This window comes from Lissotriton vulgaris, chromosome 8 (assembly GCF_964263255.1).
Source record: "Lissotriton vulgaris chromosome 8, aLisVul1.2, whole genome shotgun sequence".
Lineage (NCBI taxonomy): Eukaryota > Metazoa > Chordata > Amphibia > Caudata > Salamandridae > Lissotriton > Lissotriton vulgaris.
Genome location: NC_141696.1, coordinates 1,558,483,158 through 1,558,612,544, shown reverse-complemented (window position 1 = coordinate 1,558,612,544; position 129,387 = coordinate 1,558,483,158). Strand labels below are relative to the sequence as shown.

The following is a 129,387-nucleotide window of genomic DNA, read 5'->3' as shown; positions in this document are numbered from 1 at the left end:
AGACAGGCAAAAGCAGTCTGTGCTTGCTCCCATACCCCCTGGCTGTGCTTGCTTCCCCGCCCCCTGGCTGTGCTTGCTTCCCCGCCCCCTGGCTGTGCTTGCTTCCCCGCCCCCTGGCTGTGCTTGCTTCCCCGCCCCCTGGCTTTGCTTGCTTCCCCGCCCCTGGCTGTGCTTGCTTCCCCGCCCCCTGGCTGTGCTTGCTTCCCCGCCCCCTGGCTGTGCTTGCTTTCCCGCCCCCTGGCTGTGCTTGCTTCCCCGCCCCCTGGCTGTGCTTGCTTCCCCGCCCCCTGGCTGTGCTTGCTGCTTTGCTTGCTTCCCCGCCCCTGGCTGTGCTTGCTTCCCCGCCCCCTGGCTGTGCTTGCTTCCCCGCCCCCTGGCTGTGCTTGCTTCCCCGCCCCCTGGCTGTGCTTGCTTCCCCGCCCCCTGGCTGTGCTTGCTTCCCCGCCCCCTGGCTTGCTTGCTTCCCCGCCCCCTGGCTGTGCTTGCTCCCCCGTGTGTGTGTGTGTATGTGGCTCTGGGTATGTGTTTGTGTGTGTGGCTCTGGGTATGTGTGTGTGTGTGTGGCTCTGGGTATGTGTGTGTGTGTGTGGCTCTGGGTATGTGTGTGTGTGTGTGTGGCTCTGGGTATGTGTGTGTGTGTGGCTCTAGGTGTGTGTGTGTGTGTGTGGCTCTAGGTGTGTGTGTGTGGCTCTGGGTGTGTGTGTGGCTCTGGGTGTGTGTGTGGCTCTGGGTGTGTGTGTGTAAATGCAATAGGTCATGCATTTGCGAGCGATTAACCTATTGGCATTGCAAATGACAATGCCATTTATTTAACGAGTAAGCTATTGGCGGTGTAAATGACAATGACGTTTATTGAAGATTAAAAAAATAAAAAAAATGTCATGAGCAATGCCAATAGCTCTACCTTTAATAATGCCGAGACCATTGCATTGTAAATGCTTGTTACTATTTGCTTGTAACAATGTTTTGGTATAATGCAAATGTTATCCTTTGTGTACTAAGTCTAAAGAACTACAACTACCACAATGCACTGCTTCGAGTTCATTAACATTACTAGGAGGAAGATTGTGACTCAGTCACATCATTTGTTATCCAAGTTACTTACAATGTTGAACACACATCAGCAATTTCAAATTAACTGCCTCCATTCACACTTTTTGAACCACATACAAATCACTTACCTTCAGTAGGAGTTGGAATCTCTGATGTGTCAATGTTTGTAACTCCAACTACAGCCTCCGTCAAAAGTGTGGCTTCCACCATTTCTTCCAGGGGAGTGTTTGGTGTATCCCTGGGTGTTCCGCCTCCAGTAAGCTTAGCAGATTTCATTCTCTTGGCAAGCTTCTCTTTTGCACGGCTGCGCAGGTCATACCACCTTTTTTGGAGATTATTAATATCACGATGTGCCACTCCGACTGCATTGACTTTGGATTGTATGGCAATCCATAGGTTCCTTTTCACAGCCTCAGGGACCTTAAGAGACAGCTTACCAAAAAGCTGCTCCTGTCTTGCAGTCACCTCCTCAATGAGTATTTCCAATTCTTGATCTGAAAACTTAATTTTTCTTTTTCGAGCTGGCCCCTCTTCAACGGGATTCTCATTTTCCATTTTCAAAGGCAGAAGAAAGGCACAGACTGCAACAGCAACCTCCAGGAAAAGCTCACACTGCAAACCGCCAGACCACACCTTCAAACTAGGGAGCAGCTGCGCCTGATTGCTGTACTGGCTTTTAGGCAGTTGAGTCAATGAGATGCATCATGTGTGTAAAATCGCATTTTGCGATATCGCAAAATGCGATTTCGCAATTAAGGAATCGCAAATTTAATGCGATTCTGTAAAAAATGCAAATTTTACCGAAGCGCAATAAATTTGCGAAAAAAATGATGCATAGGCATTTGCGATTCCTTATTTGCGATTCCTTATTTTTCGCAAATAAGGAATCGCAAATTAAAACGTTGATGCTCTACCCATTGGTGTCTCGCTACACGGCGTGTTATCGTGCCTTCCATGCCGTACAGTTACTGTTAGGACAGTTACTGCTGACTGTCCGGAGCCTTCAGATGTGTTGCTGGGAGTGCTTCTTTATCCTCAAATAAACTTACTTTATCCATCAACAATTTCTGTGATCATTGATTCTACAATTTGGCGACGAGGGACGGAGCATTTACGGACCATTTAGAAGCATTTCCTGGCTTAATTTATATTTAAAACTCATTTCCTATGAGCATCGAAAAACGTCTTTGAATACTGATGGAATTTCTGTAATCTACAAGTTGAACGGAGATCAACAAAGTGAGGTTTGGAACCCATTTACTCACCTTTTCTTCATACTTCGACACGTCTCTTCTTCAGCTCTCCGCTTTGCGCTGTGTGCGCGAATATCGTCTTCGTGATTTCAGTGCGGACGTGTGGATGATTTTGGGCGGAAGCGATTGGTTCATTTCTTTTGAGACGCTAGACTCCCGTTTTTAATGAAAAGAAAAGAGGTGACTTCATTTTCTCCGGTTTGTTAACTAACTAAGAGGTGAAAACGAAAAGTACAGTTTACTAACTGCGAGGTGGAAACGAAAAGAAGAGAGGTGACTTCATTTTTTTTTCCCGATTCCATTACAAAATACGAGGTGAAAAGGAAAAGTGATCTACTCCTTCAAGAGTCGTGTGACTGTTTATTCTTTTTCTACAGCCATTCGCTTGTGTTATTGTGTTCCTCACAAGTACTTTATTCCTTTCCTCACAAGTACTTTATTCCTTCATTGAAATTACTCATTAAGTGCTGATGAACATATTTGACGCATTTTTATTTATTTATTTATTTGAGTGCTTTATATACAGATCATTAATACTAAGTGTAATTTAACTTTCACATTTTCTTCATTATGTGTGCGCAAGGTTACACTCTTTCTCCACCACAAAGTTATTGGTCAGCAGGTAGTTCTCCTTGTATGCCTTGGATTGAATGGAAGGCTTATTTCTTAAACTATATTGAAACTTTAGATGCCAATGGGAAGATGAAAGCTCCAGAAAAGAAAGGTATTTCTTACATTGCTTGGGACCTGAAGGATTAAAAGCTTTTAATCAATTACCCGTATCACAAGCTAGTGGTGATATGAATGTTTTTGATAAGGCTGTATATGATTTTGACAAATATTGTTCCCCTAAGGTATGTATAGGAATCTCCAGATATAAATTTTTTCAGAGGAAACAGTAAAGTGAAGAATCTGTTGACAATTTTGTGTCTTCTCTAAAAACTTTAGCATTAGATTGTAAATTTGGAAATTTACAAGAAGATCTTATTAAAGATCAAGTTGTTATGCACTCGAATAATGAAACTATACAAGAAAGATTATGGATCAATGGTGATGAAAATCTAGATTTTGTTGTATCCATTGTAAGAAAAGCAGAACTTTCCTGTAGGAGTGCGCAACAGGCCAAAGGCAAAGAAGTTTCTGTTAGTAAGGATATTGTTTCAAAGATTAATCCTAAATATGATAATAAGAATAAGGATTTTTCAAAAAAGAAACAAACATTTCCCTCCAAAGGGAATTCTGAGGACTTCAAAGGTAACTTAAAGTGTTTCAGATGCAACAGCAAATCACATTTGGCAAATAACAAAATTTGTCCTGGTTTAAAACAGAAATGTTCAAATTGTGGTTTAATGGGACATAGGGGTAAAGTTAACCAAAAGGTGAAATGTATTGAGCAAAGTGACAATAGTGATGATGAAACTTTCGCAAATGACTCTAACAACTGTTCCTTTGGGTTAAATGTAAAAGAGTCTGTGATTTTGAATGTAAATGATACTGGGATTAAGAAAAAGCCATTATGTGATATGGTTATTGGAGGCGTAAAAATCAACATGTATGCTGATTCTGGATCACCTTATTCTATTGTGTGTGAATCTGTCTGGAAAAAACTATTTGTGCACAGATTAGGTAGCCACTTAGAGAAAAGTGATATCAATCCTGAAGGGTACTCTGGTGGAAGGACAGACATTTTAGGGTTCAGAACTTTAGTTTTCAGATTCAAAAACAGAAAGTGTATTGCAAAGTTGTATGTTTCAAAAAAAGGTCCTTCAGTGCTTAGCTGGTTTGACCAGGGCAAACTAGATATCATATTGAATCCTAATAGTCCCAATCCTGTAATGTTAGTTGATGAACAAAATGGAATTTCAACTCTGATGTTAAATAAGTTTCCTAATGTTTTTTCAAAAGGCATTGGGAGGTTAACCAATTTTAAACATGAAATTCGCTTAAAAGAAAATGCTTGTCCTAAAGTACACAAAGCTAGAAATATTCCTTTTGCTGTTAGAGAGAAAATAAAGAATGAATTGGATGCTTTAGTGGAAGGAGGCATAATAGAAAGAATTGAATCGTCTGAATGGGTTTCGCCCATAGTGGTTGCCAGACAAGCCAATGGCAAGGTCAGACTCTGTATTGACTTTCGCCATCTCAACAATAATATTGTTGTAGATCAATTTCCCCTTCCCCGCATTTCTGAAATGTTATCGGTTGTTGGTGGTTCAAAAATTTTTTCAACCATTGACTTATCTGCTGCTTACCACCAGATAGAGCTTAATGAGAAAAGTAAAGACCTAACTGCATTTATCACACCATTTGGGTGTTTCAGATTTAACAGGATGCCTTTTGGTTTGGCGTCTGCAGCAGCAATTTTTCAGAGGGTTATGCAGGACATTCTAAAGGATTGCAAAAATGCCATCTGTTTTCAAGATGACAATTTTGGTATTTAATGATGACAAGGATAAACACATTGCTGCTCTGGAAGAGGTGTTAGGTGCACTCAATGTACATGGCCTTACCATTAAGTATGAGAAATGTAAATGTGGTGTTCATTCTGTAAATTATTTAGGCCATGAACTTTGTGAAGAAGGTATCAAACCAAAATCTTCTCTTTTAGAAGCCATTGAGTCTGCGCCTCACCCTCAGTCTAAGGATGATGTAAGATCCTTTTTAGGACTAGTTGAGTTTTATGCCAGGTATGTACCTGATTTTTCATGTAGAACATTTAATATCAGACAGTTGATTAAGAATAGAGTTGCTTTTGAATGGACAGATGAATGTGAGAAGGAATTTTGTGATGTGAAGAGTGCTATCTGTTCTGCGAATGCACTTTCTTGTTTTGATCCTTCTTTACAAAATATTATTACCACTGATGCTAGCTCAAAGGGGCTGGGGGCTGTGTTTACTCAAAGAACTAAGGAAGGAAAGGAAGTCATTATTGCACATGCTTCCAGAGCTCTTACTCCCGCTGAGGAAAAGTATTCCACAATAGAAAGGGAGACTTTAGCGTGCATTTGGGCTTTGGAACACTTCAGAGTGTTTGTTTGGGGTAAGGAGTGTATACTGAGGAGTGATTATAAACCATTAGTACGTCTTCTCACTACTGAAGGGATGTTGAGAGCTTCAGCCCGCATTGCACGCATGTCCATGCGCTTACAGGACTTTATTTATGATATACAATACGTACCTGGTAGGGAAAATGTGTCTGCTGATTTTTTGTCAAGGATGCCTTTACCCATTGAAGAAGATTTGCACAATGAGTGGGATGATTTTCAGATTGCCATGATTCATGATGAGGGTCCCATTTCTATTGATCAGACTCTATGGAGGGAGAAATTTGAGGATGATGAGATTTTAAAGAATGTGGCAAGTTACATCACTGGTGTTTGGCCTGATAAGAAGTATCTTAGTTCAGAGTTGAAGAGTTTCTGGGAGGTGAGATCAGAACTTTCATATTGTGAAAATGTCATTAAAAGAGGTGAACGTATTGTTCCACCGGTGGGTGTGAGAAAGGTTATAGTTTTACAGGGTCATGAAGGTCATAGTGGCATGGTCAGAACTAAACAAGTTAAGCATTTATTTTGGTGGCCAGGCATGGATGTGTTTATTGAACGATTAGTTAGGAACTGTGTTGTTTGCGCGAATTCCGATAAGTCATTGGTTACTCTTAAACCCAATATGGGTGTGCATACTATTCCTGACAATCCATGGGAGACCATTGCTATGGACATTATGGGTCCCATTGGTTGTGATTCTAAGTACATCATTGCGGCTATTGACATTTTCTCTAAATGGCCCATTATCAAAATTGTTCATAAAATAGATACTGATTCCGTTTTGTGTTTTTTAGATAAGGTTTTCATTGAAGAAGGGCTACCAGTAAGGATCATAACTGATAATGGAGTCCAATTCAATTCAAAGAAAGCAAATGATTACTTTTCAAGGCTTGGCATAGCCCATTCCACTACTTCTCTATATAACCCAAGTGGGAATGGAGTGATAGAGAGGTTCAATAGAGTTCTGAAGGGTGCTATACAGTCTGTTGGTAGTGAAGACAAGAAATGGTAAGTTGAAATTTTTAAGAAAGTCTGGATGTACAGAACAACCATGAATTCCATGACTGGATATTCTCCTTTTGAAATCATGAGGGGAAGAATTCCCAGAACCAAGGTGAATCCGTCATGGTTAGTGAAGTCAACTTCTAATGTGGATTTGGGAAAGGTTAAAGAGAATCTTACTCGTACCCATTGTACCAATAAAAAGTACTTTGATGAGAAATTTGGCTCCAAAATGGATCCAAAAGTAGAAATTGGTATGATGGTTAAAGTCAAAAAACCTTGGAAGGTCAAGAAAGGTGAAAGTTCGTTCATGGGTCCTTTTGAAGTTATTGAGATCTTAAAAAACTCAGTGAGATTGTCAGACAATAAAGTTTGGAATCTCAGCAGGATTGCTATTCTCAAGGCTGATAAGGACTTTTACTGTAAGGAATCTACTTTGAAACATTCTGATTTTTCATATTTGGACGAGGATTTGAGTGGAAATGTAGTTTGTAGTGACATGGCTGCAACACCCTGTTGTTCCAGTGGTAGTAATATCAATCAGAATATGGGTGTCCAATCTCTTCCTCAATCTCAATCTATCCACAGCAATAATGTTTCTTTACAGAAAAGAACTACAAGAAAACCAAAATGGTTGTCAGATTTTGTTGCTTACATGATAGGAAAATTTTAAGTTTAGTTTGCTTTTGTTTTTTTTTCTTTCGTTTGTTTCATTTTATAAGGGAGGAAGGTGTGTTGTGTATGCATGCACGTGTTAATTCTCGCGTGTTAATTCTCGCGAATGTATTTCTCTTCAAGTGTATCTCGTGCATTTATTATTCTTTGAATGTATGTGTCTCGCTACACGGCACGGTGTGTTATCGTGCCGTTCCATGCCGTACAGTTACTGTTAGGACAGTTACTGCTGATTGTCCGGAGCCTTCAGATGTGTTGCTGAGAGTGCTTCTTTATCCTCAAATAAACTTACTTTATCCATCAACAATTTCTGTGATCATTGATTCTACAGTTAGTTTGAGCTTGTTGAGGTTTAATAAATATGTTTCTAACTAACAAAGCATTAACTGATAAATCATTTTGAACAAAATTAACAGGCACAGTTCAGTCACAATACATTTTGAAGAAACTATACTTCTTTCGATGCTTTTAGCCATATCTATCACTTCGGCCAGCGTGGGATCCCTGCAACTTAAAATCCTTTCTTGAATTTTTTTATGGCAACAACCATAAACAAATTGATCCCTGATGTAAATGTCTAAATCAGCTCCAAAGTTGAACTCAGTTGACATGCTCCTTAAAACCGAAATTAAGTCCTCTACACTTTCATCCATACTTTGTTTTCTCTTCCTAAAATTATAGCGCTCCAAGATAACATTTGGCTGTTTAGTCTATGAACTGCATCCCTGTAAACATTCCATCCATCCCCCCTTCCTGGAGGTGGAACAGCAGGAGGTAAGTTATCATAGATTTCTCTTCCAGCTCTCCCCAAATGGCTGTAAAGAATAGCTAATTTCCTTTTAGCCGTGTATTCTTCAGCATCAATTGCCACCAAATAGTTCTCGAAGCTTCTAAACCAAATTTTCCAGGGTTCAACTGGTTTTCCATTAACAGGTAGAAACTTGTTTAAAATAATCACTTGCTGATTACTTGCCATGTTAAATGACTTCTGTAAATTTAAATAATATCCTCAAGTTTCAAATAAACTACATAAAAATGTACTTGAAAGTATTTAGATTAGATTGAGGTTCTTTCTGTCTTTCAATACCTTTGTAAAAAGACAAATAAAACGTACATACCAATGTCAGGTTATTCAATTTTGTTCTATGAAGGCTTGCACAACGATTTCAAAGTGAGAAATGAAAATAAATCGTGCGCGTAGCGTTTTTCCTTCGAAAACGGCTTTAAAACGAAATACTTCCGTTTACCTCGTTGCGCGATGACGTCATCGCGGTCTGTTCTCGCGTGGATTAAGCTGAAAGAGCTTCGTCTAAAATTACGTATTTAATGAAAAATTCATAAAATTATGAAAATAGCACCTTAAAGATCCATTCCAAAAGGTGAGTAAAGACACGCGTTTCTTTTATAAAATGAGGACAGTGGAACAAGTATATTCTTGGAGATTAATGTTACCAAGGGGAGTAACATCCAAGAAATTAGTGAAAATGCTGAAAATCCTTGGATTCAGACAAATCCTGTCCCCAAATGTAAAGAAGGGGTTAGGCAATCTAGGAAAGACGATCCACAGGTACAGGTGAAATCCAATAAGGGTTTTATTCAAGTAAGTTACAGCATCTCACGGGAGCGCCACCGCTCTCAGGTAATCAGACAGATTAATGCATGTTACAATAACTGTAAATTAAAACTGAACTTAAACTGACAGAGCATCACAGAGAGATGCACCTTCAAACATAAACATGTTTGAAGGAACACTGTCTCTCGAGGATGCAGGGAATAGAACATGCGAGGCTAAGAACACAATACCTAATGAAACCATTATGTAATAATTGAAGTACAAGAAAGACAATTCCTTACATACCTCTACTTGTACTTTGTACGCTTTTGTAACCTGCACACATCACGTTTTCCTCCAGTATTGTACCTTTGCTACCTCATGTATTTTGTTTGCTCACAATTGTCACTTTTGCCTCATCTAACAACGTTTGCTTTTGTAATTTGTTTTCATGTAATTTTCTCCTCATGTATCTTTACTGTTCCAAGCGCTCTGACACCTTCGGGTAAAGTCCGCGCTATATAAAAACGCTTGAAATAAAATAAATCTCCCGGCTTCTCTATAACGGCCCTTAAAGTATTGGAAGGGGGGGGGGTATCCTAACCGAAAATACGTAATCGATCAGCGACCGGGACGCGCGCGAGCACGATATGTAGGAAGTGAAGGGACACGTCTGACTCAAAGAGTCACGTGACGAGAACACGCCGCTTTGACCTTTGGACGCTACTCGATGACGTCTGGCGTCGGGTCAGAGGGTCACGTCGTCCAACTGCTGGGCGCGGGAGAAAGGAGCTGTGCGAGGAGGAGAGCGTCTCCCGCCCAAAGCACAGCAAAGGACTGAGCAGCGCAGCACCGTTCTCAGCAGCACTGCTCGCAGCAAGGGGTACTGAGCAGCACCGCTCAGCAGCGCATCACCGCTTTCAGGAAGGAAGGTGGCGTCTGGGGCACAGTACACTCGCAGGCAACAAAGACAGCTGCACAGCGCAACAAACAAGAACGAGGGCTGAACTGCACAAAGCAACTCCCACCAAGAAAGAGGGTTCAGCTGCACGAGACAGCGTACAGCCGAGGAAGGAGGGCACCGCAGCTCACAGCACAACCGAGGAAGTAGGGCACCGCAGCTCCGCAGCTCACAGCACAACCGAGGAAGGAGGGCACCGCAGCTCACAGCACAACCGAGGAAGGAGGGCACCGCAGCTCACAGCACAACCGAGGAAGGAGGGCACCGCAGCTCCGCAGCTCACAGCACAACCGAGGAAGGAGGGCACCGCAGCTCACAGCACAACCGAGGAAGGAGGGCACCGCAGCTCACAGCACAACCGAGGAAGGAGGGCACCGCAGCTCACAGCACAACCGAGGAAGGAGGGCACCGCAGCTCACAGCACAACCGAGGAAGGAGGGCACCGCAGCTCCGCAGCTCACAGCACAACCGAGGAAGGAGGGCACCGCAGCTCACAGCACAACCGAGGAAGGAGGGCACCGCAGCTCACAGCACAACCGAGGAAGGAGGGCACCGCAGCTCACAGCACAACCGAGGAAGGAGGGCACCCCAGCTCACAGCACAACCGAGGAAGGAGGGCACCGCAGCTCACAGCAAAACCAGCATCAGCAGAGAACAGCACAGCGTACAAGAAGGAGGAAAGGGAACTGCATCTGCACCATATACTCACAAGAGAGAGGACTGCACAGCAGGGAACAAAGGACTGCAGCTGCACATGACGCCAAACTACCAGTACTAGAGGGCTGCACCTCACAGTACAACCAGCATCAACACAGCGTACAAGGAGGAGGAATGGCATCTGCATATTGCACCACATAACCACAACAGAGAGGATTGCACAGGAAGCAAGACAGAGGACTGACTGCAGCTGCACATGACGCCAAACTACCAGTACTAGAGGGCTGCACCTCACAGTACAACCAGCATCAGCACAGCGTGCAAGGAGGAATGGCATCTGCATATTGCATCACATAACCACAACCGAGAGGACTGCACAGCAAGCAAGACAGAGGGCTGACTGCAGCTGCACATGACGCCAAACTACCAGTACTAGAGGGCCGCACCTGCACTTCGCACAACAGCAAAAGAGATTCGTGCAAAAACACAGCTGCACTTCACGTTATACAGCATTAACCAGAGGACTGCAGCTGCATGGCACGACGAATGACCAGCAGAGCTCGGACTGCATCCTCACAATAAGCAGCACTGGTCACAACCGTGCAGAGACGGGCTACAAGAGCACGACACAAGCCAAAGAGGAGAGAACCGGGGATTCCCAACATGCAGCCAGGAAGACATGGAATGAAAGCTGCACAACACAACTTCTGACCAGGAAGAGAGTGGGCTGCAACTGGAGGACGCAACATACAATTGGAAGAGAAGGGACTGCAGCTGACTGGATGTGTGCGGACGTTGTATAGCGTGAAGCTAGCCAAAAATCAGCAGAGCGCCTTGCATAACGAGGAAGAGAGGACTGTGGTACAACACTCAAGACTGTGTGCAATCAGAGAGAGAGACAGGGGACTGCAGCTTCACAAGACAGCGTACAATGAGAGTGGACTACATCTGCAAAGCTTTACTCACAGCCAGGAAGGAGAGGACGTCAGCTGCACAACAGACAGCATAGTCTACACATGCGATGAGAGAGGCATGCAGAAGCTCAGCACAAGCTGACACCCGGAAGAGCAAGGACTGCAGCTGACGCGATCCAACACAACTGAAAACCAGGGATTGGCCTGTAGTGCTCAGCTTACTACCAGTGCGAGGGGACTGCAAAGCGGCAGAGTTGGCTCTGAGAAGCATCTGCCCCTCTGCATCCCAAGAAAAAGAGTCGGTGACTCCCCCTCGTACTCAACTATAATACGACACACACCTCTTCACCAAACGGTACATCCACTTGCCTTCCTTTCTGAAAGGAACAATTCCTGTATAAGTAAATACAAAAGAAAGAAGTAAGACCCCTGCTGTCTGCCAGACCTTCTGCTGAGGTATGTGCTTCTACGAATTCTGTATGTTTGTGCTTGCACGTCTTTTTTCGTATAGTTTGTGTTGTGATATTATCACTGCACGTGTGAACTGTTAGTATTGTCTGCATCCTGTTACGGTCTGTTTTTCTAGTATCATATTTTTCTATCTTATGGTATTAAACTTTCACGTGTGTACGTGCATGTATATAATACCGTATTAAATGCCAACCTTTAATCCTTATTGAAGGGCCCTGTGACTCCTCTATTTCCAACCCACCTTCAAGACTAATGGGTTTCTCATGCATTATGTCTTTTCTTCGCCGTCTTTTCTCTTTATTAATGCAAATACATCAATTAAGCACATTGTTAAATATAAAACCCTATGTTACCTTGAGGCAAGGTCTGCATTATGTAAATACGGAAGATAAATACACAGACCGAATGTAATCTTCTGTCTTTACTACTGTTGATTGTGGGATAAGAGCAGACACTCACTGGAGACGAAGCCTGCGTGTGTCACTATCTCTTTCCTTTCTCAGCATTAGCAATCGATAGCTTTTTTACACGCATCTGATATTTATATATGTCCTGTGCCAAATTTAGGTTGAGTGTTGGGTAGCTGTTAGCCTCTGCCTAAATCATCAGCTTTTTTGAGTGAGTCCCCCTCAGCGGTTGCTGTGTGGTGTCGCTTTCACATTTGCTTGCTGGGGTATTGTGCAGGTATTCATTTTGCAATTGTGATTTTGTTTTGGTTCTAAAAAAAATAGAATATCTTTGTGTCTCTCCCCGGTTATAGCGAGGGGCTGCCTGGGACCTTCCTTGTGAGGGCCGCCCTTTAGCATGTGCGAGCTGTGCCTATGCCCAGGGCGCAGACCTTTTCAGGTGCAAGAGCTGCCTGCTGTAGTCTCCGGACATGGCTAAAAAGAATGCCTTGAAACACTGTGGAGGCTGCTGATGCCCATGTCTGCATTTTGACTTCTTTTCTTCTCGTGGCTCTTTTCGCTTACCTTCCTCACCTTACCTCCACCCCCTATGTTTTTCTAAAGACCATTAAAGAGGATATATACGAGGGGTTGATTGATTTTAAGTTTATAAAGCGCAGCAGTTACCGACGGCGTCAAGGCGCTGTAGATCACCGTCCAATGACAGTCCACTAGTGTTCTAAAGTTGGACGCTGGCTACAAGCGGAATAGCCAGGTCATAAGGGCCTTCCTAAAGGGCAGGAGCTGAGATATGGCCTTTTTGTTTATTGGAAGAGTGTTCCAGAGTTTATCGGCAGCAGTGGAGATTACTCTGTCGCTCCGTCTTTCTTATGGTTTTTGGTACATTAAGCTTTAGTTTAGATGCTGAGCAGAGAGATATGTCAGGGGAATACCAGCCACACATGGTTTTTAGTCTTGAAGGACATCACAGGTGCCAAATTTGGTGTCTGTTGAGCGCTTTCCGTGCAAAGACCATCTCTGATCCTTGTGCACTGTTGCAAAGCAACCTGAGTAGCCTTTTTACGTGTACTCAATCTGTCACTGTAGTTTTCCTCCTCTACTACTCTGGAACACCGCCATACCTCTGCCCACTCAGACCAACTCCAGCTGCCCTCAGAGATCCAGTTTTTGTCCTCTTTGTGAGGAGCACAACAAGAGTAAAGGAAAGCAAATGTATGATGTGTATAGTTATTATTTTAACACGTCAACTTCCCTGCATACCAAGCTTCGCATAATATAATATTCGTAATGTCTTCCTAATATACACCCGGTTTCTTAGGGCAGCCAAAAGAACCAATCCAATCCAAAAATTCTTTATTTCGGCCATCCAAGACCATAAAAGATTCAATAAAAACATTAAAACATTTAAAAGACATCCACATACAATAAAAACATGCCAAGGTACCTTTCATAGGGGGTTCATTTCCTTGGAGAATCGGGCCATGAGTAGGAATTTACATTACAATTCATATCAGTATTCAGTCTTTTGCTATTTTTCCCCTTATCTGCCACATAGCCATTATAAACTTGGCAACTGCAAAGACTATGTGGGGCAGGGTGCTTGACTTCAGTATTCTGTGCAAATGTAAATAGTTCCTTATGCCCAAGTTCCTACACAATGGCGCTAGCCAGTATTTCTTTGGTCTATTATAGGCCGGGCAAAAAAACAGAACGTGAATTTCATCCTCATCATGGTTACTGCACCCTGGACAAATTTTATCATCCCTCATTGTCCATTTGCAGGTGAAGGTTTTGAGGGGCAGGGTGCCTAGCCTCCATTGAATAAACAATTTCCTTGCTAAAATAGGAAATGATGTCCATAAAACCTTCAAACTGATAGGACTTTTTGGAGTCCAGGAATTGTTCTGTGAGGGGGCCATTATTGGGTGCACTCACAAGAGAGACTAGACTTTTCTCCTTGAATATTTCAACCAGCCTTTTGCGAGGGACCCTTTGGCAACCTTTTTCAGGAAACTCCCATAGCTCGGGAAGTCCCAGACGGTACAGTTCTCTCTTGATAAAGGCCAACCACGGGATTCTGTCACGCTGGTTGAGATTCATTACATGCTTGAGGCCTTCCCTATAGTGTGCAAGTTCGCCAGTGGACCAGAGCCTGTGCCAGAACCTTAGCGGTTTTAGTTCCAAATCCTCGCCTATTGAGGGGAGACCCACATCTAGTCTTAAGGGTAGCAGGGGTGTGCCTCGGGGGAGAGCCAAGAGGCGTCTGAGGAAGTTGTTTTCTACTCTGACAAGTTCTGTTCCAGCTTTGTGCCCCCATAACTCGCTACCATAGGATGCGGCCGCTTTAGCTTGGGTTTTATACATCTCTACAGCCGGGCTGATAGGTTTAAAGGTAGATATGTTTGCGACCCTCAGAATTGCCCCCGACAATTGGGACAGCTTTAACCGGGATCTGGCTATCTGAGGGTCCCAAGATAGGTTCTCGTGTAGGGTTACCCCCAGATACTGGAATGTTTTTACCCTTTCCAGTCTTGCTGAACCCAGTGTTGGATTAGGCCTGGTTTTAGGGGAGGGGTTGAATATCATGAATTTGGTTTTCTCTGTATTGATCTCCAGACCGTGTTGCCTACAGAAAACACCAAACCCATCTAATATCCGTTGGATCCCCATCGGGGATTTGGAAAGCAGGAGGGTATCGTCGGCAAGCATGATAGCCGGTACCCTCCTGCCTGCCAACAGGGGGGCGTCATTGTCCCTGACATTGTCAAGATGGGATATGACACTGTTAACAAAGAGGCAAAACAGGGTCGGCGCAAGAACGCAACCCTGTCTTACCCCTCTGAGAACTGGGAACCTAGATGAGAGCGCTCCATCCCTCCCACACCTAACCTGAGCAAAGTTGCTTTCGTGGAGCCTAATTATGGCATGCAGTAGTTGAGTAGGAACACCCAGCTCCTTTAGGACCTCCCATAATTTCTTACGGGGAACCAGGTCAAAGGCGGACCTCAGATCCACGAACACCATGTACAGCCCCCCCCTCGATCCTCACAGTTTTCCAGTAGAGGAGAACGAGGCGGAAAATCTGATCCATGGTGGACGTGTTTTTCCTGAAGCCCGCCTGGAGGGGACTAAGGATGGTGTTTTCCTCCATCCAGTCTAGAAGGTGGTCCAGGAGAGTGGTCCAGGAGAAGGCGAGAAAATAATTTTTGGGGGACATCTATAAGGCTGATCGGCCTGTAGTTGGCTGGGAGCAGAGGAGAGCCCTTTTTAAAGATTGGCACTACCTCTGCCCCCAGCCGAGTACAGGGGATCTGCGATGGAATTAAAAAGGATTAGGAGGTACGGGCCCCAGATCTCTGGATGATGTCTAAAGAGGTCGCCAGGCAATCCGTCAAGTCCCGGGGCCTTCCCCCAACGCCAGTCTCCCTATGGCGCTAACTACCTCACCCAATGTAAATTCTAGTCCAACTACAGGGTCAGGTAAGGTGTCGGACCACATCGTTAGCAAATTCAGGGGTATCTTGGTACAGTTTGCTAAAGTGGGCTTCCCAGACAGAGGCTGCTATGTTTGGCTCCACTGCAGTTTTTGGTTCTCCTGAACCAGTGTTAACCAAAGACCAACATTTTCTAGAATCCTTCGCTTCTAGTGCTAGGGAGAGATCCTGCCACCTATTCCAGTCCCATTCAGACTTTGCTTGTGCCATGGCTTCCCTGTATTTCCGCCTAAGTTCAGCTAACTTGTCCTTATTAGTGCCTGATTTTATTGTGGCGATCAGCTCTGTCTTGATCTTTTTACAGGAGGAAGTATACCAAGCTGAGGTTCGAGTCTTTTTCTTCCTTGGCACCACCACCGGTTAGAAAACCTCTCCTAGAGTTCCCAGTAGATCTATATGGATTTGGGCTAATTTCTCAATAAAATCTGCGGCTCTAGGTTGGTTGATCAGTCTGTCCATTTCATCCAGCTTAGGGAGCGCTAGTTCATAGATTTTACTTATACTCTCTTTTGAGTTTACCAAATCCCCCCCATCTTACCCTACGTCTTACCCTACGTCTGTTGGAGCTAAGAACCAGATTCCCTGGATCTTCCCAACAGCAGGGACGGGGTGTACCATGTCTAAACAAAGGGCGTTGTGGTCACTGTCTGTTCTTTCAATGACCCTGAAATCCTGAACCTTGGACCACAGGCCTGTGTCTACAAAGATATACTCCAGGCGCGATTCGTGGTCCTTCCTATGAAAGGTGCACGATGAAGGGGTGTCAGATGGGGTGCGCCCGTTACAAGCCCTTAGCGCAAAGTTCAGGGTCAGAGACATAATTTGCACTGCAAGAGGGGACCATGATTTAGGATGAGGGTATTGACAAGCTCGTCCCTAGATGAAGGGAGAAGTGGCTTCTGGACAGCGCACCTCGGCGCAGGTGAGAGATGTCAGGACTTGTCAGGAGTGGGATCGTAAAGGAAACTGGTGAGGGTGACAGGCTTTCACCGTTCCTTCCCTACCCTCCCTGGGCTTCTCAGTGTCCGTGAACAGCTCTTCCTACCAAAGTACAAAGGAGGCAGTACCCTCGACTCAGCACAAATCCAAACAGTCACTTGATATAATCCAGTGAAAGCGTCAGTTCCCCTTATCTCTTACAGATACCAGGCAGGATTCATTAAGAGAATATTTATGCAAGGTCAGGTCTATGGCCGGGGGCGATGACAGCAGTAGGGACGCAACCCTTAAGTGGAGTCAACCCTCTGTGTCCTACTTCCCTGACGCCACAGCCTGCACTCCAGCTAGTCCTCTAATGCACAAAATGGCCGCCCAGGTTCTGACCTTATATACCCTCAGCCCAGGTCACTAGAATGGTCCGGAAGGTTCTAGATCCCTCCCTATTAACCTATGGGCCAAGCTCTGAGGTAAAACTTTTACAGTTGACAGCCACCATTTTGTGAGGGTACCTGCCTCCTCATTTTACTAGGCACCTGCGCTGCATTAATAAAAACAATTATGAGGCGCCCAGAGACCTAAGTTCAGCACCAGGGAAAGAAAAAAAAATGTAGTGGACACAAGGAAAATACAGAGGCCAAAAGGGGGATAAAAATAAATAATAATTAGGAGGGACCACCCAAAGGGCTGACAGGTCTAACACGCGTCCGCCCCAGCTGAAAGTGAGGAGAGCTACCCAACCCCTTGGGAGTTCTCATCACTAAGGCGGTAGTACCTCGAGAGAGAGTCTGCGTTGGCGTGGTCCACTCCAGGCGATGTTCCACCCGGAAGTCCATTTCCTGTAGGGAGATGGACAATCTCAACAGCTTTGGATTCTCGCCCTTCATTTGCATTAGCCAACGAAGGGGCCGGTGGTCAGTCTGTACAAGGAAGTGCGAGCCAAACGGGTATGGCCGCAGCTTCTTGAGAGCCCATACCACAGCAAAGGCTTCCCGCTCAATCTCACTCCACTTCTGTTCCCGGGGAAGCAGTCTCCTTGGTAAGAAGACAACAGGTTGATCCATGCCCTCTTCATTGAGTTGCGATAACACTGCCCCAATGCCATGCTCCGATGCATCCGTTGGAAAATAAACTCCTTGGAAAAATCAGTTGCCTTTAAAACAGGAGCTGCACACATTGCTTGTTTCAGGGTGTCAAAAGCTCGCTGACACTCCTCAGTCCAGACTACCAGTTGAGGTTATTTCTTGGATGTGAGCTCAGTTAGGGGTGCCACAATGGTGCCATACCATTTTACAAAGCGACAGTAGTATCCTGTGAGGCCCAGGAAAGCTCGGACCGCCGTCTGAGTCTTGGGGGGGGTTCCCAGGCCATGATAGTCTCGATCTTCGCCTGGAAGGGCTGCACCGTTCTCCTGCCCACCAAGTTGCCTAGGTACACTACTGACCCCTGCCCGATCTGGCATTTGCTGGCCTTGATCGTCAAGCCAGCCTGTTTCAGGGCTTGGAGAACCTCCTGTAAATGACACAAGTGGTCCTCCCAGCTGCTGCTGAAGATTGCAATGTCATCTAGATAAGCAGCAGAGAAGGCCTCCATTCCGGAGAGGACCTGGTTCACCAACAGCTGAAACGTGGCAGGGGCGTTCTTGAGCCCAAAGGGCATCACAAAAAACTGATAGTGGCCCTCAGGAGTGGAGAAGGCTGACCTTTCCTTGGCTCCATCTGTAAGGGAGATCTGCCAGTACCCTGATGTGAGGTCAAAAGTACTAAAATATTGGGCAGCTCCCAACCGGTCAATGAGCTCATCCGCCCTAGGGATTGGATGAGCATCAGTTTTTGTCACTGAATTCGATCCCCTGTAATCCACACAGAACCGGAGTTCTGGAGTGGGGCCCGGCGGGGCAGCTTTTGGAACCAGAACCACTGGACTGGACTAGGGGCTGCTTGAAGGTTCAATCACTCCCAGCTCCAGCATCTTGGTGACTTCACTGTGAATGCTGGCCTTCACCTTATCTGACAGCCTGTAGGTCTTGGACTTCACAGGTGGGCTGTCCCCTGTGTCCACATCATGGGTACACAGGTGGGTCCTTCCCGGGATAAGGGAGAACAGCGAGGAATACTGCTCCAAGACTTCACGGCAGTCCCTCTGCTGTTCAGGAGTTAGGGATGGAGGAGAGAATCACCCCTTCCACCGACCCATCCTTCTCTTGGGACGAAAATAGATCAGGGAGTGGCTCACTTTCCCTCTGCTCAATCAGTCACCATCATCAAGATGACCTCTGGCCTCTCATGGTGGAGTTTAAGGCGGTTGACATGGAGCACCCGATGGGGCTGCCTGGGGGTCTTAAGATCCACTAAGTAAGTGACCTTGCCCTTCTTCTCAATCACCTCAAAGGGGCCTGTCCAGCGATCCTGGAGGGCACTAAGCTCTCCAGGCTCCATGGCCCACACTTTTTGGCCATGCTCCAACTCAACAGGGTGAGCATTGTGGTCATACCACTCTTTCATAAGCTGGTACATTTCGACAATGGCAGTTCGATACGTTGTCCGCTACAGAATATGACAGTACAGTCTCGGCACAATACAGCAACCAGATTTCAGGAAAGAAATGAAAAATAAGGGCAGTACACTAAACCAGCATATAATAAGAGGAAGCCCCAATAAATTCTCCAAAAGGCCATTAAATTTCAGTTGCATTGGTAATGGTTCGCATAAAATCACACAATATGTACATAAATATAATCATGAATGTGATAACCTTCTCAGCCTATCCCCACTGGCTCCTTACCCTGACATTGTTGTGTAGGGGAGGGTTGCTTTTGTGAGGTCAGGAAGGTACGTAAAGGCCCCAAATATCTCTGGGTCTGAAAGATACCGGAATAAAACTGGCATACATATCTCTGTGTGTTGAACAAGTTGCCATACTTTGCAACCATCCCTTCTTCGTTGGTGCTCTCCTACCACCCCAGGATATCGCCACTTCCCTTTTAGCTAGAAGTAAAGAGATAGCAGCAAATCTACTAATTTTTAAAGGGAGTTGCACCACATATCCCAGTAACGCAATTTCCGGCAGCCGTTTCAAGGGGATGTGAATCATTATACTAAGGAGTTTATGGATTTCCACCCTGAAATCGTGAACTCGCGGGCAGCTCCAGGCCAAGTGTGCGAAATCTGCATGTGGTCTGGAGGGGTCTATCCTGTGTACTCTAGCGGGCGTAATATAGAGTCTACGGAGGAATTTAAAATGCAGCAACCTATGTTTGCTATTTAAAGATACCGTTCCAGTGACTGTGCAACACGCTAACCATTGTTCGTCCGAGATGGGGGCACCCAAATCAGTTTCCCATGCGGAGCGGACCGTCTTCTCCTTTTTTTTTTTTTTTTTTTTTTTTTTGATTTTCAAAAAATCTTTATTGTAATAAAGTACGGTACATCAGTGCAATGATATCGAGCAATTCAATGCCATTCGGGTATTCAAAGTTACAGCACCTTCCCGTGCATATTAGCAATCTTGTACAGTAATGAGAAACCAGAGCTAAGCTCCCCCCCCCCCCCCCTCCCCCCAAACCCCCCGGTATTTAAGAGCATTTACTGTGCAGAAGGTAAAGAGAAAAGACTTTAACTATACATTCAGGATGGCCATTAAGTCCTTAGAACATAGTCCATATTCCGTGAGGGTTGCATATAAGACAGAGCACAGTATATTTCCACAGCTTTCCAAAGAGACACATAACAATTCAAACAGAGCCAAAGTTCCCAGTCTCAACACAGGGCCACACTGCAGAGGTTGATATCTGTTGTACATAAAGTATGAAACTGATTTTTGCAACATCTGCGAGTATACAAGAATTCAGAATGACTCAGTATTAATGTGCCTCGTGACGGACCTCACCTTCGGTATTATATCCACTCTCCATCTCCTCCTCATTATCTGATTGTTGCCTGAGAAGGAAGAACGTCCGCGGCTGCCAAATATCTTTCAGGCGTTGATCGCAGCGGTAACAGTTCCGCGTAAGAATGCAGCTGATCTTTCCATGTGGACATGCTCAATAACCAGTCCTTGAATTTGGGGGCCCGTCCTCTTCCCCCTCCTCCCCCCCCCCCCCCCCCCCTCCCCCATCTGCAGGCTACTTGCCTCTTAGCCAATAACAGGCTCATTGCCAAAAACTTTTTATGTATCGTTACAACGCTTTGTGTCAGGCCCAGTAGGCCTGACTTGGGCATGGAGCTATGAAAATCCCCAGCATATCCAAGAGGCCTTCAAAAACTAGCGTCCAGTATTCTGCCACCTTAGGGCAGGTCAACACCAAGTGCACAAAATCCGCACCATCTACGCCGCACGGGCACAGCTGTCTGTGTCCCGCAGTCGGAACTTATGTAATTTGGCAGGGGTGTGATACATGCGATGCAGGAATTTAAAGTGTATGAGGCGTAGCCTAGAATTACTAGTGATTGCATATGTTTGAGTACAGCTGGCCTCCCACTGTTCGTCAGTTAGTGTCGAGTCAAGGTCCCTGTTCAATCCGAGCACGCATGAGATAGTACGTGGTGCGCTTTGCACATGTTTGTAGAGTAAGGAGACTACGTGTTGTGGGGCTTCTGTCTGTACGAGTGCGTGTAGGGGTGCAAAAATGTCAGGCTCTTCTGGGAAGGAGGGAGTGAGTGCACGGACACTTTGCAGAAGCCTTGTGTATAAAAAGGCATCCATGGTGGTGGGTGAGTGCTCCTTAAAGAATTGGGCCTGGGTACGGAACTGGCCCTGTAAATATAGGTCTCCCCATGTGTGGTAAGTGAGGCCTATTAACATCTTACGGCAAATCGTTTCACATGTGTCTTGCAGCCTGGAGTCGTTGAGTCGGGGCAATTTAGGTGAGTACTGAAACGGACCACCCATGTATTGGGCTATGCGTCTCCATGCCCTAGCTGTGCAGTCAACTGTCGTCGGGTCTCGCTCCCTGTCTCCTACACATGTAAATATGTAACTGGTTTTATTGGTAGGTGCCATGTGATCGTCTTCCACCGCTAAATGTGCCATGTATGGCGGCGGGTGAAACCAATAAGTGGCAAAATGTGCTTGCACGCAGTCGTAGTATCTCTCAAAGTTCCGCACGTCAAAGCCTCCCTGGTGATATGGGAGCATCATTGTACTAAGGCTGAGTCTTGCCTGCCTGTCCCCATATGAGTTGTCAGTTGGGTTTTGAGCGTGCGGAAGAAAAATCTGCCCGGCTGATATGGGATATTGGTAAAAAGGTACATTAGTTTTGGTAGCAAAACCATCTTAATCAGCGAGATACGGCCTGTCACTGATAGTGGAAGGCGCAGCCATTTGGTAATATTGTCAGTTATTCTGTCCATTGCAGTCCCATAATTAGCTCTCATTAAGGCCTCTCTCTGACGCGTAATCCATATGCCTAGGTATTTTAGCTCGTCTAGTTTCCATACTAAGGGGTAGTCGAGTTGGTGTGGGCGTGTTTTGTCTGTGAGTGGGAAAACTGCTGATTTGGTCCAATTAATTTGTACCCCAGCTATGTTCCCAAATTTAGTAATTTCACGTAAGTTAGGGTTGAGATTGTGTCGAGGCTTATGAATGTATAGCTTCATGTCAACGTAAAGGGAGATAACTGTCGGGTAGGGTAAATAAGTGCTCGGTGATTATGATGTTGTCGCAATTTTGCCGCAAGAGGTTCAATAGCTATTGCGAAGAGTATGGCGGATAGTGGACATCCCTGGCGTGTTCCTCTATGTATGTGAAAGGGGGAAGATGTGGACCCATTTAATAACACAACAGCCGTTGGTTGGCTATACAATAGCCGTATCCAGTTCAGAAAGCTAAATGGTAGGCCAATGCGCTCTAGTATGCCCAGCAAGTAGTCCCACTCCAGCGAACCAAACGCCTTTGTGGCGTCAAGGAATACCGCCACTGCTTCGCAGTTTGGATTAATATCTTTCAGTACTGCGTGTAGGGGACGTAAGTTATGTGATGTTGCGCGATGAGGGACAAAGCCTGCCTGATCCGGGAGTACCAGGCGTTCATCAAAAGGTTGAGGCGGATAGCTAGGACTTTTGCCAATATTTTAGTGTCGCAGTTTAGTAATGATAGGGGACGATAAGGATCACATTGTGTGCGAGTTTTGCCTGGTTTAAGTAATGAGGTTATAAGAGCTTCCCGCATGGTACCAGGGAGACGTTCTTCCTCCAATGCGGGAGCTAATAGGGGAGCATAGGCTTTATAGAATTCAATCGGGAGGCCGTCTGAGCATGGGGCATGACCGGATTTCATTGCCATAATGACCTCCGTTATCTCGTCTAAGTCAAGATCTAGAAACTTTGTTGTGTGGGGCCTAACCATGCAAGTTCAACATCGTCCAGATATGCTGGTAAATCTATCTGTGTGCCTCTGTGGGACGCATATAGGGTCTTGTAGAAGTCCCGGAAGACGCAGATTTGGTCGGGTAGATTTCTATGTGTATTCCCCTCGGCATCTTGGATTGCAGTGAGGTAATTAGCAAATTTAGGTGGCTTAATTGTGTTAGCTAGGGCTTTCCTGGATCGGCCCCCCTCCCCATAAATGCGTGCCTCATGCGGTTTGCCGCGAAATTTACACTCTCTATCCGCAACTACCTCATATTCTCCATATGTTCAGCAATTTTTAGGTTGCCTTATGTTCTTTTAAAAATGTGACTTTTAAAATTGAATAATCACTCCGAGTCTGCTGCATTTGATTTGGCGCATACTTGCACTCTCATTCTGCACTTACCCTTCCACAATAGAGGAGGGAATAGGGCATTTGGATTCGGACTCTTCCTCGAGCACCAGCCGCCATCTTGGGGCTGCCTCGGGACGCGTTCTAGCTCCTCTCCACTTCCGGGAGAAAGCTACTCAGACCGAGCGAGCTGGAGGCTCGGTGATACCTCTAGGACACGGCACAGAGCACGAATTGACATTGCACTTGCTAGCGCCCAGCATTTGTGTATTTTAGCCATATGTTCAGCAATTTTTAGGTTGCCTTATGTTCTTTAAAAATGTGACTTTTATAATTGAATAATCACTCCGAGTCTGCTGCATTTGATTTGGCGCATACTTGCACTCTCATTCTGCACTTACCCTTCCACAATAGAGGAGGGAATAGGGCATTTGGATTCGGACTCGTCCTCGAGCACCAGCCGCCATCTTGGGGCTGCCTCGGGACGCGTTCTAGCTCCTCTCCACTTCCGGGAGAGAGCTACTTAGACCGAGCGAGCTGGAGGCTCGGTGATACCTCTAGGACACGGCACAGAGCACGAATTGACATTGCACTTGCTAGCGCCCAGCATTTGTGTATTTTAGCCATATGTTCAGCAATTTTTAGGTTGCCTTATGTTCTTTTAAAAATGTGACTTTTAAAATTGAATAATCACTCCGAGTCTGCTGCATTTGATTTGGCGCATACTTGCACTCTCATTCTGCACTTACCCTTCCACAATAGAGGAGGGAATAGGGCATTTGGATTCGGACTCGTCCTCGAGCACCAGCCGCCATCTTGGGGCTGCCTCGGGGCGCGTTCTAGCTCCTCTCCACTTCCGGGAGAGAGCTACTTAGTCCTCTCTCGCCAGGATGCGCAGCGGGCGCGCGCCGAAGACGCGCCTAAGACAAGCCCGTCTGCGCCCGTCCGAGCCAGCTCCGGGCCCAGGGCCACCCCCCTGTCCCAGCTGCCATCCAAGATTCTATACCAACATTATATTACACCTCCGATCAGCTGCGAGGGATGAACCCAGGGTTAGGTAGCTTTTGCCAGACGCTACAGCTTCCCAAAGATCTAAATCACATAGTGCCATCATGTGCGGGCTGTCATTATACCCTCCCGCTGCCATTACCTGTAGCCAATCATACTTCTTATTCATCTCCAATTACCAATGCTCAATCCCGCACTGGACAGTATTTTAGAGCAGCACTGATTAACTCTCGCTCCCTCCCCAAACATAGTTTATCTATTAGGGAATGTATTATCAACCAGGAATTGGATATTCTTTTCATTACCGAATCCTGGGGAGACGAGGCTTCAGGTCCAGACTTCGTCTCGGCTACCCCTGAAGGCTATTGTGTCGCTAGACAAGATAGAACTTCTGGGCGAGGTGGTGGCCTAGCCATTATTCATAAAGATGGCTATCGGACAAAATTTGAGCATATTCCAACCCTAAACTGCGAAGCTATTGCGTTTGTTATTAATCTCACGCAGAAGCAATCTTTTAAAGGGACGTTGGTTTATAGGCCACCAGGTCCTCGCACAAAATTTTTAGCTGCACTCGCAGAAATCACTGAAGCGGTAATAGGATCCTTGGATTATACAATCCTTGGGGATTTTAACTTTCCGCTGGAAGATATGGAAATCAAGGATACAGCCCAACTTATCACAGACATGCAAGCAATAGGAATGCAACAGTTGGTGAGGGGTCCCACGCATGAACCCGGGCATACTCTGGATGGCCTGTTTACAAACAATCCAGGCATCGACTTGGTTGCAGTACTACCATTGGTATGGTCTGACCACCAAGCCATCATCTTTAGAATTCAAGCAATACAATCTAACCCCCCTCAGACCAAAGCCCGGTCGTCACTGGGCATACGAGCTTGGAAAAATGCCGATATTCCACATCTTTCAAATCTTCTAAGGACCTCGATCCCGGAGAGTTCTTGTGATCCTGAAATCTTGTCCACTAGCTTTCAGGGATGGTTACTAAAGGCAGCCAATCAGGTGGCACCTGAGAAATCTTATCGCCCAAATAGAGCTAAACCATCGGCCCAGTGGTTTACAGAGGAGCTGCGTCTCCAGCGTCAGTATTGTAGAAACCTAGAAAGACGCTGGAGAAAGCACTACAGTCCCTCCGCTAAGCAAACTTATAAAGATGCTCTAGCGATCTATAAGAAAGCCATCACCACTCAAAAAACCACATTTTTTACTGGTCAAATTGAACCGGCCCAGAATTCAGCGAGGATGTTGTTCCAGGTGGTGAATACTCTTTCTATCCCTCCCACTGGACCTGTAATTGAGCACTCTCAGGAACTTTGTAACTCGTTGGCCACTTTCTTTACCACTAAGGTAATGGACATTTACTCTATTGTCCCTCAGCAACCGGTAGCAGTCAGGACGGATCCTCCCTCTCACTTGGCTGTGACCCATCCGTCTCTTTCTGGTTTTAAGCTAGTGACAGAAGATCAGGTCAGCATAATAGCTGCCAAGATCAAATCAGGTTCTCCGCTTGATCCATGCCCTCCAGATATAATGAACCAACTTCACAATACCATTTCTCAGCCGCTTACCACCATTTGTAATGCCATCTTCAAGACAGGCGTCTACCCAGAGCTCTGGAAGAAGGCCATCATTAAACCTTTGCTCAAAAAGCCTTCTTTAGACCCCACTATCACGGCCAACTACAGACCCATTGCATGCCTTCCCTTTCCCGCTAAAATCGTAGAGGCCATTATGAACCAGCAGCTCTCAGAGTTCATTGAACAACATGAACTCTTGGATGATACACAATTCGGTTTCCGGAGGGGACACTGAACCGAAACAGCGCTGATAAAGGCCTCCGATGAAATTAGAGAAATCTTGGATTCGGGAGGAGCAGCAGTGCTCATTCTGTTGGATCTCTCGGCGGCTTTCAACACGGTCGACCATGCCATCTTGGTCGACCGTGTCGCAGCCCTGGGGATTAACCATCTGGCCAAAGACCTCATAGCTTCTTTTCTAGCTAACCGCAAACAGGCAGTTAAATTGGGCAATCATTATTCATCGACTTCTAAACTGCCATGCGGGGTCCCCCAAGGATCGTCGCTAAGTCCTGCACTCTTTAACATTTATGTTGCAGACTTGGCAAGGGTCATAAAATCTCATGGGATGCGTTTAACTACCTACGCTGATGACACCCAACTTGTGCTGGCGGTGCATAAGAACGGCCCAACGGTGACAGCTAAGTTTCAGGAGGGGATACTGGAGGTACAAGCATGGATGCATAGTAATTGCCTAAAACTGAACGCGGAGAAAACGGAGGTTATGACCTTTGGTAACCTCTCTCCAGAATGGTCCCCGACTTGGTGGCCGACTCAGATGGGTCCTCCTCCGGTCCCAGTCGCAAAGGTCAGGAATCTCGGAGTGATCTTTGATAAACATCTATCCTTCGAACATCATGTAAACAAGGTTGTTTCAGCTGCCTTCTTTACGCTGAAAAAGATTTAAAAAAAACTGCTACCGTACTTACCAGCATCAGCTGGAAAAACACTAATCACCACCTTGGTGTTTTCCAAGCTTGATTACGGAAATGCCCTCTTTTTCAACACTCATAAATATATTCTGAACAAGCTCCAATCTGTTCAAAATATGGCAGCCAGAATCCTTCTCAACATTCCAAGGCGCCAGTCCACCTCGGCAGCTATACGCCATCTTCATTGGCTAAGAGTGGAGAGCAGGATCAAATTTAAGGCCTTATGCATTGCCTATAAGGCCATTCATCATACTGGCCCGAAGTTCCTAAAGGAGGCATTTCAGGTATACACCCCTATAAGGAACCTAAGATCAGCAGTCAGTTGTCTACTATCTGTTCCCCGAACAAGAACCGCCACCTGGGGTGACAGACGATTCTTGGTAGCAACTCCCAGATTGTGGAATTCTCTCCCTTCACATATCAAAACCGCCCCCACTCTTATCGGTTTTCGTAGGGCCTTGAAGACTTGGCTCTTCAACCAATGAGTTTGTGTGCTGATCACCGTATCCTAGAGTATCTCCTGCGCCTAGACACCCTCGGGTATTAGCTGCGCATTAAAAATCCTATAAATAAATAAAATAAATAAATATTCTGTAAGCTTGTCCCAAATACAGGCCAGGGTAGGTCCATCATTTTAGTATGCCTTCCAACTCTCTCAATTTGGCTTTGTTTGCGGAGATCACCCCTCAGGGACTTAAGGATTCCTCCGCCCTTAGCTATACACCATCCCCTCACAGTGACCTTAAAGGCCTCCCATACCGTGGTAATGCTTGAAACAGAGGTCAGATTGCGATCAAAGAAATCTTGAATGTCTTGTTCTAGTTCGATCTTAAAAGCAGCATCATCCAGGTGGGAGGGGTTAAGGCGCCAGCTCAAATATGGAGAATAGGCCAACTGAATTCGGAGTTCTACTATGACAGGGGAGTAGTCCAAGAAGGTGCGGGGTAAGTGAGATGCCTGGGTCAGCCAGCACGCCATCCCCTGTGTCATGAATATATAGTCCAGTCGAGCCCAGGTGGCGTGCACTGCCGAGTAGTGAGTGCCCTCCCTAAGCTCTGGGTGCATGTATCTCCAAGTATCTATCATGCGGTTAGTATCCACTATATCGTGCAGTGTTCACTGCGTATTAGTGTAGCGCACAGGGAAGGGTCGGGACCTATTCAGCTGTGGTCGCAGGGCTGTATTAAAATCTCCCAAAATGACGTGTGTGATGCCAAGCGTCTGGATCTTGCCCCATAGCTGAAGTAGAGCATTAGGAGTGTCAGTATTGGGGCCATAATAACTGGCGAAGAGGATTTAGTGCGACCGCAATCGCCCCTATAGTAGGCAAAACCTTCCTTCTGCATCAGATTCCAAGCCTTTGGGCTTGAAGGTCAACCCCCGTTTTATCAAGATGGTCACCCCTCTAGAGTAGGTAGAGTAAGACGAAAAACTGCGACTTGTGGCCCATCTAGCTGTGAACTGGGGGTTGTCGTTGGGCGCTAAGTGTGTCTCCTGTAATAGGGCAATGGAAATTCCGTGTCTAAGTACCCCAGGATTTGCCTGAGCTTTCTAGGGTCATTGAGGCCTCGAACATTCCGAGAAGCCACCTTAATTGTGCGGGACGTTTGTGTCTCATCCATTGACCTCACGACAACACATTTTAAACATCATGTGACCAAATAGAGGTGCTTCATCCAAAGCACGTAAATATATGTAGCATCTCTTGCAATACCATCCCTCCCACTCTGGCGTCCCCACCGTGCGGGGCATTAAATCCCCACCCATTAGACCAAAAACCATTATAATTAACAGACAATCCCCAACCAAAGAGGGGGGGTGGTCAGTGGTACGCCCTGTAAGGGGGGAAGAGTCCCTAGGGGCACTCGACCTGCCCAGTCACTTCCATACTTTTACCCATTGGCAAGTCAGCTGAGTAGCTGGGTTGCCAGACATGGGACAGAGGTGATTTTCCGAGCAAGACCTTGTTCGCATACAAAATCATATTCAGCCTTTCTTATACATCACCAATGGAGAACAGAAGGTTCCCTCTTGAGTGGGCATCAGGTCATTCCGGCATGGCTTCCGTCTTTATTCAGCGTCAGTCCTGCTGAGATAGTGGGGAGCACGATCTGGAGCGGTCTTGGGGTGTGTCTTTGGCGGATGCTCCTTTGTGACGCTTGATGTAGTCCTCTGCCTGCTGCTGGGTGTTGAAAAATGTTGCTTCCCCTTGTGCGTGATTTTAAGTTTGGCAGGATATAGCATGGCATAGGGGATCTCTTGAGTTTGCAGCTTCTTCTTTACGGCAGCAAATTTGTGTCTGGCTTCCTGCACGGCTGTTGTAAAATCTGGGAAGAACGCAAGGGTCGTATTCTCATAAAGTACCTGCCGTTTATCCCGGGCCAGTCGGAGGACCGTATCTCTGTCGCGGTAGTTGAGGAAGCGAGCTATGATAGGCCTCGGCGGTGTTCCTGGAGGGGGACGAGCAGCCAGGGATCTATGCATCCTTTCCACTGTAAGATGAGGCGAAAAGAAGTCTCTACCAAAGAGGTCCACAATGAGTTTTTCTATTAAGTCCTCCATGCGGCCCGTGTTGGTGGTTTCCACCAGGCCCAGAATGCGAACATTGTTCCTGCGGGACCTAGCTTCTAAATCCTCATTCTTATCAGCTATTATCTTTAGTAATTTATCCATCTGTGAGACTTGGTGGCTATTCGCTGCAGCTCCGTCCTCCAAGTCTGAAATTCTGCTCTCCGCTTCCTTCAGCCGGGTATCGTGCTGGCTCAGTTTAGAGACCACAGTGTCCATTCTCATGTTCAGAGTGTCTATTTTGAAGTCTATGCATGTGAGGCTTTGTTTCATCCCAAGTAGTAGCTCTTTCCAGTCCTCCCCCTGTGGGGCATCAGCTTTTGGTTCTGCGTTGTCTGTAGACTGAGACCCAGCGGCCTTGCGGGTCTCAAATGGGATCTTGGATTGCTTTGCGTCGTTGCACCCCATTGTGTGGTCGTATTGCAGTAGAGCTAGAATACATTTTCGAATCTCCCGGAGCAGGCACAGGCGGTGTGGGGCGCATAGCTCACCCTAGCAAGCGAAATAGCCTCAAGGGCTTAGATCCATACAGCGAGTCGCCTTTTGTGTTACGCAGTGATGAGGCCCAGGCAGGAAGCGGTCCCAGGTGGCGTCGGCTCGGTTCTCCAGCGGGCTGGCAGGGTCGGACTTATCAGCGCTTGTTCAGAAAGCACACATAGGCGTTGATAGGCAGCGAGTAGAGTCACCTAGTTCTCCGGCGGGAGGGATGGGGACCCTCACGGTTTATCAAGTGAGTTGGTACAAGGAGCACTTCGAGATCCCTACAAACTTTGCGCCTACAGCAGACAGGGAGGGGCACCCCCTCTAAGGCTGCGGTCACTCTGGTGCTAATGTTTGATGTGTAGCATGGGATTCACTCTGGGTGGTGCATAGTACTGATTACTAGCGTTAATCTTCAACAGCGCACTGGCGTTCTTGTCGTCGGGGCCCTCTCAAGCTTCAAGCCGATGTGACGCAGCAAGTTATGCGGGCCAGTGCAAGATGGCGACGGTCACAAGGGTCCCCCTCTGCTTCGTACGTCAGAAGTCTCCGTAGGCTCCCCTCACTGCTATGGTGTTAACTCTCTTAATATAGATCACAGCCTCACCATTAGGTGGCACTGGTCAAAGCGATGGCTCTCCCCACCTCGAGTTGCGAGCGCTGTCTTCTCGCCGGCAGGTGCATAGGGGGTGCTGCAGCGCCAGCACCCGTCAGGGGTCAGGCAGGGGGGGCCGATAACACATCACTGCCCTCCTGCCACCTATGTGCGCCGATTGTGGCGGCGTCGCGGGAGCGCTCCAGTTGTCACAGTCAGTTGAGCCGGCACTCCGTGAGAGGGGGGGAGGGGGAGCGGCGGTTCGGTTCTGTTCGCAGTTCGAGATAACGCTCAGGCCTAGAAAAAGCCGCCGCAGTTTATTCTGCAATACCGCGTCTCTGCCAACGTTTTTCCAGTAGCTCTTGATGTGGGTAGTGCCACTCACCCCTGAATTCCACGAGCTGTAACGTTCCGACCAACGGTCGCCATGTTGGTAAAGGCCCCTAGACCTTGGGCTTTCGTAAGCGCGCTCACCGGGTGTCCGATCCACGGAGGTTGGGCTGTAGGTCCCGGCCAGCTGCAGGCTCCGATTACACTCTCCCCACAGTCATTTTCTCAGCATGCAGGATACCGATGGAATCCTTGTGGAGCTGCGCTTCCATTGGTTTAGGTTATTTTAAGAAAATATGCACTTGGATAGCATTTAAGGATGGGATTGTGCTCGGTCGGGTTAGAGCCTCACGTACGCGCCGCCATCTTGGACCAGCGCCGCCTAGCGCCCATGCGAAGCAGACCTTTGTGTCATCTAACGGCATCACCTCGGAGCAAGCCTTATACAGCTGTGATATGAGGTGTAATCCCTTATAGCTGTTTATTACCAATGTTAAGGGGGAAAAAGAGGGTGGTTCCAGTGGATAGTCAGGGAACTTGGTGCATAGTGCTTCTTGCAGCCTGGCCAGCATAAACCTATCCAAGAACGAGGCCTCTGAAAGTGAGGGCATGTCTTCCGGGTCAATGATATGACCAGCAGGAAAGAAATCTCCCATGGTGTGAAAGTTGAATTTAGCGCAAGTCTTTTGGACTAGTTTTTCGGAGGTAATGGGCAAAAAAGGAGCCTTCAGCAGGGGAAGGGAGGAGGAATGTAGAGTGCTCGTCCGCGTGACTTTACTGAGCTACAGCCATGCCCAGCTGGTGGTGTAAACAGGCTGTATGGCTTTGGGATCACGGGGGACCCCGAGGGTGGAACCGAGGCCTATGCATTGGGGAGAACAACGTCCGATTCGGGGCAAAAATAGGTGATTCTATAATCTGGGTGATACCAGGCATGCACAAAACTGGCTTCTGCAGACAAATGGTATAGGTGCAAATCAGGCACATCATACCCCCCGTTCGTAAGGAAGAGTCATCACTTGTCAGCGCACCCTGGGTGTCCTGTTTCCTCTAACTAATTTGATCAACAAGGATCGAATAGTACTGAAAAATTTGTTGGTCAGGGGAATCGGAATGTTCAAAAAATAAATACAGAAATCTAGGGAGGACTACCATTTTTATCAGGGCTACGTGTCCCACCATAGAGAGTGGAAGTTTAATCCAGGAGTCGATTCACGCTTCCAGTTGAGAAATCGCTACTCCATAGTTTCGGCGCACTATCTGCCCAGTATCTCGATAAATGTGGATTCCCAAATATTTCACTGAGTCAGTGCACCACTCTAGTGGGAACTTCGAGGTCCACAGGGTCGTTCCTGTAGTGAGTCGGAAGATAACAGATTTATTCCAATTAATTTCGAGGCCAGAAAAAGTGAAAGTCTTAGGATCTCTCGGAGTAATGGATCAAGGTTAGTTTAGGGGTCATATACATACAAAATCGTGTCGTCCGCATATAAAGAGACTAGCAGAGGGCCCGTCCGAAACACCAAGCCCCTGTGAAGGTGGTGTTCCTGGAAATGCCGAATGAATGGGTCCATTGCCAAAAGAAATAATAAGGGGGAGAGGGGGCATCCTGGACGTGTTCCAGGTGATAGGCCAAAGGGGGCAGAGAGCGTCCCGTTTAAACGCAGCCTAGCTATAGGCTGCCTATAGAGCAAGGCTGTGGTTGCTATAAAACCCTGGGGCATAGCCATGCGCTGCATTATGGAAAGGAAAAAAGGCCATTCTTGGGAATCAAAAGCTTTCTCGTGTCCAATAAAATAGCCGCTGCAGGTGTTTCCGGGTCTAACCTGTGTAGAGTATTAAATAAGGTTCGAAGATTAAAGGCAGTGGATCGGTGGGGAACAAATCCAGATTGGGCTGGAGAGATTATGGAGTCTACAAGTAGGGATAGGCGGAATGCCAATGCTTTTCGCTAGGATTTTATTGTCTAAATTTAACAATGATAGTGGTCTGTAAGAGCTACATTGGAGGGGATCTTTACCAGGTTTTGGAAGCAATATTATTACGGCCTCTCTCAAAGTGGGAGGGAGTTGTTGGGACTCCAGAGCCTCCGCATACATATCCAACAAGCGCGGGGTCAATAATTCCTTGTATGCTTTATAAAATTCGGGCGTGAAACCATCTAGTCCTTGGGCTGTGGATGTATTCAATGCGTCAATGGCCTCATGTATGCTGTCAGCTGTTATGGGTTCAGCTAAAAAGTCTTGCATACATTTTTCCAAATAAACTAATGCTATTTCTGTAAGATATTGTTCCTGACCCGGTCGAGTCCCAGCTTGGTAGTGTACAGAGTTTGGAGATAGGACAAGCATTCCTCCTGTATCAGCAGGGGGTCTGTGAGTGTGTGCCCTGACTCTGAATGCAACTCTGTGACATATGCTTTCACATAGGGAGGCCTAAGCATCTGAGCTCAAATTCAGCCTGGGCGCTCTCCTTCAACATAAACTCTGGCGTTGTGATATTTACCCATATATAACACTTCTCTATACTGTAGGAGTAAATCTGGCCTCTAAGCTTCATACCCGGGGTCGGTAGCCGTCTGATGTGTAGTGTCCAGCTCGGTCAGTTCTATTTCTAATCGAGACAGTGTTCCGTAGATCCCGAAGTGTTCCAGCTCTCTTTGAGATACACACGCCCCTTATTTAGGCCTTGAAGCCCTCCCACAATACAGCATCTGAGTGCACCGAGCCCGTGTTTATATGAAAGTAATCTTCTTTTTTTTTTTTCCCTTTGTCCTCATATCCACCATGGTTTAAGAAAGCCATTTAGAATATGCTCTAGTACAGTTGACACAGGGATTTTAACTGGGAGGGATCATTTCATTTCGAGTGGGAAGGCCATTAATCCCGCAACTGTCACAGCTTGATATTCCTTTAGGCTACCAATGGGGAGGCCTACTGCTGGGCCTGGGCCGGGACCGGACAACATTAGTATTTGGCACCATAGTAGTATAATCATTGGACCCGGGGAAAAAAAAAACCCGGATCTTTATTGTGCCCATACAAAAAATGCCAAAAGGCCCTTTTATTTTGGTTTCCCGATCTGGCTAAATCCATACGTGCTGTCTGTAAAGTTGATATCAACCAATCCGCATGGGAAGGGGGCGTAGGATCCTTCCACCTCCTGCAGATCTCTCTCCTTGCCAAGAGGACCGTATAGAAGACCAGGCTTTTAACTGTAATTTGAGTTGTCTTCAGGAGACCAAAAATCACTAATGGTAAATCTATAGTAATTGGGATACCTAACGATGCCGTAAGAGTCTTACCTATGGCCTCCCAATATGGTGCAATTCGAGGACACTCAAAGAACATATGAATATCTGAAGCTGCAATCAGCCCGCACCTCGCACATGCCACTGAGTTTCCTGCGACAAATTTGGATAGTCTTTGGGGAGAGTAATACGCCCTATGAAGGGTAAAAAGATGGTTCCTACGTAGCCATGAGGGTTTCACCAAACTTTTTAAAAGCTCGAATGAGGAGGACCAAAGTTCTTGTAAATCTTGAGTCGATATTACGTCCCCCCAAAGTTGAGCTGGTAACTTAAATTCCCCATCAGATTCATCTAAAAGAAGTTTATACCATAGTGAAATCTCACGTTTGGTTGAAGGGGTACCAACCAAGTTAGTTATTAATTGACTATGCCCTCCGAGAGGAAACTTGCTACGTTTTGTTAGTGGATCGTTATATGCCACTGTCCAGCTTCTGATTTGAATGTATTTGAACCTTGAAAAGGTTGGCCCTATTTTATTCTGTAGATATTCCCATGAAAGCAGGTCCCCCTCATAGAAAAGATCCCCCCCATTCTTTAAGTCCTGCTTCTCTCAAAGGAGTGGCTAGGGAATCTTCCAACCAGGCTGGACTATCAGGTAACCCCCAAAGCGGCGTTTTATCGCAATAATACCCCTGTTTAATAGATTTTATTACCTCAGTCCATGTTTTCGCCAAGCCATGCAGGACCTTCAATTTGATTTTTTTGAAGAATTTTGGATTGCTAAATTTAAATAGGGATCTTCGATGGCTACAGATAGTTCCTCCCTGAGCTGCTCGTCATCTAGTGCGCGTGACGGGAACCTCGATTGCCGCTCGCATCCTTCAGGGCGGGGGACTAGCATGTTGCGAAACCATCTGGAGAACTCTGGGGAGGCTAGCCAATAGTCGAGACGTGTCCAAGTATTACTAGCTCCCGTCTAGTGCGCGTGTGGCGTGATTTGGGTCGCGTATCCGCCCCAGATCTATCAATGAGAGGCGATCACACAAGGAATGCAGGGCTTTACGCGCTCTAGGCTTCGGGTCAGGGGCTGTTGACGTACTGTCTAGGAAAGGGTCAAAAGAAACGTTAAAATCCCCGCCCAATAATAGATGGACGGGCCCCAGTTGTAATAGCTTTGCATGTAGGTCATGAAAGAAATCGGGGGAGTCAATATTGGGGCCGTATATACATCCTTGCGCGATCTTGTAATAATAAAGAGTGCCCACCACAAGAACAAACCTACCAGCGTCATTACGTATGGCGGAGTGGCATTTAAAGGGGAGTCACTTATGGATTAAAATAGCTGTGCCTCTGGCGTAATTGCTATAATTAGCGAAGTAGCAGTTTAGGCCCCATGCAGCTGCAAACCGGGATTGGTCTGGCAAGGGGAGGTGAGTATCTTGTATCAGTGCAATGTCTACGGTACGCCGATTTAAATAATGCAGGACTTGCCGCCTTTTCCGGTTGTCGTTTAAGCCTCTAACATTCCATGTGGCCAGGGTAATAGTGGAGGGGCCAATAGTGTGTCCTATGTGTGCCATAACTGCAGGCGATGCGTAATGAAAAAGAACAGCCTATGTCTGTACTCTGCTAATGTGCCAGTGATCATACAAAGTTTTGAGTGTAGAATTTGATTTTATTCCGAAGAATCCTAGGGCCAGTGTGACGGAGTGCCTTGTGTGCATATCCTAAGAGCTTAAATCTTGCTCTTTGAAGCACGGGCAGCCAGTGAAGTTGCCTCAAACAATTGGTTGCTGAGCTGTATCTGCCTTTGTTGCACACAGTTTAGCAGCTGCATTTTGTATCCCCTGCAGACGTTTGAACAGATAGTCTGGCATGCCAACGAAAAGTGCGTTCCCATAATCCAGCCCTACTTACCAGTAGGGCCTGTGTGACTGCTCTACTACTTTCCGGTGGGATCCAGGGAAAAAACCTTTTTAAAAGCTTCAGTGTGGCGAAGCTTGTTCCACACAGGGTCTGCACATGATCCTGCATGGATAGTGCGAACACCCACATTTTTTTCACACTGCTTGGGTGCAGGGGCATCTGCTTGCGACTGGGGCCACCATGATGCATCCCAAATATGATTGGCTCCACCGAGGAGCAGGATCTCGGATTTCTCAGCATTGAGCTTTAAGCAGCGTTCTGACATCCAGGTTGCCGTTTCAGTGAGGCAATTGTTGAGTTTGTCAGTTGCGTGTCATCCTCATAGGAACAAATACCAAAGCCTCACCCACTTCGTACCAATTTTTGCCAGGGATGATACATAGGCGTTAAATAAAGTGGGGCTCAGGGAAGCTTCCCTGCGGGACACCGCAACAGAGCGTTTTTGGACTCGAGGAGAAGGCACCCATTTGCACGGTTTGAGTTCCGTTGCTCAAGAACTAACTGAGCCATTGAAGGGCTTTTGTGTGTGTATCTGTTTCGTGCAGATTTTCTAATAAAAGCTGATGGGAGACCTTGTCAAACGCTGCCGACAGGTCCAGCAGGATCAGGGATTCTGCCTTTCCCTGGTCCAGCAATGATCTTGCATTATCTAGGACAGCCAGGAGAGTTGCTTCAGTACAGTTGGTGGCCCTGAAGCCCATTTGCGAGGGGTCCAATAGCTCTTTGGCCTCTTGGTAATCAGACCATTGTCTGTTGACCAACTTCTCCAATACTTTGGAAAGGTAGAGGAGTTGGAAGATCGGCCGACAGTTAGCTGGGTTATTTACATCTGAACCCGCCTTTTTCAGCAGGGGGGTCATCACTATGGCCTGTTTCCAGAACTCTGGGAAGACTGCTGTCTCCGGAGATTGGTTAAATAGCTGCGTGACTTATGGGTCCAGGGTGGGTATGATCTGCGCAAAGATGAAATGAGGGCAGGGGTCAAGAGGGAATCTTGATTTAACTTCTCCCATTGTTTTGGCGACCTCCTCTTCTGTAAAGGGGTTGAAACTGCCCAGACGTACGAGGGCCTCGGGATGAGGGTCCCTATTTTCCCAATTGTTGGGATCTCGTGGGGTATTAATGCTAAATGACGAGTAGATTGTGCATATTTTATCCGTGAAAAATTCACTGATCATCTCACAGCATTCGATTGATGGATGCAGGGTGTTGTTTCGAATAATTCTCGTACTATTTTATTAGCTCTTTTACCGAGTTGCTGTTCTCATTTATCCGTTTTGCAAAATACGTCCTTTTGGCCTTTTTAACCCCTTCAGCGCGGCGCGAATGTTCGCGCTGTGCTGAAGGTTCTAATGAGCCTATCGGCTCATGACGGAACGGTTCCGTAATGAGCACAACTCAACCGACGCTCATGACGGAACCGTTCCGTCATGAGCATGGAAGGGGTTAATTGCATAGTTGTAGCTCCGGAGTTCTGCTTTTTATGCTGACTTGCCGGGGTCTAATTTGGACATTCACCAGTTGTTTTCCAATATTTTGCACTTTTTTTCAGTGCCTTAAGTTCAGCTGTGACCCCTTTTCGGATACAGTTCTTTTTGTGGGTTTAGGTTTAAGTTTTGGTGCACATTGATCCCGTGTATTGGTAATCTCTGTTTCGAGGTTCACTGCACCCCTATTAGTGGAGAGGATTCCCAGGGCCTCTAAATCATTAGGGACGAAATGGAGTTGAAATAGGTCAGGTGTGACTAATTTCCAGGCTCTGTATGTCCCGGGAGTAGTTTATGGGCTTTTGCTGATATCGCGAGTTGGGTAAATGAGAAGGTAATTATAGAGTGACCTGTCTGTGACTGGTTTGATCTTCTTGACTGTGGTGGACTCTGTATTGGAGAACAATAGGTCCGGTATATGCCCTGCAATGTGTGTGGGCCCTTTGATCCATTGTTTTAGTTGACGGATCTGCATGTCGTTTTCCAAATGTGTTCCCACCATATTGTTAAAAAGTGGACATTAAAGTCCTCTATAACCATAAATTATTTGTATTTTAGGCAAGCAGGAAATATCTGTGAAGCCAGAGGTCTTCAATCTGTGCGGTGCGACCCCCAAGGGGGCGTGGAGGCATGGAAAGGGGGTTTCACACTTCATTTTCTAAAACAAATTGACCCAGACGATTATTTAAAATACTTTCCTGTGCTGTGAAATCAAGGCCAGGCAGACCCCTAAACACGCATTTCTACCAGTGTGCTGCTGGCCTGAAAGAAATGCAAATGTGCACAATGAGTTTATCTGTAAATGTAAAGAATTCGCAGATTAACTCGTGCACATTTGTATTTCTTTCAGGCCAGCAGCACACTGGCAGAAAGGTGTGTTTATCTGTCTGCCTGGCTTGATTTCTCAGGCGAGGAGAGTGCTGTTGCAGTTAATTGATCAAATCACTTGAAGCTTTTTGAGTGGTAGAGCTGCGAAGTGCTGTGTTTAATTGGCTTTATTTACATAGTGCTTACCATCCCTGAGAGGGTGTTGAAGGGACAGTTATGTAAAAAAACGTATTACATAGGGTCTGGATATTACTAAAATCTATCATTTGCAATGAAATGGTGTAAGGCAGCTCCGCAAGTAATTTAGCTGCGCTGCCCTTTGCCCATTCAAAAGAGCAGGAATGGACTGTATTTATAAGATACGGTCCACTCCTGTCCTTTCTGCCAGCGCAAAATATGGGTGCCTTGTTGACAGGATTGTTTTTATGCAAGAAGGCACGCCTTCCTGCGCAAAAACAACCCATGGAGACTTTTTCCTCTTTCTATGTATTCAACACATAGAAAGAGGAACAATTGAGGCGGAATAAATGCATTTCTCCTGGTTCCGCATCCCCTGGGTTAGCTTACAGTTTGACTCATCCTTAGGTTTACAGATCCGTGTAAATCTGGGATGTGCCAAAATTCAAAGGAAAACCCCCCGCAATGCCACTGGAACGCCTCCCACCCCCCTCCGATGCAGTGTTAGGCAACGCATCGACTTTCGCTGCGTTTCTTTACACTATATCTAGGAGGCCATGAAAAGCCTTGCAAAGTGACTTTGAGTGGCCTCATAGATATGAGTCTGCACTCTGCGCAACCAGAGCATCATAAATAATTTTTATGTAGCTTTTTTTGTTGCTTATTGCAATACTAGCAGCCCGTCCTGACGTTGTCTGGGTATGAATTCTTGCGGCCAGTAGTATATTGTTTTGTAGGATTTCGTTTTGATAGCATTTCTTATCTGTGACAGGCCTGTGAAACGCTCCGATTCACAGTGCACTGCTGATGCACTTAAGAGTGCGCGTTCAGTAGTGTGTGAACTCGAGTTTCCCTACTTTATTTTTCCTTGCAATATTAAATAGCGCGAACCCGACAACATTGCATGAGCACAATTTACATTACAGAAGAACACATTCATTTGTGGTAGGCACGGGGAGACCACGCGATTTGCCTGGAATCACAGGATGTTGAGCTGATGCAGAGATTCGAACGTAGCTCCCCAGCTCTAAAGTTCGCAATTCTAGAACTTGTGGCGGGAGGTGTGCCTAAAAGTGTATGTCGGTGCTGGCCATCAATCAGAGAGACCTGTGCATTTTTCAAATGGGTGGTGAAAAAATATGAGTATGTTGCTGGAGATGTGGGCCGCCGTGCCACCAATGTACTTACCGGGTAGGGTAAACGCCCATTTTTCCGCAACTTTCTTTCCGCATACCATCACTCCGCATACTTTCATTACGAAAGTACCATGACTCCGCAATGCCATTATAACGCATGGCATTACATTTTATATGCTTTTACCACGCATACATTTACAACGACATTCGTTGTAAATGCATGAATGGTAAAAACATGTTTTTTTTAATGTTTGGATAAGGTAAGTAGGGGTATATGTTTTGGGGTACTGAGGTATGTTTTGGGGTGATTGGGAATTTTAAGGGTTCAGATATAGTTTTGGGTTATGGGGTACAGGGGTAGTTTTAGGGTTTAGGGATAGGTATTGGTTTTGGGGTACAGGGGTATTTTTAGGGTTCAGGGCTAGGTTTGGGATTTGGGGTATAGGGGTATTTTTAGGGTTCAGGGTTAGGTTTGGGTTTTGGTGTACAGGGGTATTTTAAGGGTTCAGGGCTAGGTTTGGGTTTTGGGGTACAGGGGTATTTTTAGGGTTCAGGGCTAGGTTTGGGTTTTGGGGTACAGGACTATTTTAAGGTTCAGGGGTAAGTTTGGGTTTTAGGGTTCAGGGCGAGGTTTGGATTTTGGGGTACAGGGGTAGGTTTGGGTTTTGAGGTACAGGGGTATTTATATAGGGTTTAGGGCTAGGTTTGGGTTTTGGGGTACAGGGGTATTTTTAGGGTTTAGGGATAGGTTTGGGTTTTGGGGTTTTGGGGTACAGGGGATATTTATAGAGTTAAGATGGGTTAGTGTTTAAGGGTGTTGGGGTATTTTAAGGGGTATGGGTGGGTTATGATTATGGGGTGCAGTGGTATTTAAAGGGAGCAGGGTGGGATTAGCACACAATATGAGACATGAAGGGCGGAACATACCACACGCCCCCAGCGTTTGTCGTGCCCCCAGCACACTCCCACAGCACAATGCAGACACGCCCACAAGGGACTACTTTGCTGGCACGGTTCTTTTACCTTTTAAATGTATTCGGTGGGCGTCTGCATAGCCTATGTCCTTCTGCTTCAGCTGCCCTTTCTAACGCTGTATTGGGTGTTGTGATTGGTGCTGTGGTTCCTGAGATTACCCGCCTCAAAGGTTTGGGCTCTCTCTTTATTATATTACTAGCAGCCCATCCCGACCTTGTCTGGGAGCAATCTGGCTTCCCCGACCCCCGCCTGCCCCGACATTGCCCAGCAGCCCGGGCCCCCGGCCGCTCCGTCCCCCACCTGCCCCGACCCCCGCCTGCCCTGACATTGTCCCCCAGATGTCACAAAGGCCCAGTGTTGAGGCACTCTGCATAAATCTCCATGGCAGATTCTGTAAGGCCCTGTCCCCTGCCTGCCCCGACATTGTCCCCCGGAGCCTTTCCTCAGCCGATGTAAATTGTACCCTTCTGTTTTGTTGTAACTCCCCGTCCCCCGCCTGCCCCGACCCCTGCCTGCCCGACATTGTCCCCTGGAGCCTTACCTCAGCCGCCGCTCCTCAGTTTACCGCTCCTCCTTCTGTTTTGGTGTAAGTCCCCGACCCCCGCTTGCCCCGACCCCCGCTTGCCCGACATTGTCCCCCGGAGCCTTACCTCAGCCGCCGCTCCTCAGTTCACCGCTCCTCCCGCCGGTCCGCTGCTCCTCACCTCCTCCCCCGCGCCATGTCCGCCGCTCTTCACCGCTCCTCCCCCGCGCCATGTCCGCCGCTCCTCCTCGCGCTCCTGGACGCCGCACCTCCCCGCGCTCCTGACGTCAGCACGCAGGTCACGGCCGGCACTACTTCGAGGGGACTACTTTTTTTATAATGTAAATTTTTAAAATATAACGTATTTTTTAACTTTATATAGCCTCTGTCCATCTGCACACCCTGAGGATTACAACGATGTATCGGGTGTGTGGATTGGCGCTGTGGTTCCCGAGTTTACCCGCCTCAAAGCCTCAAAGTTCTTCCTTTATAATAGTAGTATAGATTTGGGTCTGAAACTGGTATTTATGAGGTGCACCAACAGTTTGCCCATTTCTCTGGAGAACATTTATGGTTGTCAATGATGAGAAGTACCAGGTTCTAGACATTTTTGTTGGGAGGGGTCTTACGCTTAAAACATTTTGATAGGGGGTCTCGGGATCAAAAAGTTTGAAGACCACTGGTGTAAGCAGTTTAGCACTGAATTCTGGTTGGTATCCAGGGGGGTTATAGATCACAGCCCCACCAAGTATAATGGGATTTCCTTTAGACACTAGGAAGGGCAGTAGTTCATGCTCTCCCAGCTGAGCTACTGTGATGGGCAGGCAATTGAAGGAGTCTTTGAACAGAATGGCGAGCCCCCACCCTTCCGCCTTTGCTTGTCTTGCCTAAGTATTTTATAATCAGGGGTCAAGACGTTTGCGATGTCAGGGGAGTTATTAGCATCCAGCCAGGTTTACGCAAGAGCATTGCGATGTCAGGGGAGTTATTAGCATCCCACCAGGTTTCAGTGATAAAAACCAGGTCAGGATCTGTTTCCTTGATGGTGTCCCAAATCAAGTGTTTAGGTAACAACCTAGCATTAAAGTAAATACAGTTGAGTTTTGCTCGGTCACCCACTTCTCTATGCGATTGATCAATCGGTGCTAGGCTACACCATTTGCAGGTAATACAGGAGAAGGGGCCCCTCTGTGAGCCTTAGGGACGCCAAGCATGATGTATGCTTGCAAGGTGACTTCCTCCAGTAGACCAGAGGGCTCTTAGGGTCTATCTCGGAAGGAGCAGGGGTCCTGCCCCATGCGCGGACGGGCACAGATGGGCTTGTCCTAGGCATGCCGCTGCGCGCGTCCGCTGCGTGCACGCTGGCCCATCGGTCTGAAGTAGGAGGGTGAGCGGAAGGACCAATCAGCCCCCTCCTCGGCCTCACACCTATATCTGCAGTGATGGTGATCTCACATCTATATCTGCAGTGATGGTGATCTCACACCAATCTGCAGTGATGGTGATCTCACACCTAGATCTGCAGTGATGGGGATCTCACACCTATATCTGCAGTGATGGTGATCTCACACCTAGATCTGCAGTGATGGTAATTTCACACCTACATCTGCATCAATAGTGTACACACCAATATCTGCAGTGATGGTGATCTCACACCAATATCTGCAGTGATGGTGATCTCACACCAATATCTGCAGTGATGGTGATCTCACACCAATATCTGCAGTGATGGTGATCTCACACCAATATCTGCAGTGATGGTGATCTCACACCAATATCTGCAGTGATGGTGATCTCACACCTAGATCTGCAGTGATGGTGATCTCACACCTAGATCTGCAGTGATGGTGATCTCACACCTAGATCTGCAGTGATGGTGATCTCACACATCTCACACCTAGATCTGCAGTGATGGTGATCTCACACCTAGATCTGCAGTGATGGTGATCTCACACCTAGATCTGCAGTGATGGTGATCTCCCACCTAGATCTGCAGTGATGGTGATCTCACACCTTTATCTGCATTGATGGTGATCTCACACCTAGATCTGCAGTGATGGTGATCTCACACCTAGATCTGCAGTGATGGTGATCTCACACCTAGATCTGCAGTGATGGTAATTTCACACCTACATCTGCATCAATAGTGTACACACCAATATCTGCAGTGATGGTGATCTCACACCAATATCTGCAGTGATGGTGATCTCACACCAATATCTGCAGTGATGGTGATCTCACACCAATATCTGCAGTGATGGTGATCTCACACCAATATCTGCAGTGATGGTGATCTCACACCAATATCTGCAGTGATGGTGATCTCACACCAATATCTGCAGTGATGGTGATCTCACACCAATATCTGCAGTGATGGTGATCTCACTCCTAGATCTGCAGTGATGGTGATCTCACACATCTCACACCTAGATCTGCAGTGATGGTGATCTCACACCTAGATCTGCAGTGATGGTGATCTCACACCTAGATCTACATTGATGGTGATCTCACACCTAGATCTGCAGTGATGGTGATCTCACACCTAGATCTGCAGTGATGGTGATCTCACACCTAGATCTGCAGTGATGGTGATCTCACACCTAGATCTGCAGTGATGGTGATCTCACACCTAGATCTGCAGTGATGGTGATCTCACACCTAGATCTGCAGTGATGGTGATCTCACACCTAGATCTGCATCAATAGTGTACACACCAATATCTGCAGTGATGGTGATCACACACCTAGATCTGCAGTGATGGTGATCTCACACCTAGATCTGCAGTGATGGTGATCTCATACCTCACACCTAGATCTGCAGTGATGGTAATTTCACACCTACATCTGCATCGATAGTGTACACACCAATATCTGCAGTGATGGTGATCTCACACCTATATCTGCAGTGATGGTGATCTCACACCTATATCTGCAGTGATGGTGATCTCACACCTATATCTGCGTACATATCCGCACTGAGAATGACCAGCTCAGTTCTCTTCAGGTACTCCCCAAAATGAGGCACTAATCCGGTTTCTCTTTTAACCAGCCTAGTTTCTGCTGAATATATATGACCCGCAAGAATGAGACGGCTAGTGTGGTTTCTGGTAGTTTTGTTTCCTGCTCTCACAATCATGCTGGCACTCGCAAATACAACAAGCCTTAAAAATGCAATAGGTCTCGCCTTTGATTAAGTTAAAGCCATTTGCTTTGCTAATGGTATTGTATAGCAAAGCAAATGGCTTTAACTTAATGAAAGGCGAGACCTATTGTATTTTTAATGCTTGTTTTGTTCAGCACCATTTGCTAAATCCTCCTGAGACTCCCCAAAAAACGCTACTTCCTGGAAAGATTTGGGGTGATCGGTAAATGAGGGCCTATTAAAGGGTGTAGGGGGTCAGAAAACTCGCTTTTCCTGTGCCATTTCCCATAGGAAGATTAGGCAATGATACAGAAAAAACTGCTGAATAGAATTGCACCAAATTTGGCAGAAAGCTAGCTCTTTAGTCAGAAAGTGTACTATTGTGATTTGGTGTAAATATTTTCAGCCATTTTTGAAAAATTAAGGTCCAAAAATAAGTGACAGTTTGTTCCAAGGGACTCCGCAGGACCGCATTACCGCAGGAACGAAGAATCTGATTGCCTGGCTCATAACAAAAGGTGTTACAGTAACTATTACAGGACTCAGTCTGTGTGTCTTGAACTTATTAACACCTTGGCTGCTAGATGTTTTCACCTCCTGTGCTGGAGAACTTAAATCCCCATTGTTCATGACAAGGTCGGCTCGTCATAAGCACAGCTCCACTGTGCCTCATGACGAGCTGAGCTCGTCATGAGAAGGGAAGGGATTAAAAAAACAAGCATTTACAATGCAATGGTCTCTGCATTATTAAAGGTAGAGCTATTTGCATTGCTCATGACATTTAAATTTTTTTTTATCATAAATAAATGGCATTGTCATTTACATTGCCAATAGCTTAATCGTTAAATAAATGGCATTGTCATTTACAATGCCAATAGCTTAATTGCTCGCAAATGCATGACCTTTTGCATTTACACCCCCACAGCCACACACACAAAGCCACCCACACACACATACAGAGCCACCCACACAGAGCCACAGACACACACACACACACAGAGCCCACACACACAAACACACAGAGCCCCCCACACAGCCATTCACACACAGAGCCACACACACACAGAGCCCCCCCCACACACAGAGCCCCCCCCACACACAGAGCCCCACACACAAACAGAGCCCCCCCACACACAGAGCCCCACACGCACAGAGCCCCCCACACACACAGAGCCACACACACAGCCCCTCACATACAGAGCCCCACACACATATACACAGAGCCCCACACACACAGAGCCCCACACACACAGAGCCCCACACACACACAGCCCCACACACACACAGAGCCCCACACACACACAGAGCCCCACACACACAGAGCCCCACACACACAGAGCCCCCCACACACAGAGCCCCCCACACACAGCCCCACACACACACAGCCCCCCCACACAGAGCCCCCCCACACACAGAGAGCCCCCCCACACACAGAGAGCCCCCCCACACACAGAGAGCCCCCCCACACACAGAGAGCCCCCCCACACACAGAGAGCCCCCCCACACACAGAGAGCCCCCCACACACAGAGAGCCCCCCCACACACAGAGAGCCCCCCCACACACAGAGAGCCCCCCACACACAGAGAGCCCCCCACACACAGAGAGCCCCCCACACACAGAGAGCCCCCCACACACAGAGAGCCCCCCACACACAGAGAGCCCCCCACACACAGAGAGCCCCCCACACACAGAGAGCCCCCCACACACAGAGAGCCCCCCACACACACAGAGCCCCCCACACACACAGAGCCCCCCACACACACAGAGCCCCCCCACACACACACAGAGCCCCCCCACACACACAGAGCCCCCCACACACACACAGAGCCCCCCACACACACACAGAGCCCCCCACACACACACAGAGCCCCCCCCACACACACAGAGCCCCCCACACACACAGAGCCCCCCCCCACACACACAGAGCCACCCACCCAGAGCCACAGACACCCACACAGACACACACACACAGAGCCCTCACACACACAGAGCCCCCCACCCAGCCACACACACACAGCCACACACACACAGCCCCACACACACAGAGCCCACACACACCCAGAGCCGCCCACACACACCCAGAGCCCCCCACACACACCCAGAGCCCCCCACACACACCCAGAGCCCCCCACACACACCCAGAGCCCCCCACACACACCCAGAGCCCCCACACACACACACCCCCACGCACACAGAGCCCCACGCACACAGAGCCCCACGCACACAGAGCCCCACGCACACACCCAGAGCCTCCCCCCCCCCCCCCACACACACAGAGCCCCCCACACACACAGAGCCCCCCACACACAGAGCCCCCCACACACACAGAGCCCCCCACACACACAGAGCCCCCCACACACACAGAACCCCCCCCACACACAGCCCCCCCACATACACACACACAAAGCCCCCCCACACACACACAGCCCCCCCACACACACACACAGAGCCCCCCACACACAGAGCCCCCCCCCACACACAGAGCCCCCCCCCACACACAGAGCCCCCCCACACACAGAGCCCCCCCCACACACAGAGCCCCCCCACACACAGAGCCCCCCACGCACACAGAGCCCCCCCACACACACAGAGCCCCCCCACACACACAGAGCCCCCCCACACACACAGAGCCCCCCCCACACACACAGAGCCCCCCCCCCACACACACAGAGCCCCCCCACACACACACAGCCCCCCACACACACACACAGAGCCCCCCACACACAGAGCCCCCCACACACAGAGCCCCCCCACACACAGAGCCCCCCCACACACAGAGCCCCCCCAAACACAGAGCCCCCCACACACGGAGCCCCCCACACACACACACAGCCCCCCCACACACAGAGCCCCCCCCACACACACACAGAGCCCCCCACACACAGAGCCCCCCCACACACAGAGCCCCCCCACACACAGAGCCCCCCACACACACAGAGCCCCCCCACACACGGAGCCCCCCCCACACACACAGAGCCCCCCCCCACACACACAGAGCCCCCCCCCACACACACAGAGCCCCCCCCACACACCCAGAGCCCCCCCACACACAGAAAGCCCCCCCCACACACACAGAACCCCCCACACACAGAGCTCCCCACTCACATACAGAGCCACAAACACACACACACTGCCCCACACACACAGAGCCCCCACTCACACTGAGCCCCCCACACACACAGAGCCCCCCCACACACACAGAGCCCCCCCCACACACACAGAGCCCCCCCACACACACACAGAGCCCCCCCCACACACACAGAGCCCCCCCCCACACACACAGAGCCCCCCCCCACACACACAGAGCCCCCCCCACACACACACACAGCCCCCCCCACACACACACAGCCCCCCCACACACACAGAGCCCCCCACACACACAGAGCCCCCCAAAACACAGAGCCCCCCCAAACACAGAGCCCCCCCACACACAGAGCCCCCCCCCACACACAGAGCCCCCCCCCACACACGGAGCCCCCCCCCACACACGGAGCCCCCCCCCACACGGAGCCCCCCCCCCACACGGAGCCCCCCCACACACACAGAGCCCCCCCCCACACACAGAGCCCCCCCCACACAGAGCCCCCCCCACACAGAGCCCCCCCCACACAGAGCCCCCCCACACACAGAGCCCCGCCCACACACAGAGCCCCCCCCACACACAGAGCCCCCCACACACAGAGCCCCCCCCACACACAGAGCCCCCCCCACACACAGAGCCCCCCCCACACACAGAGCCCCCCCACACACAGAGCCCCCCCCACACACACAGAGCCCCCCACACACACACAGAGCCCCCCCCCACACACAGAGCCCCCCCCACACACAGAGCCCCCCCACACACAGAGCCCCCCCCACACACACAGAGCCCCCCACACACACACAGAGCCCCCCCCCACACACACAGAGCCCCCCCACACACACAGAGCCCCCCCACACACACAGAGCCCCCCCACACACACAGAGCCCCCCCACACACACACAGAGCCCCCCCACACACACACAGAGCCCCCCCCCACACACACAGAGCCCCCCCACACACACAGAGCCCCCCCACACATACAGAGCCCCCCCACACACACAGAGCCCCCCCACACACACAGAGCCCCCCCACACACACAGAGCCCCCCCCCCACACACACAGAGCCCCCCCCCCACACACACAGAGCCCCCCCACACACACAGAGCCCCCCCCCCACACACACAGAGCCCCCCCACCACACACACAGAGCCCCCCCCACACACACAGAGCCCCCCCCCACACACAGAGCCCCCCCACACACACAGAGCCCCCCCAAACACAGAGCCCCCCCACACACGGAGCCCCCCCCCACACACGGAGCCCCCCCCCACACACGGAGCCCCCCCCACACACGGAGCCCCCCCACACACAGAGCCCCCCCCCACACACAGAGCCCCCCCCACACACAGAGCCCCCCCCACACACAGAGCCCCCCCCACACACAGAGCCCCCCCCACACACAGAGCCCCCCCCACACACAGAGCCCCCCCCACACACAGAGCCCCCCCACACACAGAGCCCCCCCCACACACAGAGCCCCCCCCACACACAGAGCCCCCCCACACACACAGAGCCCCCCCCACACACAGAGCCCCCCACACACACACAGAGCCCCCCCACACACACAGAGCCCCCCCACACACACAGAGCCCCCCCACACACACAGAGCCCCCCCCACACACACAGAGCCCCCCCCACACACACAGAGCCCCCCCACACACAGAGCCCCCCCACACACAGAGCCCCCCCCACACACAGAGCCCCCCCCACACACAGAGCCCCCCCCACACACAGAGCCCCCCCCACACACAGAGCCCCCCCCACACACAGAGCCCCCCACACACAGAGCCCCCCACACACAGAGCCCCCCCACACACAGAGCCCCCCACACGCACAGAGCCCCCCCACACACAGAGCCCCCCCACACACAGAGCCCCCCACACACAGAGCCCCCCACACACAGAGCCTCCCCCACACACAGAGCCCCCCACACACAGAGCCCCCCCCCACACACAGAGCCCCCCCACACACAGAGCCCCCCCCACACACACAGCCCCCCCACACACACAGAGTCCCCCCCCACACACACAGAGCCCCCCCCACACACAGAGCCCCCCCCACACACAGAGCCCCCCCCACACACAGAGCCCCCCACACACAGAGCCCCCCACACACAGAGCCCCCCCACACACAGAGCCCCCCACACGCACAGAGCCCCCCCACACACAGAGCCCCCCCACACACAGAGCCCCCCACACACAGAGCCCCCCACACACAGAGCCCCCCACACACAGAGCCTCCCCCACACACAGAGCCCCCCCCCACACACAGAGCCCCCCCCACACACAGAGCCCCCCCCACACACACAGCCCCCCCACACACACAGAGTCCCCCCCCACACACACAGAGTCCCCCCCCCCACACACACAGAGTCCCCCCCCCACACACACAGAGTCCCCCCCACACACACACAGAGTCCCCCCCACACACACACAGAGTCCCCCCCCCACACACACAGAGTCCCCCCCACACACACACAGAGTCCCCCCCACACACACACAGAGTCCCCCCCACACACACACAGAGTCCCCCCCACACACACACAGAGCCCCCCCCACACACACAGAGCCCCCCCCCCACACACACAGAGCCCCCCCCCACACACACAGAGCCCCCCCCCACACACACAGAGCCCCCCCACACACAGAGCCCCCCCCCACACACAGAGCCCCCCACACGCACAGAGCCCCCCACACGCGCACAGAGCCCCCCCACACGCGCACAGAGCCCCCCCACACGCGCACAGAGCCCCCCCACACGCGCACAGAGCCCCCCACACGCGCACAGAGCCCCCCCCACGCACAGAGCCCCCCCCACGCACAGAGCCCCCCCCACGCACAGAGCCCCCCCCACGCACAGAGCCCCCCCACGCACAGAGCCCCCCCCACGCACAGAGCCCCCCCCACGCACAGAGCCCCCCCCACGCACAGAGCCCCCCCCACGCACAGAGCCCCCCCCACGCACAGAGCCCCCCCACACACAGAGCCCCCCCCACACACAGAGCCCCCCCCACGCACAGAGCCCCCCACACGCACAGAGCCCCCCCCACGCACAGAGCCCCCCACACGCACAGAGCCCCCCACACGCACAGAGCCCCCCACACGCACAGAGCCCCCCACACGCACAGAGCCCCCCACACGCACAGAGCCCCCCACACGCACAGAGCCCCCCACACGCACAGAGCCCCCCACACGCACAGAGCCCCCCACACGCACAGAGCCCCCCACACACACAGAGCCCCCCCCCACACAGAGCCCCCCCCCACACAGAGCCCCCCCCACACAGAGCCCCCCCCCACACAGAGCCCCCCCCACACAGAGCCCCCCCACACACAGAGCCCCCCCACACACACAGAGCCCCCCACATACACAGAGCCCCCCCACACACACAGCCCCCCACACACACACAGCCCCCCACACACACACAGCCCCCCACACACAAAGCCTACACACACAGAAAGCCCCCCCACACACAGAGCTCCCCACACACACACAGAGCCCCCCACACACACACAGAGCCCCCCACACACACACACACCCAGAGCCCCCCACACACACACGGGGCCCCCCACACACACACGGGGCCCCCCCACACACACGGAGCCCCCCTCACACACAGAGCCCCCCACACACACAGAGCCCCCCACACACACACAGAGCCCCCCACACACACACAGAGCCCCCCACACACACACAGAGCCCCCCCTACACACAGAGCCCCCCTCCCTACACAGAGCCCCCCTACACACAGAGCCCCCCTACACACAGAGCCCCCCCTACACACAGAGCCCCCCCTACACACAGAGCCCCCCCTACACACAGAGCCCCCCTACACACAGAGCCCCCCCTACACACAGAGCCCCCCCTACACACAGAGCCCCCCCTACACACAGAGCCCCCCCTACACACAGAGCCCCCTCCCACACACAGAGCCCCCTCCCACACACAGAGCCCCCTCCCACACACAGAGCCCCCTCCCACACACAGAGCCCCCTCCCACACACAGAGCCCCCTCCCACACACAGAGCCCCCTCCCACACACAGAGCCCCCTCCCACACACAGAGCCGCCTCCCACACACAGAGCCGCCTCCCACACACGCGCACAGAGCCACCCCCCCACACACGCGCACAGAGCCGCCCCCCACACACGCGCACAGAGCCGCCCCGCACACACGCGCACAGAGCCGCCCCGCACACACGCGCACAGAGCCGCCCCGCACACACGCGCACAGAGCCGCCCCGCACACACGCGCACAGAGCCGCCCCGCACACACGCGCACAGAGCCGCCCCGCACACACGCGCACAGAGCCGCCCCGCACACACGCGCACAGAGCCGCCCCCCACACTTCGCGCACAGAGCCCCCCACACACAGCCCCCCACACCCACCCACACACAGAGCCCCCCACACCCACACACACACAGAGCCCCCCACACTCACCCACACAGAGCCCCCCACACTCACCCACACAGAGCCCACACACAGCCAGGGAAGCAAGCACAGCCAGGGGGCAGGGGAGTCTGTCTCCTCGACAGTCTCACTTAAAGGTGTAGCGGACGGGAGGTCAGCAACCATGCCTGTAGCTGTGCTATCTGCAGGCTGAGGTAACGAACTACCAGGCCCAGAATCCACCTTGGTGGTCAAAAAAGAAACATTGTCCTGAGGGTGAAGAGCTGGAGCGACTGCTGCAATGTGTGGGCCACCATCACACTCTAGAGCTGTGCGTACAGGAGCTGGGGGCTCAACAGTGTTTGGGGGCACAGGAACTAGTGGTTCAACAATGTTTGGGGGCAGGGCTGCTGTACCTGTAGCAACTTTCCCTGCAAACGCCTCCAGCACCGAGGGCTGTCGCACTGAATGTTCCCAAGCAGCAGCGGCTGTGGAGCGCAGCCTAGCGCTTCCTGCTACCCCGATATCTTTCATTTTCACAGCACTTTCCTCACCCTTCTGTTGGCCGCCACCACACCGCATCTGACCGGCGTCTGAAGCAAACACCGGTACAGCGTATTTTATAGCCCCCTTCGCCTCCTTAACACCATCCTTTGTGGTGCCTGCATCTTTGAGCAGCTTGATCGTCTTCTAAGCCATCCAAAGTGGATATTGTAATTTCCAACGTTGAAGAAATGTCACGATTCTCCGCATGGCCAAGTTTATCCGTATCAGCCGCGTAGCCCCATAGGGAACGCCACAGAGACAGCCACCAGAGCCGCGAGAGGAACCGCAAGAGCCGCCCGTGACCCCCGAATGCCAGCAGCCAGCACACCTCTTCCTTCCCCACAGTAAGTCCACTCGAGCATATCCTCGAAGTTAGCTGGGCATTGCGAGAGCCTTATAGAAGGAGAGGAAAGTCCGCCCTGCTTTCCCTGTTATCAGTCAGTGGCCATCTTGCCTGAACCAGCTTTCTGGGTTATTTCGAGGATATGTGATAATGCTCCCGGGATGCCAACGGCTTCCGAAGTTCAGGGTTGTGAAAAAACATTTCTTGAGTGTCACGTAATTGACTTGTGCTTTAACTTTCTTTCGCGCTGCGGAGCCTAGCGCAGACGCGTTTCACTCGCCTTCAAAACAGCTGACGCCATTACCTGGCAGTTACTGAGGCCACGCCCCCCTCATGGGATAAGTAGGCGCTGACCACTAGCGACCTGCCTACACCTTTACTCCTGAGGCGGAAGCCAGGAGCGTTACTACTTGTATTTGTTGCTCTTTTTAAAATCACTTGAGTGTCACGTAATTGACTTGTGTTTTAACTTTCTTTCGCGCTGCGGAGCCTAGCGCAGACGCGTTTCACTCGCCTTCAAAACAGCTGACGCCATTACCTGGCAGTTACTGAGGCCACGCCCCCTCGAGGCCACGCCCCCCTCCCATGGTATAAGTAGGCGCTGACCACTAGCGACCTGCCTACACCTTTACTCCTGAGGCTGAACCCGGGAGCGTTACTACTTCAGGGTGTGGAAATTTTACAAAAATCTACTTGGCCAATGGACAAAATGTTACAGAAATCTACTTGTCCTGGGAAGATATCTGCTTACCTCACCTATTCCATAAATCACTGAGGTGTGTCTGCACAGAGATAACCTGCACGGCAATCAGTGCAACATACTTTGCAATATATACTTTCAATGTAAGTCCAATTATGCAGTGCATGGTCACACCTTTTAATTCAACTATTGTACTGGATGGATGTACAGCATGTGTGCAGATGTGTCAGTGTGCACTGCACTCAATTATTAACCAGTACGCATGTGACAAATTTTTAAATTTAGAGAAATAGTACCTAAAAGCAGAGTGCAGGCTGGTGAGACTACATTTCTTGAAGCGTATTTGGCATAGACTGTGCCGGAATATGAACCTGTAGGGCAAAAGGGTGTTCTTCATTCTAGGGACAATTCATAGCTGTACAGTGTAAAAAATACTCACATGTGATCATGCTCTGATAAACATGTGGAGGGGAATAACCACTTCCTGGCAGAGCTTATGAATTGTTTATGGGGCAGCAATAATCACATAGCAGAGGTGTTTAGTTCACTGAAGCAGTATCCACAAGTACGAATACACAGGAGAAATTAATGGGCAGTTAAATCAATCTCCCCTTTTACACTCCTGGGCAGGTGTGGTGTCATTATATTATTGTGCACTCAATGCTACATCCCCATATTCTTCTACCACACAAGGAGCATATGCAACACTGGCAGTAGCAGTACAGGGTTCTCTTGTGCACAGTACTGGTTAGTCATGGCACCAGCAGAGAAAGCTTCCCTAACATGAAGGGATGCAGATCAGCAATGGATGTGCAAGTTTGTCTCACTGAGATTTGTAAAGATCTCTGCCACTTGTCTCTCTCCTTCCAGTGTCCCCAGCCCTCCACTGCCCACCGAAATGTGTGTTATCTTCAGGGAATTCCTGTAATTCTGTTTTAGGATGCTGATATACGAGTATTGGGAAGCCTGGTGAAGGAAACGGTTTTAACGTTGCAGCAACTTGTGCAATCAGTTTCTTTATTTCAGAAGCTGAGCATCCTGAGGGTCCAAGGGATGATACTTGGATATTTGAAAATGGGCACATGCATAAAGAAGGCACAAAGACAGGACCCACATGAATAACACCCATTGGCAAATCATGTAGGGAAAGAAATGCAAACCTTTATGTCTATATAGGACAAATATTTACACAGGCGGAAGAGTCACTTTTCCTTAGATCTGTTATGGGCTATTTTTTACTGCTGACGTAACTGGGCAACAAAAAAGCAACACTACAGCGGTTGCATAAAATTCCCAGGTAGGAACATTGTATATTTTCACCCAGTTGTGAATAAAATATGATTGTGAGACCTACAAATGCATATTTTGATAATTTCTGCTTTATATTGAACTTGCTTCTTCAATTTTTGCCATTTTATATCGTTGCAAATGAAATATGGTCCCCCACTGGTGACTGGTCCCTCGTGCTTTATATACAGAGCAACTCTAATTATGAGATTCTACAGCTGAGGAGTTTTCCATATAATTTGCCATATAATCAACAGATGCTGCCTAAACGGCATATTTTAACAAAAAAATGTTTATACTAGCTCAAACAGATCAAAAGTTACTAAAAAGGGGGTAACATGTCCTGGCACACAGTGAAAAGCCCATCACAAGTAGTGACTGGTCTCTTTTAAATTGCTATTGCTGTATTTGGGTCTTAATCTGAGACTAATGAGGCGAAACATTTATAGAGTGTTAACGTGTACAGATGTCAAAATAATGAAGTAATACTATCAACGAAAATGAGCTGCATTATGCTACATAATTCTCATTTTTGTGGCAACATAATTTAGTCAACCCTACTGCGTAATTTAGACCTTCCCTGCCGCTTCATTACAATGGCTCTGCTTATTTAGCACAAATAATAGGTACAGGAGACGAGAAATTCAACCAAATAAAGGTACAGGCTAACAGAAACGAGCCCTAAATGTGGAGAAAAATCAGTTTCTTGAAAGGATTAAGCCTGCAAGTATTGACACGGACGTGAGGCTTTTCCTCTGCAGCAGTGGCTAGATTGAATGATAAAGTGTGGGCACTGATTAAGCGAGAAGCCGTGGAGCAAAGGGGGAGGTAACGGAATAAGGAAAAGGCAAAATAGACTGTGGGGGAGAGTATTGGTAAAGGAGAACTCATCTTGGGCAAAAATGTGGACATTGCAACGTTTCAAACGCCAAGAGTGGCCCACATCTCAGTGAATAGTGTGAAATACGCTCCACATTTCCTGGATTACAAATATACTTTCTGCCTTCAGCATAATGTGGTGTTTTCTTTATTCAACTATAGCTTGATTTGCTTAACACCAGGAAAACAATGCAAATTAAAAAATGCTTCCATTAACAGCACACGCATAATCCTGCAAGGCTGCATTTTCTGTAAGCCTGCCAGGTATTTAAAGTATTATCGTTTGCTCCGTGCCCCCAAATGCGACCTTGTCCATAAAAGCAGAAACAAAGTAAAGGTCAAGATCGCTCTATTAAACTTCCTTTTATCGTGTTTTCACTCCTTACCAACGATGTACTGGCTCCATTGCTAGATTGTAAAAGGAGAGGTGACGACTTACTGTAAAATGTTAAGGTGCCACACATTTGACCTGACCCTGCTCCCACGCTCACGGACTCCAGATCATTGCGTGCAAAATCAATCACAGTTGACAACATTTTCTTAAAGCTCAGACCGCTGCAAAACCCATTTTCAGACGGACTCACCTTCTGGGGAGGCATACAGTGTGTCAGACGCCGACTTGTTGCTCCCGATTCCATGAAGTGCGCAGCAGCACACCAAAGATATGAGGCCTGCCTTGGACAGATCCCACTGGGCAGGGCGATCGAGCCACGCAGCATTAAGCGGCAATGAAACCACCAGGTCACTAGGCCAACAGCTCTCGGTGCTGGCAGAGGAAAAGTGTTTCCTGTCTCGGCGCCCGCCCTTGCACCTTCGGTAGCTGAGTTCCAAGAGCAGGTGGGCTGCACCAGTGAGGAATCCGCGCTAGAACACGGACGTTTAGCGCAAGACTCTCCCAGCCAATCACTGGCTAGATAGCGCCCAGTCATGGCCTTCCAGCCAGTCAGTGGCCTCCAAAAGCATTCTGGCTACACTTCTAATTGGCTGTGAGCCCCAAAGGGCCCACAGCTCATATATTTTTAGTGATTCAATGTCTACATGTCCGTCGGACAAAATAGACAATAAATCTTCTTGCCCATTATAAAAATCTACTTGGTTTGGGCGTCGGGCGATACGATTTCCCCACCCCTGCTACTTGTATTTGTTGCTCTTTTTAAAATCACTTGAGTGTCACTTAATTGACTTGTGTTTTAACTTTCTTTCGCGCTGCAGAGCCTAGCGCAGACGCGTTTCACTCGCCTTCAAAACAGCTGACGCCATTACCTGGCAGTTACTGAGGCCACGCCCCCTCGAGGCCACGACCCCCTCCCATCTCTCCCCCTATAAATCATGTGCATCTGGAGGAAGCGCAGCGGACGATCGCAGCGGGAGCGCCTAAGGCAAGCCCGTCTGCGCCCGTCATCGCCAAGACCTCGCCTCTCGCCAGTCCCCCTGCACAAAATCCTCAGCTAAAAATCTGCTATGACAGAGAATGTCTCCTCGCACTGAATCCCAGCACCAGATGCGACAAGCTCGGAGGCTGCCTCGGGCAAACAGCACTTTACTGTGAGTCATGTAAATTTACTATACCTAAGCCTAGTTTATCTAGCTGCATAACGACGGCGCCTAATCTTTCTCCCCTTCTGGTCCTCCAACTGAATGTTAGATCCCTTGCTAAACATCATGCGGAAGTCCACACTCTATTAACGGATGAAAACCCAGACATTCTGTTCCTATGCGAAACCTGGCTCCATGATGACCAGACTAGCATCCAGAACCTCACGTTGCCCAATGGCTTCTCCATAAAATTGATTAACAGAGACTCTAGGGGCGGTGGGATAGCTGTTATATACCGAACTGTATATAATTGCTACTTTACGGAAGAAGCAATTTGGGGTTGCGAATGCGCACGATTCAAGATCTCTATATGCCCTCAATTTGCCCTTTCTGGGCTCTATATCTACCGACCGCCTGGTCCCTCTGCCAGGTTCATTGAGGAACTCCTAGAAATATCCCACACTCTGGTAGTCTCCTCTCCCAACTTCACCATACTGGGTGATCTTAATCTCCATTTTGATTCTACTACTGACCCCATCATTAAAAACTTGTTGGCTGATCTTACGGCCCTTCAGCTAAACTCTCTCGTCCTTTCCTCCACGCACACGGCTGGGCATATACTAGACCCTGTTTTTACCAACATCTTAGAAGCTACGGCCGACCCCCCCTGAACCTATGGGCTGGACCGATCACTTCCTTATCAGACTCATCCTTACGGCGAAGAAACCACCCACTAAACCTGCTGCTAATCCCTGCTACAAAAGGCCATGGCATTTACTCTCTTCTGAGGACCTAATTAAAAACCTAGGACAATTCCACCCCCCTGACGAGGACGGTGACATTAATACAGCCTATGCTGCTTTCCACGACTGGATCGTCACAGGGCTTGACACCCTAATCCCGGCTGCATGGACCAAAACCCGCAGCTCCCCAACTAACCCATGGTATAATGAGGCGCTCAAAACCATGCGGAAGGAATGCAAAAAAGCTGAACGCGGATGGAGAAAAAACTATCTAGATATCGATAAAGTCCTTTACCTATCAAAGCTACGAATGTACCACAAAGCGATCCGCACCACCCGCGCCTCCTTTTATGCAAAGGAAATCAAACTTAGCTCTAACCCTACTAAAACGATCTTCAAACTCGTTCAAAACCTTCAAAATGCTTCCAACCCAGTCTCCTGTATCACCTCTTCGACACAGTGCGAAGTCCTCACTTTTTCATTGAAAAAGTGAGGAAGATCTACGTCACTTTCCCACAAGATGAGCCTGCCTCATTTAACACTCTCAACCCTGCGGTTGGCATGTCTAGACTGTCAAGAATACCTGACATATCCCTCGACGATCTTGCTACACTGTGCAGACAGGTTAAGTCTGGCTCCCCCACGGATCCCATGAGACCAGCTAAATTCTTGGAATCACTTCATTTCTTTCTCCCTCCCCTTGCCAGCCTACTCAATCTTTCTTTTTCCTTAGCGGTGGTTCCCACCTGTTGGAAACTAGCATGGGTCTCCCCTATCATAAAAAAGCCCACACTGGATCCCACAAAGCCAGAAAACTTCAGACCCATCTCGCTGCTCCCATGGGCGTCTAAACTGGCAGAAGCCCATGTGAATAAAATACTATCTCAACACATGGTGCAAAATAACGTCCTGGATCCATCCCAAAATGGTTTCAGGCCAGGTCACAGCACCGAGTCTGCCCTGCTGACCACCACAGAATACCTCCGGGGCGTTCTGGACGCCGGTCAAAGTGCCGCGCTGATCCTGCTGGATCTCAGCGCGGCCTTTGACACGGTCTCACACAACATCCTGCTGAAGCGACTTGAGGCCATAGGGATCGAGGAGCTTGCCCTCGAGTGGTTTTGGTCCTTCCTGAAGGACAGGTCCTTTCGGGTCTCAGCCCCGCCATTCATCTCCCAACCCCGCTCGATCGAACAGGGAGTCCCTCAGGGCTCGGCGCTAAGCCCATCCCTTTTTAACCTTTACGTCCAGCCTCTCGCAGTAGTGGCAAAAGAGTGGGACCTCACGCTGGTGTCGTACCCCGACGACACACAGCTGGTCATCACTCTTTCTGAGGGCCCATCTACTTCGGCAGCCAAATTTAGGGATGGCTTAGCGGCAGTTGCGCAGTGGATGACGCGCAACTGCCTTCAACTGAACGCTGGGAAAACTGAGGTGCTTCTCCTCGGCAAAAACCCCGGTCACTGGAGCGATCATTGGTGGCCTTCTCTGCTTGGCCCCACTCCCGTACCTAAAAATGTTGTGAAGAACCTTGGCGTCTGGCTGGACTCCTCACTCAACTACCAATCCCACACAAAAAAAGTGGCAGCTACGTGTGTGGGCTTATTGAGAAGTCTCAGTCCAATACTTGGTTTCTTCGACTCCAGAACTCGCCAACTTATCATTCAATCAATTATCCTTGCGCGGCTGGACTATGCCAACATCCTATTCTTAGGGGCGAATAAAACAGAACTTGCTCGCCTGCAACGAGTTCAGAACTCGGCCGCCAGGGCTGTGGTTGGCCTTCCGCGCAGATGCTCTGCCAGAGCCACCATCAGGAAATTACACTGGCTACCAATTGAATCCTGCATTCAATTAAAAACTCTCACCACAGCATTCAAAATTCTTAAGTCAGACGGTCCTGAACTCCTGCGTCCGCTTCTAGTACCCTATACCCCCCAGCGCACCCTGCGCTCGCTGGGTCAGCACCTGGTGACGGATCCTCGAACCAAGCTTTGCAGAATGGGCGGCCGCTCTTTCAAAGTTTTAGGGGCACAACTTTGGAACTCCCTGCCTCTGCACATCCGCACCCTGACCAACCTGACTACCTTTCGAAAGGAACTAAAAACCCACCTTTTCTCCATCATCTAAATTCTTCTGCGACTTTCCCCCTCCCCTCAGGTACTGTTTAGGTTCAGCGCCGGGACGCTCCGTTGCTGGGGCAGCTGTTTGCGCTTCAACAAATTGTTAACATTAACATTAACGAGGGAAGGGGGGAGCAGGGATAATGGGAGGTGCAGGGGACGGCACAAACAGGGTGGCAGAGGCAAGACAAGGGATAGTTACCTCATGTCCTCGGTAGACGCTGCTCTCCTGGTTTTACCGAGCAGCAAAATGGCGGCCGCAAAGCTCCGAAAATTTCGGGATCGGGCGTGTTTTTTGCGTTCTGAGTGACGGATGACGTCACAGGTCGAAAAAACGCAAAAACATGCCCCCGAATCCGAAAGAGACGCGCCCTTCTCCTCCAATGGCTGGCCTCCGGTTAGGAAGCCAACCAATGGAAAAGAGAGGCAGGTTCAAGCCCCCATACTAGAAAACAATCGCCAGCGCTTCATTTGCATTCTGAGAACACTCCTGAGGCGGAAGCCGGGAGCAGCTATTTTAAAAACTTGTGACTAATTTTATAGTGTATTATTGTGATTTTAAGACTCTTTGCACTTTAAAACGCTCAGCATCACCTGACTGGAGCTTAGCAGCAGATAGCTTGTTGCTTCGCTCTGGGATCGCGTCCTGCCGCCATTTCCTGGTCGAGGGACCCGCCAGACACGCCCACCGCGGCTGGCCACGCCCCCCCCCCTCCTACGCACCGACCCTACTATAAAACATGAATCCTAGCAGGAAGCGCAGCGGACGAGCGCAGCGGGCGCGACGAATGCGCGCCGAAGGCGCGCATAAGGCAAGCTCGTCTGAGCTCGTCCGCGCCTCGGCAGCGACTGGAGCGGATTCCCAAGCTATGGCCCCCCAGTCCATCACCACCCATCCGCATCTAACTCGCGAGTCCTTACTCCGTCTCAGAGATTTTGCTCATGAAGGCCATTTCTCTTTCACAGACACTGCCTATCCTTTGCATGATTTCGCCTGTAGAGGTTTACTGTCGGGTGGCCTGCTGAACGTTAGGTCACTGCCTAAACACGCCAATAAAATTTCTCAGCTCATTGATAACCATCACCTCGATGCACTATTTCTTACCGAGACATGGACCCACTCCGACTGTAACATTGAATTGGACTGGGCTTGTCCACAAGATTTTAAAATATTGCATCTTCCCAGACCCAAGGGTCGGGGTGGTGGAGTCGGCATTATCTATAGAGCTTCCTGGTCCATAAAAACCCTTGATATGGACCCACTTGCCGGTACGGAAATACTCGGCCTCTCAATAAACTGTCACTCTGGAATCACCTTCACGGCCTTGATATGCTACTGCCCTCCGGGAGCCTTCAACTCCATGCAGCAACAGTCGCTTCTTACCACCCTCACCAATATGGCCACCACCCACAACAAGCTGATTATTCTGGGCGACTTCAACCTCTGGCCAAACGGCAGCCTGGACTCTGCCCTAAACAATCTTATACTTTCCTGTGAAGGTATGGGACTTTCCCAACTGGTCAATAAACCCACACACTCTGCAGGGCACCAGCTTGACCTGATTTTCTCCTCCCCACCAGCTAGTATTCCTGAGCGACATATTGCCTATGTGCTGGACCGACCATGCACTTATTAAATTCCACATAGCTGGCAGCAGAGCCAACAGGCCACCACTTAGCACCTCCCCGATTCTCTGTACAGAGATTGGAAAGCTTTGGACAAACTAAGACTGGCCGGCCCCGTATTCAATGTGGAAGACAGTTTTTCCACCTCTCATTCGGTGGAGGACAACTACATGGCCCTCTGCACAAGGATTTCTAACACCTCGGAACCCCTTGTCCCCCAGAAAAAGTGCAAACCTAAGAGAAGAGCACCAGCCCCCTGGTTTGACGACTCATTGAGAGCCCTCAAATTAGCCTGCAGACAATCAGAGCGAAAATGGAGGCAAGGCTATTCGGATACCAACAAATCTCTCTGGAAAGACAACCTCCGGGCATATAAAACTGCTATTGTCCAAAGTAAGGCAAACTACTTCTGCTCTACCATCGCCAACGCCACCAATAGTTCGAAAAGTATCTTTCAGATACTCAAAAACCTAACCCACCCAGACTGTGCCACAATGACGCAGCCTCCTACACAAGCACTCTGTGACAATCTTGCAGCATTTTTCATTAATAAAATTAACACCATCATTCGCAATTTGAAGACCCGGGAACTAGCACCAGCATCCAGGACTCGACGCCCTTAGGCTCCATCCCTACGGCTAGGTTACGGGAATTCCCCCCTATTTCTGAATCCGAGTTTGAAAGACTGGCGCTCGGAATTACCTCGGGTTCCCCGCTTGACCCCCTTCCTCCAAAAATTTGGAAAAGCTTTGGAACAGAACTCTTCGGCACTTTGCGCCGAATATGCAACCAATCTCTGCACTGCGGATATGTTCCAACCCCTTGGAAACAGGCGCTCGTCACCCCGCTCCTGAAAAAGCCCTCCTTGAGCCCTGACTGTCTATCAAACTACCGACCCATCTCCCTCCTGCCATTTCCAGCGAAAGTCGCCGAACGATGGGTCAGCTCCTGTCTCTCCACTCACCTGGAGCAGAACAACTTCTTGGATGATCTCCAATTCGGTTTCCGTCCAGCCCACGGTACCAAAACAGCTGTCTTGACAGCCATGGAGGATCTTCGCATGCGTGCAGACAGGGCCAGCCGGTAGCATTGATACTGCTGGACTTGTCTGCCGCATTCGATACGGTCAACCACAGGACGCTGTTGGAGAGACTCGGTGAGGCAGGTGTGGATGGCACGGCTCTGCTATGGTTTCATTCCTATCTGCGGGACAGGAGACAGGCTGTCTCCCTTCCCCCATTCCAATCCGCATTTGCACCTGTGCCCCAGGGAGTTCCCCAGGGCTCCTCCATCAGTCCCATCCTTTTTAACGTGCATCTCAAACCTTTGATCACGTTAATTAAGTCGTTCAGGATAAAAACGATCAACTATGCTGACGACACCCAGCTCATTATCTCCTGGGAGGGAGAAGACTCCATCCCCTTAACTTCCTTCAACGACTGCCTAAGAGACGGCTGGGTGGTTGCACAGGAACTCCCTAAAATTTTAATTTGGCTACCTTTGAAGCAGCGTGTGGCTTTCAAGTCCCTCTGCATTGTCTTTAAGGCTCTGCATGGACTCAGGCCCAGACCTCTGCAAGCTCTGTTCCTGTGGTACACTCCGACCAGAGCCCTGCGATCGTCCTCGGCCTGTCTGGTATAAGTGCCCAGATACAACAAAGCCAGAACCGGGGGCAGATCATTCAGGGTCGCAGCGGCTAAATTATGGAACAGTCTGCCCATCGACATACGCCAAATCTCACAACTCCTTCCTTTTCGGAAACGGATCAAGACCTGGTTATTCCCCTAAATCTTCCCGCTTGCTATTTACTTTGGTTTCTCCTCAGTAGAGTATTCTCCAGCGCCAGGAAGCCTGCAAGGTATCAGCTGCGCTATACAAATACTTAAAATAAAAAAAATAAACATTAAATCTCTCACCGAAGACTGCGCAAGCGCAGCCTTACGGTCCTCGACCTAAAAAGGTACCTTGTGGTGGGCATCACTGAGGGACCCCTTTTGGGTCCAAAGTAAAATTAAAACAATTGTGCTGCCGGTCTTGGTACTTGAGCTGGTTTTAGCGGTAGATTCTGCGGTACTCTGACCTGCAGTAGCCAGTGAGGCCCCCCTGTGTGTTCTCGCCCTAATACAACAGAACCCTGAAAAAAAGAAAATATGGTTTGGGGTCTGTGGGATGTTAAGCAATTGCAGGGATTTGCAGCAGGGCCTGACTACTGGCTAGGCCCTGCGCTCAATCTCATGCCATGCACGGCAGTAGGCCAGGGGTTACCCGTCTGCAGGTGCCACTTGTGACACCCATGACTCATGTCTTGGCCATGTGCTCTTCCTGCAAGATAGGCCACAGACCAGTACCGTTGGGCACACTGGTTAGCTGTATTGTTATTTCTAATAGGCAACAATGGTGCAGTGATGGTTAGGAAGAAGCCTTCTCCAGCTGCATTCCAGGCTCTTCTCTTCACTGGCCTCCAAGCCAGTGGACAGTGCTGGATCCCAAGTTCTTATTTGCAGCTGAGATGAGAACAGGAACAGCCCATTGGGCAGCAGAAGTCTCTTCCACTGCCAGTGGCGTCCCTCTACTCGGCTGAGCTGTGAACTGAGGCTCACAAATAAAGGTCGTGGATGGGTCTTACTATGCTATGCGAGAAAGCAGCGGAGAAGTGGACCTTTTCCATTGAGTATCAATACTGTTTGGGTGCACGCAAAACATAGGAAATTTAAATTATGTAATTATGGCTGTAGATGGTAAAGAGTATAGCAACTTTGCATTGTCTTCGGTGTAGGAAGGTGAATACCTGACTATGGTTACCCCAGATTTTTTGCCTAGTGTTTAGCTGCTTTTCGACTTACTTGGCCTGAGATCCTGCTAATCAGGACCCCAGGCTATCTGCTCTCTCTTTAAAATGGACTCAATGTACCCTAGGTACATCTCCAATTGGATACTGTGTCACCTTGTGAGCCCCTGTACAGTGTACTATAGGTACCCAGGGCATAGGTGCATCCAAGACCTACCAGGGGCTGCAGCATGTATTATGCCACCCCTGGCTGGCCACCGAAATTGACACAACTGGCTGATCACTCGGCTGGGGCAAGGTGGTGTAATCACCCTTTGCTTTAGATATAGTATGCATATATCTAACCTTATATCTAGACACATATACACCTAGAAGTCACTCCTATGGCAGGCCTTAACAATCCTGGAGGCAGAGTGCTTGGTTTTATGTGAGATGGTGCTCTAGCATGAGCTGAGCCTGTCTGCAGCTTTCGGAACCATGTCCTCCTAGCTGTTCTAGGATATTGCCATACCATATACTCTTAAGTGCATTATGAACCTCGCGGTTAAATGCTAACTCTGGTTTGGCTTTATCAAAACATGTCGAGTAAGGTGTCATACGATTTGGAATACTACCCCCACGCCAGTTCTGGCGACGGGGGTAGCATTACACCCTTCTAGAGGGGGAAGACATGTTGTTCCTACTACTCCAGGTTAAAGTTAACCAGAGTCTCAGCATCACAAAATGGATGCTGCTGCTACAGACACAAGTCTGACCTCCTGCTGCTGGGAGTCCTTCCAGCGAGGGAGGCTTGGACAATAGGTTTCCTGCCTTGGGAGGTGCTAGCACCACCCCAGACAGGCTTTTGTGTATTGGGGCAGGGAGGGCTGAAAGAAATGAGACACTGCCTGGGGCACACAAGGTGTCCCATGCATAGTCCAGTTCAAACCGGTGCTGGGGCACTCCAGCCCCAGCTCTGGCGCGAAACTGGACAAAGGGAAAGGGGTGTAAGGACCCCCTTCCCTGGTCCCACCCATAGGAGGGACCTAGCAGGTAATCCAGCCCTTAGATTTGGTATATAGATAACAGCTGAGTCCCAAGACTTTAGATTAATCCTGACTGAAACGCTGAAACGAAACTCTGGTCCTTCGACGATCTACTTTGCAAGAAGACGACTGAAGAATCTCCCTTGTGGTCAAGGAGCGACCACCCTGCACAAGCAGGCACCATCCAGCAATCAACGGCTTGCTTTGTCGCCGCCTCCCGCCGGAGCCCGAGCACAGAGCCTGACAAGAACCGGATTTCCAGACATCCAACAGCCCGATCTACAGTTCCAGCAAAGCGGAGACCCGTGGAGGCGACGAGAGACGTGGGACCGGCCATCTTGTAGTGCAGGCCTCAGCCAGACCCGCTAGTGCAAGGGGTTCGCCCTTCTGCGCACAGAGTTCTCAAACCCAAAGGAAAAAGTTGTCACGGAAACTGGAAATATAAAACAAAGTTTATTACACCTCATGGGGTGGTGCTAAAGTTCAGACAGTACCCTTCGGCACTGCTAGAAGTAGCACAAAGGGCTACCGGACACAAGGTTTATTTATACCCACACAGGGGCTCAGAAGAGGGCGGCACAAAGCTTAAGAGCACATTTTATGTCCATATAAGGTAACATCGAGAGGCAAAATCGATCAGTGGGAGGAGTTTAACAGTCTTGGGGTCTCGGCTAACACATTCCAGTCTAGGGCTAACAGATAACAGATGCGGACCCTAACGGTCAGCAGCAAGGACAGAAATGCTATTAATAGCTTGTTGCCGGGCAGATTCAAAGGCCATGAGCAGAAAGGTAGAACAACACACGTGGTTGACACGAGGTAGTGCGTGGCAGACAAAATGGCTACCATGAATACAAAATGGACGCCGTAAGATGCTAAGTTAACGGCAAAATTTAGATGTCTTTCACGAACGCTCAACTAAATCACTGTGAATTTACAACAGACGACCCTTTTAGCGTTAGCTTAAGACATATGCTCTTTTTGGATAATCTGAACACTCCTCTTGTATATCCATGCACATTATATTAGCTACCTCCTTATCCAACGATTGTTGCGCTTTTACGGCATTTCGTTTGGATGGTATACAAGCATTTATACACATAGAACATAGCATTGGGCCACATTGGATGCACATACAACAGGTGAAAATCACTGCAACTACAACACATAGAATAGTCAATAATTTCCAACCCCAGGTGGAAACCAGGGCCCAAAACCATCCAGCAAATGTCCAAGTGCCATTCTTCTCATGAATATCGGAAGCTATTAAATGCTGCTTAAGAATTGCTTCATACACAGAAGGTGAATTATCAGGTATGAAAACACAACAACTACTGCCGCTAACTTTACAGGCCCCTCCTCTATCTGCTAACGTCACATCTAAAACCATTCTATTTTGAAGGGTCACAATTCTGGCAATTTGCAGCTCCTCTGTAATATTTCCTAGGGCTACAGCAGTTTCGTTGGTGACGGCTTCCACTACTCTGGTCAATCGCCGTATTTTCCTACTATTCAATGCAGCACCCACAAAGGAAAACAGGCCCAAATTGAAATCAACATATTGCTGCAGACTAGTATCTGTCTGATCTATGTCATCAATTCGTACATTGCGTTTGTAACGATTCATGGTAATGTTCCTAAATAGTTTAAAATCTCGGTGATATGAAGCAGGTGCTAGAAAAACAGGGGGTAATAAAAAAAAACATAACATGTGCCAGACCACCCTACAGGTAATCTGTGATATCCATGGCTTCCACATACTAAATATGTGTTATGTGAAGCTAAAAAGGTACTCTCATTTATTCCATCCATATTCAATATAACAACACAATCACTATCCCCTACTGGAATTCGTCCAGTACTTTTCACACATAGGTCTGCTTTAGTCCGGGTTACAGTAATTACAGATTCATTGCTCGTGGTAAAGTCTCTTGTGTGGGTGAAAATATAAGGCGTAGAAGCATTATCCAGTCGATATTCTTCCCATTCCCATATAGTTCCATTTGCTTGGGGATACCCATGTTCATCTTGGTAACACTCTTTATTCAAACGGAAGATAAGTCCACCTACTGCAGGTTTTCTGTTCGAAAAGAGAAGAGTGTACCAGGCTCGACAAGAACCATTATGCGAAAAAGGAAGTGGAATAAATGGAGTTCCTCCTTTCTTCTGATGAGCTGGAAGCATACCGCATACCCAACAATTCGTAGTGGTTGTGGCATTGTGAGTATGGTGAAGCATTTGGACAAACGTATTATTCAAGTAAGACTCTCGGTGCTTATACTCATGGTATGGAAGAGTAAAATGCTGGTGCTCTTCCGGAATGGGAGTAGTAGGAACCACAACAAAATCACGAGCAGGAATCATCATTTCAACAGACCAAGTTATCACTACTATAATTGTCAGGACAGCAAACACCACTGATACTCCTAAAATTCATCTCTTAGTAGTATTCATGGTCACAGAGTCTTCTATAAACTAAAAAAAAGGAAAAACAAAAGGAAGTCGATGAGCTCTTCACCCGTGGGCAGACGTTGATTTCTTCACCAAAGATCAAGACAGGTGTTGCTACACTAAGCAGGGTTGATCCCCCTCCCTTGTCATATTGGCTCTCCGTTTCCACTACCCAGGGCGGTTGCTCAACCAGTCTCGCAAAAAAAACGGCAAAACACTTTCTTTTTTTTTTTTTTTTTGAAAACCTTTATTGCACAATTAAATCAAACAAATACGGGCCTACAACCATCCGGCCGGCCTCGGCAGCATTTGAGTCACAGTAGCAAGCTATTGGGCGACCTGGTAGCATATTAACGCAAAGCAAGATTAAACTGAGTTAACTGGAAATATTTGCGCCACCGGGAAGTAGGAGAAGTGAAGGTTTAATTTTAAAGTTTTTAGTATGTCCAAAAAATAGAAACAAAGAAGGATCAGAGGCAAAATAGACCGTCTAGGACATAAGTGGGCAACTTTCAGCATCGGCATTAAGCAAACAGTATCGGCTAAGCAATCGGCCGCAGATGAACAGGACAGGAGAAATAATGAGCAAACATTACAACATACTGCAGCCACTACCCACAGCACAGCGATCCACCCAATGACCCAGAGAAAAAGGAAGAGAAAAGAGTAGAAGAAGAAGAAGAAGAAGAAAAAATAAGGCCCATAGGAACTAAAACTAACAAAAGATGACCCACCCCCACCCGCCCCACCCAACACGCATGCAGAGGCTACGGCCTACCCCCCCCCCCTAGCAGTGTGTCTGTCGCCCAAAAAGAGTACCCGAAATACAGAAGAAGAGGAAAGAAGTAAAAGAATTCACAGAAGGCCGGAGGAGGGCCAGTTAAAATGAGCAAACAATCAACGTAGTCACCCTCGGCCACCCCTCCCCGGACCCCGACCCGACACCGTAACAACGTTCACCTCCCCAGCTGTCCAGATTAACCATCAACAATGTCAGCATCAGATCGCAATAAAGAAGTGAAGACAGCCTCAGCCTTGTCCCTGTCGATCCAGCCAGTCAATGAGGTCCAGTCGAGCAGCAGCCATCTTAGACTGGAATCGCAGATGTAAGGACCATAACAGAGTCAAAAACCCCTCACAAAGGTTTGACCAACGTAAAGCCAAGCAGTCGGAAGCTAACCAATAAAGGTGAAAACACAGCAGCAGTACCTGAAAGTCGACCGACCAGGACCATAGCAGTAGTCCCATGATAGAGCAAGGGGACCCACCGGGGGGCCACGAGGTAGGCACAATGCAAGGCGTCCAAAAAGAAACCTCCAGCCGATGGACAGGCTCTAGTGCCTCACATCCCAGCACATCCTGAATGGGTAGCACGGCAGCCGTCGCGCCCTGAGTCTCCCGTGCTTCCACATACGTCAGGAGAGACTGGCAACCACTGTCGAGCACAGGGTGTGGCGAGGCGGACAGAGCATGACGAGCAATACAGCAAAGCGGGGGCTCCCCAGGTACCGCAGCATCCAGTCGGCCCTCCAGGTCCCGGGCGTTTGCACGCATAAAGGATCGTAGGTCACTCAGGGCGCCCAGAACAGCAGCAAGCTCAAAGGGTTCCTCAGCAGCAGATTCATGCACCCAGAGGGCGTCGCCATGTCGGCGTCTTAGAAAATGTCCGCCAGTGCCCATCTCAAAAACAGAGCGCCAGCAGCAGTGCCACGAAGCACAGTCACCGCGGGGTCGACTACCGCAGAACTGTCTCCGGCCACCCTGACCCGGCTACAATGCAGCACGCATCGTGATGAGCGCCCCGTTCAGTCCTCCGAGAACAGCAGGCTGGAGTGCAGAGCGCCCGGTGAAAGATGGCGTCCACCGTAGCGCTGAGGAATAGATAGGCTCCCAGTGCCGGTCCCAAGTCAAGTGAGGGATACAATGAAGCGTCGGCAACAATCCCTGGAAGAGAGCGTGGGGTTGTGCAGGGCCGGGCGGCAAACTGTATCCAAATACAGCAACAGTAACTCGCCAGCCGCCGGTCCCTCCCACTGCAAGCGTCCGCTGTTGTCGAGTCCTGGGACAGCCGTCTCCGGGAACAAAGACCCGGTCTCTCACGCGCCGCGCTGAATCGAGACAGGGACGTATCTCCGGTTCCTCCGCAAGATGCACAGCGGGGAACACACCATCAGAGTCAGGATCACCACCCGGTTCTGAAGCGCCGACGTTTCAGCAGGATGGACGCCAGGATCAGCAGCGATTCGGAAAAAGCGGGCGGGTCGGCGGAGCCGAGGAGTCAGGCGGCCATCATGGTTGCAGGCTTGGCTCCTCCCCCGCAAAACACTTTCTTGATCTCAAATTGTATTGCGTTACTCCAGGAGTCGTCTGGTCCGGGAAGAACTCCGTATATCCGTCAGGTGATACAGCTGGGCCCTTCTCCGTATTCAGGATATCCCGATGATCAGTCAACACAGCAGGTTCCACCAAGGTCAGCAAGACCTTCCGGCAATGGGTGCTGTGTATCCAATTCTTTCGGTTGGTCACTCAAACTGCTGTTCTCGTAACAAGGAGCACTTGCTCTGGTCCACGCCACCTCGGCTCCAGGCTGTTCGACCTCTCAAATACCTTGACCATCACAAAATCACCGGGACGGAGTTCATGGCCTACACCTTGGGACTTATCGGGGAGCGCTTCTCGAACCTGTTGATGAATAGAAACCAAGCTGTCGGTTAATTGTGCCAAATAGTCATTCATTAAAACACAAGGTACATCATACATAGTGCTTGGTTTTCGGGACTCCCCATATATTCATAGGCCGTCCGAATACCACTTCATACGGGGTACGACCCGTCCTAGAATGTGGTACTGATCTAATGGACAGCAATGCCAATGGCAACGCGTCTGGCCAAGTCAAATTCGCAGAGGCTTGGATCTTCGCAATTTTCAGCTTGAGAGTAGCATTGTACCTCTCTACCAATCCTGCAGATTGTGGATGGAATACATCATGAAACTTCTGCTGGATTCCTAATCCTTTCAGGACATATTTGATAACTTCCCCAACAAAATGAGGTCCGTTATCATTCCATAAAAGTCTGCAAACACCGAACCTCGGGCAGAACTCCTTCAGTAGCACCTTAGCAGTAGTAATAGCAGTATTATCTTTCGTAGGGTATGCATCAATCCATTTACTGAAGGCACAAACCACCACTAGGACATTCTTCAAATTATTACACCGCTCAAGCTGGATGTAGTCCATTTGCAGGACTTCAAAAGGTGCAGTCGGTGTAGCAAAACCTCCAGACGCAACTCGTGTCCCTTTTCCAGGATTATATTGTAAACAAATCAAGCAGGACTGTACTACTCTCTTAGCTGTGCTAGCAATCTCTGGATGCTCCCAAACTTGCGTAAGCATTCTCGTTATTGCAGAAGCTCCAACATGTGCTAGCCCATGTGCCATCTGAACCATAGGTTGTACAAAAGCTATAGGCAGCTTCCATCGATCCATCTGCTTGTTTCTCCAACAGCCTTCATCATCTAACTCTCCTTCCTTTAACAATTTCTCACGTTCTTTATCAGAAGCTGTCTTCTGTATCTCTCGCACTTCCAGCCAAGCATTGTGCCATCTTTCAGCTTGTGACTTCACTACGTACATAGAAGTGGTACTTCTCTGCATTGCAGTTTCACGTGCTGAGCGGTCTACAAAAGCATTTCCTTGTCCAATCTTATCTGTTACTTTCTTATGTGCACTACACTTCACTATGGCAATTTTCTTCGGGTATGTCAATGCAGTCAAAAGATTATGCACCAAATCTCCATGCATTATCTGTATTCCAGGAGATGTAAGAAAACCTCTCTCCTTCCAGAGTAGGCCAAAATCGTGCGCTACTCCAAAAGCATAGCGGCTATCTGTGTAGATGTTCACACACAAACCAGCACTAAGCTCACATGCTCATGTCAAAGCTATCAGCTCAGCCGCTTGAGCCGATTTCTGTGGTATGCGAGCTGTCTCAACTACTGTCTCAAGTGTAGTAATTGCATATGCGGCTGAGGTCGTACCATCTGGTAGCTTTAGGCAGGACCCATCAACCCACAATTCACCATCTACATCTGGAAGGGGCGTATCCTGCAAGTCAATACGACCCTTTGTCTGTTCTTCAGTCAGAAAAATACAATCATGCGTTTCTTGTGACTGAGGCTGATTCATCGGATATGGCAACAAAGTGGCTGGATTCAAAGTTGCACATCTCTTCAATGTAATGTGGGGAACAATGTCAGTTCGTATCCTTTAAGGCGAGCACTAGTTAAATGCTGCGTCTTCGTCTGATTCAAAAGGGCATCAACAACATGTGGTACTAACACAAAAAATTTGTGTGACAACCCAATCCCTTCACTCTGTCGAATTGACACTGCTGTTGCTGCAACTGAACGGAAACATCCAGGTAATGCTCTCGCAACAGGATCAAGAACTACCGAGAAATACGCGCATGGACGTTGTTTGTCACCGTGTAACTGGACCAACACTGACCATGCACATCCATCTTTCTCGTGTACATAAAGTGTAAAAAGCTTTGTATAATCAGGTGTGCATAACACTTGTGCTGAACAAAGAGCTTGTCGCAACTGTCGAAAAGCACTTTCACATTCTTCTGTCCATGGAAGGGGCACTGGGGTATTTTTCGTTAAAAGTGCTAACAAGGGCTTAACAATATGTGAAAATCCCAAAATCCACTGTCTAAAAAAGGAAGTGAGACCCAAAAATGCACGTACTCCTTTCTGTGTGGTATGAACTGGTGTATCTAGAATGGCTTGTATACGATCTGATGTCAATGCACGTCCCTCCTTAGACTAAAGGTGACCTAAGTAGGTTACCTTTGGTCTACAATATTGCAGCTTCTTCCGAGAGACTTTGTGATGATGTGAAGCGAGAAAAGAAAGTAAAGATAAAGTACATGTTTCACATTGCTCAGGAGTGTCAGCTGCCAGCAGGATGTCGTCGACATACTGTATGAGAGCCACGCCCCTGGTCAACTCAAAAGAATCAAGTTCTCTTTTTAATGCTTGACTATAAATACTCTGACTCAGTATAGCCTTGGGGAACTCTACAGAATCGATACGATCTATTATTATAAGCCGAACAAATGTCGGCTATCAGGATGAATAGGGATCGAAAAGAAAGCATTCTTCAAGTCTATCACAGTAAATGTAGTGGCAGTTGGGGGGACCAGAGTAAGGAGTGTTGTGATATCAGAAACCACAGGATACTGCGGCACCACAATTTTATTCACCTCTCTCAAATCAATAATGAATCTGTAAACTCGTGTGTCAGTATCTCTCTTCAAAATCTGAAGAATCGGCTATCGCAGACATTATATGGAACTTCCTCAACAACCCCAACCCGTATCAAATCCTGTACAATGCATATAAGTGCATCTTCTCCCTCCTTTGAGATGCCGTATTAGGGCAATCGGGGTAACACAGCCCCTCCTTGACGCTGATTTGAACCGGAGGAATGACCATGTGACCCACGTCGGTGTCTGAAGTAGCCCACAGGGATTCGGGAAGTGAGGCTAATGCAATCTCTTCTATAACAAGATAAATTCTAGCGTGTTCAACATAGTTATCATTTAGAATAACTCGTACCCCTTCAGGAAAACACCTTATCGTGGCTCTAAAGTGCTTCAACAAGTCAAGACCCATAATGTTATCTGGTGTGTTAGGGGAAAGCAAAAATGGACATGGAGCGTCAAATTTATCCACATAGAGTAAGAGTGGCTGTGACAATGGGCTAAGGGAAGGTGTTCCATCAAAACCTATCGAAGTAATAGTCGTGCCAGAAGGGGGAGCCCTCGGAACCAATTGTTTAGACAAAGCGCTACGTGTAGCTCCTGTATCGACCAGAAACTGATCAGTAGAGCCCAAAACATGTGCTGTAACATAGGGACCCGTCTGATCTACTGGAACTTCAACTGGTTCCTTACCCCATCCTAGGCATGGGCAGAATCTTACAAATCAGGCTGAGCATAATCAGAAATTTGATATTGATTTCGCCTATCAAGTGTTTTGTCTATTCTGTGAGCGTGCGTTCATGCCAGATCGAGCACGATCGTTAATATTTCCTCGAGGCTCCGAGAAACCTGAACCAGATCTCCCTCGGCCACGCCCCCTAGCATCCTGCTGTTGACGAAACGCCGGACAATTACGCATCCAATGACCCAACTGTTTACAATACGCACATTGATTAAGAGACAAATCCGTACGACCGTAAGGGGAATTAGGGGGTACTCGTCCACCTCTGTCATCGTTTCTGTCAGGGCCCCTATCGTATCCTCTAGAAGGCGGGCCATATACCTGGGCTAACATAACCTTCGTTTTTAACTCTTTCGATTTCTTGTCCTCGTTCCCCTTCGCCTCCTCCTCTTGGCGCTCGTAATATTGTGCAGCCAGACCCGCTAGTGCAAGGGGTTCGCTCTTCTGCGCACAGAGTTCTCAAACCCTAAGAAAAAAGTTGGCACGGAAACTGGAAATATAAAACATAAAGTTTATTACACCTCATGAGGTGGTGCTAAAGTTCGGACAGTACCCTTCGGCACTGCTAGAAGTAGCACAAAGGGCTACCGGACACAAGGTTTATTTATACCCACACAGGGGCTCAGAAGAGGACGGGACAAAGCTTAAGAGCACAGTTTATTTCCATGTAAAGTAACATCGAGGAGCACAATCGATCAGTGGGAGGAGTTTAACAGTCTTGGGTTCTCGGCTAACACATTCCAGTCTAGGGCTAACAGGTAACAGATGTGGACCCTAACGGTCAGCAGCAAGGACAGAAATGCTATTAATAGCTTGTTGCCGGGCAGATTCAAAGGCCATGAGCAGAAAGGTAGGACAACCCACGTGGTTGACACGAGGTAGTGCGTGGCAGACAAAATGGCTACCATGAATACAAAATGGACGCCGTAAGATGCTAAGTTTACGGCAAAACTCAGATGTCTTTCGCTAACGCTCAACTAAATCGCTGTCAATTTACAACAATCTTAACCACATCGCTGCTGTGGTTATTTTTCCCCTGTGCTGGAAATTGTACTTAGGCTATATTCATGACGAGCTCAGCTCGTCATCAGCACAGCTCAACTGTGCCTCATGACGAGCTGAGCTCGTCATGAGCATGGAAGGGGTTAAAGTCTGCGACCTGCTAACTGTGCAGCCCCCGAGGCCTCCTCGAAGCTGTGCATTGGGGATTGAGAATGCAGCATCTGCACCAAAGATCAGCCCTGCACCCTCCACGAGTTCTGCGTGGGGCCCTTTTGCATTTTCCCGCTCGACGCATCTGCCCAGTCACTTGCCCGTTGGCTAGTGGCCATCTTGGCGACGATCCTTTGAATTTACGCCGCTGGTCTGATTGCTCCAGACTGGCCCTTGCTTCCCTCAAAAAGAAGCAGCCCCTCAGACCTTGCTGGTATGAGTAAGAAGCCTACTTCGTATCCTGCGTGGGTTGCCTTTGCCAAGGCTTGTTGACTCCAATCCTGAAGCCGAGAGCCTTCGTGGGACAGTCCGTGCCTGACTCCTGCTGGTCGTCGACTCCTCTAGTCCACGTGGCTGCAGAGACGAGCTTCCCATCAGCACCTGATTGCTTCGTGACATCGCCTGGTTCCTTCCTGGTCACTGGCTAGTGACCCAGACTCTGTCCCCTCTGCTTTCAGGTCCTCTTCATCTTGGATCCACCCGGACACTTCTCTCCTGGCCGCCTGCAGCATCTTTTCTCCAGGCTCCATAGGATTCGATGAAGAAACCCGACACACTTTGACACCTATGCACCCACTTCCTGTGGGTGAGGTAACGCGAGTACTTTAGTGCTCCTGTGGGTATCAACTATCCAACTGTCTAGGTTTCAAGTAACTTTCACCGAGTCCCGTCAGAAGTACCCTAAAAGAAATAGTTTGTAACTTTTACGTTCCCATTCAATCTCTATGGTAACATGCATATGTGATTAGACACTGCACACGCCTCCCGTGGGTCTCCTGCTTCCTAACTCTTGGTAGCTCAGCGTAGCCCCAGCGATGCCCTAGGCCTATTCACTTTCAGTGTAGTGGTCCTTGTACCACTATTTGAGTATATGGTTTAGCGTGCTCCTAGGGCCCTACTGTATTTTGTGCAACTTATTGTATTTTAATTGAATATCTTGTATTGTGCTTGTGCCTCTGACCTCATAAAGAGTTCAGAGGGTTTGTTTAGTAATAAATAACATTTTTGCAGCGTGAATCTTTCTGGATTCACTATGCTGTGCATACTCCGCGGTCTTGTGGTTGGGTCCGGATTCGTAGTCTTTTCTTTGTTTTTTTGTTTTTGTTTTTCTGTCGCCCAGGTGGGCGTCGGCGTCACCCCTCCTTGGGTGTATTTCCGGTGACGTCCGGTGGGCGCCATCTTCAGATTCTTTTTTCCGCGGTCGGGTCTGGATCATTCCCGTTGGGCTCCAGACATTTTTGGAGAAAGTACTAGGAAAAGATTGAAATTGGAGAAGATATCGAAAGAAGAAGACTACAGAAGACTTCGCCGACCACTGACGAGCGAAAGGAAGGAGAAATCATCGAGGACTTCGACGATTGTCGACGTCCACGCGGCCAAGGAGGCCTGAACACTCGATGATGGACAACACGCCGTTCAAGTTCTGCCCGAACTGCCACCACAAGTACGCGCAGAAAGACCAACATCCTGTTTGCAACCTTTGCCTACCGGTAGACCACAGAAGTGAGGACTGCAACGCCTGCTCCGCCTTCGCCCCGAAGACCTTTCGTGTGAGGAAGAGCCAGAGGGTAGCGCACGCCACCCTCCAAGGAAAAGCCCCGACGCCATCGCTGTACGAGCTGTCCTCCGAGGAAGAGGACAACGCTGCCGCCGAAGACGACAGCTACACGGTCGTAGTGACCGATTACAAGAAGACATCTGATAAGGTAGGAGACTCGTCGTTCCCCAAGAACACGAGAGACTCTGAGTCTCGAAAAAACGAGGGCAAGACCCCGAAAGCGCCGACGCAGAGACACCTGGCGTCCGCGGCTACCCAAAGGCACAGCGGATCCTCTGAGAAGGAGTCCCTGGCGCCGAGAGCTGTTGAACAGCAGAAGTCGTCGAAGATCGTCCCCGAAAAGGACTGATCAACGTCGAGGGAGAAAGACCCTAAAGCCCCGACGCCGTCCAGGGACCCGAAACCCAGTTCGACGTCCAAGTCCTTGGCACCGAAAATCCCACAACCGAGCCAGGCGCCGAAGAGAGGGGCCGAACAATCAGACGCGGACAACACGGCCGAGATGGAAAAGAAAAGACGGCGACTAGAAGCCAAAATGGAAAACATCTTGCAGCGGAAAAAAGATTTCGACGCCAAGATGAGAGCCTTCACGATTCCCACAAGACCAAGCCACCCGTGCTAGAACTGGTCGAGGAGGAAGACGAGGAACATGAGCCTGGCGTCGAAATGGTCGACGACCAGGAAGAAAACGAGAATCGCTATGAGGAGGAAGAGGACAGCAGGTTGGACGCTGAGTCGGCCACCTCTGACCCGCAGGAGGAGGATTATCTGGATGTCGACACCGCGAGCCCGGAAGAGGCGGTCGACACATACCCCTCGAGGCCATCGCCGCCGGATGACATCAGGGCCTACAACTCGGTGATAAGGTCTGCGGCAGCAGCTTTCAAACTCAAGCTCGACGAGGAGAAGCAGAAAGCGGACTTTCTTCTCGAGACATTACTCCCCACGCAAACAAGGAGCCAGTATCTACTTATGCTCGACAGCGTTTTGGCGCAGGGGATGGAAGCATTCAGGGAGCCCGCAACATGCAAGGCAGTCACTCCCAGAACGGAAAAGAAGTACAAGCATTCATCAAAGGACCCAGCCTACATTCGAGGCGTGGTCTCAGCTGACTCCATCATCACGGCCATAGCAAGGAAGAGGGCCACTACTTCTGGACCACCTCCTGATAAGGAGAGCAAAAGGATGGACTTAGTGGGCAGGAGGATCGAACGGAATGCCGCGACCCAATGGCGCATGGCTAATTCTAATGCCCTCATAAACAGGCACATGTACCAGATCATGGAGGAGCTAGGAAAACTGGTGAAAGACCTGCCCCAGGAGGCCAGGCAGAAGGCAGAGAAACTGGTGGAAGACGGGAAGAATGCGGCAAATTGTTGCCTCAAGACGGCCCTAGATGGAGCAGACACCTCCAGCAGGCTCATGATGATGGGTGTCACGGAAAGAAGACACGCATGGCTCAGAATCTCGGGCTTCAAGCCAGAGGTGCAACACAGCATCTTGAACACTCCGTTCAACGGCGAGACGCTGTTCGGGACCACAGTTGACGAAAAACTCAGTCAACTAAAGAAAGACAATGAAACTGCACGATCCATGGGAGCTTTGCAGTTCAGAGGCAACAAGAGGGGCACCCAGTCACGGAGGCCCGGCGGAAGAGGTGGAAACCAGCCAGGTACTTCACACCAGGCTTTCCAACAGACGCACCAGGCGGACTCGCAGGCGCAACAGAGTCAGCAGAAGCAGTCCTGGCAGTACCAGTCAAGAGGCCAGTCCTTTCGAGGGAGAGGAAATGGACGAGGACAGCATAAAAGAGGGGGCCAGCAGCCCGCCTCTAAATGACTTCAAAGACATCCGTGTGCCCGCCCACAGAAAAGATCCCAGGGGGCAGCACGTACAAAGGGGTCAGGACAAAATGGACAACTACCACCACATAACACTAGTGGGTGGAAGATTAAGATTCTACCTCCAGGAATGGAGAGAGATCACATCAGACAAATGGATACTAAACATCATCCAATTCGGGTACTGCATAGAATTGGAAGGGAGGCCAGCAAGCAGGAGACCAAGGAGAAAGCCACTAGCAAATGAACAGCTACAGCGGCTTCAGGAAGAAGCAAAAGAGCTCCTACAAAAGAAGGCCATTGAACGGGTTCCCTTCAAAGAAAGAAACAAGGGAATATACTCAACGTATTTCCTCGTGCCAAAGGTCGACGAGACAAAGAGACCCATTCTGGACCTCAGGTTCCTGAACACATTCATAAGAACACAAAAATCCAAAATGACCTCCCTGCAGGAGGTGCTACCGCAATTGCAGATTGGAGACTTCATGGTCACGATAGACCTCAAGGACGCCTACCTGCACATACCAATGAACGTAAAGCACAAACATATGCTCAGGTTCACGGTCGGAGAAAGCCACTACCAGTTCACAACACTAGCCTTCGGCCTAAAATCAGCACTGAGGGTCTTCACAAAGTGCCTCGCGGCAGTCGCAGCGCACTTACGAAGGCAGGGAATACACGTATACCCTTACCTGGACGACTGGTTAGTGAAAGCAAACTCGTACCAGAAATGCAAGCAACACGCACATACAGTGACGAGCACGCTGATAAACCTGGGGTTCTCCATCCATTGGAAAAAATTGTCAATGGAGCCGGAACAAGTAAAGATCTTCCTGGAGGCACAGATCAACACCTTACAGGGCAGGGTGTTCCCCAGCGACAAGAGAGTGAGGGCCCTGGTGAGGGAAACTCGCCTCTACCGGAAGGGACAAGCTCTGACAGTGAGGACTGCGAGCAAGATCTTGGGGATGATGGCATCATGCATCCACCTGGTACCACATGTACGACTTCACATGAGACCCATCCAAGAATGGCTCCAGGAACAATGGTCACAAGCTTCAGGAAGTTGGGAGGATCTAGTGGTTGTGACGCACGCAGTGCAGAAGGAAATGGCATGGTGGACCATGGAGAACATAACAAAGGGAAAGCCTCTAACACCCCCAACACCAACAGTGACCATCACCACAGACGCATCCCTGAAGGAATGGGGCGCTCACATGGAGGAGCTCAAAGTGAGGGGTCTGTGGACGCCAACAGATGCGACAAAGCACATCAATTACCTAGAATTGAAAACAATCTTCCTCGCACTGAAAGCCTTCCAAACAAGACTGTACAAGCACAGGGTGTTGCTGCAGACAGACAACACCACAGCAATGTTCTACATCAACAAGCAGGGTGGAACACAGTCGACAATGCTTTCGACACTGTCGCAGGAGATATGGAGATGGGCCATCCCCCTCAGGATAGATCTTCTGGCCATACACCTACCGGGGAAGGAGAACATTCAGGCAGACTGGCTCAGCAGACAGACATCGGCATCCCACGAGTGGGAGCTCAATGCTCAGGAGACGAAGTGGTTGTTCAACAAGTGGGGAACGCCATCAGTGGACCTGTTTGCAACACGCCAGAATGCCAAAGCTTTGCATCCAGACAACCCGAAGAGGGGTCCCTTGGGAATGCCCTATGGATAGATTGGTGCGGGACATTTGCTTACACTTTTCCCCCGATACCACTGATACACAGAGTACTGAGCAAGTGCAGAGCGAGCAACATGACCCTGATACTGGTCGCACCACAGTGGGCCAGACAGACATGGTACTCGCAGATCATGGAGATGGCACAGAGTGCACCCCACAGATTCGGCAGAAGAAAAGACCTGCTCTCCATACACAACGGAGAGATACTGCACCCAGAGCCAGAGAGCCTGAGCCTAGTGGCGTCGTGGCTCCTGAGGACATAGAATTCGCACACTTGAGGCTGCCAGAGAGCACCCTCGGGGTCCTTCGGGAGGCACGAAGGCCCAGCACACGGAAGTGCTACGTGGCAAAGTGAAAGAGATTCACAACATGGTGCAGGAAGGAAAGACTTTACAATAAAATGAAGAAGGACTCCACAGTGCTAAAATACCTCACGCACTTACTGGAGAAAAAACTCAGCTCGTCCTCCTTAAGAGTCCACTTGGCAGCGATAGTCGCCTACACAAGGGGTGAGATGGGCAGGAGTTTCTTCACGTCACAGGTTGTGAAGAGATTCCTGGAAGGAGCGAAGAGGATCGCACCACCCAAGCGCGTGCCGCCACCGGCATGGAACTTGAACATAGTCCTGACGGAACTCATGAAGGAGCCCTTTGAACCACTCCACAAGGCCTCACTAGAAATGCTGACCATGAAGACAGATTTCTTGGTTGCAATAACGTCCTTACGCCGAGTAAGCTAACTTCAGGCGCTAACGCTGCAGGAACCATACATACAAATACACAATGACAAGGTTGTGATGAGGACCGACCCACACTTCTTGCCAAAGGTGGTGTCCAAATGCCACATGAACCAGTCCATACAGATACCGAGTTTTTTCCAAAAACCAACAAATAGCGCAGAGCGAGCCCTACACACCGTAGTCGCCAGAAGCAGTTCTTCGCCAACAGTTTCATGGGAAAGGCTGTAACAAAGAACACTATTTCACAATGGATCGCGCAAACAATCCAACTTTGCCACAAACGGGCAGGACAAGAACTAGCAGAGGGGCCACGTGCCCACTCCACTAGGAAAAAAGGTGCTACAATAGCCTTCCTGGCTAATACACCCATACAAGACATATGCCTGGCGGCAACATGGGCTTCGGTGCACACATTCACGAAGCACTACTGCATGGATGTTCAGATGAACAGAGATGCACAAGTCGGACAAAAGGTGCTCCAGCACATATTCAAAAACCAAAGCTCATCTTCCACCCAGCCGCCATAGAAATGAGAAACCGCTACAAAATCTATGCACAGCATAGTGAATCCAGAAAGATTCATGCTGCAAAACTAATAGTTTCTTACCTGTCGGTGTAGTTTTGCAGCTTGATGATCTTTCTGGATTCACTAGCGAACCTACCCACCTCCGCCAGAAAGATGAGGCTGGAGAGGAAAGAGGTGGTAAACAAAAAACAGAAATGACTTTATATACAAAGCGGTTAAAAGAAGTTTCACCTACATAGAACATTGCCATCACTTCGGAGACGAAAGAAACACGGAAAAAAAGAATCCGAAGATGGCGCCCAAGGGTGGGAGCTTCCGCAGGAAGCATGCCGACGTCACCGGAAATACACCCAAGGAGGGGTGACGCCGACGCCCACCTGGGCGACAGAAAAAGACCGCGGAATATGCACAGCATAGTGAATCCAGAAAGATCATCAAGCTGCAAAACTACACCGACAGGTAAGAAACTATTTGTTATATTTTATATGTATCCTGTGTGGTGTCCTTTCATTTGGTATTAAAGGGGTTACATATGGTAAAACAGCTGGTTTCACCTGCCCTCTTGAGTTTAGCCTAAGACTGCTTTGTCCATGCTACCCCTAGGATAGCTGGTCTATAAGGTTGACTTTACAACCATCACCATAAGGGTTGTTTGGACTGGTGCAAGGTGCTCACTAGAATAGTGAACATCATATACCAGGCCAACTTCTCACATTCAGCATAACCACAAAAAACTGAATTACTCTTGTTTTTTTAGTTTAGTTTTTTAAATCTTGAGGTTGATATTTTTGTTTTACATTCATGTACTAACGACTGTGGTCTCATGGAATCATTTTTGTTCATAGTTCTGAACTTACAAAAGTAAACTATGAAAAATCAACAAAACAGAATGCTGGATGATTTTGAATATCAGATTATTTTAATGATGTTATTTATTTATTCAGATCCCGTCTAAATTGGATAGTGCTGCAGTGCCCTTTAAGATGCCGAAGAAACGCCAAAGGAAGCTTCCCAGGCACTTGGTCAAAGGGGAGGAAAGCAAAATGATTCCACAGGGTAATGTTGCATTGTATTATACGTTAATGAAATAGATTTAATGTAATCTCTAATAATTCATTGGATATTATGTGTGAGTCCGTTTAAGAACTAAAATAGATATAGGTGGAATTCAGGACCGCACATTATATTCAACAGTAGGTGCCATAGATTGTCAATAATATCCTCACTAGCCTCCATCATTATCCTTTTCCCTCATGTCCATCTCTTGTCTTGTTTTACTTAGCCCTCAACTTTCTACTAGCGTGAATATACATCCAGACCCTCTCCCCTCTTGAATATCCTAATCATGGTACCTCTGCATGGGCCAGCCTAAATATTCATGCAATTTCACATCCACTATTTCTTCTCCCACTCCTTCAGACCTTCACAAACATCTCACTGATGTCGATTCAACAGATTGCAGTGTTTATGTGAAGTGATTCTGCAGATAAATCAGCACCCCAGTGACATTCCACACATTGAGTATGGTGTCTGTGGATTAAAGACCATTACATGATCTTTGGCATCATGATATCAGAGGGAGGGTTTAACTAAAGTTAAGGAAAAGTGTACAAAACTGAATGAATAATACAACTAAATGTATAAAGTAGAAAAAACCTTAATGGCCACACATAAATTAACCTGAGTGCTCCCTTGAAATATTAGAGGCGCAGCCCTCACCTACACATAGATGGCTGTCATAGGCCTGACAGTGGTGTTGCACGCCTACTAAGCCCCTCGAATGTCGGGCAGTTAAAGGTGCCCAGGTGTAGGCCTCCTATTCCCAGGCCCAGTTGGATTTAATAAAGTAGACCTGTTTAATGTCTGACAACTCTCATATGACCACACACAACAATCATATGCCCAGACACTGCTAGAAATGACCTGGCACAGTAATCGAATTCTAAGGCAAAACCAATTCAGAGGTAAAACCATATTCTGTTAAGGATTAGACTTAGTTTTCCTTTACAGCCGCACACTGCCTGCTTCATCTTCAAATTATCCATGCGACCTCCACTTGCACGGGTGCACTTTGGATATGAATGCATCCTCCTGCCTTAAAAATGTCGGGGCGGCGGGTGACGTCTATCAGGAGCAGTACACAGTGCACAGATCTATACAATGGGGCTGCAATCGGCACCGGTTTCAATACAAAGGGGGACAAGGCAAAGGTGCCCGTGTTCCCCGTTGTTATTCGCCCTTTATATCGATCTGTTTTTAAAGATGATGGAGAATAGCTCCCAGATCCCGCCAGATATAATAGGTCAGCAACAGCAACGGGTACTTGCGTACACCGATGACGTTGCTGTAGTTTCTCCAAAGCCGGCTCTAGCGATGCCCGAGATCGAACACCTAGCAGCGGTGTATGGCTCGGTATCCGGGTACAAATCGAACACTGCTAAGACTCAGATTTTATGTGTCAATATTAACTCTTTCACAGATAGTAGGGTACTTCCAGAGGTTGCATATTTAGTGGTACAGATAAGAGCCTTGGCTTCTGCTATGGTACCATCTAACTGGCAGAGGTTACTGACTGGGATCCGTAAACAATTAGATCAGGCCGAATGTCTTCTCTTAACGTTAGTTGGCAGATGTAATATCTTAAAGATGATGGTACTACCCAAGATTCTCTTTTTTTTTGGTGTGTACCATTAGAGATCCCCCCTAGGGACTGCCAATAGTCTTTTGAGGAACTTATTTTCGTTGTTTTGAAGGATTGTCGTGTTGGCTCTCCACCATATGGCGGCTAACACAAATCACAGTGCAGTTATGATCTCAAAGGCACAGGATATTCTCCATACGTCCAGATATGGCCTCACTGCAGATGCCATTGTAGATCTCCGGCACCCAGCACCAGTTTTCCACGTGCTGGTAGGGCCTGAATATTTCCGTGTATCCTCCCTCAAAGCAGCCATGTCCTCATGTGATCAGAGCTGTTTGTCCACACCATAAATGCCTAGTGCAGGCTTCTCCAACGAGTAGCTCGTGAGCTACTGGTAGCTCTCCAGCTACCCGTAAGTAGCTCTCCTGTGTGTTGTCCAGCCTACTAAATTAGAAGCATTTGTTTGGTTGAATTAATGTCATACCTGCCAGCTTACAACATATTTTCACTGTTAGACGGCAGGGCCTTTGAGGGGGCAGGGCCTGGTGCTGAGAATGCAGAGACACTCTGACCTTCGCCAAGTCCCCTACCCACTCCCCTTTAAACAAAAAACAAACAAAGGGTCATCGTGGTTGACCCCGATGTTCTGGTTTTTTTTCACACCCTTTATGGACATTGGCTGGTTACTACCTCCAAAAATGAGCTGGAAATACACTGTTTACAGTGGTTTTCAGCTAGTTTTCCCTACCACCGTGTGATTTCAGCTTCTCCCTGGGGGACGTGTGAATGGAGCCGAAATAGTGTGACACACGATGGCACTGTGAGTTGGCAAGTCTGTAATATCTGTATCAAATCCAAAACAATTGCCCTTTTGTGCCTTCTATCAATGTTAAGGATCTATTGTTAATCAATCAGAATGCACTTGAATAAAGAACTTCAACTATCTTGGCTCTTCCAGAAATAATTACGTTTTCCTATAGTGAAAAATATGTTTATTTCAATTATTTACATGAAATGCATTCACAGTGTATGAATCAAAGATAAAATCGAAAACCATCAAGTGCTTAAATAAACAAACCACCCCTATACATGAAAATTTAAAAAGGTCTCTAAAATAAACCACCTATATCTAATGGGCACCTCTTATAATTCATACAGTCTCAACATTTTGAATATAAACAATAAAAAGTAGCTCAAGTTGCACAAATATTGTTTCTGAGCAAGTCGTTTATAGAAATACTGTCAAATCCTTTATAGAGATACTGTCATAGAGGCTGTCCCCGATGTTCTGGTGTAACCTCTTCCAATACAGGTATTGCCTCAACCACTCAATGCAGCGCCATAAAGTGCTAGTTCGATATCATCTCGTCCTGTGTACGTATGACCTCCACTTTTCTACCACTGGAATAGAAAGTGAAGAGTGTTAAACGTAATTGAAAAAAATAATTATATTCACATTACAAATGTTACCTGTAGTTTCAAGAAATCTAAATGACCATATTTTCTTTAAATTCTGAAATGGTGGAGAGGAAACACCAGAGTAGCTTTTTTTTTACTCTGGTATGTCAACTTCAAGTTCAAAAAGCTTTATTCGGTTTGTTTTGTACAACCATATACGCTGAACATTTAAAAAAAAAAACACAAAATAAAATATCAATACATATTTCATCACAAGCACAGGGATGTTCTATTCCGTTTACAAGACTGTTTGTAAAGAAATATTCCACGAGCCGGCTCTCATAATGACTTCAGTGCCAAAAGCAAGAACATAATTATATGGGTGCTCCTAGGAGGAGGAAAACATGGCGGGCGCAGGCTAGCGCGGTACGCACGTCTCTACCGGAGCTCCTGCACCACTCCATCAGCGGAGGCTACCAGCAGGTTTAATCTGAACACAGCACGGCCGAGCAAGGCAGAGTGATCTCTGCGGGCGCGATTTCAGCCTTGGACCCCTGGTGTTTTGAAAACGCCACGACCTTAAGCGGCGTATGTTTAACTACTCAGCGTGTAATGGCATTTCACACTCTGGAATTGTGAGAGAGAGGCCAACGGTGTGATTCCCTAACGTGGAGTTTTTTTTTGCGAGGACTCGGTGCCCAGCGCCTCAGTACCAGGACTTGGATTCTGGCCATTTTTTAACAGAGTACGGCTGTGTGAACTTTGATTGCGATGAGACTTTTTGATTGCGATTTTGGCCCTGGAGTTGCTGAAACGCTAAAGAGTTAAAATACGGAGGCGCGTTTCTAATTACCTGGCGTACCACGGCGTCTCACACTTGGGAACAAGAGAAAAGACAGAAGCGGCGTGACTCCCAGGGTGTGGTGACCTTGGACCCTCGGAGCTTTGAAACGCTACGAGCATATGACTTGATTTTGGCTACTCGGCATTTCGCGCTCGGGAAGCGGACCTCAAGGAGGGAGCCGATGTGCTTGGTTCCAGTAGAGAGACTCCACCCCCCGCCTACCTTCCGAAGTGGAGACAAGCAGCCGTGGAGCTAAGGAGAAGTCTTAGGGCGGCGGCTCGCGGGCTTCTGCAGAGAGGTTTGGTGCGGGAAAGCGGGGGGAGACTGCCATAGTGGATGACCAAGGTTATGCAGGGGGCCCCATAACACTAGTCGCTGGTAAAGGGCTGTGTGGAACAGGAGGTGATTCTGAGGTTGAGGTTGAGGCTGGGAGAGAGCTGGAGGAGGAGGGGGGCTGGCACTAACCATACCACTAACTATACTCGCAAGCGGCCGGTGGCACACCCGCAAAAAATAAGGGGAAGGCAGGGAAGAGGAAAGGGCATACGCAGAACAAAAACTGGGGCAAAAATTGGCCAAAGAAACCCGGAGGTGGAAAATTCACTTAACACATCCAGCTCAGATAAAGATAAGGCAGAGGGAGGTCTGAATCCTGATACTCCCAGCGAGACGTGTAAGGGAGGACACGTGAGTAATGAGACTGGAAAGAGAAGAAAGGGTAAAGATAAAAGTATATTGAATAGCGCGGTCCGGGTTACCCCATCGTCCGCTCCTTCTTTTAGGTTCTCCCCCAGGTCCTAGCTAAGTCTGGAAACTTAACAAAACCGTCAAGTATGGCTGAACTAAGCGCAGGCCCTTCTAAAGGAGGGCCTATAAGTAAGCCTCTTACCCTGGAAATGCCCTCACCCGTACAGGCTCCCCCTTTAGGGGATTCGATATCCCCGCATTCCCTCCTCACTCTCCCCTCTCTTACCGCTCCTCTTACCTCCATCCCTACCATTAACTCTATCTCTACCTCTACCCCTGTCCCTCCCGGTGTCACTGAGACTATTGTTGATCTTGCTCAAGCCCAGGATAAGGAGGCTATAAACTCCATGACAAACACTTTCACGGAGATTGGGGGGGGGGGGGGGTGGAGGAGGGAGGGAGCCAAAAAAACTCAATTGAAACCATCTTGATCGCGATGTCAGCCATGAGGGAGGAGATTAGAAGTGACTTTGCAATATCTAAGGCAAATCAAAATGAAATAAGAGCTGCCTGTGAAATATTGGAAAGAAAAGTAGACAGATTGTTTGAGAGGAAAGAGAGCTTAGAGGGAGAGGTGGGCTCCATAAAAGCGAATTTGGAGGTGGCGGAATGTAAGATCCAGACATTACGGAGGGAAGGAGAAGCTTTGAAGTAGAGGGTCAAGTCACTAACTTCTCAAGAAGGAACGTGCAGATTTTGAAAGTCCCCGAGGGACGAGAGGGGGAGGATCTAAAAGCGTTTGTGGTCTCGCTCTTGAAGGACTCTTTAAATTTAGATGAAACAGTAGAGTTTCTAGACAGAGACATTCAGCGGGTTCATCGTGATCCCTTTCGCCTTAACCCTGGAAGAACCAAACCACGAAAAATACTGATAAACTTTCAGACTTATACTTTAAAAGAAAAGATCCTGAATCTTGCTTTAAAAGCGAAGACGCTTAAAGGTCATGATTTTTCTTGTGAAATCAGGTCAGACCTCTCCAAAGTTGCATTAGACCAGCAATGGGAGCTGGGTCAGAGGATGGAAAAACTCCGGGCATCCGGGCCACGGTTCAGATGCGATTCCCCGCTTTTTTGCGGGTAATGTATAATAATAAGATGTACAATTTTCAATCCCCCTTTGAAGTAGACATTTTTTTAGGAAAAAAGGGGGAGAGCTCGAGGGGGGGGGTGGGGGGGGGGGGGGGGGATCTAATGGGCCAGCTAGGTCTTTTCGCATATTTCCCGTCTTTTTTTCTTCTTTCTTTCTTTTGCTATGTCTACAGAGAAATATGGTAAATCACGGGGTAGGTTATGGGCCGTAGGAGGTATAAGCACCACCTCAATAGAAGGGAAATAGAGAGGGGGGGGGAAAGCATATAAAATAGAAAGACCCAAAAAAATACCACAATCTCAAAAGAAAAAAAAGGAAAAAAAAGACAGAGACAAGAAAAAAGGGAAGGTTAAAAAAAATGTGTGTATGTATGTATGTATGTATATATATATATGTTCATTCATAAAGCAAATAATGTATAAACTAATCAGTCGACGACTGAAAGGTTAGGTTGAGATTTAAATAAGAGTTTGTAATATACAATAAAGAGGGGAAAGACAACAAGAGATACCAAGAGAAACTGTATATTCTATATAATGCTTTCCTTTGTGGCGGTGTTAATTCCTCTACTTATCGTTTCCTTCGGTTGCCTTTCTAGAAAGAGGCGGGTCCAAGGGAGAAGAGATCGGACCGGCATAACTTAAATTTAAACCTATCTTTAACTTATTTTTCACAACTTAACTACTTAATACTTTAGTTCGTAAGGAAAATTGGGTGCAGGGGTGCAGATGGGAGCAGGATGTGGGGGGACGTAAAACTTGCCACACATCTGGCAAGAGTAAGGAAGGAGGGGTTTTCCAGGGGTGGGGGGGACTAGAGGGGGCACAGGGCGGGAAGGGGAAAAGCAATAAAAATACTCAGGAGTCAGACCTCACCAGGTTTAGTAGTTTTGTCTGCCTTATAATTTTTTTATCATCAGATAATCGGAATATCCTTGTTCGTGGTAAAGTTGTCCCTATGGTAGTGGAAATCAGTTTATGGGGATGGTTAAAAAGACTCCTATTTAGAAGACCTCTATAAAGTTCCTTTCCTGGAATGTCAATGGCCTGCGTGTAAGGAGTCGAAGGCATAAAATCCTACAATATTTGAGAGACTCTCCGGCGCAGGCCATTGTCATCCAGGAGACACATTTACTTAAAACTGAGGTCTGTGAGATCCTAAGGAAACCGAGATGGGTAGATACGTTTCTATGTACAGACCAAACCGCTAATATAAGAGGGATACTAATAATTTTCAAGAAGTCGGTAAAAAGTGCAAATTCGGGAGTGCAAGGAAGACCTCAGCGGGAGATGGTTAATTTCGAGAATTGTATTCGAGGGTACTCCTTTGACATTGGTGGGATACTACGGGCCGAACCAAGATGACCCCCTCCCATTTGAAAGAAATTCAGAATCAACTCATATTATTACAGGATCCAGTCATCTGGGTCGGCGATTTCGATTGTGCTTAACCCTTTACTAGATAAGTCGTCTAATTCAAGAGCTGTTACCCCATCTAAATCAAGGGCGGCCTTGCGGGATATAATTGAAAACTTTGGTTTGGCCGATGTATGGAGGGAAAGGGCAGGAAACAAATTGGGGGGTTTCTTTTCAAAACCTAAAGTATAAGCACAAGTCAAGAATTGACTACGTCCTTTTTAGCTATACTTTAAAAGATTCTCTTATGGGGTTGGCCTATCTTCCCTCACACCTCTCAGATCATATGGCCATTATATTTGACCTCCAAAGGGCCACCTATAAGAAAGAATCCGCATGGTCTTTTGATCGAACGATCCTACTATAGGAGGATGAGATTAATTTTTTGTTATCGTAGGTAAAGTTCTTTCTAGAATCAAACTTGGACTCGGCAGGCATTAACATTGTCTTGGATGCCATGAAGGCTTATGTGAGGGGCTGTATAACCAACAGAGCAACCCATAGAAGGAGAATGTATCGAGAGAAAACTCAAACCATTGAGATGGAGATGGCCAAATTAGACGTGCAGTTGGGTTCCGCTATGGCATCCCTAGAGGTGGTAGAAAAACAGGCCAACTTAAAGGGTCAGCTTGAAACGATACTACAAGAACGATAAACAAAAAGATGGGAGGCGAGAAAAATTTCGCATTTTGAATTAGGGGAAGCTGCAGGAAAAGTCCTTGCATGGAAAGTCAAAGCAGAACAGGCAAGAAAGTACATTAAAGGGCTCAAACGAGAAAGAGAGCCCATTGTAAGGACATCGGATCAGGAGATAGGGACCGCTTTTCAAGAATTTTTCCAAGAAATATACAGTGAAGAGGTCAGGGATGACCCGGAGGCTAGGGATAGGTGGTTAGATAACATTGCCTTACCGTCTCTGCACACACTACAAAGAGTTTATTTAGAGAGGGAGATCTCAGAGGAGGAGGTGGGAAAAGCGATCAGTCGTCTGAAGAGGGGAAAGCGGCGGGTCCGGATGGGCTACCTGTAGAATTATATCGAGGGATATGTCCTGCCATAGTTCTAATACTGACCGCTCTCCTTAACCCCTTCCATGCTCATGACGAGCTCAGCTCGTCATGCAGTACACTGCTCGTGTGCTCATGACGAGCTGAGCTCGTATTGAACAATGATAAATCCCACTTTGCAGCACAGGAGGGGAAAACCTCTAGCAGCCAAGGTGTTAATGGCATTCTTCTGAGAGGGGAAAATCCCCCTGATTCTTGGAATGAAGCCACGATCGTCCTTCTACCTAAGCCAGGCAAAAATCCTTTGGTATGTGGATCCTATAGGCCAATCTCCCTCTTAAATAACTATTACAAAATGTTCACATCTATTTTGGCATCTAGATTGGGGGAGGTAATTGGCTCGATAATCCATTCAGATCAAAGGGGTTTTATAAGGGGGCGTCAGTTGGCTGATCATACACGAGATTTGGTGGGGGCAATCGATATTGCAACTACATTTTCCCTTCCACTGGCCACCTTGACATTAGACGCCACCAAAGCTTTTGATAGGGTCGATTGACCCTATCTGGTGGAGGTGATGAGAAAGTTTGGGATGGGGGAGGTCTTCTGTAGGGCCATCAAGAAACTGTATAGGGCCCCCACGGCAAGATTGTAAGTTAATGGCACCCTAACAGACCCGATAAAAATTACCAGAGGAACCAGGCAGGGATGTCCGCTTTCCCCTCTTATTTAATCTTTATATTGAGGCATTTGCCCAAATCTTGAGAGAGGAAGCAGATATCCCCCCTTTTGTATTTGGTGAGTGGGGGAAGCGGATCGCTCTTTATGCGGACGACATTTTGGTCTACACATCAGATCCCCAGAGAGCTTTCCCGGTGGTACTTAAAAAGGCAGAGGAGTTTGGACAAATCTCAGGTTACGACATCAACGCCAGCAAAACTGAGATTATGTGTTGGAATATTCCTAACGTACAATTAACAGTTGCAACATTTATGAGATACCTGGGAATACGTATTACCCAAGAAATAGGAAGGTTGGCACACACTAATTTAGATCGGGTTGCCACGGAGTGTAGGAATCTTTTGAAATCTTGGTCATTTTTGTCACTCTCCATTTTTGGGAGAACAAACCTAGTTAAAATGACCATTCTTCCAAAGTTTACGTTTATTTTCAATTCTATTCCTCTGATGTTTGATAAATAAAAACTGGAAAAAAGCCAGCGAGAGAAATTCTTTTATTTGGAATTACAAAACAGCTAGGTTGACTGGATGGATTTTTATTTTAAATTTGGCGACATCAAATACTTCAAAAAGGTCAGATTAAAGACTCTACAGTCTGTCATAAAAAATTGGGTGCAGATCAAAAAGAAAATCTGGTTACATTATTACTCTAACTTTGCCCCGGTGTGGGATTCTCCAGGGCTGCCGCCCTGTATGCAGGACCGTTTGGCAACCCCGATAAAGGAGGCTGGGATATTTAGATGGGGAGAGTAATTGGCGGATGGAAGGGTTCAAGACTGGGAGGTGCTGAGGGACAGGGTGGGCCCAGCTCCTTCCAGGTTTAAATTTATACAGATGGACAGTTGGGCACAAGCAGTAAGCAGGAGGGGCCCCCAACTGGGGAAATTCAGTCAGTTTGAACAACAACTGGTTAAAAAGCCAGAAGGGGTAAGGGGGTGGCAATTTGGTATTGGAGCATGGTCAAAGAGGCGGATGGGGACTTCGTTTTGCCAGAAAAGTTATGGGGAAATGTCTTGACCTTTCAGTGCGAAGACCTGTGGACGAGCTCTTTCAATTTCCTCTATAAAACAGTGAAGCAGCCTGGTTAAGACGTAATCATCTGTTTACTCTGCATCGTGCCTACCTCTCACCCCTTAGGCTTTCAAAGTTTCTTCCAGGGAAGAAATGTAACAAGTGTAATTTGGTGGCAGCTCCAGATACACACATGTTTATGGAGTGTCCTGTAATTATGCAGTTTTGGGAAGAAGTGAAAGTCACCTTGGATTCGATCTTAAATATATCTTTGATCATCACCCTCCCGCTAATAATTTTTGGATTGGAGGAAAATGTAACTGGTCAGGCAAAGTCCCTTCTTTGTTATTCGATTATCCTGGCAAGGAGACAAATATGTAGATTTTGGGTGGATGTTATACCCCCATCCCACGCAGCCTGGTTAACGTTGTTGTACGAAACTTCAAAGACAGACTTGGCCAGATAATGTAGCAAAAGAAATCTGTCCTTTAGGGATTTGTTAATTAACTGAAGATAGGATTTCCGGGGTTCGTCCCATACCCCCAATCCCCCCCCTGCCCACTCCCCCCCCCCCGGGTCTTATGATTATGCCGATTAGTCTCCAGAGACCTCAGGAAGTGGCCTTTCCCGTACGTAAATCCTGGGTTCGTCAGGTTTGAATACCGTTGGCTTGAGTCTCTCCGTTTTCCACTTAAGAGACTGGTCTCCCGCCCATTAAAATATCGGGTCTGGAAAAGGTCATGGAGGAGGATAGATCGCTAAAGTACCTTAAGGCAGACACGTGTGGTGCTTGGCGTGTTTCCGTGGATGGAGGTTATGGCAAATGAGGACAAAAAAAAGAACATAATTATATAAATATTTAAAAACTATTACAGTAAATACTCTATATAAAAATGCGTAGTGCAAGAAAGTGACATGTGCAAATTTATCCCTAAGGCAAAAAGTATGCTTAAAGTGCATTTCTGATTAGCATCTTCAACATGGTCCTACGTTCTATTTGCAGCACGATATAAAGTGACATATGCATAAGTGCAAAAATACAAGAAGTGCAAAAGTGCGAATAAGAAAAACAATATATACAATATCGCAGCATTATTGATTTTCTGGCTGCCCTGCATTTCAACAGAGTGCAATATAGAAACAAATGTCTGGGCTCTCGAGAGTAAATTAAGTTCATTGCATCTACTGTTAGATGAGTGTTATATTTTAAAAGGATAGGTTTCAAATAAAATTTCCCTATCAATACATAAAATATACAAAATAGTAGGAAATGGCAAGAACTCTGCTTAGATATATTGTCGCAGAGGCATTTCATAATAGAGCCTACCCCTATCGCAGGGAAGGACACAGGATGGTGGACAATGCCCAACCTTAAACGTATTAAACAAATCAGTGTGAAGGTCTGGACACGTCTGCCAAATACGCTTGGAACCCGCTTTTAAGTTCAAGTTGTCTGTAAAAAACAGAAGTCTTTTGGGTCCTAGTCAGCTTAGTTCGTTCTTCCCTCTTATATAACAAAAAAGATTATTTTATTTCTTTCTTAGAAAAAGCTATTGCAAATTCAGAATCCTTGAGAATTTTAAAATCAAACAATATGTTACACCGATAAATCTGTAACTTAGCCATGAGATGCGTGAACAATGATCTAGTTTAAGACAATCTCTGATAATGGACTGTGTGAACTCGGTTTCGCTCTTATGCCAGATAGAACGCCACAGGAGTAAGGGGCGTAAGGCTGCCAAATCGGATATATAATTGAGGCCAGTTTCTTGATGGATAAGATCGGTGGAAGCTGAGGCCGGGGCACACAGCAACCGTTTAAGGAAACTGTTTTCATCCCTTTGAATTTGGGTCACAGTTGAATAACCACATAATCCAGCTCCATACAGAGCTGAGGAAACGCATCTTGCGTTATATATGGCAACCATGTTCCTTATTCTGCAATGTCGAAGCGAAAAATTCCATTAGTGTTCCTGATCCATTTGTATCTGTTTTCTTGCTCATCCGCCCATTTACCATTACCTTCGAAGGTGATACCTAAATAGCAGAAGGTATTAACATTTTGTATTACAGTGCCGTCCAAAAAGAAAGGCCTCTATGACTTCATCTTATTCCCGCATACCATGGTATATGTCTTTGCTTTAGTTATTAAAAGTTTCCTACCCTTAATAAAAACATTAAATTCATCGATGAGTTTTTGAAGGCCTATCGGGGTACGGGAAATCAAAACTGCACCATCGGCATAAAGTAATAACGATACAACTGCACCACCAATTTTAGGTGCATCTGCAGGAATATTATTTAAAACTGTGGCTATTTGATTAATAAAGAGGGAAAATAAGAGGGGAGCCAATACGCACCCCTGCCTAATGCCTCTTTGTACAGCAAAAAAAGGGGTCTACTCACCAGTTGGCCCTAATCGTACACTACAGGATAATTTCTCATAAACCCGGGCTAATAAACACTATCTCACTTGGGTCCCCGGATTCCAATAATACTGACCAAAGAAGGGAATGATCCACTAGATCGAATGCGCTGCTCAAATCAGCGAAACATAAAAACAGATTACCCTCTTTAGCTACTGTATATTTGTTGATAAGAAGGTCCAGATTTATGCACTGTTCCACAGTACCTAGACCTTTCCTAAATCCATATTGGACTGGGGTTAGGATTTTGAAATCTGAGGCCCAAGTTTCCAGGCTTTTTAAAAGGACCCTACTCAACACTTTTACAGAAGAGTCCAGTAGCGATATCGGCTGATAATTGCAGGCTTCGGAACGGGAGCCCTTTTTATATAGTGGAACAATTAGTGATTGGGCCCATGATTTTGGGAAATTCCCCATTGCTGCAGTATTAAAAATCCTTGTTAGAATAGGTGCCCACAGATCCATTAGATCCTTATATAGATCGATTGGGACCCCATCTGAGCCCGGAGCTTTTCCCCCTTTACTGTTTAAGAGCCCTTCCTCAACCTCTTCAACATTAATCAACAGTGGAATAATTGGCGATGTAAAATCATCAGTTGAAAGAGAAGTTAAACGTAACCTATCCGGGTTAAAAATATCAGAAAAGTGTTCAATCCATTCAGCACAGTTCACATGAGATGTCAGTTCGGGTACACAATTATCCTTTAAAAACGGGCTATTGACGGTTTCCCAAAAGAGTTTACTATTATTTGTATCGGCGGCCATACTTAATTTTTCCCAGACGTCTGATCCCAGCTCTTTTTTGTGTCAGCGTGGCTTGCTTATATTCAACTCGAAGTTCACGAACTAACTGTTGATTACGCGGCTTAGTCCCCAGTGCCAATTTTAATTTAGTAAGGCCTGGGTGCATTTAGAATCAAACCACCTTATGGCAGCCTGTTTCCTACCCTTGGTATCCCTAGTTAAAACATTTTTAATTATATTATTAATATCGGAAAAAGTGGTTAATAAAATTTCAGGGGTGACCTCGTCACTTAAACAGTAATCAATCGCTTCCCTGCCTCTAGAGACCACTTCTTTCTGGATCTTAGGGGGGTCTACCCCACCCCACTTTATTCTCAATCCGTTAGGCCTAACAGGGATGATATCCAAGATTTTACCCATAGTATTAGTTAATTTATTTCCCCAGTCTAGTAATACCATGGAAATACTATTGTGGTCACTAACCACCTGTTCTGATATCCAAAGGTCAGAACAGGAACTATCCTTCGAGATTAAAATATGATCTATTGTGCTGTTTGCATTTCTCCCAGTGAAGGTCGGGCATTTAATGTAACCCTTTTTCATGAAGCAATCTAACAAATCAAGATCATATTTTGCCATTAATGTATTTAGGGCCATGCCATATCCAAAATGTGGGAAATGTAAGAGTTCGTCATCAGTCCCCTTAGTAAAAATGTCACCCCTCATGTGTCCACATGAGTTGGTTAGGGTCGCTGGACAGACCCGCATATTAAAATCCCCAGCCCACAGGATGACTGCAAGTTTGCTGGATAGTTTCAATACCCTATTGTTGGACTTGGCCTTTTTCCCCCAAAATTTTTCGCTTTTGACCCCCCTTACCTAGGATGTCTCCCCCATGGGATTAAACCTGTATAGGCCATGAGTGGTGTGAGACCCCTTTTGAAAAATGTAATTACCTGACATAATGTGAGCACTTGTAAAAACCCCCATTTTAAAACTGCACCTGACTGAAATGTATTGCTTTTAAAATGGATGCCATGGCCATGGGTTTTGCCACTGGACTGACATAGGTCAGCGGTCTAGTTAATATTACCCAGCTACCCCTAGTTTTTGGAGGGAAAGCCTGGCACCCAGGGTGCTCACCCCCTCCCCTAGAACCAGTTTAGGCTAGATGTGCCAACATTCTAGAAGGTCCTGGCACTGCCTGGGAGGAGGGTATAAATAGGGGGAAGTGTCACCAGAGGGTTAGTCAGCGCTGGGACAAGGAAGAGAGGGGACCTGCTGTGAGGTGCTACCGCCACATGGGCCTGTGAGCTGGGCCCTGCACCCCTATAAACCCCCCCCTCTACTGTCCCCATGGGCCCCTGACAAGGGAGGGCCCCTATCCAGGTCACTGACGCTATTTGACCGGGTACCACGCCAGCGCTGTGTGAAGAAGCGCCCAGGAGGTGAGGAGTATGCCCCTGAGGAACTTCTGTACTGGGACTGTCCGCCCCCCTTGGGAAGTTGTGGCCCCTGTGGAAGCGCTGGACTGGGAGGAGCTGCCCGGGGAGGATTGTGCCCCCGAGGAACTGTGCCTCACTCACCTGCCTCAGTCAACCTGCCCCTGGACTGCTTAACAAGCAGTGCGCTGTGAATAGCGCCATAGTGCTGAGAAGACTGTGAGGAGAAATAGCGCTGGAGGAGCCTACTCTCGTTGTGGCGCGCTTGCTACCTGATTAATAATTAATTAAAAGGGAGCCTACCCCTTATCGCCGCTGGAGATCACCGTCGCAGCCCGGGCGCTGAGGAAACTGTGGAGGAATAGCGCTGAGGAGCCTACCCTCGGCTCAGCGCGCTGACCGCCATATAATTAATTAATTAAAAGGGAGCCTACCCCTTGTTAATGCCGAAATCACCGCCGCAGCCTGGGGAGTGCTAGCGCCGCTTCGCGCTAGCCAGTGAGGAGACCCCCGCTGTGGGAATAGCGCCCCCGGAGTGAGGAGAGGGCCGCCAAAGTGTAGTTGGGCCGCGCCAGGCCCGAGAAGCCAGCCTCGACCAGCCCACGCGACGGGGGCGCCCGACCACGTCATTGGTCGTGCCCCGCCTTTGTCGCGTAGCCATTGGCCCTCGCGGCCGCACCCCTGAAGGGCCGCGAACGGATTGGCTGCCCCGCCGGGCAGCAGGAAGAGGCCTCTAAAGCCCGCGGAAGCCGCCGCAAAGCCTCTGGTTCCCGTGAAGAAGAGGGAACCCGGGTGAAACCATCGAGAGCCGCGGGAGAGCCGGTGAGGAGGGGCCTCAGGGTACGGAGGCCCCTAGAGAGCTGCCCGACATCTGCAGGGCTCCCGTTGGGAGGCTAGCCCTACAGCCAAACTTGGAGCCCCGGGTCCCCATGAGGTAGGAGGGGCCCGGGTGAAGCAAGGGAAGTGCCGGTCAGAGGCCGCTGAGAGTGAGGAAGGGGCACCGAGGCACGCTGTTGGTGCCCGCCCCTTTGCGACGACCAGCCCTGTTGACAAGTGGAGCCCCGGACCCCTGGGAGCGGGACCCGGGTGACGTGGAGGAGAACTGAGCCCCACAACACCAGAGCGAGTGAGGAAGGACAGCAGGGAGGCACGAGAAGAGCGCCAGAGCTGCGCAGGCCTCCCCCTGATCGCCCCCCCCCTCAGAAGAGGGGCCGGCATTGAATATAGTGGCCCCCCAGGCCCCCGAGAGGAGGAGGGGCCCGAGTGTTGCCGCAGAGAGGAGAGGCCTCGAGGCACATTGCCGGTGCCTGCCCCCTCCTCTGGAAAGGAGTCCTGCGACTCGAGGCACATTGTCGGTGCCTGGTGACCCCCCCCCCCCCCCCCCCCCCCTGCAGAGGACGCCCCGCAGGACCTATTGAGCCCCGCAGGAGCCATCGAGGAGAGCCTGGTGAGTGGGGCTTGGATTTACCTGTGTGGAGGTCGGGGCACAGGGTCGGTGCTCGCCACAGGACTTGTGCTAGCCCCTGGAAACTGCACTGAGTTTCATTGGCCCTATTGATCCCCTTTTTAAGCCTCTAGACTGGGCCGGGACATTACTGAGGCCCCCCCCCGGATTGGTACAGGGACAAGTTAACCCCTAGCTAGGTGTTAGGCCCTGCAGAGTGAAGGGCTGGGTAATTTAGCCTGGTTGTTAGTGGCTTGTTTCTCCCTGGGTCCTGCAAGGGTTAATTGCCATGTTTAATCCTAATTAGGATACTGGTTGCCTAAGGTAACGCAGCGTCTTCATGTTACCTGTCAAGGTGTGGTGCGCTTCCGTGCCTAGTTTGAGTTGTAGGCTGTTTACCCTGCTAAAGAGAATATGCTAATGTTATGCCTACACTAAGGTTTATAAGGTCCAGGTATACTGGAAATTTATACATGATGGGTGTTGGTGTGCTTTCGTGCCCCTTTAGTGCAGGTGTGCCTAAGCTGGCCTGACGAGTTATTCCAGGCCCCTGTTCATGCCCCATGTTAATGAGCAAGCCTCGCGGATTTATTCCAGGTGTTCCTGTTTATTGCATACTGTGATAACCTGTTGATATTCCCTTACAGGGGTGGGGATTGGCGTATTACGCCTGCAATGTATGTATGTTAATGTGGGATTTTGAAATTACAGCTTCCCTAAGGATGAGACCCTGAGTTGGCCCCGCCAGATTGGCCCCAGGTCTAATGTTCATTTAACCAACCACTTTTATTACAGCATGGATTTTGGACTCAACCCTTTTTATCCCCTGTAAATAATCCCCCCTCTGAAGTACTTGGCTCTGGTGCCAGTTGGCGCCGTGTTATGATGACACTGTTAATGCATTTTTGCCTTGCAGGTTGGAGATACTAAACTGCTTAATTTTCCAACTCAAATTGGTGTCCTGCCTCTTTTGTAGTGTGCCGGGTGTGTTGACTGAGGGTACTGCGTGAATGCTTCACATGTCCTCGAAGTTTGGCCTGCCCGCTTGATGCCATGCTACCCCCTTTGAGACTTGGGCAACCCCCATTTCCAACACCTATCTATTTCCTTTTCTAAAGAATCTAATGGCACATCCCTGTCCTTGTTAAAATTGTTATTCTAATAATTAAGATCAAATCCTTGCCCTTTGGGAGCTTTAACCTCAAAATTTGGCTATGATCGCCCATGGATGAATAGCTAGTAATTTTTCACCCAATTAACTTGGTGGAGATAAGTAACAATAATCCACCCTTTGCTCTACCTGATGAAGAGGGTATAGCATTTAAGCAATGGGATGTATAGCCTTCTACTTCAACAACATCTGTGCTCCAGGTCTCCTGAAGACAGATGATGTCACTTCCATGAGTAATAAAATCCTGCCAAAAAGGCGTATCTAATTTTTCCCCAAGGCCTGCTACATTCCAAGTTACTAGTGTGTACCCTTCCTGAATTAGGATTTCTGTTCCTTGTTTAACAGTTAAATTTGAATTAGGTAGGTCTACTACATCCGTAGAATGCGCGGGTTTTATTATAATTAAGTTATCCAACTCATCGTAATTTCCTGAACTCTCATTTACCATATCAAATTCTATATTTTGTGATTGAGTATTACTTACATTAGCTCCCCTACTAGTTGGATTATTAATCACCATGTGCTCTAGCTCATGTATGAGGGGCACCCCTTGTGGTTTAGTATGACAATCATTACCCTCTAATCTAGACAGGCACTGGAATGTATTATTAAAAACGATGGGGAATTGTATCAGTTGTTCTACTGATGGCATTGGTGCACATTTGGTATTAAGGTGTAAGGCCATGCAATCTGAGCCTAAATTGTTTGTCAATAGATGTTTATAAAAAAAAAAAACAGTGTTAATAAAGTTGTGTTGAATTCAAAATTTGAAGGGGGGGTGCACTAAATAAAGTTTTGCGTGCCCAGTTCGGTGACCTGAAATTATAACACAGTCCCCATCAAATATTTTTGGTGCATCGCCTATCCATCCCACCCGTTGTGTATTATCTGGTCTGCGCTTGGTATGGGGTAACCATAATTTTTTGTTAACCAGTACAGGATTTTATTTCTTAAAAGATCGTGGGTTTCAAGTTGCCCCTCCCGCAGCCTGGGTACGTTACATAGGACTGTGACATAAGCACCACATGCTGGTGGTAAATTTATAACCGGTGGTATGTCATTAACTTTAGTAGTTTCTGGGTGACGTGAACCCTTCATCCGTTCAGTTGTGGGTCCCCCTGTTTTCTCGTTTCCTGCCAATAAAGTTACGCTATTATCCTTAGGTAATTTGTCTTGTTTTCCAGGTGTCACTACTTTGCTGTGACCACTCTGGTCTCTGGTATTAGGTCGGTTATTTGCAACAGTGCCCCCCGAGTGTATGGGGTCTGACTTGTCCCTTGCCTGCTTGGTTTTAGGTTGGTTAGATTTAGGAACAGCCCCATTTGAGGTGGAAGCAGGTGGGGGCACACGTGTCTCGCTGCAAGATATGATAGGCAGATGGGTGATTTTTGCTATTTGATCCTCAATAGAGCCTACCCTGGCTTCGAGGTTAGAAATTTTCAAAGAGATAGGCCTCACTAGCGTAGAAAATAAGGTCTCTAGTCTTCCCCAGAAATCCGTTTCCCCCACCTCGGTCATCCCCTCGCTGAGGTTTGTACTAGTGCCCCTTGACTTGCACTCGCACTTAACCCCTCGGAGTCCTACAGGATTATGTACCTTGTTCCGGTATGAGCGAGTACCCCTTCCCTTGTGTTTGTTTGTATGCTTTTCTTTAATAGTATGATTTTTACTTTTGGCTTTTTGCCCTCGTGTTCTTACTTGGGGGCTTTCCTCAGTTGCCCTATCTGATAAATCCGACTCAACAGGTTCCTCCCGTTCTATTGAGTCGTTGATTAGGAGAGGGAGCTCCTCGCTTATAAGTAGCAAAAGCATGGTAGGTGTTAATGAAAGCCTGCTGACCAAAGGAGGAAGATCGGGAGACGATTTTTCCTTTGTTGGAATAGTCTCTTGGCTTTCAGCACCAGGGAACCCTGCATATGAAGTCATGAGCATTGAATCGAAGGAATTAGCAAGGGATACAGATGTATTTGCAGGCTGTAGGGGTAGGGATGTACCTAAGGGAAGCGAGAGGTCTCTCTGTGTTCTCTATGGCGGTAACAACTACCCCTATAGTTTTCTGCAGCATCTTATCTATGGCAGTTAAGCTGGGGAGCAGGGTGGTGGAAAGTATTTTCTGTCTGCGAGTTTATACCGGTGTATTTTTACTCATTTTCCTAGATGCAAATATAAACGCAGAGTATGAAAATATACCATGGTGCTCTAATATACACCAAGAAGCAAATACTGTACACGGAATCAGTTGCTGCTAACAATTATTAACATAGTTATTTACTGCAAATTTATGTCTTCAAGCAGTTCTTTTAGTGCCCGGCCAAGAGGTATGGCCCAGGCCTGCCACAGACGGCCACAGACGGCCTGCCCTTTGCCCGTGCTTAGCACCGGCGTGTCCCGCGTGCGTTCCCGCGACGCGGGGAGTATGCCAGAGTTAAAGCGCCTCCGGGCGCGGAAGATGACGTGTGCGGCTTCTGCCTCTAAGCCCCCTGGGAGTTGCAGTCCTCCTCTTGGCGGCCGCAATGGTTAGGGATGCGGCGGCGGGAGGGCTGCAGAGCTGGGATTCCAAATGGCGACCAGCGTCCAAAGAGTTTGTCAGAATGCCCCAGGTAAAGTGTGAAGACACCCGCTCCACCGGGAGTATGCTCGATTTAAAGAACCTCCGGGCGCGGGAGATGACGTGTGCGGCTTCTGCTGCTAAGCCCCCTGGGAGTTGCAGTCCTCCTTCGGCGGCCGCAATGGTTAGGAATGCGGCAGCGGGAGGGCTGCAGAGCGGGATTCCAAAAGGCAACCAGCGTCCAAAGAGTTTGTCAGAATGCCCCAGGTAAAGTGTGGTATGTCATGGTTAAGAGATTTTAATGACTATCACAATACATTTTCATTTACATTTACAGAAAAAAATTCTTGTCTGTTATTATTTTCATTGAATATAAGTCCATTTTTTTATTCTTTTTTCAAAGTTCTGAAAATTCAGAAACAACGGGGCGGGTTTCTTCTGAGAACGTACAAAAGAGCACAAAGCATAGAGTGTAAAAACATTGTTTCAGTTCAAAAAGGCCTTTCAGGGTAATCTAATGAAGCAGATTAAAAGCTTCAAGTTTAGTCACTGCACCAGCCACAATCTGTGTGAGATCTGGGACATTCAGAGGTTACTTGGAAGTGTGTGTGATAGACGCTTAAGTTTACTACTGGTGTCCTGGGGTCTCAAGGCTATTGCACTCTAGTTGGATAGTTTATACATATAACATTCCAAGCCTGGGAAAAACACACAGTTTTATGACTACTCTTGGAGCTAGTAGAGAGCTTAGAAACCAAATACTGTGTGCCTCAAGTGAATACACATCATAAAGTCAATGGTTAGTCAGAGTTTTAACACACAAGAAGTTCTGTGTCAAGAGTCGGACACAGAAAGGCTTGCACTCCACACTCCAAGTTTAGTCTAAAGCACTTTATTGGCTTCATGTTTCAACCGCACAGGGTCTTTTTCACTGCCTCATTGTAGGAGGCTGGCTTAGTATATGGTGCTCACTTATGTAAGTGGGCACCATGCACCAATCCAGACAACCCGTATGGTGTTTTTGTTGTGTAAGTCAACCTTGGAAAGCTCTCTAAGTGGTAGCTGTGGAGAGCAGCCTTTAGGCTTAGTCCAGAAGGATTGTAAAATGGCTTGTTTTACCAGTACTTAATCTTATGGTATAGGTTCAGTGAAAAAGAACCACACAGTGTAGTTATAAAATATGAATTTATTATAAACACTCATTAATACATTGCAATATCTCCTAACTGGAGATATAACCACAATACGCACAATACATTGATATTAAAATACATAAGTAGCACAAATACACATTGATCTCCAGGGGGAGACAAAACCATATACTAAAATAGTAGAATGCAAACCACGACCTAAGCCGAGATTAGACCCAGAAGACAAAGAATAATCGGGACCCAAGGAATCACCCAAGATGAGTATCTAGGAACCCCACGGAGGACGTGGGCAGAGTGGGAACACGACCGCGTGCTTAATACAAGTCAATGGGTAAGTTGCGGTTGCAGTTTTAAAGAAGGATCCTTCCCAGCGGACCCTGAAGAAACCCTGTGGAATATGGAAGGTTGGAGAGCCACCCCACCTGTGGATACCCCGGGAACCAGGATACCTCAACCACGGAAGCCGGGTGCATAAGTGCAAAGTGACGTCTGAAACTGCTGTAGGCCACAATGGAGGACTTCAGTGAAGATGCTGTTGGCAATGAAGACAAGAGTCCAGTGGAACCCAGAGGTGGATTCTAGATGAGGGGTACCTGCAGGCAGAGGGTACAGAATCTAAGGCGCGCAGGAGTGACCAGTAGACACGCAACACAAATTCCCAACGGCGTCGGAGCTGCAGGTGTGTTGACGGTGACCTTGAAGTTGCAGCTGTGTGGATCAGGTGACGCTGTTGAAGACTTGAAGCCATTCACAAGCTGTCCCACGTCGGATTTCAAGAGCCTGGGGGGGTTAGTGTCCCGCTGGGGCACCAACAAGCCACGGCAACCAACGTTGTACTCTAAAAAGGTGCCGTGTCGGAACCAGCAAGGTCCAAGTGACTCACCATAAGCAGATAAGTCAGAACAGGCTACGAGCAAGCAGGGGAACCCACTGGAACCAAAGAAGACCCTCAAGATGCCCCACGGGCCAAAGGCACAGGAGTCGCAAGAGGATCTCAAACAGCTCACCAAAGAGTGAAGGCCCACGGTGCAGAGGATGTGGTGCAGACGAAAATCTTGGCTGCAGGATATGCTTGAGGCTGGAGCTTCTTGAAGCCCGAAGATCTCTAGAGAAGAGTCAACAAACCTTGGCAATAGCAAGTCGGCACAGTACACAGGGGTACTTCTCCCGCAGTTTAGACGAGGGATACAGAGTTCAAACTTGCTCTGAAGACAGTGCAGGCCTCGAGGGAGTTGCAGAACCACAACCTGTGTTGCTAAACCTTTCGGGATCCGCAGGAGCTCAGGAACAGCAGACTAGTCGGCTTTGTTGATGTACCTGCAGATGCAGGTAAGTGACTCCTTCTCTTCAAAGGAGATTACATTGGGTGTCTTGGATGTCCACAGGTCTGTAGAAGAACCTGTATGGAGCACAGGCATAGACGACACAGAAGACTGCCAGGACAATGAGATCAGGAGCAGCAGGAGTCTTCTCAGTTGCAATCTCGGTTCCCAAAGCGAAGTCCAAAGTGCCCAGACGGTTGAAGATTAAGTGGTTTTGGATCGGACTCTTGTCCTACGACGAATCTAAGGGACCACCCTCTGGTTGATTGGGACAATTCAGTGGACCCTCCCACAGGAGGGTCTGGACAGTGGGGAGGATACTCCCTTGTCCTTTGCCCAGTTTTGCACCATAGTGGAAGCCAATGGCTCCCTGAACGGGTGCCAACTGGAGTATGGAAGCAGGCCACCAAATGTGCCCTTCAAAGCAGTCTAGTGGCGCTGGCAAGTGTCCCCATCCTGTCCCAATACACTAAGTCTGTCTGAGAGGTGATCACACCTCCCTGAGACAGAGAACCTCTTGTCCTGTTTTTCCCTATTCGAGCTTGGCTCCGCAGCAGGAGAGCAGAATCATGTCTCTGCTCAAAAGCAGCCATAGTTTGCTGTCCAGGTCTAGAAGACTGGTACTGGAAGAATTGAGCTCCTCCCGGAGGAGCTTCACAGTGCCTGGAATCATACATCCAACACAGTTACAACATGTTTAATACCAAACACGATAGGGTTTGTTACAGCCAGTTTAGAGTTAGCCATTGCGTAATGACACTTGGCTACTCTATATTTCGTATTGGCTGATGCACTTACAACCCAGGAGAATGGACTCCGTGGATTGTAGGGGTGTCCTGCTCATGCAGGAGCACCCTCACACTTATAACCGAGCACCCTGCCATCTGGATTGAAAGGCCTGCCTTAGGGGTGATTTATAGGTTTTAAGTGCAGTGACCTCAGATAAAAGGAAACGTGTATCTTTCGTAAGTGGTGCTAGCACCAGCTTTCTCAGGCAGCAATGGCAGGCCTTTAGTCACAATTTGAGTGGTCTCCCATGATTGGCATATTACATGCTGTAGCCCATGGGGGACCCCTGTTGTACCTATGCCCTGGGTACCTTAGTACCATATGCTAGGGACTTACAAGGGTGCATCAGAAGTCAATCTGGGGTGTACTCATCATGTCCAATTGAGGGAAGAAGCACAGAGACTAGGGTCCTGATTAGCAGGATCCCAGGCAGAGTAGTCGGAAAAACATAGCAACACCGAGCAAAAAGTGGGGGTTACCATGTAGAAGGATCCTACCTTCCTACACTCCTTCCTTGAATTCCAGTCCTGCCGTGAAGACTTCACCACTACGGGATCATAGTGTGGGACCACTGGGGCTTGGAATTCTTCATAGTTTCATTGCGGAACAGCAGATCGGCATGTCAAGAGTTATAAAACCTAGGTATGTTGCACTCGGAGGCCCACTGGAGGGCGATGAACATTTATAAATGAATAGAGGAAAACGGCGCACACCCATTGGAGGGAATGAATTGTACCAAGGAATCACCTGTCCCAAAATGCACAGCTAGTTGACTCACCTGAAAGGCCCCACCCGGGGAACACTTAAGAACCACCCGGGACCGCATTTTACAGCCTCAGGAGGGGCCATATCTTCCAGCCGGCCGCTCAGTGCCTTGAAAGCAGTGCACCGCTCCCTCGACGCGGGACACGCTTGTGTAAAGGGTAAGCCCGTCCATGCCCTTTAGACCTTGGAGGAGGCTGGGCTACCCACTAACGTCTATAAAAAGGTACTGGTAATGCCTCTGTGCCTCCTGCAAATGTGTCATTTGTCATAAAGTACTCATTGACTTACAGACTGTTTAACGGGAAGTGCCATTTGGAATGTTATATTTAGGGCTCCCGGTTTTATAGTATTTATTTTTTGGGCATTTCTGTCTGTATTTATCCATATTTATTTTGTGTTTGCATATAAACAAAGTTGTACAACTGTACATTGCGATACCTATTTAACTGATAGACGCGCACTCATACTCTGTCGTGTTTTAGCTATTTAAGCTGCCAAATATTAAATAACGCTACAGCCTGTGGTAAATACTAGCATTATACCATAAATTTATTTTGGCATATGCCGTTATTTAAAGAAATTTCCTACAGTTTTTAAATTTCCCATGCTCTCCATCTTCTCAGTACAGGTACCCACAAATTAAGAAATGTACAAATAACCGTGCTGCTTAACTCCACATCTTGTGCCTATTTCAGAAATACATAGATTTACTTGATAAATATTTTTACTGTACATATATTACCATAATGAATTGGTTTATGCTCGGTACATAATGAAAAACTATTGTACAGAGCAGCTCATTTGTTGACTGGGTACCTTGGGTTCATAGAGCACCTACAAACATACATCCTCTCGATCAGAAGCATCTAGCAGACGTAATGCAATATTGCTTTTGTAAAGCACACATTGTGACAAAAAGTTACAGATGAAAATTTGTCTTGGATACCTTATGTTGAAAAAAAGTTATGGATCCCTAAGCACAGCCTACCCCAAATAGCCAAAGAAGGACTCCACACTGGGGGGAAGAGGCCCAGCAGTTACCGGGTAATTAAGTGGAGGAGGCACCGGTTCCTCTCCTTGGGCCGTTTTAAGCCCCAGGGACCCCAACCCCTAGGACCCAAAGCATTTCTTAAGTGGGGCACCTAGATCCTCTTCCCCAAGCAATATTAATCTCCAGGGATCCAATCCTTCAGGGCCTGTTGTATTTAATAAAGGTAGGGGGATTCACCGCCCCCTTCCCTTAGCCATAAAATGATACTGGGGACGTTAATCAATTCAAAGTAAGCAGGCCGCTAGGTCCTCTTCCCCGATCCTTTATTGACCCCAAGCCGGCCCGTGGCACAGTTGTTCGGGCAGGGATACCTCTGCTTGTTCCCGTCTGGTCGGAGCATTTTTTTATCTCCTGCCAAACGGGAGCAAACACAAAGTCTGCTCCCAGCGCTACAGCTTTAAAAATGCGGCTGCTAGCTGACGTGTGATCTGTTTTCATGCCCGCACCGATGCAGGCAAGGAAACAGATCAAGGTGTTGCTCCCGCCCCCAGAGGGAGCACAATAAATAGCCGATTACTGCGGGCTTGAGCTGTGCCGACTCCTGCTACAGGCAGGGCCTGGAGGGGGCCCTGGGACTGCCCCACCGCCCCCAACATGTGTATGATGGGTGCCCTGGGTGGGCACCGGGGAATCCACCTATATTCAACACAGGCCCCAGGGGATGGGATCCCTGCGGCAAAAATTGGTTTGGGGCAGAGGTGTTTGAACCTAATATTTAAAAATAAATATGGTCCTGGGAGATGGGGTCCCCAGGGCCTAAAGAGGCTCGGAGAGGAGGGCAGGCCCTGCCTGCTCCCCTTTTTTTGTGATATATATGGCGCCAGGGTCTAATAAGGTTGGGGAGGAGGGACCCTGTGGCCCCCCTCTCCTTTTAAATAAGGGACGGGACCGGATGGGGTCCGTGGGTCTTCAAAGGATTGGGGATGGGGGCCACCAGGCCCCCATCCATTTACATTTCGTACCCGGGAGATTGGGTCCTTGGGGACTAATTAGGCTCAAAGAGGAGGCCGTGTGCCCCAGTTCCTTATTCTCAGCAACATGGGGGTAGGGTCCTCGGGCCGAATAGCCCTTGCTAGGGGGGGGGGGGGGCACACACCCCCTTGCCATTTTTTTTTATTCCATTTGGCTCTTGTAGGACGGGGTCCTCGGGCCTAATAAGCCTCGGGAGGGGGACCATGCACCACCCCCCCTTAAATACTTGGCCCGTGGGGTGGGGTCCCCGGGCGTAATAAGGCTTATATTTAGTCCCAGGGATCGGTTTTCTGGGCCTAAAAAGGCTCGGAGGTGGGTTGCATGCCTTTTTCTTCTGTTTCTTATATTTGGCCATTGGGGATGGTGTCCCCGAGACCAAGAAAGGATCGAGTAGGGAGCTACATGCCCCTTTCCCCTCAAAATACATGTTTTGGCCCTAGGGGATGGCGTCCCTCGAGCCTGAAGGCAAACCCCACGCTGGGCACGCCAAAGGCTGTGCGTTCTCGGTTTGGCAGTCTGCTGGTGGCATGCCAAGCCATGTTACCATCCCACCATTGTGCACTGCAAAAGGTTGTGCGGATCATGGGGTTTGCTGCCTTGGGATAGTTGGAAGCAGGGCCTGGCTGACATACAGGCCCTGTGGCTAACCACGCATGAGCAAAGCCCGTTTGCTGAGTTGGGTTGGCTGGACGCAGCCAGGCCCTGTGGCCAGCCCCACGCTGGGTGCAACGAAAGGCAGTGCGCAGAGTGAGGTTGTCTGCCTGCAGGTGGTGGTGGTGGGGGGTGGTTTGGCTGCCTCCATGTGGTTCGGCTACTACAGAACTGCTGCTGCGCAGTGCGAAGAACGCATGCGATGGCAGGTTGATTTGCATATGGCAACATTAGCGTTTTGACCGCCAAATAAACACAGAAATAGCTCACTATAACTGGTCCCCATGCCATGTACTGCTTATGACCTCTGCTGTAAAGAGATTCCTGCTTGTTTATCATTATCTAATGGTGGAATCTCATAGCTTTGAGATTCCACATATTTGTTTTTTATGTGGAACGCTCCTTGATGGGCAGTTCAGAACTGGCTAGCAGGGAATCGGTCCGCTCCCAGTAATTGTCTGTTAATAAAGAGACTTATCCTGTTAATTCATCGTTGTCCTGCACCATCCATTTACACCATTGTCGGCGACGAGCTGGCCAGTGGCGTGTGACCAACAGCAGTAGCAACCGGCGAGGACAACAACTGAGGTGCAAAGCATGTAGCGAACCTGTGCAAGTGGTGAAGGAACTGGTACAAGCGGCGAAAGTGTGTTCCTGAGGTAGCGCTGCAAAAACTTTACAAAAAGTGAGGAGAGTTTGGATGCTGCGGGATCTAGAATGGGGAATGCTTAGGTCATGCTCTGATATAGTACCCAACTGCCATGTCCTTTCTTCACTGTGGGAGAGAGTCTGCGCAGTCTAGTCTTGTGATGTAAGATGCTGACGTCACCTCCTTATTGGAAGTATTCGTTGTGAAGCAGCATAGCCCACCAGTAGATCCACCACTACGCAGCGGCCATTTTGAAGTGCGTTCTCGCACGTTCGCATGTGGAAGGAGATTCGACTGGTCTATTGCGCAGCAATCCGTCTCAGAGCAGCAGCATCTCTCATCCCATACACAAGGGGATTTCAGGTTATTTGTTGCGTCTTTGGTGATGTACACAACTTTGAGCTTGACAGCGGTTTTTCTGTGATGCGTAAATCTTGTTGTTTGACAGCACATTTGTCAGTGATGCTCACACCCTATGTTTGGCAGTGAATCTTCGGTTGTGCGCACACCTGGTAGTTTGTCAGCGCATCTTCGGTGTGGACTCACCCTGTATTCTTTTCTAAGGTACTGATTTTAGTTGGGTGCATCACAGACTTGTGCACATTTTTCTCTTCTCTTCTCCAGTTAGTTATACAAAAACAGATGTTCCCATACTTATTCTCATAATAATACTTTAATTCATAGTATAATTGGCATGGTTACAGGCATGTGTGAAGCTTCTTAGTGTCCACTTAGAAAGACGTCTCAGTGACTCCACTTCTGTGTTTCCTAGTCCATCCAGGACCTCCACCAGTGCCATGGGATGACTGGCTATTGATGTTCAATAGCTACTTAGAAGCCCTAGATGGACACGACTTCCGTGCATCCAATATTAAGCATGATTGAGTGTTTTGGGAAATTAGTTTTCCGGTATATACCTCAGGCTGCTGAACAGAATGGTCAACCAGTTCTGGATGTGTTTGGAGAAGCAAAACGTAGCTTGGAAGTTAGGTTTGCCAAAGAGGAAAATTAGGTGATCTCTAGATATAAGCCAACCCCAGAGAGTCAATGAGTCTTATGAATTTGTAGCCAGATTGCGTGAGTTGTCAACCAAGTGTAGGTTTAGGGATATGACCGATTTAACAGATTAGAGACCAGTTGCTAGTTTAGTGCAGACAAAAAAATGCAAGAACAGTTGTGGGCTGCAAAGAATCCCACATTGAGGGATGCTATAGACATAGCTACGGTGTTGGAGCAGTCAGCCATATGTATACGTGAGTTTGAAAAAGAGAAACAAGATTGTGAGGTATCTGAAATTGGGGCTGTAAATACACCAGTAGAATCGGTGTAAAAGTCCAGTAATAGATTTACTAAAAGTTTTGGACTGGTTAGACAACTTAACAAAGGGTGTATTCATTGTGGCAGTAATGCACATTCTTCAAATTCTAAATTTTGTTTTGCAAATAACAAGGAATGCAGGAAGTGTGATCGCACTGGCCATTTTTCAAGAATTTGCAGAATGGGTAGCAGTAACAAGGTAGCATTAGTTTCAGAGATTGGTCTATGTCCCACTGAATCAAGTGACAGGATCCTTATAGAAGGCAATAATGATGAAGAAGACGTACAGGTAGGGCCGAAGAGGAATCCGACCTAAAACAATGCATGTACACAATTAATCCGAGGGCCGTATTTGAAAATATATTGTCATTTAGCTATCAGCTGTAGAAAAACTTGAAGCGTATTCTCTTTGGTTCTAGCAGAATATTATAACCATTTGTTTCAATTTCGTGTTGACATTGTGCGCGTTGCATTTTTTTCATGGAATCTTTAAAAACGTCAATGTCCTCAATGAACATGTTAATTTTAAACATGCTTACTTTATTCAAATACCCACCGGCACGCTGGAAAATTCGTTTGTGGAAGGCTGCCAGCACGTTTGAAATGCAGGGACTAATTCAATAGTTCGGTCCTCAACATACATATATCTTTCAAGTGTCTTCATGGTGCCACAAAAAAATGTAAAATCATTTAATAACTGTTGTAATCCTTGGGGGGACTTTGATATTAATAGCATATCATCGCCAACGAGAAGGGCAGGTGCCCTACTGTCTCCGATGTTCGGGGTATCGCACCCATCTCTGTCAAGAAAAACTACTACCACTAAACTGGGTGGGTGCTAAAATGCACCCCTGTCTAACTCTGAGATTATCGTAAAGGGCATCCGTTAGTTGTCCCTCCATCCCCCGCATAACTTGGGCTTTGTTTGCTGAGTGTACCTGGATAGGACTATCCAATACATTTGGAAAAATCCCCATCTCTGCCACCACCTTCCAAAGTTTACGCCGGGGGACCAGATCAAAAGCGGTACGCAGATTCACAAAGGCTAAGTAGCACCCCTTTCCCCCTCCCCCCCCCCCTTCCCCCGTCCCTTTTATTGAAAACTATTTTCCAGTAAATACAAAGGAAATAGAAACACCTGATCCATGGTACTAACATTGGTACGAAAGCCCGCCTGGTTTTTGGAGAGAATATTTTCTTCCGAGAGCCAATCCTGGATACCGGCCAATAGCTGCTTGCAAAACATTTTCTGCACATAATCGATTATGCTAATGGGTCTATAACTACCCAGATTGGATGACATTTTGATATAAGAAGCCCAGGTGTGTCTTCTCTGTATAAATCATTAGGTATTCGATCTGTGCCAGGAGCTCTGGCTGGAATGCAGGAACTAATGGCTACCTGGGGTTCTGATAATGAAAATTCGACGTCTACAGTGCCAAGTGATAGATTTTCCTGCAAGGCTACGTTCTCCTCATCCTCCTTGCTGCCAAGATAGTACAGGTCCTCAAAATGGGATACCCCTTCTTCTGGCTCTACGGTGAACTCTAGGGTAGACTTCAGTTCATTCAAGCAAAGGGAGGCTTCCTTCCAAAAGGGCTTACTGTCCTTTGCAACCAGAGCACTATGGAGTGGGGACCGTAACGCACATTCCCACTGCTTCTTGGCATGATCTAATGCCCGTCTATATCTGGCTCTACATTCCACCACATCTGGGCGGAACTTGGACTTCACTGCCTGTAGGAGCTCTCCCTTGGCCTTCCTGGTTGTACCTTTCGGCCACAGGGTCTCTCCTTTTCCCTCCTTGATTACCATGACATTTCCTCCTATTCTGTGTTTGGCCCAATATTTCCCTAATCTGCATATAAAGGGCCTCATGCTCTCTGCTCAACTTCTGTTATATCCACTCTGGTGAGTTTGGACAACACAGCCACCTTTTCGTGGATTTTACACTAAACAACTTCCAGAGCTCCAGGTTTTGGCTCTACCCAATCCCATCTAATCGTTTAAGATTATTACTATGAGATAGCTTGCCCAGGTCACTCCTACCCCTGGGATTACGTTTGCACTCCATCGTTGAGTAACGAAAGACTCAATGCATTATGGTCACTCTCTGATCTTTTCACTACTTTCATGTCAGGCACAGTGTGCCACAGGCTAAGATTAACTAGACCATAATCAATTCTACTAGCATGGCCTAGTCTATTAAAGGTCATTCCACCATTTAGGTCGGATTTAGTCCTGCCATTTGTGGCCCTCCGGTCATGCTGTAGCATAAGGGCCAACACTTGTCCTCCTCTCTTCGTCCATCTAACAGTTGGGAGTTCTAAAGTTGTCCCATTCCTCAGTCAAGTCCAATGGCGTGGAGGCCAGAGGCTCAAATGTACAGTTAAAATCCCCAGCTACCAATAGATGTGCGTTTCCTGTGCATTCAATAAGGGCATGATTTATAGAGCCTATGGTATGAGTTCCCTCTTTTACCAAGTCCACCCTATTATATAGATTAAACATTCTATTTTTATGCCTGTATGCAGATCAAGATATATTACCAGAATATCCAAGGAATTTACAAAAACTATTTTAACTTTGCACTGAAGTGCAAGTTTCACTCTAATCACGAAGCAACACAAAGGTCTCCCTTCCACTTTCCTGATTGCATTAATATCATAAGACGATACACACACCTATAGGGGCTAGTCACGCTCCAGGCTTCTTGAAATAAGATTCAATTGTGATAATCCACAAAATTACCCTATTCGGGATCTATAAGAATCCTAGCGATCCCGGCAAAGTTCCATACCAGGACAGTTAACTGCTTATGTGGTGCAACAATAGGGTTTGGTTCTGAGCTACACCCCCTTCCTCCTCATGGGTATGACTGCAGTCCACGTCACCGACTATTGCCGACTGCCACATGGGGACCATAAACATTTTGCTGTACATTTACTGGTAAGTGGCCCTCATGATCTTTTGCAAGCATTTTTGCCTGGATTGTTCATTTCTGGGCCCATTCATTACTTGCCCTGCTCTCCAAATCACCAACCCCCCCTTTCTTAATGCTACTACCTTCTCTGTAAGACACTCAATAGTGTCCTTTGGCCAATGGAATGGGGACAGTCATTCATTGCATGTGGTGTGCAAACCCTAAAATTGCACACCCCTCTACTCTTTGTCCACAATTGAAAGTGCAGCATATCTATTATGACGTTCAGCTTGATCTACCTGGTATGCCACATAGGGGTCAGGATGCTGCTCGAGAGTACAAAGTGGTAGATCTCCTATGCCTTTCCTACTACTCCTACGGGGTTTGCTAAACATCTGTTGAATTAGTTTTGTACCTTTCTTTGCAGGTGGTAGAGTTGAGGAAAGCTCTAATGATGCTGGATGGAGAGTGGCAGGATTAGCGAATGGTGTAGGGGAGGGACAGGATCTATGGGCCGGTATTTCTCATTCTGTTAATAAAACCTCAATCCTGTCCATTGCATCAGCAGAGATGTCACCAGAGGCTATTTGCTTAGGGAGATGATCACCCTGTGTTTTAACCTTAGCTTTTCTTCTACCCATTGCTAACTCCTTCTATGCGTCGGAAGCCATCTGACGCAAAGAGCTCATGTGCGTCGGACAGCTCCTGTGCGTCCGACTCCTTGGCATTGGAAATCCCTCTTGTGCGGGCACCAGAGGGATTTCCTTTACGCCCCAACGCCCTCTGGAGCTGGGGAAGAGCTTCCCCAGCTCTTGAGGCTTTCCCCCTGGTTTCTCAGAAATGACGTTCAGCGCACACTTCGCGCTGATGTCCTTTGCGAAAAAGCACGTCTGAAATGAGCTGATAGGCTCATTTCAGTTTCACTTTGTACATGCTTGTGGGCTATCTCAGCCCCGAGCACGTAGAAAGACAGGAGAGATATCCTTGTAAAGGGGAGAGTCTCTGCTTTGCAATGGTACCCCTCCCTAGTGGATCCCTGTTTGGGCATAAAAGGCCAAAATGGGAAAGCCAATGCCTCTCCTACCCTCCAATGAAATTGCCAGTCTTTCTGCATGGGGCAATATCCCCTGATCTGACACCTTCTGCCCCCTTCAATCCCCCCTCCCCACCCCCCAAGGTAGGGGTGGAGGCTGCCAGAATAGACATGCCAATACCCCCAACCCCCATAAAAATTAGCCACAGTCTTTCTGCCACCCGCAGGAGGCAGATGTGAGCAATAGTCCCGGGAGGTGGCTAATACCCACACCGCCAAAAGTGTCTTTCACTGGGGGCTGGTTTTGCAGCAGTGCTGCAATATTGGGCCTCAGTAACAGAAGCGGGAGCGGTGCTGTTTACTAGCATGCCCCCTCCTCTCTCCCAGGGCAAGTCTAGCAGTAATCTGCGTGCATGGATAGCAATTGGTTGGCGGTGTACGTGGATGGCGCTAGGCTGTCGGTATGCGTGGATGGCTGTGTGCGTGGAATGGCACTTGGCTGGCTGTGTGCGTGGAATGGCACTTGGCTGGCTGTGTGCGTGGAATGGCACTTGGCTGGCTGTGTGCGTGGAATGGCCCTTGGCTGGCTGTGTGCGTGGAATGGCACTTGGCTGGCTGTGTGCGTGGAATGGCACTTGGCTGGTTGTGTGCGTGGAATGGCACTTGGCTGGCGGTGTGCGTGGATGGCACTTGGCTGGCTGTGTGCGTGGATGGCACTTGGCTGGCTGTGTGCGTGGATGGCACTTGACTGGTGCTGTGTGCGTGGATGGCACTTGACTGGTGCTGTGTGCGTGGATGGCGATTGGCTGGCGGTGTGCGTGGATGGTGGTGTGCGTGTATTGACTCTTGGCTGGCGGTGTCGCTTGCATAGATCCCCAAAAGTCAAATTTTCCTCACATTTCTGTGTGGGTAAGTTGTAGGATGACCGCGCAGGCACACATATTTTCTAATGCCCAGCATTCCCCATGGTCTCCTGAAAAAAATGATACCTCACTTGAGTGGGTGTCCAAAGTAGCGTCCTCCTAAAAACGTATAAACAAACTGCCCTTTTGGACCTCCTTTGGGACCCCCTCAATCTCTGCAGGTTTCTGGCCTTCCATTTCAAAAGCACTTGGCCCGTCCACACAAGTAAGGTATCATTTCTATCAGGAGACTGAGGGGAACGCTGAGTGGTAGGAAATTTGTGCTGTGCGGTGATCCCACAACTTTCTCACGCAGATATTAGAAGAAAATTTTACGCTGGAAGCACTGTTGGTCCCTCCTCCTTGGGGCAGTGGCAGCCTGGGACAGTTTGTCCCCTCGAGCAAAACACAACAGTCGTCTTCAGGCATATACAGAACGTACACACAGGATTTCACCACAGAAAAGGCTTGGGCCTTATTGCTTTCATACCCATTTCTCCCACTAACTGGAAGGAGGTTGAAAATACAAAAATAGGCTATGTCCCAGTAAAATGCCATGGAATGGAAAAGAAGGAAAGCGGGGTTCACCAATCCCCAGTCTCTTGATCCATGGCCCATCAGCATCACAAATAGGAATCCGTGATCTTGATTGGGGAGAGGGGGACTACCTCCAGATCTGCAGAGCTCACAGCTGCCAATGGGCCCGAATCGCTGACACCAGATGGACACACACATCGCAGCTTCAGGTGGGCAGCTCCAGAACCCACTATACAATCTCAAGATTCATAATACAAGTTACAAAAAAAACATTGTTGAAATTTCTTCATATCTCATCCAGAAATGTCAGGGCACATAATACATCAAGTGTATTATACAAAAAAGTGTAAAGTTCTGTACCATGGGGTGATCATACATGTATTGATAAACAATGGTCCTGCATGTTTTGGGGTGTCCAAGATAATCAGTTTCCATCACCCTCCTCATTTCATCCATAATGATTTGCAGAACAAGAAGTGTGTGTGTGTGTGTGTGTGTGTGTGTGTATATATATATATATATATATATATATATATATATATATATATATATATATATATATATATATATATATATTAGTACACAGAGCAAAAATTTGACATATTTAGAAATACTCAAATTATAGAATATCAAAAAAAATATCAGATGCGGCCAGTGCCAAAATACATATTACTATTTGCTATATATATTATCAAAAAATATATGGCAATTTCAGAGGGTCAAAGCATCAAAGGTCAGGTACAGAGGAACTTATCCATCAAATATAGTACAGAGAAAAATTGGTAACGTCATGTTCGTTTAATCAAGATCCACCCCAGGTGATCTTGAAAATTCCAATAATTAACTATTTAGGAACATATTTGCTTCGCAAGAATGACTCTCCTTAAAAGCGAGTTAAAATTTATAAAATGAAATAAAAATATGAAATGAAAACAATCCTGATGTAAGGGAGAAAGTTAAAAATACAAATTCGTAGCTGGAAATATGTGACTCAAGAAGACTAAAGAAGTACGGGAAAATGCATTCACAACCCAGTGTATACATGAACTCCCTCATCGATATTCAAGCCATTAGGACTCTTGGTGTTGACTTAAATTATCAATCGGGATTCCAAGACCCATAGTTGTTTCTATCCATACATTAGAAGCTCACTAGCTCACCATTGCTATTAAGTTTTTGCGAAAAATATCACTCCACGGTTTGGGATTGGTCCACATTCTTAATGTTTCAGAAGTGTTTACTTTCCTTCCTTGCTTGTGTGAGGTCATAAACTTTGACTTGCTTAGGTGGAGAGGGTTCTTTGTTAGTATTAGAAGAGGTGCAAGGTTCTAAGAAGTGTTTCATAAGCTGTTGGTGGGCTCCATGAAACCAAGAGGTGGAGTGGTGGGAGCTGAGGAAATGGTGTTTTTTTTTTTTACAAACATCTCTGAGCGCAGAACTTATCCCTGACATGAAATACTGGTGATGCTTATGCATAAGCCACTCTATTGTCCATTGTGGGAATAGCAATGCCTCACTGCTGATTTTTCGTGTCTATGCCCTGGGCCTTTGACTTTTTTTGATGTTTGCAGAGACGTTTTTGCTCTCTGGTCTAGCTGAGAGTTGCAGAGCTAAGAGGGATAAAGCTCGGGATCTGGATATTCATGGCTTTGTTTTTAGAGATGACATGGTGGTGTGGTGGGATAATAAACCAAGATCGCGAGTATGAAGGTAGGTGGTGATTTTAGAAGAGACGCCAATTTGGGCAGAGTACAGGTACTCTTCTAAAGACCAGAGAAGGAGTTAAAGTGCTGTATTGAGCAGATCGCTATTTTGATTGGTTACTGTAGTATGAGAAGGCAGTTAAAAGATACTTCTGGTGAAGTTGCGGTCTCTTGATGGGGGTGTTAGCGCAAGATTAAAGCAAAACACCCAAGATGATGGACTGAATGTTGCACAAGGGCAAACCATTCATTCCCCAGTCACAGATCTGGTTTAATCCACCATTATTTTGCTCACCAGCCACCCCAGTTCAGACATGGCCATATGCAAATCAGTCTTGACCCTGTGCCTCATGGGAACAGTCCAGCCCGAACTGCAAAGCCATGTCTTCCCTGGACCGGAATCAAGCATCCTAGGACCGGTTTCTGGCTAGCAGCCGTCTTCAGCCAGGATAGCTTGACTCCAGTGGCGTAGTGAGCATGGGACCGACGTCTGGGCATACCCTTCCCACATAGGGTGAACAGCAAAACACACAAGATGATAGATGTAATGTTGCACAAGGGCAAAACATTCACCCCCAGTCACAGATCTGGGTTTAATCCATCGTTATTTTGCTCACCAAGCCACCCCAGTTCAGACATGGCCATATGCAAATCAGTCTTGACCCTGTGCCTCATGGGAACAGTCCAGCCCGAACTGCAAAGCCATGTCTACCCTGGACCGGAATCAAGCATCCTAGGACCGGTTTCTGGCTATCAGTCGTCTTGAGCCAGGATAGCTTGACTCCAGTGGCGTAGTGAGCACGGGACCCACTTCTGGGCATACCCTTCCCACATAGGGTAAACAGCAAAACACACAAGATGATGGACGGAAGGTTGCACAAGATTAAAACGCACACAAAGCCCTACACAGCCAAGGCCCAGGATACCTCAACAGCCGCCTCAACTTCTACGCTCCCAAACGCCAGCTTCGATCGACCAGCCACGCCCTCGCCGCCGTCCCCCGCATCCGTAGAGCCACCACAGGGGGACGGTCCTTCTCCTACCTCGCCGCCAAGACATGGAACTCCCTCCCCACCCACCTCCGCCTGACCCAGGACCACCTCGCCTTCAGGAAGCAACTCAAGACCTGGTTGTTCGAGGAGTAGCAGATTCCCCCCCCCCCCTCCCCCCACACAGCGCCTTGAGACCCTCTGGGTAAGTAGTGCGCTATATAAATGCAATGATTGATTGATTGAGTGAGTATAAATTGTAGGTTAGCAAGATGCTGATGGATATTGTGGAAGTGGATAAGGATGGTTTTGCATTCGATGTGATGCAGCAGTGGCTGTCATAGACTTATAATTAAAATCAGATGACCACCAAGAATCTGACGGCGAGAAAAGTGACCGAAGACCTTGCTTGGGCGATGCCCAAGAGCTGGAGAGGACCAACTTGAGGATCATCAGTGGTCAAAGAGAAATAAAGGAAACAGGCACGTACAGTGCTGGTAGTTTCCTGAGAAGATTGAGTCGTTACTCTCCCCTCTCCATGACCCGACAGGTCAACGCCGTCGCCTCCACCTGCTTCAACACCCTCCAAATCCTCTGAAAGACCTTCAAATGGATCCCCTCAACCCAAATCAAGGAAGACTGTCGCCGACACACTCCTAACCAGCAGACTGGACAACAAAACGCCCTCTACGCCAGTATCAACAAGTCTCTGCTTCGCAAGCTCCAGACCATACAAAACACTGCAGCCGGACTCGTCCTCGGCATCCTTCGACACAAACACATCACCCAACACCTGCGCAACCTCCACTGGTTCCCTGTTGAAAAGAGAGTAACTTTCCAGATCCTCACCAATGCCTACAAATGCCTCCAACACCGGACCCAAATATCTCAACACCTGAATTGCCTTCCACGTACCCAAGAGGAACCTCCAATCAGCTAACCTCACCCTCGCATCCACAGAGCAAAAACCGGTGGCAGAACCTTCTCCTACATCACGGCCAAGACCTGGAACGAGCTCCAAATCAACATCAGACGCGCCCCCACCCTGCACATCCCCAGGAAGACCCTCAAGACCTGGCTCTTCGACTGACCAGAGCTAGTCTCCCGCCCCGCCCTCCCCACAACACACCACATCCCCACCCCCAGCGCCTTGAACCCCTCACAGGTGAGTAGCGCGCTTAAAGAATTACTGATTGATTGATTGTTTATCGCTGGCATGGATAAATGTCTTGAAGACTTCTGTGGTGTAGTTAGAGTTTTATGGGTTGGGGATTAACCGAATCATGGTTAAAGCTTCAGGGTTTGCATTAATTGAACTGCATGGCTTGATCTGCTGTGGGTTTTTTAGAATACACAGGTGGGTATTGTTTTTAAGCAGTGGGGATACCCAAAAATCGTTGGAACAAATAAGTGAGGCATGTGAATCTATTCTTGGAGAGGGCACAGGTCGGACGATTGCCTGTGATGCGGAAAAAAAGGTTGGCTACCTAGATAATCCTGAGAAAAAAAGAGGATGAAGCCACATGCATGCAGTGGAAGGGCAGAAGACGACTTCAGTTGTCTGGGCTGGGCTGAGCGTAATTTCAGAGTAAGCAAAATCTGTTGCCATAAGTGTTCTGTGGTAGCAGATGAGGAGGATTGCAATGTTTTATACAAATATTGGGGCTGTGTATACAGTGAGGAGATGAGTTGTTTAGTATTAAATGAATTGGGGGCAGTATGTGACACTTGGGTAAAAGGTGCTAAATGTGGATTGCAGTTTACCATTGAACAAGTTTAATGAACGTTGATAGAGGATGGTAAGTAAGGAAACAAATTTAGGATGAACAAAGCAGTAGCGATTCATTTCAAAACATGCATCTTCCGAGTGAAATGGGCATGACGTTGGAGCTGGTTATACTCTTCGACATGCAGCATGGTTAGAAGTTGCTGCCCAAGTGGCCTATAATGCCTTTGTTTAGAACACAAGCAACAATACAATGCACAAAAAGCAATCATGAGAACAAAAGCAAGGAAATAACATGTTTTTCTAATGATGTTGGTACTGCAAGAAGCACTCATTTGTTGCAGTGGGAAGCCACCCACACCAGGTGAAGAAGGAAGGGACAAATGGTTAGGCTTGGGGTGCAAATGTAGGCGGGGAGTCGCAATGCATCTGTGCTATTAAGGGCTGGGAGGCTATACAGGTGGAAATGGTGAGTCAGCAGTAGGAACTACCACTTTTGTGTGTGGAATTAACATAAAATCAGGCATTATATTGTAATTATAAGTAAATGTATTTCCCATTTCTGATTACCTGTTTGTTTGGAAATATCTTCCTTCAGTAGAGAACGACTCCAGAAAGAAATCATATATGGAAAATTGTAAGAACTACACCGAAATGCCTGAATCAAGTGTACTGTGCCAAGATCTACAGGTGAAGCGTACTGTGCGAAGAAAAAACAGCAAGAGATGGAACAAGTCATCTAAAAAGAACACAATCTCAGGTGTGAATAGAGCTGCTCAATCCAGTGGACATACAGGAAGTATTAACCATCTTGCCAAGCTCACCAAAGAAGAGTGTATTCAAAAAGATGCAAATGGAAACCTGTTTAATGGTGGCAGAAAGCGATTCAGCATGCGAATTGCACAGATTAAATGCCAGGCTAAAGATGCTGAAACAACTCCAAGTCTTCAAATGCCACGCACAAGAATTCTAAAAAAATCTGTCAACCAGGCCATTGCAAAATGTACAGATCAGCAGATAAACACAAGGAAGAAGCATGCCTGCATAGAGTGTGGTAGGGGTTTCCTCTGTGCGTCTATGCTTTTAATCCACAACCGAATACACACTGGAGAGAAGCTGTATGCATGTAGTGAATGTGGAAAATGTTTCGCCCATTGCTCTTCATTTCTTAGCCACCTGAAAATACACACTGGTGAAAAGCCTCATAAGTGTAGTGAATGTGGGAAGTGTTTTAGGCAGTCCTCTACATTAAACAGCCACCTGAAAATACATACAGGAGAGAAGCCTTATTCATGTAGTGAATGTGGAAAATGTTTTATTAAGTCAGCACTTTTAATGAGGCATAAGCTAATACACACGGGAGAGAAGCCGTATACGTGCAGTGAATGTGGGAAGTGTTTCCGGCAGTCCTATGAAATAGTCACACACCAGCGACTGCACACAGGAGAGAAACCATACAAATGCAGTGAATGCCCCAAGAGTTTTCGCTATCCCAATTCTTTAGTAATCCACCACCGAGTACACACAGGAGAGAAGCCATTTCCATGTCGTGAATGTGGAAAATGTTTCATTGATGCCTCTTCAAGAACTATCCACCAACGAAAGCACTCCGGGGAGAGGCCCTTTGTGTGTACTGAATGTGGTAAGGGTTTTTGTAGGACTAGTCATTTAGTTGAACACAGGCGAACACACACAGGAGAGAAGCCATTCCCCTGTAGTGATTGTGGAAAGTGTTTTCGTCAATTATCAAATGTTAAGGAACACAAGAGAAAGAAACATTCAGTATAACTTTTAGGAAACCTTTGAAGATCTGTCTTTTCCCGGTAAAGCGGTTATTGTTGCTCTTTTCTGTGTTTAGGTCTTGATCTGGGTGAGTGCAAGGATACCTTTTAGGTCACTGCTGCTGTTTATAAATGTTGTTCTATTTATTCCATAACACTACATTTAGTGTGACTGGTGCTTTTGTGGGTTATTGATACATCACAGCCTGTTGTAAATTCTTTTACCACGCCCACTATAACAGCACATACTGTGCCACACTGTTACCCTGCATCTATTTTGAAGCACCTTATTCTGCGTAGTACTGTTGAGCCACATTCAGAAAACTCTGCTACACTACATGAATTATCACAGCGGAGCACTGCATTCAGTGTAGCCATGGTGTACCCACCAAGTGCTTTGGCTGTATGCTGCCATAAGACGATGCTGTGCTTTCCACAGCAATACAGTGGTTTATGGATTTATAGTGAGGGTTAGCCCATTATTAACTCAGTTGATAAAAAAAAACTGCAAATTATACAGGGTCTTAAATTCCTAGAATTAATAAGTTAAGACATTGTGGGCCAGATGTACAACATTTTTTTGCAGTCGCAAATGGGAAATTGGCCCGTTTGCGATGGCAAAATTGGTCTGGCCCATGTAGAAACCCTATTTTGCGACCCTGTAAACTATCACTGACTCGCAAAATAGGGTTTGCGACTCGCTATTAGGGAGGGGCGTGCCAAGGGCGTCCCTTCCTAATAGTGACTCGCACGTCAATGTGTGATTGTCTTTCAACCGCCTTTGGAGTCACAAAACACTTGGTTGCCACCTACTTCAAGTAGGTGGTAAGCCACTCGCAAACAGGAAGGGATCTCCAGGGGACCTCTTCCTCTTTGTGACTGTGCGTGAAAATATTTTTTACAAGCACGCAGTGATCCCAGAGACCACTGCCTACTCTTAAAAAAATTAAATAAAAACGTTTCATTTTTCTTTTTTAAATGCATCCAATTTTCCTTCAAGGAAAACCGGCTGCATTAAAAAAATACTGCTTTATTTAAAAAGCAAACAAAACAGGTGATGGACCGAATGTGGATCAATGTCACACATTCACCCCAGTCCGAATATCTGGGCTCAAATCCATCGTTTTTTTGCACTCCACACCACCCTGGGTTAGACAATGGCGATATGCAAATCAGCTCTGACCCTGTGCCCCATGGGAACAGTCCAGTCCGAACTACAAAAGCCATTTCCTTCCCAGAACGGAATCAAACATCCGAGGACCGGACCGGTTTCGAGGTAACACCTCTCATCAGCCCGGCTAGCTTGACTCCAGTGGTGTGGAGTGCCTGGGACCCACGTCTGAGCATCCCCAGCGCACTTAGGGCGGAATTTGCAAACAAAACAGGTGATGGACCGAATGTGGATCAATGTCACACATTCACCCCAGTCCGAAGATTTATTTAAAAAGCAGTCAGACATGGTGGTCTGCTGAGCCCAGCAGGCCCCCATTCCTGGGAGTGCTAGCCATTCCTAATGGGGTCGCAAATAGCACCTGTCTCATGAATATTAATGAGGCAGGCAATTTGCAACTCCATTAGGAATCGCTAAGTGTCTGAGACACTGTTGTAAATTGCATTTTTCATGTCTCAAATTTCGTCGCAAAGCGACTTAATTTGCGTTTCGCAAAATGTAAGGGTCGTACATATGGCCCTGTTTTACTAGTAGCTTAAATCGGCCTTGTTCAGATAAATCGAATTAGAAAGATGATGGTAGGGTCTTTCCCTAGTCAGTACTCAGCCTGTGCTCTCAGCTTGTGGGTGTTACACTGGGGAAGGATGGGGTGAACTAATACTATACAAGGGACTCATGGGCATTAATCCATGATGTGCAAAGTGCTTTATCAGCCACAGAGGAGAGCACAGCGGTTTACATACAAGTTTCAATCTTTCTCCTGAAGCTGAGGTTTGTGCCAGACCTCTGATCCAGCATTGGCTCATTCTAAAGCTTATCACCAGCCCGAAGAGATTCTTCTAAATTTGCGAATAACCAAGAGGCCAGTTATGCTGTTTTGGGTGCATTGGCAGATAGGTGCTCCTACAGATAATATGGAGTAGAAGACCAAATACATTTATTGTACACCAAAGACCCATATTCAGAAGTTATTATTTTGACTAATAGGATACCATTGATGACTTTGCACAGCTGAGGATTTATGGCTTCTTTTGAAAACGTTTGCATCCGGACTGATTGGCAATTTGTTTTAATTTCAGGTACGTAATTATTTATATTTTAGTAGTAGCTCCACATTCAGGGTTTTATATTAATTCAGAATGTCTGTGGCGCGGTTCAGATGCCTTCTAACGTGGGTTTGTGGGAGGTGATGTTGAAGTAAGGAACAACCACACATCAGATTGTAACTTTGGCCAGTTTTTAATTGGCCTTTTTTCATAAAACAAAAGTACATTTCTTGATTAGGAAATCTAGAGCATGGTCTTGTCATCTTGTCACTCAATGGCCCCAGAAAGCAGATATAGCCACATTCAAATGAAAGAAAAGGAAGTTCTTTTAAGCTGGGGGAAGTTCAAGATACTCTTTGCCATTTCCCTCCCCAAGTTGTTGGTTAGATTACTTCTGTGGACATCATAAGTGCATACGGTTGGTCCCTTTCACCTAGTTGTACTCTCTCCTCCTTGCATCTTAAAACACCCATACCCCTCCACACATTTTGTGTTTAATCCTCTTATGACGGTCTCCCCCACAGTTGTCCAAGCACTTGCCTAAAAGCCTTGATATATCCTTTGCAACACGGCTTCAGGGCACTTGGCTCCTAGTGCGTCTAAGCAGCTGTCATTGGTGTTTTTCCCCAGCATGTGTTCCACAAATCCTTCCTGACTCGTGAAAGATCTGACCTGTCATTCTACATCTTCTGAACAGAAGTCCTGTCACTGTCTTATATGCAAGCAATGAATCTGCTTCCCTCATTGCAGCTAGGCAGGCATGTAATCCATGTCCCTCAGGGCTTACGTTGACAGTCTCCCTCCCTTTCTATGGTCAGTTTCACGCTCTTCCTTAATTTTTTTCTGTCGAACATCTGGGTATGTTAATCTGCCTTTTATCAAGGCAAGGAGTTTGCGTTCAGATCAGGATTTTTAACCTCAAGGACCATGTCCCGGTGAGTGCCTGACATGAAGAGAAGTGCCACAAATGTCAAGCATGAGATGAGTTAGGTGAGTCTCAGCACTCGCCTCACACGCCCATCACCGGGTTGTAACTACAAAGCAGCTTTGGGTGATCAGAACCGCTGTCCTTCGAATTACTGATGTGGTGCTTCATTGAGATGCTAGGATCCAGCATTTTAACTCTGACAGGGTGGGAATACTAACGTCTTCTTAATGAAGGGCTTGTGACGAGAACCCTAACGTTTTTCTAATGCAACATTTGAACAGGCAGTCATTACCACAGTTTTACTAAAGTTCCGAAGAGGCGGATTTGCAGCTGTGTAACTAGGATAGGGTACAAGGTTTTGAAGACGGATGTTAAACATGCATGGAGACAGTAATCACACACAGGCCAATGTTCATGGTTAATACATATCCAGTGGCAGGACCTTAATGCGTTTTGCTGGCTTGCTGCTGTACTGGACCATTCCTAATTGCTGTGCTATAATAAGGCACAAGCTGGTGTTCTACTGCAGATGGGACACTCCTTGACTATCTGCTGAATTTAATTCAAAATGCAAATCCTTTTGTTTGTTCCCACCCATTTCATTTAGACTGTGGTGCTCTGGGTATATTTTTCAAATTTCTACAATTGTATTCCAAAGAATACTTCCACCTTCACAATAACTTCATTAGAGTTTGAGAAAACCGACGTTGGAAGGAAGGGGTCTTCCACTTCCCCAAGAATACGAAAATGTGGTTTACAGATGAATTAGACTTGGGCAGGAATGGTGTGTTATTCGTTCTTTTGTCTCAAGAATTTCTGTCTGCGTTTATTTGCTTCACCCTCTTGCTCCTTAATGCTAGGATCATTTATTTTTAATTCATGCTTGGTGTAAAAGATTACTTTTCTGTGAATTTCATTCTGGGATCTGTGATTTTGTATTGAGTTTTTTGATGTATTTAATTTGGATACCTTACAAGAAACAGGAAAAGGTAGTGATCTTAACCATTCTAAACGAAGGGCCTAATTTGAAGTCTGATGTTATGTCTGCCACCCCAACGGTATTCAGTCCCTCCAATTTAGAGATGACTGCCATCTCCGCAGTCCTCTGTGTACCTTGAAAGGGGCCATTTATCCACCAAGTCCCCCCAAGCTGAAAAGGTTTGGTGAAGGCCTGCCGTCTGTTTTGGTGGCCGTTCACCAAACATTTAACTATTTTTTGTTGTTGTTTTTTTTCTCCAGAAATAAACACCCAAAGTGGGAGCTTGTTTTGAAAAAGCATAAAACAAATGACCTACCATATCCTCTGAATTTTTTCCAGATTTTGGGGCCATTATTTTGGTTTTGTGTTCTTCTAAAAGGACACGCGATATCATGCCCTTCTTCTGATGGCCCAGACTCTGTCTGGCCGTAGTAGTAAGCTTCCTGGTGATGGAAAGCTTACAGTCTGCCCATATCTAAATGAGGGGGGCAGACCAAGAGTTTGCTGGGTAGGGTACTCCATCACATTCACAACGGAGTACCCTCTCTGCCAAATCCTAAATCCGGAATTAAGGGCCAGATGCAAGAAATACTGGTCGCAATATACGGGTTGGGAATTTTGACCAGTATCTTTGGGAGCAATGTGGTGATTTGGTAATCGACTATGGTCTAAAGTCGGTTTGCAAATTAGTGATTCCTAGTTTTTCTCAGTCTGACCTACCTTATGAATATTAATGAGGAAGGTCACAAATTGTTACCTAATATGCATTGCAGACATCACAGGTGTGGTTGCCTGGTGAGGCTAGCAGATCATCATGGCTGATTTCAATTGCTTTTAAATACAGAAACTGGTTTTTTTTTTTAAATTATTTTATTTTTTATAAAGAATCCCATTTTCCTCAAAGGAAAATTAAAAAACATTAAAAAAAGCTTAAAGTGAAATATTGGTCAGAGTCCACTGCCTACTCTTAAAAAAATATATTTTTTTTAAAGTTTCAACATTCTGTATTTGAAAGAGATGGCCTTAATTTGCCCCTTCCAAATTTCGATTTGGGCTTTGGTTGCAAACCGAAATTATGATTCGGTAACATGTTGCTGAATCACAATTTGTGGTTTGTACATACAGAAAAGCCTTTTTGCCGTCTCAAATAGCCCATTTTGCGACTGAACAAAGGCTGCGTACCTCTGGCCCTAAATGTCAAAAATGTTTAGTTGGAAATATCGAAAAATAAAGGCTGAATATTGTCACGCATGAGATTTCGATTTATCTATTCAAAGGTCCATGAACTCTGTCTTTAATTCTGACAATGTAAGCCAATACCCAATCTTGTACATGACATGCTTTGTGAGTAGGATCATTAACCCCTTCGATGCTCATGACGGAACGGTTCCGTCATGAGCATCGGTTGAGCTGTGCTCATGACGGAACCGTTCCGTCATGAGCCCGCTGGCTCATTAGAACCTTCAGCACAGCGCGAGAATTCGCGCCTCGCTGAAGGTGTTAACTGATTGCGAAACCCTCTCACAGTCGAGGAAGCAGGGAAGGATTCTTACTATGATACAAACATTGCTTTTGTGTCTGGAAGAAATCCATCAAAATAGAAAAGTAAACTACAAATCTTACTTTTCTGAATCATTGAATGTGCGTGACTATCTTGCAGTGTGTGAGCTCCCATGGTGTAGTGGAAGATTTATAGCTGCAAACCGCCTTAAAGAATGACATAATGTGAAAATGTTAACATAGGTAATTCACAGCTCCAGCAAAATTCTTTTTTTGCAAGCTGTAGAAAAAAAACATTCTAAATAATGTATTCCTACAGCGATTACAACAGATGGTTTGAAACTTGAACATGTATGATATTGGAAGGGATAGGAATCAATCATGGAAGATTTCTGATCAGACACCAGTACTTTACTCAATTGAAGTTAAAGTATATTGCAGAAGCAAAATAGTGAGTACGTTGAAGGCAAAAAGAAAGTGGACGAAAGATCAAATATTTAGCACTCACATCAGACACACCTGAGATCCTCTGATTTAATGATTTGTTCATACTGACAAAGGACCCATGCATAGCACAAAAAGGCCATTCCATCCTGCCCTGATGAACCTTTGCTGACATACTGTGCGATTTTTGTTTTCCTCCAGTGGACTCCACACACTTTGGCTTCTGCAGGTGTTTTACATGTGCTCCGTGTTTTGCTGATTTTGCCCATCAGAGCACTAAAATCTGCTTGCCATGCGAAGCATCCAAATAGCTGGTCCACCCAAAGACAACGGTGGTTATTTTTTTTCACCAAGAAGTCGTCCTCTAAGAGAAACTCTGCTACCCCACCTCTAAGAGATGTTGCTAGAAACAGGATTTTGTCAATCCTAGTGATCTAGTTACCTGAATATTACAAGAACATTAACCGCGGGACTTTGAACTGTTCTCCCTTGCCAAACAAGTAGCCTTTTGTAAGTGTAGTGGGAGTTCCAACTCTCGTTAGTGAAATGTATTTTGGTATTTGGAAGTTTGGATTTTTGTGGAAACTTTTTTCTAGCCGTTTGTCCTCAGATTATGAAAGCTGCCTTATTTGAATCCAAGGAAATCTAAAAACTATAAAGGGCAAAGAAGTCATAGCATCGGGCAATATGTGTATCGTTCTGATTGGCATCTTTTCCCATTGACTGGGAAATGCAATGCACATCCAAGTAATAGCACCAAAGACCTAGAAAGGGTTTTACAGTTTCCAAAGCTGCTTGAGTCTCCTTCCCAATACAATAACATTTCTGATAGGATTTCATGTTATTTGTACTATACATCCTTGCAGTGTAAGGTCTGGAAATATATTTTGACCAAATAGGAGGCTCTGAGGTAAATTGACATTCTTGTTCTTTTGTATTTTGCCTAATCTTAAATACCCTGTTCTATTTGTAAATAAAAGACCTGTTTATTTAAAAAAAATACCTCTGTTTATGGACATTCTGTTTATTGTGTGCATTTCGCAGAGAAGTACCAAACTTTGTAGTACCTCCTAGAGTAAACCTTTGGATGCAAATAGTGAGTGCAAAAAGGGGGTACTTTGATTTATTGTATTTATCAAGGTATATTGGGGTCACTTGGCTGAGGTCTCTTTCAATTGATGAAGTCAAGAGAATGTGTAAGAGCAATGTAAATGTAAA

At 47.8% G+C, this 129,387-nt stretch overlaps 1 protein-coding gene across 2 annotated transcripts; it reads left to right on the top strand.

Annotated features, from left to right (window-relative positions):
* The first annotated feature begins 9,367 nt into the window (after positions 1 to 9,367).
* Positions 9,368 to 123,308, top strand: LOC147700404 (uncharacterized). Of its 2 annotated transcripts, none has more exons than XM_086935762.1 (3): positions 9,368 to 11,570; positions 82,118 to 82,229; positions 120,922 to 123,308. In XM_086935762.1, the coding sequence occupies exons 2-3, from the start codon at positions 82,157 to 82,159 to the stop codon at positions 122,106 to 122,108; spliced, it is 1,260 nt and encodes a 419-aa protein (XP_086791888.1). In that variant the 5' UTR covers positions 9,368 to 11,570; positions 82,118 to 82,156; the 3' UTR covers positions 122,109 to 123,308. The 2 variants fall into 2 exon arrangements, with proteins under 2 accessions (XP_086791888.1, XP_086791887.1); XM_086935761.1 differs by having other exon boundaries at positions 120,919 to 123,307.
* Positions 123,309 to 129,387: the final 6,079 nt, after the last annotated feature.

Excerpts from the sequence above, each read along its gene's own strand:
- LOC147700404 (XM_086935761.1), top strand. The coding sequence starts at position 82,157 with ATGCCGAAGAAACGCCAAAGGAAGCTTCCCAGGCACTTGGTCAAAGGG. Across the intron at positions 82,230-120,918 it reads AAGCAAAATGATTCCACAGG|TAGAGAACGACTCCAGAAAG; the intron begins GTAATGTTGCAT and ends ATCTTCCTTCAG.